Source organism: Lycorma delicatula, chromosome 1 (genome assembly GCF_047948215.1).
Source record: "Lycorma delicatula isolate Av1 chromosome 1, ASM4794821v1, whole genome shotgun sequence".
NCBI classification, from domain to species: Eukaryota; Metazoa; Arthropoda; class Insecta; order Hemiptera; family Fulgoridae; genus Lycorma; species Lycorma delicatula.
In genome coordinates this window covers 334,002,793-334,146,971 of record NC_134455.1, presented here as the reverse complement: position 1 = coordinate 334,146,971, position 144,179 = coordinate 334,002,793, and the positions used below count along the sequence as shown (strand labels likewise).

At 30.0% G+C, this 144,179-nt stretch overlaps 1 protein-coding gene and 1 pseudogene across 3 annotated transcripts; one reads left to right on the top strand and one right to left on the bottom strand.

Moving 5' to 3' along the window:
• Nucleotides 1–9,788: 9,788 nt before the first annotated feature.
• On the bottom strand, nt 9,789–18,107 carry LOC142317890 (uncharacterized; annotated as a pseudogene).
• A 26,715-nt stretch (nt 18,108–44,822) lies between these two features.
• LOC142334282 (dopamine receptor 1-like) lies at nt 44,823–138,577 on the top strand. 3 transcript variants are annotated; one of them, XM_075382197.1, is made up of 5 exons: nt 44,823–44,882; nt 108,387–108,489; nt 120,903–121,212; nt 123,700–124,183; nt 134,191–138,577. In XM_075382197.1, the coding sequence occupies exons 1-5, from the start codon at nt 44,847–44,849 to the stop codon at nt 134,506–134,508; spliced, it is 1,251 nt and encodes a 416-aa protein (XP_075238312.1). In that variant the 5' UTR covers nt 44,823–44,846; the 3' UTR covers nt 134,509–138,577. The 3 variants fall into 3 exon arrangements, with proteins under 3 accessions (XP_075238312.1, XP_075238311.1, XP_075238313.1); XM_075382196.1 differs by lacking the exon at nt 44,823–44,882 and adding an exon at nt 63,126–63,203; XM_075382198.1 differs by lacking the exon at nt 44,823–44,882 and adding an exon at nt 99,974–100,002.
• Nucleotides 138,578–144,179: the final 5,602 nt, after the last annotated feature.

The window sequence follows — 144,179 nt, the reverse complement described above, 5'->3', positions numbered from 1 at the left end:
ATAAATTTTGGCAGTGGAGAATTTTTATTATTTTCAATGGCAAACATATTTTTGTTAACCGATTACTTTTTTGTTAGCCGACCTCCGTGGCGGAGTAATAGCGTCTCTGCCTTCCATCTGGAGGTTCTAGGTTCGAGTCCTGTTCAGGCAAGGCAATTTTTTAAACGCTATAAAAATTAATTACGATCCATCGATAGACAGCTGTTATAAGGTATCAGCCAGAATGAGCAGAATCTATAGGAATTAGCTGCCGTTCAGTTATCTCCTTCAAGAGAAAATTATCCTTTTTCTACTGGTTTAAAAATTTAATATTTTTATTTTATTTTTTCTAGTAAGATTCTTCACTTTGAGTGGTTAATTTTTTTTAAATAATTGAATAGTTACAACCAGTGGAAGAAAAATTATAAACCGAACATAAATTAATTAATTTAATCAGATTAATATGTATTATAATTCACGGAAAGGTTTGTACTCGTTAAGTCTAATAAATATAACATTTTATAACAGTGACAACAGTGACGATCAAAATAAACTAAGTTATGATAATAATTTTCCAATCTCTTAATTTTTTGATATTCAATTCTATTTTTCTCAGAGGTTCTGAGCTATCGATCACCGTGCCAGTGAAATATAATAGTTATAAAATATATAGTTAATAATAAAAATCAAACAACTCATGACAATAAAGAAGTATCTTCATTTGCTGTGACTTAAAATATGGTTGTGAAAAATTGTTAGTAATTAAGAAACAATTCTGAAGAGTCACTTATGTATTCTTATACAAAAGACGCTTTTTATTATTATTGCGTATTGTGTATGATTTTATGCACTCAGCTAGTCCTTGATATAGGGCGATACAGTAACAAAATACTAATTTATTTGCTATTATTGATATCTTCTTAAATTGCTAATTTTGAATTGACTAATATAATAACGCAAAGTTAAGAAAAATAAAATAAAAAGAAATAATAATTTTATGTTTAATATAAAACTTTAAATGTATATACAATAACTTTCAAGGGAATCTAAGTACGGCAGCACAGTAACTGAAATCAAGAAATAACATACTCAGCAAACCGAGCGGCACTTCTTAGTCACCTCTACCGTTGTAAAAAAAACTTCTGGTAATTTCTCTTTTTTTATACTGCAGTTTAATATGGTTATCCTGTTTGAATTATAATAGGGTAAAATTTACTCTAGCAATATTAGTATATTGAAAAGTGTTCTGAGAATCATAACAGTATTTTATCCTATGAAACGACTTTCTATCATGTTCGATACAGAGCTTCGCATATTAAAAGGTGAACATTTTGTTCATACTTTTGGAGAGGTTACAAGAAAACCATTTCACTCAGTAATCCACCAAGTTGTACTTCTGTACACGGTTAAGTTTTTTCCTAAAAGCCACCCTCGACGATTCACGCTTGATAAGGAAGTGTCTGAATTTGATGTTGAACTGAGTAGAGAAGGTGATAGGAGTCGACTCTAGCCAAGACAGTTTTCAAGTTACGAAGTCAAGTGGAGGTCATGAGTAAAACTAAGAAAACTTATCATAGGTATGAAAAAAGCGTGGATATTTATATATTTATTTAATTTATTTACGTATACCAGGTTACAGAATAAAAATGTACCGCTAAGTGCGTAATCTTGAACAGACTCAGACCGACCACTCCCGATAACCCACCGGGTTGGTCTAGTGGTGAACGCGTCTTCCCAAATCAGCTGATTTGGAAGCCGAGAGTTCCAGCGTTCAAGTCCTAGTAAAGCCAGTTATTTTTACACGGATTTGAATACTAGATCGTGGATGCCGGTGTTCTTTGGTGGTTGGGTTTCAATTAACCACACATCTCAGGAATAGTCGAACTGAGAATGTACAAGACTACACTTCATTTACCCTCATTCATCCTCTGAAGAATAATCTAAACGGTAGTTACCGGAGGCTAAACAGGAAAAATAAAGAAAAAGCCCGACCACTCCCGAGACGTGTGGTTAATTGAAACCCAACCACCAAAGAACACCGGTCTAGCATTCAAATTCATATAGAAGCCACTGCCTTATATATTTTAAGCGTTTTAAAATAAGAATAAAAATGCATAAAACTGATGGTTAGGGCTGTTCAAGTAGTTTATATTAAAAACATCAAAACCACTGAAATCTTCAACTCCTTAAAAATTTCATTTTAACTAAATCAAGTTTATGACTTAACAGAAAAAGATAGTGGTTGCTGTAAAATGAGGTTTTACAGGTTGGTAAAACTTTTATATCTTTTTATATTACTGCATTATTCATTTTTTCTACTTACAAGTATTTTTTTTTTTAATTTATTTACTTAAGTAAAGAAATTTTGTTTTTCTTTTATATATATATATATATATATATATATTCTAATTTTCTTCAGTTTTTACTGAGATGATCCTTGTTTTGCAGTAGAAATAGCCATCAAATTTTACATTTTAAACAAAATCATTTCGAAGAGTTTGACCTGATATTTTTATATTTTTAGTTTATTTCAATAATCGATTAGCACAATTATTCGTTTGCGTTTAAATGTATAATGTGTAAATTTTTGTCAGTTAAATGAATACTATATCTCCGATAAATTATGCGTAAAAAACAAAACATTTTATATATATAAAGAAATCGGAGTATGAAACAAAAATCTGTCTGCATTTTCATAGCTGTAATAAATTTGTTTAGTCCACCCCATCTTTTACTTGGAAGCATAAAACCTTAGAGAGGGTATTGAAATCGAATCAAGAGGCTTGAAATCTATCTTGGAAAAAGATAATTATCATTCTCCCTTAATAGTCAATTTTTAGTTTTTTTTAGTACATGTATATATAATCTAAATAAAGATTCCACTATTTTTTTATTTTATTTTAATTATCTTTCTTAATGGCATCATTTTTAAATTTTATTTTGATAAGAATTAAAATAAATTTCCTTGCTAGTGTAAAGTACATAATTATAATTTCTAATCAGAGAATTTAAACTAAGAAAAGACCCCCTTTCGTAGAAGATATAATTTATTATTTCACCTTAAAAGGATTTTTGTGGAACATATAATAAATCACAATCATTATCTTAAATAATCCGTTCGACGCGTTCAAGCGCTTTCGGAATTAAATTCCATCTTCAGGAACTCTCATATTCGTCCTAATTATAACGTTAATTAAATTTTCACATGTAAAATTATAAGAAAATCATGATATTTGCTTAAAACCTAAAGTTAGTGGTATATATTTTAAAACTATGTCAACGTAAACGTCCTGTCCATTTTTGGTCTTAACTGTTTTCACACACGGTCGTCAACGGTTTGATAACAGTTGAGACCACCAAATTAACAGGACGTTTACGTTGACATAATTTTAAAACATACACGATCAACTGTTATCATTTAACCAAATATCACGATTTTCTTATAATTTTACATGTGAAGTTTTAATTAACATTATAAATAGGCTGAATATGAGAGTTCTTAAAGATGGAATTTAATTCCGAAAGCGCTTGAACGCGTCGAATTCAATTGTTGGTAAGCGGTTTTTTTGTATATTAACTATAATTATATATCTATACCAATGGTCCATGCTTAACAGAATTATTAGATAATTCGGTTTAGGTCAATGAATTTAAACCGATGTAAATGAAAAATAATTTTTTTTTTTTTTTGTATATACGATTAAAAGAAAAATGCGGAGGAATTTGCTGTTATCAAAATTTATATTGTTTTTTGTGTGTGTTTTTTTACGTTATTATACAAGAATGTAGAATAAATTGTCTCAATAAACTCAGTTTGGAATACTTGTACACGAATTCATTGTAGCATTACAACAGCTATTTATCCTTAGCCCTTGCCATTTACTAACTGAAACAAAAGGGAGTGGTGAAACGAGCCCGGCAAATTACTTGAACAACATAGAAGTGGACGGTAATTTTATATAAATTAAGGTAGTGAAGTCTATTAAAATATCTGAGCTAACATATACGTCTTAAATTTAACAAAATTAGATACCAAAAATACTGAAAATTATTGTACCAAAATTATTGGTACAATAATTAGATTCAAAATTATTGTAATTGATGATATAAACCAAAATTCATTGTAATCAGATACCAAAATTATTGTAATTGATGATATAAACTAAGTGCTTTATTTTACACTTCAATTGACTAGACTAAAGATGAGTTTATTAAATTTGTTGTTACTATAATTAAATTACGTCAATGAAAAAATTAACTTAGTTTTTCTTAACTGTTAAAATGTGTATATCTTTATTAAAATAATATCTGTTAATTGAAACTCGATTGTCAAGATATACGGTTGCCCTAAGAACTCGAAACCAAATTAATATTTAAAATTTTATTTGTCTGAATTCCGCTTTATCACCGAACAATTGCTAGGGAGTGTAACGCTAACCGCTACACTACTGGATTCGAATAATTTTTAACAATATTTACTGGTATTCACTAAAATCAGAAGAAAATATTTCTATTTTTAATACTTTAAAAAACTGTTGAAGTAAGATTTTATTGGGATAGATACATTCAGAGTTCTGTTTTAATCTTTAGTCCAGCAGCTACAACACTTAAACTTGCTTCAAACATACCAATACTCAATCAGTAGTATTTTTGCAATGATCGTTTCTTTCAAAGACATAGAAGCAGTAATAAAACAATAGTTATGAGCGGTTGAGAAAAAAATCTTGGCTGATCGTATATTATTATTGTTAGTGCATCAGTCTACAGAACCTTATTAACATTGATGAGCAAAAATTATTAAATAAAGATTTATGTTTTTCTTTAATCGTAAAAAACAAAATAAATCTCTATTGAAGTTACATTAATTTTTTTTAAAATATTATTATCGGTTTCCATATGCAACAGAAAAAACCTTAAATAGCTAAATTTTACGTATACGGTCTGATGTATAAAATTACATTTTTAAATACAGACTACAAGATACGACTGATATAAGCTAACACTACTTCATCCTCTTCTTATTATTATTTTGTTGTTTTTTTTATTATTAATGTTATTAAAGATGAATCTATTGAACAGTTTTAGGCTTCAATTTGTTCTACGTACTTAAAATAATAGGTGGATGTTAAGCCACCTATATTTTGATAACTTTTTTTTATGATAACGTTACATAACCTAATATTTCAGTAGAGTCAAGCTAATTACGTCTGATATTTTTGAATACGTCTGATTTTCAGACGTATTAAAAAAAGAGATAAGCTGATGTTTTGAAGTTAAACCCAACTAAACAATTTACGGTTTGATCAAATTGCTACAAAGAACAGTTCAATAATAATAATATATGTTGCTTATGGGTGTTTGGTGGGTGTTGCAAGATACGAACTCTAGTACATAATTTTTAGAGCTAAAATATTGACACAATGTAAAATATTATCATGAGAAAAATTTGTTACGTCTATCAATTAGCCTGACATTTAGAATTTATTCCATCGCAAAAATGAGGATGAGCTAATTACATTGAAACTCTACTAATATTTTTCCCTAATCATTATTAGACATTTAAATGGCAAATCTTGTATTACATAAAACATTTTTGATTCATGAAAGCGATAATTAATTTTAACAATAGAGAGTAACAAAATACATATTAGTAGGTTTACCCGGAAAAAATTGGAATTTTCATAAATTACATTTCTGTAATATGTCATCCGTAGTTTAGGCAGCCGAATTGAGTTTTGAAAGGATGTCATTCATAGTAAAGGTCTCGTAAGTAAAGTTCCGCGTAAAGCTTTGTCGACTTAAATTACTAAGTTATCGCTAACATTGATTGATCTGCCTGCCTATAACCTGAGATCTTAACAAATTATGATGCGCGCCATTACTCTAGGGGTGTACCTGCAGTAAAAAAAAATACTAAATTTATTTCAAAAAATTCTATAAAATTATGATAACGTTACAACAAATTTTGTCAAAATTACTTGTAAATGTATCACATCTTATAACTCATCGTGTTACAGCTTTAAACGATTAGATCTGTATTTCTTTGTCGACCGATTAAAAAATATTTTTATTCGTGTAGATTTATTTAATAATTATTCTTAAAAACATTTTGTAATTTACCAGTATTTTCGTAAAAAATTCACGAGAAATATTTATTGTTGTAAGATAATTAACATAAATCCCTTGAATAACTAACTGGTCTTAGCTTATTTTCATACTAAATTTCATTATTATATTATATTTCTTAACCTCAGAATTGGCCTACTAAATTTATTGAAGGTTCCAAAAAAAACCTGCTTTGTTAATTGACAATCAATGTTATTTTGATTAAAATTTTATTTTTTATTTTTTTTATCTTTTTTTTTTTTCACCTTACCTTTTTTATATAGCAAAGCACAACAGAGGTTGTTTACTCAAACTGGCATCCCCGTCCGCCGATCATAAGTCTAGTCCGACAGGTCAGGCCGCCGGTTAGATCTTTTCATTGCCTGCCTCTAACCCCTAGGGCGGAGTATCCAAGTCCGACTATGTCGTTCCTGGACTCCACCCCAGAAGCCGGGACTCGGTCTTGATACCAATGCCTCTAGTGAGGCGCAGTGTGCAGGTTACTTACACCTTTAAAACTAATTAAAATTTAATTAGTTTTATTTAACATCACTGAAGTAAAATAAAAATTTTCCCGAGAAAGTTGCATTATATTTACTAACGTAGTAAACCAATTAGATGTCTTTAAATTGATTTTTATAGAATTTTTTAATAAGATGCATTACCTTTAATTATTGTAACAGTACATCATGTGTTATTTTCTTTTTTTGTAATATAAGATATTTTATACAAATGATGCCGGATTATTCTCATTCCTACAAACACTGACTGTAGAAAAACATTTCAGTTTTAAAATTTAGAACTCGGCTATTTAAAACAGTACGCCCACATTCTAATTCATTGTAAGACAGACCACTTTCTTTTTTTTATTCTATGCTGTATACTGTACGTCAAAACGCCGTAAAGATGATCGATCTTCTACTAAGAAAATATTCACTTCTTTCGGGAATATAAAGAGGTTACACACAAGATAACATATCTAAAATCGGTATAACGTTAGCTTAAGAAAGAGTAATCCTGGTAATATTATAACAAGAAAGAGTTTGACGTCCTTTTATAAAAACTTTTGACATCTTTCTTATAAAATTCATTCCTCTGTTCAATCTCCGAGTTATAATATATCTGAAAATATCATATTACCCTAGAAAAAGGGATGTAAACAAAGTAAATATTTTAACGTCTGAACGGAATATTAAAGGCTGATTATAGCTACACACAAAGAGATAGAAACGACAAATAATCACGCAAATTTATCTATCTATTTCTTGATAGGTTACTATTATAATACTTCCAATAATCTACAGATTCTATTTAACTCAGTGTACTTTAAAAGGGCTTAGAGAAATTTTACGTATGTAATATTTTTTAATAGTAAATATTTTTTTTAAAAACACATTTTGTTATTTTTTTTTTAATATATTTTCTAAAAAGCTCTGAAACAGGCACATTATTACTATTTTTCACTAAGATAGAATCATTGTTGGTTAAAATCGAGTACGATTTCTAAATAGAAAATTCCTTCCCCCAGAGAAACTTATTTTAATCGCTTTATTTTGTTGAATAAATTTTATTATAATAAAATACACAGCGTAACTTAATACTGAAAAATATTAAGCGGATGAAATACTTGAATTATCGTTTTTCCACCGGCTCATAAGAACCGTGGAATAAAATCTTTAAAAAGATTAATTGCCTTCATTCTATTACGTATAAATAATGAAATAAAATTATAATTTCTTATTCGCAAAGTTTTCACAATTTGACATTAAAATTTAATTACCCTTATTTATTTAAAAAGTTAATTACCTCTCATCAGTTTAACTGGAGCGCAGCTGCATTACGTTGTATGTCTTATTTTTATTTTTTCCTCGACATTCTCCATCAATCAGTGTAAATAGAATTATTGATTTCTTTATCTCGACCGGAAAAAAATTAAATCGAATCTTAATAACATATTTGTTTTTCTTAAGACGTCTTGTTTTTTTTTTATTATACTTTTCTTAATTGAATAAAAAATCCAAGGTATACTATCCTAAGACTCTTAAATATGTATAAAGTAATTAATTTTACTGTAAAACTAACATAGGTAATACTGTAAATTGTAATTACTACATTTACTGCAATACATTAATCTCTCAAAGTAATTAAAAGAAACAGAAAGTAAAGTCTCTTTCCATTACAACAATAATTTTATAAGTTTAAGAATTTCTGAATACACTAATATTAATTCAAATGTAAAATGGAATACTCGTATATGACAGATATGGTAACAAAATCATAGCAAGCCATCGGAATAGAGATAAAGCTTAATCTAGCAAGACAAAGAGTTAAACAAAACAGAAAATGTTTACGCTTACAAAATATCTGATAATTGAGTTGATAGCTTAAGATAAAGAATTAATAAAAATTAATAAAAAACTAATTAAATTAACTTCTAGTCAATTACTGGGAAGAAAAGAAATTTCAAAGGAAGTAAAATAAAAGTTCTATACAAAATAAAAATACCTGATTTTCATTATAAAATTTAAAAGAAAAGTACGGATGAGTTATGAGGGATATTAACGTCGTATGAATCCAGAAAATCTGGAATACTTCTTTCTACATCAAACAGATAAATTTATAAATATAAATTTATATACATAAACAATATAAATATTGTTTGCTTTTAATATTTCTTTCATAATAGAAATGAATTTCTTAAATAAAAAGCAATTTTAACTAGAAAACGAAAAACTACACGTTACTATGTGTTAAGTATGATGACTTAATTCTTTTTACTTCGTAGTATTAGTAATATAGTATTTTAAAAATAGTTATTCAAGTTACTGAAGTCAAGTTTAAATACTCCTGTTTTATTTATTAGCCTATTACTGTAAGAGAAATAGGTAATTTTTCATCCACATCGGCTAAGATCGCGATAGATTCAGCTGAACATAATTGTTATTTTACTTAAATTAGTGATGACGAAATATTGATATGAAAAATTATTCGATAATAAATTTAAATTTTGCAAAAATAACTATAAATTCTTTACTTCTTCAACGGATTGCCTCGACAAAAATATATTGAGAGTGGAAAAAAGTTCTCGCAGAGAATGTTATACTTAAATGCCATATATTACGTTAAAATCCAACCGCTAAAGAAATCTGTAACTTTTTTTAAACGGTAATCGAATGCAGTAATTATTGTATACTGAAGTAGACATTGAAACTTTGTAAGAGTAACTAAAACTTTAATATTAAGAGTTTTACAAATAAAATTATGTAAACTCCTTGTCGAACGTCCAATTTATGAAAGTAATTTCTCAGTATTTCTTTATTACCGTTAGCGATATGAACTGATGGTCATATTTTTTCTCAAAAATTTAATTTACAGCGGTAAAAAACTTCCCTCTTAAATTTAAAGAGGGAAGTTGAAACTTCCATCATTAGTTTGCAGCCTGAAAAATGGATGAGATAATTTATATTTGATTTTCCACACGTCACCTTCTATTCCAGATTTTTTTACGACTGCCCAAGAAGTGTAATGTATTTAGGGTGTATGTAATTATGTATGTTCTACCGTAGAAGCTCAATGCCTGAACCGATTTAGATATATGACCCCGCTTTAAAATTTTTTATACTACCGGGATTGTGATAGGCTATATATAATTATATACGTGTACTAGCTGTACCCTGCCACGCTTCGCTTTGGCACAGCGAAGTTTATGCGGCGTTTATCAATTTATCGTTTCTTCGATGGAGAACAATATCTCTAGATTGGAACTGATCTCCGACTATGACAATTGCTACTTCGTCTATAGTTGGAGCATTATATCTCCGGGCATGTTCTCCAGCGGGCGTTTTGTCTGCGTGAATGACAATCTTGTGGGTATCTGATGGCATCATATCAATTGCCGTTTTGAACAAACGCACCAAATTGTTCCTTTCGTGAAGGACCTTCTGTAGCTGCGAAATAATGGATCTTCTTAACGAGGTATGTATTCCTCAACGTGCATCGACTTCATCTCTATCATCACCAATGAAGTACATTTGAAGGAATTTATGGTCACTATCTGGGAACGGGAGCAGGGAGCCAGCATTGTGATATATTTGCCCTTTGATTTTAAAAGTTGGCATGAATTGAGTCGTTACGATTTCCGCCCCAAATGACGTCATTTGGAAGCAAGAGTTATATTTCCTGATGTTCGATAGGAAATGCTTCGATTCAGCGGTAGATCCAGCAAGTAGAGTTTTCAATGGCTCTGGTGGTGCATCAAGTTGAGGCAATTTGATTTTTCCGCCAGGCAACACATCCCTTTCGTTTCATTATTAAACTTTAGAGCCTGGCAGTAGGTACAGACATGACTCATCTGGCCAATGACAACATGCCGACTTGAACTATAATCAACAGCTGGATTGTACCGGAACGCAAGAAAATTGTATTGCAGATTCAGATCACCTGACCTTTGGGTTTGTGTTTCAGCTATCCTCACCCTGTCGCGTTCATTCCGTTGAGAACGAACCAAATCTGTTGCTGCAGAACGCGACTGACGTGCTCGCAATCGTGCATCCTCAAGCCTGGCTGCTCTTCTTTCTGCTGGTTCCACGTTACGTAACTGGGTTGTGCTTAGTCTGTTCCTCTCTCGGGTACGGATGCCCGCTCTTCCTCAGTCATATTCGAAAGCCATCTTCTTGATCCTTCTATGTGGCGAGTGCGACGGCCCAAATTCGATTTTCTGCGAAGCATTATTTCGGTTTTCACTGGAATAGAAGGAAGGGATAAGATTATAACCTCTTATGGCTCTCACAGCTGTAGGTTGAAAACCTACAGAAAAAGTTTAATAACAAAAAATTTTCATTTGGAAAAGGCCAAAAAAATTTATTTAAACTTTTTTCACCTATTTCTCATGGTTCTCATAGCTGCAGCTCGACAACAATGAGACACAGGACAGACAGTATTGAAAAGTGGCTAAAAATTAATATTAACTAAATACATGAAATTAAATAAATAAGTAAAATATTAGTTAAATAATAATTATAAAAAATTAATATTTTTTCTGACCATCTCTCATATAAAACATAACCTCTACTTACGATTTGGTGAAAGGCGCAGCTCAATCACGACACGATCACACAGAAGTACCTCGATTAAAGTGAATATTTAATTCAGATTGTATAATAATCTGAATTAGATGCAAGTGGATACGTTTATTTTATTTTTTTTTGTTAATAAACAATGTAATTTGGAACAGGTATTGTTTCACATGTGACTGCAGTTGTCGTTAGCTAGTATGGCGAGTGTTCTCCTCGCTTCCGGTAGATGGCGCGGTCACTGGTTCACAGCTGTCCGTTAAAAAAACTGTTTTCTCGCGGTCGCGGGTATGTGAATGATGCGAAAAATAAATAAAAACAATCTTTGATGCGGGTTATATGTCGTGCTAAAATTTGAGCTCAATCGGTGCAGAACATTTAGAGTTTTTGAAGCGTACACAAACGAACTTAACAATTTTATATATAAAGATATGTATTTATATGTTTTAAATTTATTTGAATGTGTGTGTGTGTGTGCGCGCATGTGTGTGTGTTTATACACACTACACAAACACACAGAATATATATATATATATATATATATATATATATATATACATATATTCAAATAAATTTAAAAGATATAAAAACAAAGTTTAGTATACACAAATTTGTTACCCATATTAAAGAGCAATTTTTTTTTTGGCAGTCGTGTTTTTATCTTTAATATTTATCTTTTGTTTCCGATTTGCGGAAGAAGCCAAAAGTAGTTTTAGAGATTTCGTAAAATCCTTCATTGGTTTAAACAAGTACCGTTACAAAATTTTCTATTTCTCAATTTACATTAATAAGTACTAAACAAGCAATCTGAATAATTTACTTACTAATACCTATGAAATTATTAGTAAGGTAAGAAAGCCACTGACAATTACTAAAGTGAATTATATAAAGGCTTTCTTGATCGTTTAAAATAAATTTAAAGGTAAAGATAATAATTTTATTAATAATTAAATTAATAAAAAAAACTTTTTTTTAATTAACTCAATTCTAGAGAATCAAATCCAAATCTGTTTCTTCCTTGTCACGATAAAGATTTTTCAGTTTAGGCATCGAATTAGCTACTTAAATAAACTCGGATCCCTCACTAATGTTAAAAATTTAATACATATATGTGGGTGTGGTCTTTCAGATAACTATAAAAAAACTTGTTTGCTTCATACAGCATCTTATGAAATCGGATTTGGTAAAGAAACGAATCGAATATTTAGCATTTTACTAATTATTAAACGTGATTGCATTTCCAGTATTAAGGATTGTCATATATCTCAATACAGAATTTTATTAAAAATTAAATTAAAAATTTAATAAAAAATTATTCTAAGGCCGAAATATACTGTCTTTTAGTTTGGTCTTATTTTATTTAAAATTTAAAAAACCCTTAAATTTAAGAAGCAAATCTCACTGTAATTACCTTTGCAGCTTAAAATACTTCTGTCCATGAGCTACTGCACACAATAGAAAGTCAAGTGGGGATGTAAGAATTTTACAGCAGAAAATCATAATCAAACATTAACTAGAGTTTGATTAATTTCCTCTAAATCCATCCCTTTTTTAACGAAGGGTTGAATTCGAACTCCTTATTAACCAGTTAATTACGTCTGTTTATGTTATATAAGGAACTTGTTTGGTTCTAATGTATGACAGAAAAACAGTTCTAATTACTTTTCATAAGAAAAAGAATTAATCCACCAAAATTTTCAAAATGAAAATTATATAATTTCAATGACGCTTCAGTAATATATATAACAAAATAATATATATATATATTGCTACTAATATAACAAAAATCTTATTATTGTATGGTATGGTAGTATTACTATATTAAATTAGTTTTTTCTGAGAATAAATGATAAAATTTTCTGTAAAATTCTATCCTTAGAATGCAGTTTGTATTCCGAACGGTGTAGACCGTAAATTACATTGCCTAATGTACTAACTATAAGTTTTAGGGCAGATCCGTCCGACGTCCATTTACTCTAATCTGATTTTGTCGCCTGTACATCGTTAGCCAGTATTATTAATTATTTTAAGAAAGTATTGCATCAGCTATTTTTTTAATGACATATAACCCTAAAATTTAGTTCTATTTCAATAACATATTAAACTTAATTAAAACGAGTTACTTATCCGAAGAGTGAACATACTATACAAAAAATTTAATATAAGATAAAGTCTATCACTGAATACACTATTTTTTAACCAAAAAAAAAATCTAATACAATTGGTTTTACAATGGTTTTTCCCTTTCCAGACAATGAAGAAGACTATAAAATGTTAAACCGCATTCGTCCATTCGACTAAATCTATCTATCAACATGACTAAATTCAAAGTCAGTGCCCGACCAAAAACAAAGTAAGATACTATTTGTGGTTGAGAATCGTGTTCAGAGTTTGCCGCTGGATAGTAGTGGTTTACTGAAAAATCGTATCGTTAACTTCTCAAACGTTTTTATAATAAATTTCATGTAAATTTTCATGAAAAAGTTTTTTTATGTAAATCTGGAATTTTCAGAGATTGTAAAGCAAAGTGTCATTTTGATGGAATTACTTTTTTTTAAGTAAGGTCTAAGTTACAATAAACGTACAAAAATAAAAGAGTAAAATAAAAGGTTTTAAATTGCTAATATTTTTATGAAAGATATTTTTCAATTTTATTTTCTTCAAAAATTAGATCTAATACATAAGAAACCCACAGAAAAATTTGTATTTTTCGTACAAAACAAGAAATATAAATAGATTTACAAAAATCTAATTTACGGCAAATAAATTTTATATCACAATATTATTTAATAATATAGTGTAATTTTTAATGCAATCCTGTACAATAAGAAGATCTTGATCCTCTTTTTCCATTTCGTCCTTCAGCTTCTGAATAGCGTAACTTTTCTTTTATTTTTAAACAATTTTCCGAAATCTTATTCGTCTCCATATTAGCGTTGAGGATTATTTCTTCGTCCAGTGCGTCAGTCACCGAAGTATAATTGACTCCAGAAGTTATTCCTAATTCTTTTGACATTAGGTACTTAACAATATTGCCTTTATCGAAATCGCCCTTTGTTTAACAAACTGAAGAGTCTGTTACGAACGGATTTTTTCTAACCTAACTAACTGCACCGTTGTGTAACACTTTCTTGAACTATTTTCACAACAGTGTCATTCTACACAATTTAAAGAAAGAATGAATTTTTTAATCGCTTCTGTTTTATAAGAAAATAGGCGAGATTTATGATCTCTACCTCTGTTGTCTTTAGACATATTACCTGTTTCTGAAAATCGTTTTATTATTCCATTAACTCTCCCATTTGTAACTTGTAGAATGTTAAAAATACTTTTTTACATATTGAAATGTGTTTCCCATTAAACCTAGGGAACCCCAGTTTTGGATTATCTAGGAATTAGGTTTTTTAAAGAAACTAGATCAAATTCTACATATAACTTTTTTGAAACGACTTTCTACAATCAAAATTGATCCAGTTATAGCCGTTAGAATACTATTCTCTTCTTAAATCTTTGAAATTATCACATTCTCTCACTCGATTCTCTCAAGTAAGGCGTAGAATCAAGAACTATTTCAAATGAAAGATGTAACGCTTTCAATTCTTGGTAAAATCGTCTTCTCCCTCTAAAAATTATCGAGAAATAAAAGAATAAGAAATAATGATCCGATCTCCATAAAAATTATTTTCCGACTTTTCGTTTTTAATAAGTTTATTAAAGAATGACTATGACTCTTTTTAGAATTTTTGATGATAAATAACCAGGGTATGTAACCTTTTTTCTCTACTTCAAAATTCAATTTTTAACTGAAAATTATCTTTTTTCAATATTTTTGTTAATTTTTTATATATTTACAATTAAATACCTAAAATACATGAAAATTGTTTTTAATGTTAAATTTCTATTCTTGAAAATTAGGTTGGATTCACTCGAATAAAGTAAACACAAAAAAGTATAAATTTATAAATGTATATATATATATGAAATTCAGCAATACGTTGTCAGCGTAGTAAACTTAATACAGATTAATTCTTCTGAAAATATTTTTTATGTTTTGGAGGTTGATTCTAAGTAATCTTTTACGAATAGTACGTTAAAAAATGACTTATTACTTTTACAATTTCAAAAATTTAATTAATAATTTTTGAAATGAATAATTAAAAAAAAAAGCGTTAATTTAAAAATGTATTTTAGACGAAATATTAATGTTTAACTGTAATTTTTTTCTTAATAAAATAGATATTTTCACTCAAAACGCAATTCTAGTAATATATTTTTTATTTTTATCTTTTAATTATTTATTATTACACTTTAATAGTTAGCTTCTGCCCTGTGTGGAAAATAAATCTTGATTTAACAAGAAAAAACTCTGTTATATGAATATCAAAGTTGAAAAAAGGTTCTTTGATATTCTTCATTTTTTGTAGTGGAAAGCCAAAGAAAATCACATTTATTTTAAAAAAAAAAAGAAGAAGTAAATCACATTTATAACGAAAAATACTTCGGACTTATTTATTATATAAATAATTCATATGTAGCTTACTTACGAAATAATCCTTGTGCCAGAAAGATTTTTAACTCAAAGAAAAATAGAATCCAGAAAAAGTAAATTTCTTCATCACGATTTTCCTGATTGTATAATGAATAAACAATTTCTAGTATTTTATCTAATACCTGTACCTATTAGTAAAAGTCATACGTTTTGTTTTCAATAAATAAAATTCGTAATTTGAATTAGAGCTAATCTCTGTGGTAAAAACATTATTTTTAATAGTGTTTTTTCTACATTCTAATTAGTTTCAAACAGAAATGTACTTTGATTACAGAGTTTGCATATTTTTTATCTTAATTATTATTATAGTTCTCATCAGTTAAACTGAATAAAATACTTTTTATTTTATGTTATAACAATAATCAAAACGTATAACATTAATAAACTTTGTCATTACCGTATTATTCCACTTATGCTACCTGAACCGATAAATCTAAGAAACTCGTATAGCTTGTTATAAATATGTACATCTTCTTAATAAATTAGGACCCGTCCCTGATCTGCAGCGTTATTCTTACAAAGTAATGTTATTAAAAAAACATCTGCTAGAAACCTACTATTTACAAGTCTCAAGCCCCAACCCCCTGGTTTCTTTCTTTCCTTTCCTATCACTGGTAAAATGCGTACTCAAAATTTATTTTCAATCAATCTGTGTTCTACTGATCGGATCGGACAAATTTTTTTATTCTGCTCGGAATGGCCCGCAGATATGTCATCAAGCATCGGCAGACCTTCAAAGGTCCTGCCTTCAAAGACCTGGGGTGTTAGCGTCTCTGCCTTTACCGGTGAGTCTGGGTTCAAGTCCCGGTCAGGCTTGGCATATTTTCACACGCTAAAAAAAATAATTTTATTAACATCTTTCGGCAGCTATTGCAGGTAGCCAACCAGAATAAAAGACAAAATAGAGTTTTGTTGAATCATTGTTAGACTTTCTCTTCTTCAAGTCAATTGCAGACATTCAATATATCATTCATTGTTGGGAGAGAACATATTGCAGACAATTAATCGTGTAAAAAAATAAAATAATAATAATTTTATAAAATATTTAATCGCTAAAAATAATTATAAAAAATTAATTGGCACATGTCAGCTTATACGTCATAATTGGTTAAATAGATTTATAACATTAAAAGAGACAAAAAATGATAATTTTTATATCAAATTAAATTATGTTATATTATTACATTTTAGTAAACATTTTTTTTGAACTGTTTCATTTACAATCAGTTTCGCAAAATAACAAAACTGTATATAAGATGTATATATAGTAAATGGTATAAATCAACGTGACGTGAAAGAGAGGTATCCGGTTATACCTTCCAAAGCAATTCAATAAAACTTTGAACAAAGAATGATACAACAAACGACCATGAATGTTCAAAGCGCGATCCCCGCGCCTTCCTCTAACAACGAAGGTTTCACACAAAATCTCTTCCTATATCTAATTTCAATTAAACTATGCACTCAGATCATTACTTGATTGAATCTTTAAACACCAAAAATACTGTTCTCATACCGACAAAACAGGTGTTGATTGCAACAACGACAATTTTGTCTTATAATTCAATTTACTCATACTTCTCTTGATTTACTTAAAAATCACAAATAAATAAGCCTCAAATTTAATAAGCCTCTAATAAAAACATACCCTATCTCTTTCTGCTTTGGTCCGCTTTCAGGACCGATGTCAGTGCCTACGCCTCAGCTCCATCATAGAGTTCTCCACACATCCACTCTCATCCTAACAGAAAATATCTCAGCTAACCGGGGTTTGATGCCAAAACGATATCTTGGTGATATAATCACCCAGGTGAGCCCCTAACCCATATAGTATAAAAATACCATGCGTGTAACGGCCATCAAACGATTCAATCCACCTGACCTGCCATAAATGGAAACCTTGGTCACTATTTCTTTTATGCACCCAGAGGTAAGTGGGCCTGTCTTCTTAGCATCATAACGTAATTAACGCTCAGTTGCAAGGATATCAATGTAACACCAGAAATAGCAAGACCGCCTCTCGAGAGACAATCCTACAGTTCGACGTATAACAGTTATACCCCATTCGATGAGAACAGACAGGTGCAGACCACCTGTATAAGCCCATCTGTATAAGGATGCACTCTTACACCCTTATGCAAAACATGCATGGTTCTGAAATTAAGCCTCCAATCGGGGTGAACTGCTCTCCGAACACCGAAGAAAGCAGAACAGGCCTTTTTGATAATATATTGAAAGCGCTCATCTATCGAAAATTCTCATCACGGTTAGATAACACCTAGATACTTCTACAGTAGGACATACCTAATTCGATGAACTGTCATTGGTACACGAGGTCGTCGTGTAACAGCTAGTCTGCCCTTGAGCAACATCATCGTTGTTTTCTCTGCGTTAAATACCATCTTATGTTGCAAACTCTACAATTGGAGTATCTTGCAAACCTGGGTTGCACTGAATTAGATCTCATTTCACGAATCTTCTTTGACCCGCAAATACCCCTCATCCTCAAACCAGATGACGCGGCATCTACTGGATTACCTCAACGGCATCGAATTCAACGACCCAGAACAGAGGTCCTAAAACGCTACCTTGCGGCAAACGTTTAGATAGCGTTTTTTCTACTTCTGAGACGTCGTCTTGAAGAACAACGTCTTGCTGAAATAACCATATAACACATTCAGCTCATTCTGCGCACAATCACTCTTCTGCAGCAGCTACTACAGGACAGAAGACTACCACGATTTATTTAAAGCCCCTTATGTATTCAAAAACATACATAAGACATACTCAGACTCGAGAGAAGAAACAATGTTCATAACCTTAAGAATACCTTCTTCCGCGCCACTGCCTGGGCGAAAAACATACTGATCATCCATCAAAAACTTTCTGGAATTCATTCTATAAGTAATACGATGATACAATAGCTTTGCAAAGATCTTTCCAGTATCTGGCTGGAGCGTTAAAGGTCAATAAGAGGAGCTCACAGTGATGCCCTTGTTACCATTTTTAAAGAACATTTTTAGAACACCTTTTTTCCAGCAAACAGGGTAAATAGCAGCCTATTAAAAATTCTAGTAAAAGTGCCAATACAAATTCCAAGAGAACGGACAAGGTGCTCCACCGTGATTCCATTAAAAATCCGGGGCTCTATTCCTACCAGAACTGCAAATTACCTGAAGTACCTCTACCTCTGTAATTTCCACAGATAAAACATCAGAGCGTAAAGCAGCAACTTCCTCTCGGACTCGCAGTTGATACGAGGTTTCGTTAGTCACAACATCATCCGGCAATAAACCATTCAATAGAATATTCAAAATTTCAGCTTTATAAGAAACACCTGCTGGGTCGAGAGAGCCGATTAAAGAATATTTTTCTTACGCATATGCGCTAGGGCTCTATACACAGCAACCAAGGATCGTTATTTCCTTTCTGTCTAACAAAAGGACGCCGTCAGATTTGTTTATAGCGGTCTCAAATAAATCAAACAGCTTGAATACTTAAGTCATTCCGTAAAGAATTATTGGCGGGAGTCTAATGACCTTTGTCTGCTACTCTCTTGCAGTGGAAGGTGCTCAAACTGTTACGATAGAGGCAATTTATTCATACTGACAGGTTTTATTCCGGTTTTCTTAAAACTGGGATAGTCTGCAATGGAAATGAATTCATCTGCAAGTCCGTAATATCCTACCAACTTCCAGAGGTGTTACATGTCATCGACGTCGTCACTAACGTTGTCTACAATGTTGTCTCTTATAAGTTCGCGCCACGAAGATTTTCTAGGATCTCTTTTCTTTCTTTTTCTGTTTAGTCTCCGTAACCAAGGTATTTCTTCAGAGGATGAATGAGGATGATATACTATAAGTGAAAATGAAGTGTAGTCTTGTACAGTCTCAGGTCAACCATTCCTAAGATGTGTGGTTAATTGAAATCCAACCACCAAAGAATACCGGTATCCACGATCTGGATTGGAACATATTAAAGTTACTCTTTTTCTGTTTGTTTGAACACTGTACTCGAATTTATTAACGTATGGTTGTCTTTACTTGAATAACTTGACAATTGATCCATAACGCCACCAAAGAGAGAAATCATAGATTAGCTAGGTTAACCTAACTAGTCTACTAAAGATTATTTTGTTTTATTTAAAAATAGAGTATTAACTGTTATCATTGATAACGATAAAATAAAAAAATCAATTATAATATAGTACCTTCTGGTTCCCTAATTACAGAACCTTATTAACTACATCATATAATTCAGTAAAATAAAATAAATCACAAAAAACAACAACCTAATACAAATGTATCAGCTACCCACCGGGTTGGTCTAGTGGTGAACGCGTCTTTGCAAACCAGCTGATTTCGAAGTCTAGAGTTACAACGTTGGAATCCTAGTAAAGGTTTTATACAGATTACTTTTATACGGATTTGAATACTAGATGGTGGATACCGGTGTTCTTTGGTGGTTGGGTTTCAATTAACCACACATCTCAGAAACGGTCGACCTGAGACTGTACAAGACTACACTTCACTTACACTCATACATATCATTCTCATTCATCCTCTAAAGTAATGCCTGACGATGATTCCCGCAGGCTAAACAGGATATATATATATATATATATATTTCATTGACCAAACATTACTTTCAAAATAAATAATAATAAATTATATAAAACAATTATAAAAAATCGAATTGTAATACTCGTGCTTATAAAAAAAAAAAACAATAGCAGGAGTTTACAAAGAAGAATACTGAGAGCAACATTGGAAAAACTTCTACACAAGAATGATAAACAGATATTAAAAACGTTTTACAGGAATATTTTTAAGGATATAAATATAACAACAGAAATCTAATTATAGTGTTCGAATTACGAGTAATAAATATACATTTTCAAGTGTAGAAAACATGCTATTACAAATAAATAAAAATCTGGTAATTATTTACAAAGATGTCGCGCATTCAAAATTCAATAATCTTTGCGTATATTATAATGATCATCGGATTAATCATCAACAAACAAGATAAGTGTCGCTAGTATTTAAATACCTATATCTTTACATATTCTGTTGCAAGGGAAATGACTCGGATATTGCATCAATACGACGCCTATACCCAACATACCTCCCTAGTAAGTTACACAGTTCCCTCACGAAAAGTTTCGTAATTCTATACTATAAAAGTGTAATATAAATTATTTTTGGACTAAATAATTGGCTATTACGTATGTAAAATTAACCTACAGTCGTTAAATTTAGTAATTAAGGTTAATTAGATGAGATTAGCGAGCTAAGTGAACGTTATATTTTGTTTGTTGACATCGCACTAATTCAGAAACTGTCGATTTAATCGCGTTACATTTCATTAAAATCTATCAACTGAAATCAGTCGACACAAATTTCAGTGAAGTATATTTAAGAATAATAATAAGCATTAGATACGGATTACATGAAAAAGAAAAAATGTAAACAAAATACTATTGAAACAAATTCAAAACTTTACCCTCGCCGCTAAGGAAATATATAAGAGTTTTTAATTATTAAATTTAAAATCTTTATAAGTCAAAAACTATAAAAAGCGACACTTCTTTTAGTGCATTTACAATCAGTTCGGTAAAGACAACTATATATATACTAAATTATTGACTTTTGAATGCGCGTCATCTTTCTAAATAATTACCATACAATTAAATATTTACTCTCTCTCGATAACGCTCACAATAAAAACAGTAACTAAAGAATAATTAATGCACAAGTAGAATTTGGCAATTGAATTAGGAAAGTAAAACATTTAAGTTGTTTATTTATATTTAATTCATATATATTCAAATTATCGTCCAAAACTAATAGTTCACACAGATTGTACACACTGCCGCAGGTTTTATTAGCAACGAAATAATTTATTTTATAGTAACTTGAGGTAGTAGACATATTTCTCCATAATTTTAATATTTTAACTTAATTTAATTTTCACATAAATGGTCTGACGATGCAGATAACTCTGCAAAAAATAAAACGCGGGAGACTAAAACACAGCAGTGTAATAAACTTTTATAAATTTCGCAAGTATCTGATGTTATAAATGTAATAAAATTAAGATATCCAATTATTATCGATATGTTCTATTCCAAAGAATACTCGGATTAAAACATAAATTCTATTTTATTTTACAGTTAATGGTAACTATAAATTACAATGAATTATGTTAAAAAAATTTTCGCGGGTCTGATTAGAATTTAAACCTAGAACCATATTTGAAAAGCTTGTTTTTTGGTCAGATTTTTTACCCTTTTAAAAGCTTTATAAATAATAAAAATGAATAAAAAACATTGAAGTAAAATGGATAAAAAAATAAAATTCTTATACTGCAGCATTAAAATGATTGAAATCTGGAATTTGGCAGTTATTGACTTAATTGAAGGGATCTAAAGAAACACTGACGTATAAAATTTATTTAAAAATTTTGTTTCGCTGGCGTTTACCATTAAATAATAGTAAATTAAAAGATTAAACACTTCAAACTACTTTAAACTGACTAATTTAAAGATAAAATACCATTGATCGTCAGGAAAATGTTAGACGGGAGGGAAAAATTTTTTAAGTATTTTAATTTTTTCTAAAAATTATTTTTTAAAGTATCGCGATCGAGATCGGCTATTAAAATCCAAGTAATATTAATGTATCGGTTTTAAGAGATATACAGAGTGTCCCATGTAAAACGCAACCCATCAATCACTCATCCATGAAATTTCAAAAGTCAAGCTTACTCCCCTACTCGTTACTGAAATGGACTCGTCCAACATCTGAACATCGCGGCGACGCAGTAGAACACTACCGATACTAACAATAATGCAATCATAACGTTCAGTGTATTACTAGAGACAAGATGGTGTTTTCGCTAGATGAACGTGTTTTCATTGTTGAGTCGTACTTCAGTACGAAATCAGTGGTTGCAGTGCAAGATTTGTTTCGCCATAAGTACCCAGATAAACCAGCTCCTAACAAAACATCAGTATTAAGGTTAGTTGCAAAATTTAGAGAGACTGGTTCTGTTAATAACAAGGAACACAAAAGATCTGCGTCAATGTTGAATACAGATACAGTCGCTGAAATCAAAGACCGATTACTCGCCTCGCCATATAAGTCGATCAGACGTTTGTCTGCTGTAATTAATTTGTCCAAATCAACTGTTCATCGGGCGACCAAACAATTACAATTACGACCTTATCGCATTCAAACGGTTCATCAACTTCTTGAGCCCGACAAAGAAAAACGGCTACAATATTGTCAACGGTTCCGCCGATTTCTGCGCGAGGGAATTTATGTTATGGATTCGTTATTTTTCACAGATTAAGCACGGTTTCATTTGGATGGCTACGTAAACAGCCAAAACAGTAGAATTTGGAGTGCTGAAAATCCCCTCGTTTATCACGAAAAACAATTGCACCCGCAGAAGTTGGGCGTGTGGTTCCCGATATCGCGGAAGAAAATAATCGGTCCTATTTTTTTCGAGTACACCATTAATGCAGATCGATATCAGAATATTTTATTTCAGTTCATCGCACCCTTGGAAGAGGAAGACAGACACTGCTGGCTATAACATGACGGTGCGACATCGCACTACGCAGGTTCAACTTCTGATTTCGTTGAGGAATTCTTTGGTTATCGTGTTATCGGTCGAGGCTTGTGGCCACCAAGATCTCCAGATTTGACTGCGGCGGATTTTTTTCTATGGGATTACCTCAAAGAAAAAGCCTACAGCAACAAACCACGAACACTTGAACAATTGGAAGTCAATATTGAACAAGCTGTATTAAATATCCAGCCACAAACTTTGAAAAAAGTTGCAAGAAACGCTGTAAAAAGAATTGAAGCTTGTATTTAAGAAGATGGCGGCCACTTCCAACATTTACTCTAAATGTAATGGATGGTAATAATTAAAATTACACTTACATTTACACATGCCTTTTTATTATTTCAATACTTACCAATATAAGGTTGGGTTGCGTTTTATATGGAACACCCTGTACTACGTATTTTGGTACACATTACAGTTCTTATGATAACATTAATTATTTTTGACACGATTAAATCAAAATTAACGAAACTATATGTATATTTTATTAAGGGAAGAATAAATATAATTAAAAATTAAACTTCAATAATTATAGAAACACCTTACCAGTCTAATTATTTTTGCTGTTAACGTACTTTTCTGTGTTCTCACTACCCCGTTAACCACCACAAATTTAGAAAAAATATTAAATATGGATTAATCTATACGTTTCTAGAAAATTATCATAATATTTTACCTAAATTATCCATAAGTTAATGTCATTTATTTTCTGATTAACGTATAAGTTTTCTTTTTTAAAAATGCAAATTAATCTCTCTTAGTTGTTTGAAAGGCTTCTAATTTGAAATTCACAGCGTGATTTTTGCCTATAATGGGTATACATTTTTTTAGTAGTCACGAGATTTTTTATTTCACCGATGGTCTTAACGAGTTTTAGAGCTTACGTTCCATCATCAGAATACTTCGTTCATTTGAATAAATTCAAGACAAAAATAAATATAAAAAATTACTTTTCATACACCAATGCGACATTTGAATATTCAACGCGCATTAGTTCCGTTGGAGGAAGATACGCATGCTTCAAGTATCGCGTTAGTAATGCGCTATGTGAAGTTAGTTTTATTTTATGGCGAATATTAGGTTATTTTAATATTCAACAATTTTAAATTTGATTGAAATTTTCTGATGATGATAATGATGGAACATAAGCTTTGGTACTTGTAAAATCCAACGACACGACAAGGGAATTCACTTAATTGATAAAAAAGTAAAAAAAATTAAAATGATCTAATTTATTTTCGTATAACCTAATATAATACCGCAGAGATAATATGATGAGTTTTATAAAATAATCGCTTTAAAAATAATAATCACAGTTTTATTTATCGCATACTTGTGTAAACAAAGTATAATGAACTGAAAAATAGGAAAACAAACATTTTATAAAGATGATTTTCTTTATTTGGAGCAGCTTTATTTTCTAAAATAATTATTTATTTATTTAATCTTTTTCTTGGCTTTTAAAAGAGGAATAAATTTATAAAATAAGAAAATTAGGAATTTCAACAGATCCAGTTTATGTTATTTAGACTAATTTTATTATTATAAACTAATGAGTGATTGACTAACTATACTGCATCATAATTAGAACGTACATGTGCTGTTATTGATCGGTTCGATTATTAAGTAGTAAATTTATCTGATTTAATAAGTTGTTATTTAAAATTAGGCTTAATTTTCACCATAGAAAAATAATTCTTAGAGGTAATCTTTAGTTAATGTCGATCAGATGAAAAAGCCATTAAAGATGTAACATAAGGAAGAGATGCATTTTAAATCTACTTGTATTGTTTCGTATTACAGTATTTTTTTAGGTATAAAAAAGTTCAACATTAAAAAAAGTAAAATTTAACCTACAGAGATAATTCATTTAACTATAATTAAAGATAAATCAATTCGAATAAAATTTTTACAACAGTTCATATTTTCGCTAGGATTATCATAATTGATTTGAGTGTTATTTCTCCACTTCCTAGCATTGTCGCTCTAATACTCGTAATTGACGCTTTAAGAGTACCTCCATTTTCAAAACTACTTTTAGCACTCAGAGCCTAAAAGTAGTTTTAAGAATAGAGGTACTCCGAAACGCGTCAATCACGAATGTTTTATGTGAAAGTGCTAGGAAGGGCAGAAAATAACACTCAAATCAATCGATTCTATTATTTTACAATTCAAACGAGTTTAAACGTAATTTTAGGACAATGATCGATACAATATACTCGTACATATAAAACTATTTTTTTTTTTTTTTTTTGGTGGAAATTTTTTTATGGATGACTAATCACATAAAAAAAATTTAAAGCGTATTGCTTCTTTTTCATATTTTCTCTTCATTAGACATTACCTAAAATCAATAGTATTATTATTATTATTTTTAACTGGAATAACGGTATGACCACTCAATCAAGTAAATGGAATAATTTGATTTATTTTAGGAAAATTTACAAATTTCAAACCAATAGAGTTGAATACGTAACAAAATTATCTGGAAAATTTTTTTGGTTTACGGCTGCATTTTGAAATATCGTGTTTCAAATAATTGAAATATTTTTCTCGCTATTAGCTGTTTATATGAGAATATTTATTACAACCTATCGATATGAATAAAACAGTTGAAAGTTATAATGTGTTCATTTCTACTGACCGATCCGAAAGTCACATGAGATAAAAAATAAAATTAAAATAAAAGTAAAATTTAAAAAAGACTGAATAAATCAATAAAAAAGAATAGTTAATAAAACATTAATTCAGTTTATCAGAATAAATTTAATTATAACAATTTTTTTTATTTTTATGCAAACATCCAATAACGGTTAAAAGTATTTACTTTCAACCAAGTACCTCTAGAAGGTGATCACTTTTCTTCAATTATGTTTATGGATGGACACCTTTCATAATGCAACTGCTGTAATTTTTTTCACTTTTATTTTTAATGTTGGTATTCAGTTCTTCAATGGAATGAGGAGAATTATCTTTTTTTTATTCTTCGCAATATTTTTTAAATGCTCCCAAAAACTGATACGGGAGAACGTAGACCTGTGGTCGAAATCTTTTTAAAATTTCACAATTTTCAAAAAATCTTTTCAAATAGGGTTTACGATATATTCCGGATGTCGTATATGTTGTGACATCACCTTATTGTATTTAAAAATATCTTCAGGTACTGAAAGAATAATAAACTTAGTTACAAAGCTAACAAAAGAGGACGTTTATTCAGAGCATTATTAAAAGAAAATTATTTAATAAATTCTTACGCAAAATAGCTACCAAAATAATATTTTTTTTACATAAAGGCAATTTATGAAATAATTATGAATTTAAACTGTTCTAAATTGGATTATTTGCTAATAAAGCCACTTAGATGGAACAGCGCTTCATAACCAAAGTAAACATTTCATAATATAAAATATTAAATATTTAATGAAAGATTGAAAATATTTCAGTAATTAAAGCGCTTAGCTTTATCTGGTTCTTTAAGTACTTTAAGTATTGGTTCTATCAGGTCATAACTTTAAGCTTCATATCGCTCTTGAAACTATATTTTTTTTGAATTCTAACCGAGAACATTAAGAAACGATTTTCCAAGAAACCGCCTCGATCTTTTTTAATGTGTCAACATTTCAATCGCGTTAGCTCAGAAAAGTAACAAAAGCGAAAATTATCAATTCTCTCCATTTTTAGAAAAGCGATCGAGCAACTACCGTTTGTTCGATTTGTTTGGTAAAAAAGTAATGAAAGTATTAAGAACACAATCTGAAATAAATCTTGCTTGTGTGAGAATTCGTTCAGGTACGTAGTTCGAAAATTATACGTTCTTACTTTAATGAAAAAATCTTTTTATATCACATCACAATAAGCATTCAATAAACAAGTATGGGAGACTGTTTAATTAAAACATATGTTTAGAAAAAAATTCAGTGTAACCAACGGCATAAATGTAATTTTTCGACATATATCTGATGTCGAGAGGTACATTTTCAAATTGAGTTGGATGCTTTTTAGGCCATATGTTATAAATAATAACGCATATTTGAAATAACAAATTTAAATGCACGTCGGACATCCTTTACTCTGACAGAAGTAGTCGCCATTGAACCTCAAATACTGAAAATAATTTTAATTATACCTATAATACACTAATCCCATTTAGTCCACTCCTGTTTTTAGTGAAATTTAACTTACAGCCCCTGATTTTCAAGAGCGTTAATTTTACTCTAGCTTTTAAGTGCTACTTTTTCACAAATTGAATTACACCATCGTTGAATTGCTAAAAAGATTTGCAACAAAAATAACCTTTTAATCAAAGTTTTTTTCTAATTTTCTTATAAACCCAATTAAAAAAATTTCCATGAGAGATTTTGGACGTTTAAATTAGCAGGTTGTGATGCTAATGCCGAAGGACTAACATCCTCCTTAACTTTTAGTCGAGAGCAATACCCTAATTTTTCTCAGTTTGGCCTGGTTTAACAGCAAAAAAAAAGCAATTTTGAGTTGGTAATAGCTTTGAAAGCTTCTAACCCTCTTCGAAAATCAAAGCTAAGTGAGCAAATGTAATGTATTGTAATATTGCACTGATTTGTATTGCTAACAAAATTTTAACCTTATTATCAAACATCGAAGCCACTTAAGTATTTAATTTATTAAAATTAATAGTAAGTTAAATTAATTAAATTAATGAATAATAAACTATTTAAATATCGTTACTTAATTCATTATTTAGGGTTCTTTTATTTTTAATAGTTCGGTAAATGTGTTATTGGTAAATGCTTATAAGTTGTGGTTCTAAAGTTTTGTATAAAAGTAGTTTCTTTGTTGGTACACCACGATGAATGAATTTAGTTAATATAAATGGTATATCCCAAAATAAGCGCAAGATCTAATTTCAGAAAATCCATTTTATTTATTTATTAGTTAAAAAAGTTACAACATTATTTGAAAAGAGAATCATTGACATTAAATATGGGATAGAATTCCTGACGAATGTCCTCCTCGACCGACGGATGGATAATCTGGAATTCTTTTGACAAAATTCTGATCACGTTTTAGAAAATTTTCTGTGAATTTCCGTCGATAACTCATTGAATTTCGGAGTTGAATTCAGGGATCGTTGTTATTTTTGCAGCTTAAACTTTGGACTTAATGAATCCTCAGAGGAAATAATCCCAAAATTTGGGTCGCACGATTTTGGTGGGAAATTCACTTCGCTGTTGCGCGAGATGAGTAGCCTTTTTAATTTCTGCAGTAAATTGTTTTAAACGCCGAATGACAAGTAACGCTATCCTACTGGAACATGTCATATAGTTCCGTACTGTTCAAATGAGGTCACAAAATGTCCAATATCATCTCAAGATAACACAGTAGCCTTTTTAATTTCTGCAGTATGTTTTTTTTAAACGCCGAATGACAAGTAACGCCATCCTACTGGAACATGTCATACAGTTCCGTACTGTTCAAATGAGGTCACAAAAAGTCCAATATCATCTCAAGATAACACTCATCATTTAGCGCTTCATTTTCAAAAAAAAATAATATGGTCATTCCAACAGAACAAAATCCGCACTAAACTGTCATTCTTGGGTATACATAGTCATTCCTTAATTGACCCAGATATTTTCTATGTCCCAAACGCAACAATTCCGCTGTTTTATCTACTCCCTAACATGGAAATGCTCCTTTAAATTGTTTGATTTGGGGAGTTTCTCCTCTTGAAAACTGCACGTACGTTGAAAAAAATTTCAGCAAAGCATTCTTCGTAATTTTCATAAATTTTAATGATCGTTACTCGCTTCGTAAATCACAGCATTTTTACTACATTTGCACAATTTAAAAACCTACATTAATTTTGGAACACAACTGTATTTACGATTATGTAGTCATTCTTTAACGTGTGATTGTTTTATTGGTGTCAAAAGCACAGACCATAGCAGTAGTGCAGATCGTACTGATTACAACATAATCATACAATAATATCGATATCTTATTGTATATCTTATGATTATCATTCTGTAAATTATCTACGAGTATATTTCAACAACAAATTTTTACAAAGTTTATTAATACGATTTATATTTGTACATATTAAGTAACTTGGCTAATGAAGCAAAAGTGATTTATATGATTGTTCATATGTGAGTAAAGGGTAAATGTGTGCCCGTGCGTGTACACACATACATACGTTCATGTAAACACAATTGTATATTTGTGTGTGTGTGTGTGAGTGTGTGTGTGTGTGTGTGTGTGTGTGTGTGTGTGTGTAGATTTTTTGTTGTAACCAGTCCACACCTGTATCACTACTGTCCGAGGGAATTTTTTTTCTGATTAGTTGCCTGACATTTACCGGCGCTCTTATCGTTGTCTGGGTTATGGTCGATAAACACGTATTTACTGTCAGATCCACTTCTCTCATTTAAACCAGCCATTGTTTCGTTTACCATTACATTGATTTCATCCCTATCGATTTTTTATGAATAAGCTTATTGTAACAAATAAAAAAGATAGTAAAAAAAATTATTTAACCATTTTAACAGAAAAACATATACGAGTATTAAACTAAGGAGGTTAGCCTAAACTAACTATTATAAAAGCAAAAACCAAATAAAACAAATCAGAACAACTACGTCAGTACAACGTCAACTGAGAAAGTAGGAAATTATATGTAAGCTGAAGTCACTTCTGGCAACCATTTCAGATCTAGAGGAAGAAATTTCCCTCGGATCGTGGTGATCCAGGTGTACTAGTTACACACACACACACACACACACACACACACACACACACATATATATATATATATATATATATATATATATATATATATATATAATGTAAAATTGTAAAATAACATGTCGTGATTCATTCATAATCATCACCCAGTAAAAACTACTGAAAATAAATTGATGAAAATTTTTATTCATGTTCTTTTTACGGTGAAAGTCCACGCTAAGAAAGTATTTTGTTTTGAAATTCAGAGTTTAAAAGCCTAACGAGGAGTAACAATGAAATTTACTAATTTTTTTTTTTTTTTTTAATTTCTCGGTAACAAATGTAGATGACTTGATTTTGGTATGTGTAATCTTCAAATGAATATCTAAAAACCAACTATTATATTATTTGAAATTCCAAGGGGTTAAAATGATTTTTTGAATCTTGTTTGAAACCCGGTTATTTTTTTAATTTTCTCGGTAAAAATTGAAGATATCAAATTGATTTTTGGTGTAAAAAATACCAATTGTGATATTTTTTTGAAACTAGACTTTGAAAGGATGAAGAAAAATTTAACATTTTGAACAATAATTGCAAATTTTTCCAATTTCCAACAATACTAAACGATATATTCGGTAGGTACGATCTAGCAAATACTCTTCAAATAAATATCTAAAAAGCATTTACGGGTCTTTTTTGAATTTCGATTTTTTAAGGGGCGTGGGAGTGTGAAGCACGGCTCTATCAAAACAGCCACTGCCACTGTTATTGTGTGTGCTGGGACTGGCCAATAAAAAAAAGAATTAAAAAAGTGTCCGCAACGGGAAACGCAAGTAACCATATACTGGGCGAAGTCGTGACAGGGATGCTAGTATTTACATAACCCACACTTCTAACAGTAGATTAATATGGTAGTATGTATCGAGCTGCAACCGGTAGGAATCGGGCCGGGTACACAATAAGATTGTAGTAACAATCAGCGTTTACTACTTTGAAGACTATGGGGACGATTATTCGTTTTTTTATGTATTACTTTTTTTACGCATTCCAATCCTTTGGTCTCAAAGAATTTTATTGTACACGTTGATTTTCAGAAGTATACAAACTAACTTTTTTCTTCATTCACACAACTCAGTAAACTCAGCCACGTCCGGTTTTAAAAGAATTCGTTGTTTAAGATACATCATTATTGTTGTTTACTGAAAAATTTTACAGTAGTTGTTTTTGGAAAAATTTACAATACCACAGTCGATTTTAATGATCGCTTATTCCTAATTGTTGAATCTCAGTTCTTTAAAAGAAATATTTCTATTAGAATGCTTTGTGTGCAATAAATTTCTCACAGTTTGAGAGGAGTTTAAAGTAAATTATATGAGGGCTTAACACTAAGATGATACGATTTAATATTTTTTTATTAAATAATCATATTTTAAACATAGAAACTGATGTAATCTCATCAAATCTTAAAATAATAATAATTACTTTTTCTGAATATTACTGGTACTATTAGTAAATAATAGTACGTGGTGTACTACTACTTGATATTTTAAGACTTTCTGGTGTACTTCAAAACGAACACATGGATTTTGTATAGATATTTTAGACCTATTCTCCGTTATCTACTATAAGGCGTAGTTCATAATAACTGGATTCTACATAAAAAATAAGAACGGTCTTTGTCATATTATTAAGACCTATTTTGTCGTAGCAATAACGAGTAAATTATTTTCGACTAATTATTTAGAAATAAGCTTGCAAGAAGAGTATGTAGTAATTAGGAGATATAGTATTTTAAATTTCTATGAAAGATTTTGAATAGTAAAGAAAGAACAGTAGAAGAAGTATATAGAAGTTATTAAGAAATGAAATTAAAAAAATTACCATTACAATTATTTGCTGATTGTTTTGTACGTGTAATATTGTTAAACTTAAGCCAAATTTTATTCATTGTTTTTTAAGTCAACATGTTCTATTGTTTCAGTTGAATTATTGTCAATATTATGTCATACGTATCTTACAAACGACTTCGCGGCGCATTAATATCTAAAAAAAATTATAAATATTTGTCAATTAAAGTAAAAAAATCCTTGAATAGGCTTACATTTCATTAACAAGTCTTTGTTTCCTGAATCTCTTAATTTTGTATTGAGTCTAACGATTTTAAATATGTTACATAAACATAATTTTAGGCCATAATTTATTTTCCTCGGCTCTTTCTACAGCCTATTATTCTTTTGCTCATTCGTCGTGAAAACTAAATGAAAAATTTATTTTATTTATTTATAAGTAAATGAAAATACCGACTTTCACAAACATTTACTTAAAATCAAAATCGCATAATGCTTTATTTGAAAATAACACATCAAGAGAAATAAACATATCGGAAACCGTTCTTCTTCTTTTGGAAAAAATTCCTACACCAGAAACAGTTTGATTTAATTAACTCCGATCCGAGCAAATTAAATTTTAGTTATCCTCTTCAATACGCAACATATTTTATTTAATCGAATATCATTTATGATTGTGATCCTCTGTACCGAACTGTATTTCATACTTGTGGAACGGGCAATGCTTAGCTATCGCTAAATTTGAGTCTACAGTCATTCCTGTAGATAGCAAACATCTCATGTCAAGCTAACAAATGTATGGAACTATTTACATGGGAACACTATCGGGATAAATAATAATAAATTATAAAATTTTCAGCGAAATCGGTTAAGTAATTTTTGAGTTATTAGGGTACACACAAAACAAAGATTGTCTTTTATTTAAATACATAATGAATTCTTGATAATGATTAAATAATTATTATACGATGACTGATTCAACCCGATGGATTATCGTAGCTCGAAGGCCAAAATGATAAGAACAGAAACTTACCTTATTCGTAAACCCCCAACACCAGAAATATCCCTTAATAAACAAAAATAGCTAAAAACTTTAAATATCTACCCGAAAAGGATTTAAAGGGACTCTATAAAGAAAAAAAAAAACAATAACTTTGAGTAATAATATTTTACCATTTTAAAGAATGTTATAGCAGGAAGTATACACATACTTCATCGACCTGAATAAATTTTTTTTCCTCAAAAAATTGCTGTTAATTAGGACAAAAGTGCAGACGATAAGGAATATTGATTCCCTCCTTAATTTTTCTTATTTTATCTTAAGAGTATTGTCTTCTTAATTTTTATATTTATTTTTTTTTAGTCAGGCAAATTGTGTAAAAACGTTTCATCGGTTTAAAGACGTGCTCTAAAAAATAATTCTACTACGAATTTACATCAGACTTATTCAAATTTTCTTGCTGGAAATGTTGGTAGATTTCGGGATTTTAATACTTTTCTAGTAAAACTCATAAACACACTTGTCTGTAGTACACAGATATAAAGTTTTACAGGATTCTGTTTTCAGAAAATCTTTTATCAATTGTCCTTATTATGTAATTTATTTATATTTATGAAGTAGATAATAATTATTATAAAAATAAAAATGAAATAACGCGTGGAAGTTATTTTTGTAGAAATTTCTGTGATTTGAATGCAGAAAGGCAATGAAATATGTAAACAATTGTTAATATTTGCAGAAAAACATATATGAAAGGATACTTTACCAAAGCGCTACTTGCTTTACCAAGGATACTTTAAGGATACTTTACCAAATTGTTTAATTTTTGTCAAACGTACAAATTTCGTAAAAAAACCGTCACTGACCAACTATTACTAGAATAATATTATTCTGTTGTTCTTTATGACCAAAGTTTAAGAGTGTAATTACTTTTATCTGAATACCTATTTTATCGGTAATTTAATTTTTGGGTTCAGTTAATAATCCTGTTAGAAGTGCATGGTGTGGGACCTGATATGGAAAAATATTATCATAAATTTGAAAGTTTTAATAGCTATATCATTAAAAACAATTGTATTTAATTTCCATTTTAATGCACCCTCATTTATTTGAAATATATTATCTAAAAGAATTTTGAGTCTGAATAAATATATTCATTTTTACAAATATAAAATTTTTGTTTATTTAAAAAAACTCTACCATAAACATAAAAAAAATATTTTTTTACAAAAATGTAATATTTATTAATGTTAAAATAAATTATTTATTTTGTTGGAATAAAAAAAATAAAATGGCTTATTAATATTTCAGAAGCTAAATTTATTTCACACCATAATGTGAAGAAAATAAAATTAACGTTAGAAGTAGATATGAAGAAGAAACGTATGTTCAAAGAAAGAAAAATATCACTTTTTTATTACTTAAACTTAAAACAGGAGAAAGTAGGAATATTAAATAAATCATAAATCCTATGGTAAAACTTTTATTAAATTTTTAATTTTTTTTCAACGCTTTTTTTAATGTAATAAGTTTTGGTAATATTAGCCTAGATATATCAGTTTTTAATATTTAGCCAAAATAATTAATCTGCTCTTTGACTGCCCAATCTTTGGAACCATACGACAAAACCTAGATCTGAGTTCAAATGTTAAATTTCTATTAAACCAGAACGAAGGTGAAAAACGTCTGTTGCGGTTCCTCTCCTAACAGTGGAATGAAGAATACGATTTAGTAATTTTTGTGTGATTTATGTGTTTTATTTTGTATTTATTGTTCTTATTTGTCTATGTTTATTCTTTATTTTTCCTGTTTCTTTATTGTTTATTTTTGTTGTTATAAAATACTACGTGATAGTGTTACTTTAGTCGCTAATGACTATAATTGTTGATGCGACTGTAAATAAAAGCATTAAAAAAAAAATAAAAGAACCTTAAAAAGGTTTTATGGAAGCCTTTTTTAAAACGTATGTAGTTCAATCGCGTTTATTACCTCTTTTTACTGAACTGTACAATGTATTTTCTTTAGTGCAAAATAAGTCTTCTACTTTTATTGAAATATTTTTGAAATAAAATATCAATAAATAAATCTTTTTCTCTCTAGATAATATAGTATTTTGAAATAAACAGCAACAATTAAAATCTTCTCTTTATTAAAATGAAGGTACTTTTTAACTGTAGGCTGGAAAGAAAAAAAATAAAAAGATCGTGTGTAGTTATAAGCACGTAAGAAGTTACACTTCTTTGGCGTGAATAAAAATATAACTTATTACGCACTCAAACAAATTTGAACTGAAGTATTTTGAAATAAACAGCAACAATTAAAATCTTCTCTTTATTAAAATGAAGGTACTTTTTAACTGTAGGCTAGAAAGAAAAAAAAGAAAAAGATCGTGTGTATTTATAAGCACGTAAGAAGTTATACTTCTTTGGCGTGAATAAAAATATAACTTTTTACGCACTCAAACAAATTTGAACTGAATCAAACGATCAACAAGACAACATTAAATACCACGAATAAAATTTTGAATAAATAACACTTAAATTTAATTAAATATTAATTTTATACAGTTTTTTTATATAGTTTAAAAAGTATTGAAGTATTCGTTGTCACATAAAACAAAGTTCATCAATGTATTTCGATGAATTTCCGTAACTTGCTGAAAATACACTCTAATAATCAGTTTCTTCTAACGCGCCAAAAGAAGTATAACTTAAATAATAATGAATAACAGACTATTGAGTAATTATTAATACCTAGACTAATATTAATCTGATATTTGATATTACCATTAATTTACACATTCATAAATTTCGGAAGGATAACAACCTTAAATACACAACAGAGAAAAAACCTTTAAAAACAGAAATTTTCATAACAGTTACAGTAAAGTTGTGACAAAATTTTTACACCCAACACACACACACATAAGATTTATTTTTAATAAGTACAGTAAAAAGATTGCATTACCCCAAAGTGATAGAGCTTAACTGAAAAAATTCCTAACTAAAATTTTCAAATTTTTAAAGAAACATGCCTACATATGTAGCTAAAATATAAAACTTCCGCAGTTATCTTTTTTACAAGTAGGCTTGTAGGCTGTATCGCACCACGTTGTATGTTTTCATACACAACTCGTACAAATAATAAAAACATCATTAAAAAGAGAAAATTGTGTATCCTACAATCCGCAAAAATCACTTTAAAATATACGGTTGAAGTTTATTTTATTTCCAATAATATAATATTTGCTAATATTACATTTATCTCATCTAATGATAGTTTTAAAAAAGTACTTTGTAATAATAAAAGATAATCTAAAATATTATATGTGAATTTATGAAAAATTATTTGTTGGGTTTAAACAAAAATCTTTTATGTATACAACTTTTTAACGTTTTAATAAATTTAAAAAATTTAGAAATAAAAAAACTGAAAAATTATTACACTTGGAATTTATTTTCTTTTTTTTAATCCATAAACTTATGTACTGTACTTCAGCTAGCTTATGGTAAATATCCATAGATTATAAATTGTTTTTAAAATATTTTTTGTATTAAATTATTAAAAAATCTTATAAAAATCATACTTTTATATATAAAAAAGATTAAGGATGTTGTTTCCTGTTGTTAAAAGACTTAAAATTTCTTTTTTAGATTATATAGAATATTTTTAGGATTAATGAAGTCTACTTTGAATATGAATCTTGAAAGCATAAGATCGTTGAAATAATTGTTGGCCTTTAAAAAAATATGTAAAAATAATTTTTAAAATACCACTCTTAAATTAAACGCACTAAAAGGTAAAAAATAATTTTAGGACGGTATCTCACAATGGATTTGACAACAAGCTTTGATAGTGATACAGAACATTATGTGAAAGTCATAGATTCAAATAAAAAATTGATGTTTTTGCCAATTTTTTAACATGCGTGATGACTGGTCTAAAGAATAGGGTGCAAAGATTTGTACTTCAACATGTGTACCCCATTCTTTAGACCAATCATCACACATATGAAAAAATTGGCAAAAACATCAAATTTTTAATTTGAAGCTATGACTTTCACATAATCTTACTATCACCATCAAATCTTGTTATCAAAACCAGTCTGAGATACCGTCCTAATATTATTTTTTACCTTTTAGTGCTTTTAATTTATGAGTGGTGTTTTAAAAATTATTTTTACATATTTTTTATTTTGTACTTTTTAGTGCATTTAATATAAGAGTCGTTTTAAAAATGTTTTTCTATATTTTTTTATTTTCTACATTTTAGTCCTCAAGTTTATACATTACAGCTGCGATAGGGCAAAGGTTTGAGCGATCTTTCGAAGTTTTCATGCCTCCAATTTCCAATACCGCAGACAAGAGTGTAGGCAGCTTTAAAAGTTCATATATCTTAAAATATGACTGTGTTTTTTTTTTTGTCTTAAGTCATTTGACTAGTTTGATGCAGCTCTGCAAGATTCCCTATCTAGTACCAGTCGTTTCATTTCGGTATTCATCCTACATCCCTAAATATTTGTTTTACATATTTCAAACGTTGCCTGTCTGCACAATTCTCCCTTCTGCCTGTCCTTTCAATACCAAAGCAACTATTCCAGAATGCCTTAATATGTGGCCTATAAGACTAAGACTGTTTCTTCATTTAACTAATTTTTCCAAACGCTTCTTTCTTCATCAATGCCGCAACACCTCTTCATTCGTCACTTTATACAACAGTCTGATATTTAACATTCTCCTATAGCACATTTCAAAAACTTCTAATCTTTTCTTGTCAGGTAGTCCGATCGTCCAAGTTTCACTTCCAAATAAAGCTACGCTCCAAACATAAGCTTTCAAAAATGTTTTCTTGACATTTCAATTAATTTTTGATGTAAGTAAATTATATTTCTGACTGAAAGTTCGTTTCGCCTGTGCTATACGGTACATTATACCGCTCCTGCTTCGTCCATCTTTAGTAATTCTATTTCCCAAATAACATAATTCTTCTACCTCCATAATCTTTTCTCTTCCTATTTTTATATTCAGTGGTCCACCTTGTTCTCCACCAGTGTTCAGTCATCCATGCCATTCATTGTTTTTTCTACATTTTTTTACTCATAGCCAGAATTACTGTATCATCAACAAATCGTAATTTTTTTTTCTTTTCACCTTGAACTGTTACTCCGGATCTAAATTGTTCTTTAAATCATTAACTGTTAGTTCTATGTAAAGATTATTAAGAGAACATCCTTGTCCGACTCCCTTTTTTATTACGGCTTCTTTCTTATGTTCTTCGATTATTGCTGTTGCAGTTTGGTTCCTGTAAATGTTATCAATTGTTCTTCTATCTCTTGGACCCTAATTTTTTTTAAATGCTGAACATGTTATTCCAGTCTACGTTATCAAATGACTTTTCTAAGTCTATAAATGCCAAGTATGTTGGTTTGTTTTTCTTTAATCTTCCTTCTACTATGTATCTGAGCGCTAAAATTGCTTCCCTTGTCCCTATACTTTACCTGAAACCAAATTGGTCTTCTCCCAACACTTCTTCCACTCTCCTCTCAATTCCTCTATACATAATTCTAGTTAAGATTTTTGACGCGTGAGTAAAGCTAACTGTTTTGTATTCTTCACGTTTATCTGTTCCTGCTTTCTTTGGTATCATGGCAATAACACTCTTTTTGAAGTCTGACGAAACTTCCCGCTTTTCGTAGGTATTACACACTAGTTTTCATAATCTATCTATCTATCGCTTACTCACCTGCACTGTGCAGTATTTCTGCAGGTATACCGTCTATTCCAGAAGTCTTTCTGCCATTCAAATCTTTTAATGGTTTATTAAATTCAGATCTAAGTATTGTATTTCCCTTTTCATCCTCTTCGACTTCCTCTTCTTCCTCTATAACACCAGTTTCTATTTCATTTTCTCCGTATAACTCTTCAATATATTCCACCCACATATAGACATTTTCTTTAGTACTATAAATTGGTGCACGATCTTTATGTAACACATTATTAGATTTTAATTTGTGTTCCACAAAATTCTCTCTAACTTTCCTGTGTGCTCCGTCTATTATACCTGTGAAAAATTCTTGAAAAAATACTTTTGTTCAGTTTAATCAATTGAAACAACAATATCACAAGCACGGATAATTCTTTCACTAAGATAATATGCACGTAAACGAGGTAGCATAAGTTCAAGGGATACTGTAGGTTTTTATAGTACAAGGTTGCATAAGTTCAAGGGAAATCTTTCTCACTTAGCAGCTTAGGGGCATCTTAGCGATTTGAAAATGTTGCTAAAATATGTTGTCATCAGGAGCAAATCTATATACAAGATTTCAGAGGGAATGGATAAGCGTAAGCGCTTTAAAATTCGACTGAAAGATTCCGTACCATGAATCTCACATACACATAGTCCATCTCACATGCTTAGTCAAAGAGCAAGTTAATATAAGAGTAGTAAAAATAAATAGGGCGTGTGTTATACATTTTCTACGCATTGACCGACGACCGACTGTTGCAATTTTTTTCTATCCAACATTAATATGGTCAGGTTGCAAGAATCATAAAAATGTAAGATACTACTTAGTCATTCATCTTAAATCAATGATTGTAGGAAATTTAGCCTTTGCGACGAAGTTGATCTTAATTCATATTTTAAAAAGGTTTTTTAAAAACCATCCTTCAAAGGTGGGCTACCTTTGTAGAGTGATTATCTTTTCCTCTCTCTTTTACTGTTTAGCCTCCGAAACCACCATAAGATATTACTTCAGAGTATTAATGAGGATGATGTGTATGAATGTAAATGAAGTGTAGTCTTGTATGGTGTCAGGTCCTGAGATGTGTGGTTAATTGAAACCCAACCACCAAAGAACACCGATATCCACGATCTAGTAATCAAATCCGTATAAAAGTAACTAACTGCCTTTACTAGGATTTGAACCTTAGAACTCTCGACTTCGAAATCAGCTGATTTGCGATGAAGAGTTCATCACTAGACCAACCCGATGGGTTAGTGACTGTGCAAGACTATACTTCATTTACAATCATATATACTATCCTCATTAATTCTCGGAAGTAATACCTTACGGTGATTCCGGAGGCTAAACAGAAAAAAGAAAGAAAGAGTGTGATCATCTAGGAACTGGAAATTCAAACGGCCAACATAACCTATGTGTGGATGTTGGACATTAGAAATTCGATGGCTTTATTCCACTAATATTATTAATATTTATATATATATATATATATATATATATATATATATATATATATATATATATTGCCTAGAAATAGTAGAGATGTACAAAGGAAAAATGAAATTATTCTATGGTCTGGAAGAAAATACAAAATTATTAAGACAGTCTCGAATTAATGTAAAAAGAATATCAAAATTTTAAGGAAACAAAATTCCAAGATGATTAATTCAGAGAATTTCTTGCAAACGAAAGATAATAATAACTGGGAATTATTTTTGCCCGTCAAGTAAGCTTTGCCATTTGATGGTATAATTCACGTATCTTTTAAATAATTGATATAAAGGTATAAACCATTTATTTTTATTTATTGTTGTATTATTTTTCACGGTAGAATAATTACAAACGATACAAAACAAAGAGAAAGATTCCAGTTCACAAAGGTGTAAACCTATTAAAGGAAAATAAATTCAAGAACATGATATGAATAAAATTATATAAGAAAGTACTTTTCTATAGGCTATCAAGCCTGATTACTATTTCAGTTTAGATTTAATTAATGCTGAATAATTAAAAATAATTAATTATATTATTACCTTCATTTTATTATGAGAGGTATAATTACGTTTAATAATATAATCAAATGACAATAAGAATAGACGTTCCCAAAAATTGTTTCTTGAACTAAACAGACGTTATTATAAACGCTCAACTTCATGTACATCGTCTTAATCCTTAATAAAATGAAACCGACTCTAATTTTTGCTCTCGTTATATTAAAAAGAACAGAAACTGTTTTCAAAGGATTACTCCAATCTCACAGATCAGTAATAAATTTCATTGAAGTTGTAACGTAAAAGAAACGAATCGTTCTTTAAGCAATTTTGTCCGCAAAATTGTATCTTCTCCTTCTAATACCGTTTAAACTTTGATGTGAACGTTTCTTATCATTTGATTTTACTTTGTTTCTTTTAACCTTTTCAATTTTTCTAAAACCATTAGTTTTTATTAAAAGTATTTTTATTAAAAGCATTAGATTTCAAATCTTTGCATCAAATAAATTAGAATCTTTGTGATTGTTTTTTTTTTTTTAATTTTCATGGAAAATTCTATTCAGAAAAATAGATTTTATAGTGAATACTAGCCATAAATTTATGTAAGACCAACTAATCAGTTTCCTTTCTACAACAAATTAATATGAAGTATTGAGAAAGGCTTTAAGAATTAAATTTGTTACTGATCGGTTTATAGATATCAGCGTTATCATTAATCTTTTAATAACAGCGATTTAAAATCACTTTTAAATAAAAATATAGAGTTTATTTTTTCTGTCCCAATCTCTTACCTGCTCTGGCGTATCAAAATATTTGAGGTGCAAGAAACACCCTAACTTGTGTTCACTATAGAGGTAACCCCTCTGGTGAAACATGGGAAAAGATGAATGCATTAAGAAACTGCTTACTTCTCACTCCTCCTCTCTCTTTTCTTACCATACTTGGTATACATTTTGTTATTACACAGATTATATTAAGCTTTCGTACATGGAAAATGAAACGATTAAGGTCTCCTACAATCGTTAGGTTATATATATAAAAACTACTTAAAACTTTTGTGAAAAAGTATTTCTCACTTCAACTCGCAGCTTTCTGTACAAAAGGAAAAGAACTTTCCAAAGTCGTAGGCAATAAAGTGTTTTTTTTTTTTTTTTTTACTTTTGTTGCAATGTTAACGCGTAGAAAACTTGATTATAAAATAAAATTATAATTTTTTAACAAGACAACACTAAAATGGTTTAAAGATAAAATAATTTTAATTGAAAGTAAATTAAAAGTAATTACTTTATAGATTAATGCAACAAAAATTTCTGGTATACGAGTATAAAACCGATAACACAGAATCATTTTGGTAAAAGTAATTATTTTCTGGTCTGAATAATTTTCAACATCAAAGACTACATTAAATTGATGAATTTTTAATTAAATTAGAAAGTTAAATAAAAATATTGAAAATTAGATTTTCTATCGTACATTGTTTACAATAAACTTAAAAAATATGATAAATAAATAAATATGATAAACTTAAATAAATATGATTATTATCTGTCATTCCTTCAATTTTATAACCAAAAACTTTAAAAATATCCTACATAAATTTATTCGATAATATCCATTTAATCGATTTTTTATGAATTATTTATTTGCGATAATAGTTTCTTAAATTATAAATGTAATTATTTTCAATATCCAGAGTTTATCCCGCCACCATTTTTGGTAAATACATCTAACAACTTTTTATTTATAACATTTTTCTGCCTTAAAGAGACCTTTAAAATGATTTATCACACGAAGGGTGTTACCATTTAAAACATATTTGAGTTACAACCCCTGGGCCATCCCCAAACAAAGGATTGAGATTATATTTCTCGTCAAAATGTAAATTAGTTGGCCGATACCTTATCCTGTAAGTTATTGTATTCTATCAGAAACGGTTTTAAAGTTGTTGAGGGGTTTCCATATATTTGACTTGATCTTTATTTATAACTGACAAACGCGCTATCCTTGTTCAATTGAAGCAATTCTATAGAAATAATATTTAGCTTTATTAAAGTTGAATAATTTTATGCAGTATGTAAGAAAATGAAAAGATGAATAAATAAATAGATTAGTAGACAGACATGTTATTTAAAACATTAAGTCGGTTAAAATGTACTTTTTTTTTTGATTTCAGTATCTTAAGTTTTCTCACATCTTCTTCAGTATCTAGGTATTTTATATCTCACTTATTGATCCCTTAAGCTTTAAGGCATTAAACCTAAGACTTTATGTACAGTATATACGTGCAATACACTTCATCGTATGAAAAAAATATTGGAATATTTAAAGACTTCAGCTGTGAACCGAACGAACAGAAAGTTTGATTTTCAATGATGTGCCTTTATACGCAAAACGTTTCCGTAGCAACTCAGAAGTTATTATTTAGCATCGATTAGTGACCTTCATATCCGAATTTAATCTAATTAAGATACGTACAGATATCGAAATGCGGCCGTCAGGTTGAGAAATACTCTGTAAAATTATAATAAAAAGCCAAAATAATGGATTGCAGTTTTAAATATGTAAATTTTATGATATTCAGTAACAGTTAAAAGTTTGTTAAAAACAAAGTAATCTTTGTTTTTAATAGGTTTTCTTATCTCTTAACACCGTTTACCCGATATTCATTTTGAGAATGTCGATAGACATTTTTAACAGTTAATAGCGGTATTAGAATTATAATTATTAAATGCAAAAATGACGTTAACTTTAATGAAATTAATCTTCCTTAAGAATAAAATGTATCTATTTTAACTTGTAAATATTACTACATATAATAAAAATACTATTTCATATTTAAGCTAAAACTAGATACAGTATTTATTCTACATAACAATTCACATACAACTAATAGTATTACTTTTAAATATTGTAAATAATAGATTACGTTAGAAAATCTAAACACCTTATTTGAACCACTCGAAAAATAAATATCTTACACACCAAAAGTTATTACAGATTACGGTAGTCAATTACAAACGTTAGTTTAGTCCTTAGTAGATAAAACATACTTGAAGAACTAAATTGTTTGTTTAAAGAAAATGTTGCCGAATATGCCCATCTGAATTACTAATGGGGTTCATCGGTGCTACAATAGAGAAGAATTTATATTTAAAATGCTATGAATTTGTGCGGTACATTACGTTTAACACACATTTGCAGTTATATGATATGTGAACGGAAAATATACGGCGTTCGCATGCACAATTTAAAAAATGTTACTTATTTTTAAGATTCATTTTTTCAACGTGCTGTGTTGTAGTCTGTATAACACGAGACTACAACTAAGTGTGTTGTAGTCAACTCGTTTATCAAACTGAATAAATTAAAACCACTTCAAATATGTTTTATCTACTAAGGACTAAATTAACGTTTGTAATTGACTACCGTGTTTAATCCAATTGTAGGAAAACAATTTTTAAATAAATGAATTATACAGAAATCTATATTTATTAATATCAAACAATAGTGTTCCGTATTATGAAACAGAAATTGCTCAAACGGATTATGCATCGCCTTAAAACTATTGGTTCATTTTATGCTTATCTCTTGTTTCCCTTGAAGTTAATCTTAATTAAATATCAACTTCTTGAATTAACTTGTATTAAATGAGCTTTAATTTGGGATAAAAATTAGTAATTTTCAACTAGTTTTTTAAAATTTCACTCCAAGTATTTTATCTTATAGCATAGATTAAATAAAGATTGCAGTAATGAATTATAGCAATATTCTAGCTAAAATATTATAAATAATTAGGATAACGTAATTACTACGACTAGAAATACTAAACTGTGGTCAATATGTAATCTACGGTAACTTGTAATGTAATTTGTTAAATAATGTAACAGTAAGTCATAATTTCAATGCGAAAATTATTTGTATCGTTACATGTTGACAACATATTTTTAATTTAAAAAATAGGCGATTCACGTATTTAATAAATATTTTTATTTTGTTAGATCCTGCAATTACTCCATAACGCATAGCACGGCATCTGGAATATTAACAAATTATATTGGTAGCACTGGATTCCCTCTCTATCAGTTGTTTTAATTAACTAGCATTTATTTATCAACAACAGTTACGGGTATCCTGTCTGTGGTTTTTATGTAACTTATTTAAGAAATAAAAAAAAATGTTTTGTGACATACCGGACTCGGATTCAATAACTTCATTTCAACATGCAATTCTGCATACACATAGATGGTCGCAGCAAGGTAGGCCTAAAGATTTCAAGAAAAGTGGGCCCATTAATTAAAATATGAAATACCCTTCAGATATAAAAGAGATATAGTCAGTAGAAATTATTTGTAAATTATAATTTTTACTTGAATGTTCTTTTCCCACAAAAGATCGGTGATATTAGACATAATTCAAAGGAGGAACTGAAAATCCACTTTCAAAAATTTTGAAAGACATGTTCAAGATTAATTCTGGAGTAGTTTAACGAGAAATCTAGTTATAGGCTTTACTTTTTTAATTAAAAAAAATTTAGTAAGAATTACTTACATAACTATTCTTAATTTGCATAAGTACAATTTTTACAGAAATCTTTGTTTCTCGACAAATCGCTTAGTTTTTTTTTTTTTTTGGCAAATGAAACGTTTTACCGGGTTAGTGGTTAATTTGATTCACTAGTCATTTGAATGTCATTAGGAACTAATTGCTGAAAAATAGTACTAAACGAAGCACTTTAAGTTCTTTTTCTCCAAATAGTAATAATAGTGGGGAAGAAATGATAGAATTTTATGGATCACCAAAAAAACTTTGAATTTCATGAATCACCAAAAACTTGATTAATTTTGATGAGCTAAGCTAAGAAAATAAATTTATTTTTAATAATTATTAGACTATAAAACCAAACTAACCACAAACTATTCTCAAACTAACCACATATGATCCTATAGTTTTCATTTCACTGGATTTCAGACTTCTCTGCTAATAAAATATTCTATAAAGAGAGGTCAGTTTCCTTTCAAGTTAAAATAAGTTAATAGATATAATTATTAAGTATTATTATAATAAGTGAATTAATAATAAGTATTACAAATAATAATAAATTTTATTTGATTTTCCGTGTAAGAAGTGATGCTGAACCGTTAACAGTGAAGTAACTGCCTTGAGGAAACGGTGATTGTTTATCTATAACGGAAATTTATTAAAGATAACAACGATCTATGATTTTTTCACAAAACAGTTCTATTAATATCATTTTTTTTAATGAAAAATAGCTCAATATAGAATACTGGTTAATTATGAATAATTTTAATATTTGGAGTGTAGATCGAATCTCAGGCAGAGAGCTTCATTTCTTTTCTTCTTAAGGTCTTTATACTGACTAACATATTCGATTTCCGTAGTCTCAGTAAACCGCAAAATATAAGAAGTCCAGTAGATTTTCAGTGCAAGATTCAATATTTCAGATGGCTTCCCGATAGTAAACTCTCTTCCAGTTTATATTTAATGACATTTGTCTATTTAACCCTAACCATATTAACTACGAAGGTGATATTACAAATGAAAATAGCTTCCACCGTTACGGTATGCCATTTACTACCCGCGCATTGAGTGTTAAAATGCCGTTCTATCCGTCTAAATGTTGATAGCTCACAAAATCAGGCGATCTCCCTAAAGAGTTTCAATTTTCAGTGATAAAATTTTACCTGAAATATACACAACCTGAGTATTCTACACTGCTTCAGTTTATTATTTAATAGTATCTATAGTGACTTAGTTTTGATGATTTATTACTTGTTTTTCTTTAACTCGCAATGTTTTTTTTCCTTGTTTGCCCTCATATTTTGCATCCTTAATTTAACATACCTCCTGACATTTCCGACTGATGAAATTTTGCACAGTTACTAAAGTCGGATGACAATACAATTATCCACCATTACTTTTGCAAACATCTTCCCGTATGGGGTGTAAATTAAGGACAGAAATTAAGGATGCGGGTGTAATAATTTAACATACTTCCTGATATTGCCTATTGATGAAATTTTGCACAGTATAAAGCAAGTTTTTAAAAATTTTGAAAAATTTCTGTAATATTATTCTAACAAATTTTATTAAATCCGTTCTCTTCTCTAGTAATGTACTTTCTAACAAGAAGTTTCTAGTAGAAGAAGGTAAACGGGTGTAATTTGTTTCTCATGTTATTAAATTCAATTACAATGTTCATTTATTTAATTAAAACACGATAAACTGATATAAACGGACAGCAATGGTCTTAAGCTGTTTTTTTATTATTATGTATATTGTAAAGTTATATTTCATTGTAAAATACAAATACAAAATACATAAATACATAAATACATAAATACAAAAATACAAAATACTGCTTCCAATTGACTGAGAACGAGTAAGACATTTAAAGAATTATGGTATATTGCGAAGACTAAATCTTCAAACAGAACAGTACACAACATTTATTCAAGAGACCCAGTAAAGACCCAGTATGGTATATTGCGAAGACTAAATCTTCAAACAGAACAGTACACAACATTTATTCAAGAGACCCAGTAAAGATCTACCAATCACATTAGACCGTAAAGTAAACTTATGTGTTTTAAAGGATTGCTAATAGATCGGATGACATAAATAGTTTGTTGATTAGGTATAGCAATCTGTTACTAAAATAAGATTCTTGTACGTAAAGAATGAATAAAGCCGCAGTTTATGGACTATTTCTGAGGTTTTATATATTTATAAAAACGATCAGTGTGACGTCCAAAACATCGCTAATAAAGAAGTTTTAAGTCTCAAAAAAAAAACACAATTATATATTGCAACTCACTGATGTAGCCAAACTTGTAAGACAAAGTTGTTGCTTGGAAATGAATTTTTTAGATACTGCAGTCGATAAACCTGGCAGATATAAAAAAGACAATGAAGCTACATTTTCTAATTTTCGTTAGAAGAAGACCTACTTAGATGAGTACTTACATCTTTCTGGGACGAGCAAAGTGGTTTTAGAACAGCTCATTAGTGACTATACCTTTTCTTAGTCGTGATGAGTATCGAAAAGCGATATTAATTTAGAGTTTGCCTGTGATCGAGTCAATCGCAACATCTTTTATGTTACTTTTGTTACAACACCCTCTGTCATTCAACTTACCTAGCACGAGTGTATTGAAGAATCCGCATAAAAGCATGCAAATAGTAGTAAGTCCAAGAAACAGTCGCTTGGGAAAATTAAATGAGAATTAGGACAGATTTATACTAGTGGTTCAATAAATTTTAATTAAGAAATTAGCAATTTTTTTATCAAATTGTTTGTATTAATTTAAAATGTACATTTATTTTACTTAAGTGCAGTATTAATTAACTCTTTTTTTAAAATTTTGTTAATGTTTGAAATACTTCTCAGTTAAAGAGATAATTTGAACCGTTTTGATGTGAAAACACAAGTATTTATTCTTACAAATATAATTTAATAAGTGGAAAATATAACCTTGGCAAAATGAAGTTAAAATAAGTAATGTAAAGTTAAAAATGAAGTAAAATAATTAACAAACTAGAATTTTTTCAATGTCAGAAAATCTAATAGAAATCAAGCGTGGAAAAATAAGTAAATGAAATTACATTGTCTTTATGGTTAATCTGAATTTAGAGAACAAGTGTTAAGTATTTTATACGTCTCTCTGTAGGTGGACATTGTAACTGGAGAAAAATTGTTTAATCCGTTAATGTGAAACAATTCTATTTTTTTTTTTTTTTTTTTTAACTAACGAGTTTACGGTGTTCAGTTCAATTTCAATATCGAGTGGAAGCAATGTAAATATTTATAGATCGATCTAAAGTGGTTCATACACACTATCTCTCGATATGTAATTATCTTTGTTGTGTTATCTCTCAAATGTAAAACATCTGAGTTATAAGAGCCACCACTTGACTTGCTTTTTCTAAGCATAATGAATTTCGTTATTTAATCAGTACTCGTACTGGATAGAGTGAAGGCAATTCTTGTACGGTTGAACATCATCCCCTTTTAGGAGAGGAGCTTGGCATAGTGATATAGAATAATTTCTTTAGCTCATTGAAAAAAGAAACCACTTCATTTCCCACTTTCCCGAATAATTCCGGTGTGATTGTTGTTAGAAATGATTTAAAAATCTTCAATAGTGAATTGTCTCATATCAGAGGGCTTATTGTAACAGTTCTAGAAACTAGTAGCAATTGGATCAAGGCGCATTACATTACATTTAAAATGTTTATACACAAATTTTTTGTTTATTTGGACGTTTAATTGCTTAATTTCAGACCTACTATACGATCTATTGTATTCAGTTTCATTAAACGAAAAGCTGTAAGAATTTGTCGTACTATTTTGAATGAATTATATTTGTATGTTATATTTTGAATGAATAATGGATCCAAATAAAACTTTAATTCGGAAGTGTAATTAAGTGAGTTTTAATAAAATAAATAAAAGCCAAACGAAATTGAATTAACGTTCAAGTATTCAGTAAAAAACAGTTAGCGTTCTGTAGTTTTTGTATTTTTCTTATTACTTGATATAGCACTCAGGCAGTATATTTCAACTGTTCATATTAAAAATGTAATAATCTGCAGATGACTATGTTCACGTTTCAAAATAAATTATACTTCAAAGAAGCTGGAGGGACAAATTAGCAGCTAATTATCTACTGCGATGTCTACCTGCTTATATTTGAATAGTTAGGTAAATTGAGATAACCTGAGCTTTACATGACAGCCTTGTGTATCTTCCTCTTTGTTTAAGTCACAAGTGTACATAGTCGTCTTTATTGACAAGACCCTTGTTTGCCGTTTCTACTTGTCCTGTCAATCTAATCGCGAGCAATATCTTAAAGTATTACTTCGCTAGATAAACTAATCTTTGTTAGTTGATTATTGATTTTGTTTTGAAGCGGTTTAATTTAGTTAATGTTATTTTATAAAGACTGTACTTGTTTTGCTTGCTTTTATATGTATTAAAATGCGGTTGTATGTAACATCTTCTCAACTTGTTTATCATTAAATAAGTAAGTTTTTTGTGCCTCATCGGTATGGATTTAGAATCATTTGTAATCGTTGTTCGATTGTCTATCTATTTGTAGAAATATCGAAAACGAGAAAAACTTCTGCTTACTCGATTCCACTTCATATAGAATAAACAATATACTTTCAGTATTTTGTGATGGTTTATTAATTTCTGAATTACGCTGAATTTACAGCGTAATTGAGAAATTACATTTATGTTTAGAAGGAAACAATAAAGGATAAACAACTTTGTAACCGTCTTCAAAACCTTTTATAACAAAAATATTTTCCCCTATGTTTATTTAAACTTATACAGATTAAAAAAAAAAATACGTGTTAATTTCAATTGTGGTTTGACAGTATAAGTCACAATTAAATAACACAGACAAAGTATCAACTTATTACTTTATTTTAATTTGTTATTAATGAAATCAATCATATTTATTATCAATTGTTATTGAGACATTGCCCCACACAAATACAGCTCCTTCCAAATACATACATAAAAAATAATAAAGTATTTACTCCTTTAACAAATACTAACAAACCCACCGGGTTGGTCTAGTGGTGAACACATCTTCCCAAATCAGCTGATTTGGAAATCGAGAGTTCCAGCGTTTAACTCCTAGTAAAGGTAGTTATTTTTATACGGATTTGAATACCAGATCCTGGATAGCGGTGTTCTTTGGCGGCTGGGTTTCAATTAAATATGCATCTCAGAAACGGTCAACCTGAGATAAGACTACACTTCACTTATATTCATACATATCATCCTCATTCATCCTTTGAAGTAATACCTGAACGGTAATTCCCGAAGGCTAAACAGGAAAAAGAAAACAGAACTAACAGATTGCTTAACAAAATACTTCAAGTAAAACAAGTAATAAGACTGTAGTGCAATGATAACTAAATAATACAATTTCAACATAATAATGACAAATACGAATACCGTATAAAAACAAGTACCTCTTTTCTAAAGCACGCTCCACATCTGAAACTTAAAAATTAATAAATTTAATGTTGGCTGAAACGTTCTGTAAAACTTCTTTCCTTGTTCATTCTCTCCTATATTACTCCGACGCCATTTTTCAGTTTGCACGTTGTTCATAATTCAGCATAGTACTCTTACCAATTCAGCGATAACTCCCTACCCTCTTAACTTAAGCCAGTTTCAAGTTAGGTACGAATTCAATGGCGGCTTCAAAGACCAAAAATATTACTTTCATAGGCCTTTGTCTGTTTTCTAAATCGATATACGTTAAAAAAGAGTAAAATATAATCTAAGTAGCCCATTTTTTCTGGTAAATATTTTTTGATATTTTGCCAAGATAGTTTGATCTTCATCAATAAAATCAACCTGTTGGGTCTTAGGGTTGTAAATATTTTCACAGTAGTAATTATCAAGGAGACTATTATAATTATGCGAATCATCATCATCATCCGATTAACCTTTTTAATATAAGAATAACAAACTTATATCGAACCATTCCTCTGAAATTAAATATTTAATTGTACATCCTTGTCATGCATTTTAACCATAAAGATGCGAGGCCTTAAAAATTTTTAAAGCACATCTACAAGTAGGGTTTTATCGTTTTCCACTTGGTTAATTACTTCGGACATCTCCACTAATGTGTATTCTGATCCAAATTTTGGTGTGTCATATGCAGTAACCTAAAAGCTTCATTAAACGTTCGTATTGAAGAAACAAGCTTATATTTGTTAGTTTTATGTTTATATACATCTGACATCAAATGAGATTCCGATCCCGAGGTTTGAAATTTTAAGTACCTACCCGTCGATCAAAATAATCTGCGGTTCTTAACCCTACCTAATTATTCTCTAATATTTTTCCAGAAATGATTTCGTTTGTCAGTTTCGAATTCTACGTATAATCTGAATTAATGCATATTTACAATCTACCGAAGTTCTAAAAGGATATAAAGTGATACAATCTAGCACTGTGTTGTAAACTTGACTCAATTCCCCTTTATAATTAAATCACCAACCATAAATAATAAATGGAATAGAATTGAAAAAAAATCTTCCTTTTTTAAAAGGCAATCATTCAATCCAATTAAATATTCTTAATTTTTTCCTATTTATTATAGACTAAATCGATATAGTGCTAACATTTAAACATTAAAGACATCTGATTACCCTACAATTTTACCGGAAAATTCATCTCTAATCATAATTAACACTCCTCCACCTGCCCTGCTGCTATAACGTTTAGTCTTTAAAAAAACCTGGTAATTTGTTAAATAATTACTTTTTATCTCACACGCTCAATTCACTAATGAAAATTACAGAGAACGTAGAAAAACTTTCTTTTTGTTTCCTATCTGCATTACTCGTACAAAAGTCCACTATTCCCTGATAATTCAAACAAAAAATAAAATATATATATTAATCCAGTCTTCTTTACATTGGCTACTAATACTTTTACAGCGCTACAAAACCCTTCTACTCCTTCACGCTCCACTCTTCCTACAAACTTTCTGCCCCTGGTCTCCATTACAGAATGTTGTTTTTTTCTTCGTTTGAAATGTTTTATATTACGATTCCTCCGAGTTACCCAAGCCTAATTCTCTTTCTCTTTTTTCCACCCTGTGTTTTCACAAAAAAAAAAAAAATAATAATAAATATGAAAAATTCTATCATCGGAAGGAGAAACGATGTCGTGGCTGAAACCTGGCCAAATTTATACACCAGCTGGGTATTTGATGAGTCTCAGGAACATGCACAAGAATATTTCCTTGCAGTGTAGCGATACGATTTGCTTCAACTGCTCTTCAACTTCAGGACAAAATTCTTGTTCTGGACAATCGTATCTCTTCCCCAGTAGTTCCTATATACAATGTTTCCATTTTGGAACTAGTTTGTACCGTATCTTTCCATCTTTCTTCTCTTTGGTTTGACTTTAATTAAATATTTTTTCAGGTTCTTTATAATTAATTGTCTTATAAAAATATCAGTTTAAATATAGTAATTTTTATTATCACTTTTGTTCGGATATTTAGTTTTAAATGCCTAAATTATAGAGTTACTTTTAAAACTGTTTTCATTTAAATTAAAACATAATGATCTCTAGAGTCAAAAATAACTCACGCTTTTCGCACGACTAAAGAAAAGTCGTGCGAAAAGATCATTTATAAAATAAAAAGTAAAAATCTTAAAAATAACTTCTTTAACTTATTTCGCTTTATTATTCACCTTGTCAGTACTTACATCATAAATTTATTTGACACAAAATTTTATTAAATTGTTAGTTTTTAATAAATTAAAAATAAAATTTTGATGCCTAGCAGTTGTCAACATGTTGATGTTTGAATTCTGTTTTGTCCAAACTACTGTCTACGAATAAACAGAAAACATGATCGCCTAAAACCACTACCAAAATTACTCGATGTTTATATCAATTTAAACTACTAATGTTAAAAAACCACTTTCAAAATAAATTCATTTGACGGAAGTTGAGTCAAAAACCGCATTAAAAATTTTGTAAAACTGTTTAAAAACAAAAACCATGTTGAATATGAATATTACATCTGGAACGAAAGCTTAATAAAGTAAATAAAGTGCAATGGAAGAGGGTTGTAAAGTATGCTCAAGACGATCAATAGATAAATTTTTTCGCGAAAATCCTAAGTTAAATACGAAGAGCCGCTCTGTGACTGTAGTGGCCCAAAAATAAATTAAAATTTTCATCGACTTATCTCGAATTTCCATATCAGTTTTACCCCTCTTTATTATCCATAACGGGTCACCAAATCTCCTGTCGTACGTCGTACTCTAATAGAAGTTACTTAATTACCCTTTCATCTAAGTAAAAATTAGACCTCCTACCGAAGTTTTTATTTACACTCCCACTATTTTTCGGTAGACCATTCATTTCTAAACAAAGCACTCACCTTGAACATGCAACCTTTTCGTGTATGTTACACCTGCGTTTGTCATTTGACAACTACAATCAAAATCTCAAAGTAATAAAACATTCTGAAGTTGTTAATGGCTACAAACCTTTATAGGTAAACCATTTATAGCAATCCATGTTTTTGGTTTACAGACAAGCCATTTTACAGGTAAAATAAATACAGTAAGGAAAAATATGAGTTGCGTGAAAATTTTTCCGTATTTAAAACTCCTTATTAAAGGTGAAAAAAGCGGTTAAGAAATTTATCCTTATTTCATTTTGTAAGTGAAGAGATTTTTGTAATATTTTGAAGGGTACCGCTTTTCCATAAAAACGACATTTATACTTACTGAATTTTTATTCGTATATGTTTTTTATTTATAGCATTTTTTTATTACTATATGTTAAACCATATGTTAAATCATTATATGACATACCGACATGTGAAGTTTTAAATTATACATTGTTTTTACTTCCGTCAAAAATTATTTATCTTAAATTTTCGAATAGATAAAGCTTTTAAAACAGAAACTTCTTCGTTTTGTAACAGGTTAATAAATTTACTAATTTACTTTTATATTCGTTAGTAACAATTAAAATTGATTAATATAACCGAATACAACGAATTATTAGAATATTTAAAAAATCAAATATTTTTTTTTTTTCATTTTACGTGTTTATAAAATTTATTACATCTATTTAATGTTATCTTATATATGTACAAAATGAATGTTTGTTTGTTCGTCTGTTTGTTTCGTATGCGTTCTTATGCTATTACCCCGTTTGCCACTTTGAAACTTAGATGAGTTGTGCGCACGCCCGCGAAAGTTTCTGAATTAATTTGGACCCGTTAGGTGGCGCCGGTGTCGAGATATTTACGAAACAACAAACAAATATACGAACAGACTTTCTTCTACATATAAAAAAGGCAATGTTCGTATGTATGTCCGCTACAGACTAAAAAACTACTTGACAGATTTACCCGCGGGAAAAAGGGAGAAAGGGAAAAAATAAAAAAGGGAAATAGGGAAAAATGGAAAAAGGGGAAAATAAAAAAGGTAAATACAGGAAAAGGGAAAAGATAAAAGAGGGAATACGGGAAATTGAAAACTGGAAAAAGGGAAAAGGGATTGGAGTAAATGTGAGAAAGGGGAAAAGGGAAAAGGGTGAAAAGAGGAAAAGGAATAAATGAAAGATTGAATTATGTGATTTCCGTAATGTTCAGTTTTTTTAATGTTTTATCAAACTTTCATTTGTGTTGATATATATATATATATATATATATATATATATATATATAAGCAATGGCGAAGCATTACCGGGTCAGCTAGTATATAATATAAATAATCTAGTAAATTAATAAAATTATATATATATATATATATATATATATTTATTTATTCATTTCTTTATTTATTTATTTATATACACGTAAAAATAAAAAAGTATCTTACGTACGAAATTAAGAAAAACAATTTATTTGTTTTTTTTTTTTTAATAATAATCTTTTCCAACAGTTATTTAAACAAATGCTAAGCCGAAAACTTTAGGTATTTTATAGAAAATATATCCAGATTACTAAAAATTATATCAAGACGTGGTGGTGAATTGAGCATTATTTCAAACGATGTTAAGATCAAGAGCACGTACGTGAACAGCCTACTTTTAAAATTTAAAAAAAAAGAAAAAAGGCAAGCAGTTGTCTGTTAAAAACTATTAATTTTAGTGAAATGTTTTTATATTTTATTCAAAATTAAGAATAGAAAGCTCTTAGATTTCTGTACTTTCTTTTTTATGATGGCTTTGAATGAAGAGAGTAAGAGACGTAAGTAAAATAGCTAAAAATGGTATAATAAAAATTAACTAATTTTTTTAAATATTTAAACAAAAAACGTAAACTTTATGAAATATTATGAAGAAGAACAAAACTTTTGCTTTAAAATAATACCACAAAAGAATTTTTAACTGGTTAAAAAAATGTTTAAAGTGTCTGGTTAAAAAACAGACCTCAATAAGAGGAGCATTGCCCTTCGATTTCATAGATCCAGCGGTCTATATGACGTTGTACCGAGTCAGGTTAGCGTATTATACTCCTTTACTATTTATATAACTTATTTTAATATACGATATCTTCATAAGTGTGTGAAGTTTCACATCAAATTCTTACTCTTTTATTTCGATCGTCATCAGCCATAAAAAAATTTGGATTCACATTTTCGTTGAAACATAATTTTTTGGAAAAGAAATCTTTTCCACTTTAACAAATAATAATAATAATCTTTCATAATAATGTACTTTTTACTACTTTCATGTTGATCAAGTTTGTTTTATAAGAATTAAAAAGGTCAAAACTAAATTAAATCATTTTCATTTCTTATCTCGTTACAACGGAAAATCGAGAATGAATTAGTAGTTATTTTAACAGAAGGAGGAGAAGGAGGAGGGAAACATACTCGTATATGCAAAAAAATTCTACCCAGTCAATTATTGATGTAAAATAACAAAAATAAGTCAGATGAAAAAAAGTATTATTCCTTTTAAGTGATTTTTTCAAAGATTTAAATTTGTTAAAGAGATTGTTAAAAAAAATGTCCACCCCTTTTTCTCATCAGAAATGAAGTAAAACAACTTTTTTTACACCTTTTTTTCAATGAAAATAGATGTTTTTTAAACAAGCTTGCAATTTTTTTACTATATTTTTAATATTTTTTTCTTTATTAAAATTAATTAAAATAATTACATGAAATCCAGAAATAATAAAAGCACACCATGTAATAGGAGCTTGATTCTTTTACACAAGTAAATATGAAGCAGCAATTAAGCAATACTGCGAACATTTTTGGAAATGATTTTTATGTTATTTTCAAAGCTGAACATAAAATATTCTAAATCAAACAAAATACACAGTGAAAAATGCAAGCCAGATTATACGAACCAAACAACAGTGACTGTTTTTTCTTTTCTTTATTTTTATTTTACAATCATTACATTTTGTCATACTGGTAACACAAAATAATGTTCGTCTATCGAAATAATTCAGCAAAGCCTTCGCTGTAAAAACATAGGGTATATACAGTTATTATAAAATTTCATTGTTCAACAAATGTAAAAATCGCTTCCATAAAACAGACTTAATTATATAACGGGTTGTTTATTACTGAATTACGCAAACTGTTTTAGGTTAAAGCTGCAGTGTGTAGGTCGTCACACAATCTGTGGCAAATTAAGTCGAAGAAAGTTCTGATAAAAAATTTCCTATTTTCAAATTTGGTATTAATATTTTAGGGGTGCTCATAAATATTTGAGTTCAGACTATATCGTATTTTTAATATATTTTCAAATTTTATCACTATCAGTTATTGTTTAACTCTAACGACAATTTTATTTCGTTTTACGGTTAATAGTCAATAACCAAAAAATTTCAATTAGAATAAGATTAATTAAAAGAGAGGAACATTCCAGGAGATAATTAATAACTAGATATATTTGTACTTGCGCCCAATGATTTATTTAAAAATTAAGCATTGAATTTTGTGATACAAATGATTAGGATTTAACATGAATAAGTACAGTTGAATAAACTCTAAGTTCAGACCATATAAAGGGACTTTATTAAGATGTAACACCTGAATCATAGAATAAATATTCCTTTATGGTAAATTTGTTCTAAATCTATGTTTGTGAGCCCAAGACCAGTTTTTCCATCGAAGTATACACTGTAGTAAATAATAAATTTTCACAGAATTATATTATTTATAGATTAAGAATGCGTATTCATAAAAACAAAATTGTGTGTGTGTGTGTTGTGTGTGTTTTATAGTAGCCTAATCTTAAATAATTTAAAAAGATTTAAATGTAACTAGAAAAACATATTTTACAGAAGTTATTGTCATAATTAAAATCGATTAACGATGTTTGTATTTCACTGTAATAAAATATATATATAAATAATCATTTGCTTGTATAAAATTCAAGTTTGTAATTTCTCAGCTTATTTTTTCTTGACGTATTTGTTTTTATACAAAGCCGAAGCAAATGAGCTCATTATTATCTTAATTTATGACAATTATTTCTTTCTAAACGTCCAAACATCGCCAAAGAACAGTCATATAGATAGTAACGAGGCTTGCAGGGTGAAATTAATTTTTTCTTGATAAAAGAGAACACTGTCTTGACTGAAAATATTTTCAGAGAGATTCTTCTCTTTTTACAGAAAAGTAGTTTTTCTTTGAAAATTACAACTCAGAATGCACTTTACTAAGAAATCTTAATAGAAACCCAAGTATAAAAAATTTTTCATAACTTTGGTAGGAAATTTTATATTGTTTTTTATAAACCTGTGATTCAATTTACCAAAACATTTCAACGTAATAAGTAAAATAAAATTGTTAGTAGAAATTATTTAAATTTTGAGGTTGTGGTTAATCTCTTCTAAGTAGAATTTTCACTTTTCATTCCGTTATAATAAATGAAGATTAGGAAAAATGTTTAGGATGAAATAAAGCAAACAAGATTTTAGATTGGTTTCACAGAAACGTAAAATTTTATTCACCTCAGATAATCTTTAATTTTTACTGAGGGATCATTCGCTTGATTATTCGAATTAAGAGTTCTTTCGTTTAATGCAAAATTTGCTGTAAAAATAATTTTAAAACAAAATAAAATGGCTTTAAAAAATTTTTGTTGAAGTAAAATTATTTTCATAAAAATCATTTTGAATCTACCCTTTCAGTCTTTCGACTTTTATAAACTCGTTTTTATCTGCCCAAAACGACCACTAAATAACCTATTAATACAAAAAAAAATGGTTAAAAAAATGAGAAAAGATAAAAACATAAATTAAATAAAATAGGAATGATTATAATTCGTCGCATAATTTGCGTGTATAAAATGGAATTATTTAGCTCATTGTATAGGTTAAAAAAAAATCAGAGTTTTTTTTTTTTTTGTTTCATGATGCTAAATCATGTTTACTATAATAAAAATCTGATGTGGACATCACATGACTTCCTTGTACGCCTATAAATTACATATACACATTTCTTTACTATTAGAGGTTAATCAATATATTTAAATTAACAATAAAAAAGTAAAAAAAAAAAGGAAATAAAGTCGGATTCAAACTGCTGTGCCTTCCCCTTTACGATCCAAATATTTCATTAATTAACATTTTATTTTCATATTACTCTGGTACCAATGAAAATAAGTACCACTTATGATATACCGTTAAAAAGCTCTCAATGAGGGCTTATTACTGTAGTTAATAAAAGTCGAAAAGTTTTGGATTTTGGGCTTTTTTGGACATTTTTGGTCCAGTCGATTGCAATCAAAAGGGGAGGTGCACAACTAGATGATACAACAGTCCTAAATCCAATACTTCAACATCCTACGCCTAATCGTTTTTGAGTTATGCGAGATACATACGTACATACATACATTCCTACGCACAGACGTCACGCCGAAATTAGTCAAAATGGATTCAGGGCTAGTCAAACCGGATATTTCCGTTGAAAACTGAAAACCGAAATTTTTCACGATTATAATACGTACTTTTCGTACAAGGAAGTAACAAGAGCAACTACTACTACTGCAACAACAACTACACCAAATACAACAACAACAACAACAAAAAAAAAACAAGAATTATTTACAAATGTAAGAATAACCCATCTGACTTTTCTACCCTCTAAAATTAAATATTTGGCTAGTTATTTTTTTCAATTGTTTAATAATCTTTAATAGAAAAATATTTGTGATAAAAAACTAACAATTAATAAATTTATGAAATAAAAAATAAATCCATTTAACAACTAAAATTTGTACATGTGTATATTAGAATGTACGTGGCGTTAAAATAAAGCGAAGTGTAAGGTCTGAGTCAAACTAAAGAATAAGATCAAAAGATTTCCAGAATCTTTTGAATTTTGTTAGAAGAGATAACAGTTATTCAGTAGCTTGCGTGGTTAAAGATAATAGGACCTAAAAACACTTTAAAAAGATAAGGTGAAGGCTATTAATTTAACCTATTTGTTACATCTTTTTTCTTGTACGCGCATCCACCGACTATTAATTTCGGTTTCTACTTCCTTGTACGAAGGAAGTATTGTGATCGCGAAAAATTTCGATTTTCATATTATAAGGGAAATTTCCATTTTGACCATCCCTGAATCCTTTTTGACTAGTTTCGGAGTGACGTCTGTACGTACATATGTATGTATGTATGAACGTACATACGTATGTATCTCGCATAACTCAAAAACGATTAGGCGTAAGATGTTGAAGTATTGGATTTAGGACTGTAGTAACATCTAGTTGTGCACCTCCCCTTTTGATTACAATCGACTGAACCAAAAGTGTCCAAAAAACCAAAAATTCAAAAAAATTGGATTTTGGACTTTTTATTAAAAGTGATACTTATTTTCAATAGTTCCAGAGTTATACCCAAATAAAATTTTAATTAATGAAATATTGGGATCAAGGGGAAGGCACATCGATTTGAATCAGACATCATCTTCTTTTTTTTTATTAACGTTTTTTTTTAATTTAAACATATTCATTTATTAATTACTATTAACCTCTGATTGTAAAAAAAAATTACGATAAATAATAATTCAGTAATAACCATTAAAAAAAATGAAAAAATATCAGAAGTTATTAATGAAATAAATTTTTTTTTGTACTTTTCATTTTAACAAATATGTGTATGTAATTTAATAGGCGTACAAGGAAGTTATGTGGTGCCCACATCAGATTTTTTTTATCCGAAAAATTTTATAGATATCTAATAGAAATTTGTGGATTCGAGTCAGCAGGCAGTGCCCTCCTCCTTGCTCCTATTGACGGTATTTTGTTACGTATTATCATCTCTAGATCATCAGTCAGAATAAGCTATTGATTGGTACCTGATAACAGTACGGTACCCAAAAGAGAGGTTTGCGGAGCAGTAATACTTTGACGTATATAGATTTTAGGTTTACAGATCTTTAACTGACTACCTCCAGCCTGAAAAGCAAAAACTAATCATCCGAGTCTAAGCAACTCCAATACACCACGCATTTCTTGAGAACTCTAATCTCTTAACCCTAATAAACAAACTGATTGAATGTTCTCTTACAGGCTCTGAATAAACTGACAAAATATATTTAGGCTGTGAGGGTTCTTCACAGGATAGTCCTAGACATTAATAAATGATAAAATTTTACAGAATGACTTGCGTTTAAGATCTTCCAGCAACGATCTAATCTAACGGTTTATAGCTTAGTTGAATGCATCCATTTACACACAAGTCTGAAGATCGTCAGGACTTTCCTTAAGAAACCTAAGCCAATAACTGGATGGTTCTTTAATAGCTCAAAAGAAATAAATTTTATTTTGACATGGAAATCTTGCTCGGCTGGATATTAGATAAATTTCTGTTACATAATGCGTTGCTTCTATCCTAAGTAAAGACACGCCGATCACTATAAGATTGATGTCTAGAGTTGGCTTTTGCCAAACGCTGGGTTTATAGCACTAATCGGGGAGATTAGGAGTGAATCAATCTATTTCCAGCCAGAGAATTTATTCAGGTTTTGTTAAACTGAATGACAGCTAAAAATGTAAGATTAATGTAGGAAATCAAGCTTTCTAATAACCGACGCACATTATACTCTGAACTCGAGTATTAGAATAGTGTCAGTAAATTCTTTATCGTCATTGCCAGTAGGATATTTGATGTCTGCTAAATCGAATCGGTACTAGATTAAGAATTTTATCTAATTAACTGAAGATTATAAGAATTCTGTATTATTGTTTTAATTCTAAGTTAAACAGAAATTCATGAATTTTAAACATTTACCGATTAGCATAGTTATACATTCAAAAAGTTCAGATTTCAATAGGAATCGCTATTTAAAAACTTAAATAAATATTTTTTCTTTTCGAAAATTTCAATACTTTTCAACAAATGTTTTTTAATAATCTTTAATTATACTGTTAATACGGTTTAATCTTACAAATCTGCGAGTATCGTAAGAAAATGAAATATTTGTGAACGGCTCCTTCAGAAACTGTGAAATAAGGTTAATTTATATTTTGACACTTTTATTTAACTGACCATATCGAATGAACTTATATATTATCATAAAAATAATCAATGTTAAAAAATAAACAAATAATAGTAATAATAACAACATTCTTATTTTTCAAACAGTCTATTATTTAATTAATTACTCGCTTAAGAACACTTAAGATTGTTGACTCAGCAAATAAGGACAAAATTAATAACTTAGGCAATGAATACAATCCGTTAAACTAATGAATCGATAATGACTTGCTAGTCAGCGGGGAATTATCAGCTGAAAACGCGTTTTAAACATTAATTTATATTATAAACTCATTAGTATTCACGAACTTGCACTAACTCAAGAACAAAACATTAGATAATTATAAATTTTACCTATTGTTGTTTTACTACAAAATGCTAAATTATGCTTTTAAATAACTGTTAAGATAATTCTGAAATACTTAAACTGAATATTTTATCATTATTCTTTAAAATTTTGTTCAGTTATAAATAATTATGATTTTTAGTAAAATGCCTACAAGGTTTATAATTCCAGACCGCTAGATTAAATAATTTATTAAGTTCGTCAGTTAGTTTTCAAAAATTGCAACCACCGGCTACCACCAGAATGAACTGCGTAATAAATAATATATGTCTTTCTACCAACAATTGTCTTATAACGACAAAAACGTTAGGTCTACTCGGTATCGTTGCCTGTTTAAGATAATACTTACTTATTATATGATGACGTAGCATGAATAATAGCATACAGTATATATCGTCTGTCGTAAAAAGAGTAATAGTAGAGTGCAGTCAACTGATATTATTTTTACTTTTTCGTTCATCAATGTAAAAACTTATCAAAGCCTTGATAATTTTTTCAAAGGAAAAACGATGATTATAAGAGTATTTAATAATAATATAACATGAACAAATTTACAGGAAAACAAGTTAATAATTTTAATAATCGGATATAAATTAACCGTGGTATGATAAAGATGATGTTTGAGGAATATGCTCAATAAGAACTCTTGAAAATTCTTTCGGACGATTTTTAAGAGAAACGCCATTAGGGATGCGTGGCAAGCATTATTCGAAACGTCTGGCATTTATTGATTTATGTCATTGATAAACAAGGTATACGTAATTTAACTAAAGCCGAACAGAATTTTGACAACACATGTCAACGTTATGCTTTAAGCGATCGGGAAATGCAGATTTATTTGGAAACGACTAAGATAAAACTACTTCGGATTCAAATCTGTACGTAGGTGACTATAATCCCCTCCCACTGGATGTAACGATTTGATTATTTACTTTCCTTAATCTTTTACGTGAAATTCTCCTTTTCATGAAGGAACGCTACGGATTTTATAAAAGATATTTCCTTTCAGTTTTAAGTAATTGAAATAATTCTTCGACTATTCATGTTCTTGTTTAACAGTTAAAATGGGTTAAGATTATCACATGGCCATATTTCTGTATTCATAAGTTGGAATTTTCACTACCACAGATACCGGAAACGATCTGACAACGATGATTCGACCTAAGGAACGCGGTTCTTTTCTAGCGACGGTGAGTTTAAATTAACATTCCTTTTTTAAATAGCCTAAACCTTCTTTGTTTAATTAAATAATATAATTATTTTTTTATAACCGAATTTATTATTATAATTATAATTTAAACTAATTTAAAAGCGATATGTAATATTTCACTGAATATATTAACGTTTATAAAATCTTTTTATTATTTATAATACTCTATAAGAATAATAATGAACGTCTTCTAACTGTGCTTATGACATCATTCCTAAACTATCAACCGGTTCTACATAAAACTCGAATGTTGACTTGGTCTCAGTCCTGATTCAAACTTCGGCTTTGTAACATAAAATGTATTGGTGGGCCGTTACTTCTTTCTAAGTCAGAATTGTTTTTTACTACTCTCGCTTGAATACCATTTAAATAAAAACAAGAAATTTAAATTTTGAACAACTTAAGCTGAAACATTTTAATTTTTCGACATATTTTCAAGTCGTCGGCGTGCTCACGGTAGAAGAAAACTATTACAACGCCGTTATTTTTGTACGCCAGCGTGGTTCTTCACTAGTGTTTTAGCTACAGTTTTATTATGCATGTTCTAACTTCCTAGTAAACTATAAATGCATTCTTAATTTTACGAAATTTATTATTAAATTTGTTCAACTACTTATTTATATATATTTCGGGGTTTTTTTAAGTACTCGCCTATTGAGTCATTATATCTATATATTATTTAATTCGATTTTCAAGTGATTAATTCAGTAGTAGGTCATTCGTCTGAACTGCTAGCTTTAGATAGCGGCATATACTAAGACGTCCTTTTCAATAAACTTACAGCTGCAGTAATTTGAAGTTTTCTTAACGATAACAAAAAAAATCCTATCCAAAAAAGATATGTCGGAGGAGTTTATTCGTTGCTAAAAGTTTTGAAATATTTTATTAATAACCCATCAGCGTCAGTGGATTATAAATGTCCACTTCAAATCTGTGGAGGAGAAGAGTAGCAGCAGTTGTACATTGTACTTCTACTCGGGCGGTAATGAGTTCATTAAACACAGAAAACGTCCGAATTACACACTACCATATTCCAAACGAATAGTCTTCATTATCCCTCCATCAGCTGAACAGGTCATAAAAATGATAAATAACCTTCTTTATACATTATATCACAATAGAATACGATACGTACACTACATACGAGTTCACTACCGTTCAAATACACTGCACTATTTTCATTCATACTTTATATTATATACACTGCCCAAAATAATCGATTCTAAATCCTGTACGCAACAACCGATTATAGATGTTTGGAAACTGAATTAATTAATATATGACCAAACGCACCAACAAGCTCCTCATAGACTCTCAAGATTCGAACCGATAATTTTGAGGTGAATTACCCCATTTTTAGATTTTAAACTCGCCGATGTTGACTGTATCGATTTATACGAGCTCCTGTGTTAAGATCGACCAAACTTACTGAACGATTAAAGATCTAATAAATTTGATTGCGACCAATCAGAAGTATAAGTAACTTGCTCATATATCTGTTTATTTAGTTCTCCCGGGCGCATGTTTTGAATAATTCAATCAAATTTTTAGTTGTTAGGTCGGATACAGAACACAAAAACTCCTTGTATTCCGACATATATCTCCGAAAACCTATTTTTGCGAATATAAGCACCCGAAACTTTGCTTACAGCGATTTACAAACGACTGGTGAATTTCTATAAAAATTCCTAAACTTTCTACAGTTATAGAATTTCAGTACTAAAAAGTTAGCAGAAACCTCTCGAAAAACATTTCCCCAGTCGCTGACCGCCTATCGACTCATTTTTAATTCATTATCACAGAGAGCTTACATTGTATTTATCTGAGTCCAAACATATAAAAATATTTAAATTTTAAAAGCGAATAAATTTATTCCTTTCAGCCAAGTTCCTTTACTAAAGCCGATTATTTTTATCTACATTCTACATAATGGCAGCGGTTGTACTTTTTGAAGAATGAAAAAATTATCTCGAGTTCGTTTTAGCTCACAGCCGTGTTACGTAGAATAAATAAAAGCCCTTTCGTAGAATAATAATAATTTCTTCATCCTCATTTTACCACCTGCAATAGTTATATATAGTTAACGAGTATATCGAGCGTAAAAGACTGAGCGAAATTAAATACTGACAGTGTTAGTAAAGTATTCTATAAATTGATGTGAAATATTTTAAAAGTTATTGGTAAAGTAAATATTTCAGTAAGAAAACTGGAATTAAAAAATTATTAAATCCGTAATTAATTAATTATTTGATTTTACAGTAAAATCAAACTTGTCCAGATAATGGCTGGCGGGCTAATAGAAAGAAGATCCAAACAATAAATAAACGGTTTTATCCAAGTCTAATATTTAGAATATTTATAGTGGGCGACGAATAACCTTGCAATACAATAAAAATGAGAGAGACTGTTAGCAAGATAGATGGTGTACTCAGGCATGACTATTGTTATTTCGTTCAGGAAACCTAAGAATTTATTGTAATTTTATTTCTTATTATATTCTGAAAAAAAATTATACGTTGCAGAGAGATAAATGTATTAAACTAATACGTTTAACTTTATCGCTTTCAATTTTCTCCGGGTGGTTGAGACTTTTCTACAACGTTCAAGGATATCCGTGTTCGGTTACGTTTTTCTTGCCATTGATAAGCTTTTAGAAAGTTACGTTCTGTTTCCATACTGTTTACACCACAATATTTTTTAGATAATAAGTTTTTGACTCTTCTAAGAAAATACTTTTTTTTAAGAGGGATATTTTCAGATAGTATCTGCAAATGAAATTTAGAAAAAATTCCCAATTGTATTTACGTTGTTTTGATCATGTTAATCCAATGAAAACGTTTTAACCAAATTTGAATGTTAAAAGACAGATATTTTATTACTTTCCTTAATATCAAATACTTTTTTACATTCTTTTAGCCTTTCTGTTCAGAGAAGACAAAAGTTCCGTTTTGCTATCATATTCACTTATCTCGAGGTGGATGATCGTGGGAAACAGGATAGGACATCAGTGTGATAGAGATCGTTAAGTACGAGTATATTTAAGAATAAATTTAAAGTTACGACGAGTGTAATGATGAGAATGGATCGAATAATTTACTCGCCGACGTATAGAATACAATTTTTTCAATTACACAAGCAGTAGAGTTAAGGTAATTTGCATATACGTAATCAATTTGTATGTAAAATATGGAAATAAAGTTTTTTAAATTTTGTTATAAAAATAGAGGAGCCTGATGTCTATCATAATTACTAAAAATCAATCTGTTTTTCGGCTTATTGATTCTATATTCTCGAGTAACTATAAATAAATCACAAAATCCATGCATTTTTAAATATAATCTTAAAACATACAAATTCAAAGAATTAGCACAGTTGTGCTAATTCTTTGAATTTAATCGCTTAATTTAACAACAAATTATTTAATAGAATTTTCAATGAATATTAATATATAAATTCTCTTATTTTATGCGAATTTTTAAATCTAATTATCTTAAAAAAGATACTTTTTAAAATAAAACTGTTAAAATTCTGAGATAAGATCAAGTCAGATATAACCGATGATATTAAAATTGAGGTTAAGAATCCTTAACAATTAAAAGGATACGATCCAAACTTTAATGATTTTTCAAGTTAAACCGATGAGATATAAATATTTGGTTATCCGGCTCGGTGTAAATCCGTCTTAATGAAGTATGTTTTTTCATCTTTCACACAAGTAATAAACAATATAAGATGTTTGTAATTTGAATCCAAAGTGTTACCTGATAATATCTGACCGAGGAGTATCCAGTCACTCACTCACAAAGTATCCCCTTAATGAAGTCGAATAAAATTACAATATTAAATGTCCCTTGATAAGATCTGAAGACCTGCAAGAAGAATTGACCTTGTTATCTCTAACTGTTAGAGACGATTTCATGGATATAGTCCAGTCACTAGGGATTTTTTTGTTAAAAAGTTAGTAGAGTTTAGGGCAGTACATAGGATTGTAGATTAGGGTAAAAATAATTTGTTTACATATGACTGGAAAGAATTTCGCTAACTGGACAAAATGGCGGCCGTTCAAATGTAGTGAAAATCGATTTTTCAATTTTGTAGGCCAAAGTAAACTTTCTAGGCGAAAATGTTCTAAATAAAAGTTGTAGGCATTTGCAGTTCGTATAATTCAAGCCCTTAAACGTTGAATTTCATTACCGAAAAACCGTTAAAAATTGCCGTTTTTTTCAGATCCAATATTTATTGCGAAAATAGCTTTTTTACGATTTTTATTATTTTAAAAGATAGCCTTGGAATTCCAAAGTCAATCAGTGGTTACACAAAAAATTTGGCTTATTCATTGCTGAGATATTAAAATAAAATAATCAGAAAATAAATAATAAAAATTCTTACGCAGCTGTGCGCAATAAGACCGACTTTTCATTATTTTATTCTGTTTCCTTTTGAAAAAGTAACAAATCATTTTAATTTAAAATTTTACAAAAAAAAGATAGGTTACGCCAGAAAGCTCTACAATAGAAAAGAAAAACAAGTTTCAATTCACTTGCCACTGTGACACTCCGTAAGAGCGCATGAAAAGTGTACCACTAATCAACATAACCTCAACTTTTTTTTTACCTTAAATTTACCGTAACTCAAGAACGACTCAACCAATCTTCATTAAATTTTCACATGCTCAATTTCAGATATACTACTATAGCGTATTTAAATTTCAATGAAATTTTTCTAGTAGTTTTGGAGATTTTCGAGCCTCAAATATTTATAGATAGGCCTATATATAAAGGAAACCCGATTTTTATTAAATAGTATTTTCGTACTTCTTATACATTGAAACGTAAAGTAAGTTCATTTTCAACCCTCACTTTCTCATCATGTGACCGAACGTAACAGAGTACCTTTCTTTTTTGGAAAAGTCGGTAAAAAAGAGATCTCACAATGCGATCGAATCCGTCGTAAGAAAACTCAAGAAAAACCTATTTATTAATACAACATAACCTTAATTTGAACTTTTTATTTATTTATTTTACCAAAACCAATTTTGCTTAATCTTTACTAATCTACCTATCTGAACTTTTAATTTGAGCTCACTTCGATAATATTTGTAATAGAATAAAAGAGTTAGAATTTGAAAGAAAATTTGTTTCATAATGCATAGTTAGGAAAACAAATTAAGCTGAAATATGAGCTAGAGTTATTACTCACTTCTGAAAAATATGTTTGAAAAGTGAATCCAGCAAAACTAGACAGTTTGATATGAAACAAGAAATCAGTAAAATAAAAAAATTACGATATCCTTTGGTGATCACAGATTAAACAAAAACAATATACAATTGTATAAAATGTAAATACCTATTTTATTTTTTAATTAGGGTATTCATTTTATTCAAAACAAAAAATAAATGGAAAAATACATATAGTCCAACCATTACTTTACATAATCGATCCTTTTTTCTTTCTTTCTTTTCCTGTTTAGCCTCCAAACATAATCGATCCTAATCTAACGTAACCTAACTTTTAATCTTTCTTCTTTTCCATAAAAAAGGATGCTGCGTGGATTTGTTTGTTTGATGTGTGCTGACATTTTTACTTTAGCTGCTATTGGCGAAGAGCGAACACGTGGTGCGCCGGGCAGCAGCGCGCAGCACACGAACGATTATTTGGTTCGAACGATTTATACTTCTTGTACGAACTACTAACCTAACATTACTGTACATTTTTATTTAGGGGATAAAACTGGAAAACATTGCGGTTACAGCAGTTTTAAAAACTCACAATTCAAGAAACAGCTAAAAATGTTCATGATTTTGAAGTTTTCGTTTTAAAAGTATTTGTTGTTGTCAGTACGCTAAATTCATACACATTATTTAGTTACAGTTGGAAAAAATATTTATCAAAATCATGAGTAATGAAACACAAATCACCTAACATTTTCGCAGTGGGCCCCTCCTTTTTCTAGTCTTAAACTAAATTTGAAGGTGGATTCTAACCGGTTTTACTTTAATAGTTTTTATTTTACAATACGCGTTTTTTATTATTTATTTACTTTACACACTTGTTGTTTATTAACAAGTGTTAATATTACATTATTTGGAAATTTAATTTATCCTTTTATAATTTTTATTTTATTTTAATCTCCGAGACCACCGTTAGGTATTACTTCAGAGGATGGATGGATGACAGTTTTTGTAGTGTGTGAAAATGCCATGCCTGATTCGAACCTGGGACCTCCGGATGTGGCGCGCCACAGAGGCCGGCTACCACTCGCGCCGCAGAGGCCGGCTATCTTTTTATCATTAATCTATTACAATTACAATGTTATTCAATTTTTGTTTCATTAAATTTATATTTTATTTTTGATATTTCAAAAATTTCATTAATTTATTTTACATATTTCAAAAATATCTGTATTAGGTATTATTTATTTTAACCATTTTAAAAGGCAAATTTATGGGCACCTGAATATAAAAGGCTGCAATGAATTATCAACCGACCGAAAAGGTTTATGGCTTATACTTAAAAAACAGAACACAAAATTTTCCTTTATCGCGTTTATACAATCTATGGAAAATAGTTTTTCATAGCTTATGCAAATATCCCGGTTTAACATGAGGAAGCACGTATTTACAATAAAAGGACCTTGGACAATGTGTAAAGATCATTTCCAAACGCATAAATTAATTTTCATAAATTGCATAAGTTAACTACCATATGTGAAACCAGATACAGATAACCAACACCAAACGCATAGAATGCAGGTAATTTGAGTGAGATCTTTAGAATAGAATATGAAAAAAATATATACATATAAAACTGAATAGGCTTCCGTTTAAGATAAGAAAATGTAACTGAATCGATTGCGTGCTGAAGTTACTAAAATAGTTACTTTATACAGTAAAGTCCTTCAGAATATTAATATAATTTTTTTATCTTAACTAAAAAATGAATTTAAAGAAAAAAGTTAAGTACTGTACCATCGAATAATCCATAATCCTTATGAATTTAAAGCTTTAACTGAGAGTTTTTGGTGGTGAAGATTTAAAGTAAACGTGCCGGACAAAATGATCCAACATTTATTTTGTCAATAATTGTTGAGATTAATATGAAGTTAATATATTTAATATCTTCATATTTAAAATAATGTAAATACTCAGAACACCTTCAATTGTAAGAAGTTGAAATGTTTATTTTTATTTATTTTTAAATTTTTGTGTCTGTTAGCATCATATGTTATTAATACAAGCTGATTTATTAACGTAATTTACCTATACCTCAGTCAGAATACGTTACTACATGTATGTTTTGTCCAAATCGTTTTGTCTTAATTGAGTGATGAAAGTTAATGCTGAGTAATCAACCAATTCAGTTTCCAGCCTATTCGTCCTCCGGGTTTTGAGACACGATTCGGGTTCTCCATCATTCAGTTCGGATGAATCCAGATTATTCGCCTTCCGGTTATTGAGATTTGGGTTCTCCATTAAAAATTGGGGGAACGTCTATCGGGAAATTTTCATTTAAACATCGAGGGACTCTCCAGAGGGGATCGAAGTTTAGAAATTGCATATTTAACGCCGAAAATATATATAAGAAGAGTACATGTCCGTATACGTTTGTAAAGAGGGTCGAGTTCTGTCGATTTACGCTTTTTGAGACAGAGAGAAGGAGAGAACTGAGTGAAAGAGAGGGGGTGAAAGGGTGAGAGAGTAGTAAAGAGAAAGATAAAAATACTCCCCTCTGAAATGGTACATTACTACATCGCCCATTCACTTGCTTCATTTGTAATTTTTTTTTCTGATTAGAATTCAATATATGATTATCTGTTTTTATGTAACATTATCTACTTTTTGTTTAGTATCGTTTAAAGTTTTGCTAAGAGCAGTAATCGTTATTGTATTATTATGTGCGTGTTTTACATTTTCAGTTTTCAAGTTGTGCTACTATTTTTCAAAAATGTCACCGTTTTCATCTCGTAATACTAGTTTATAAACTATTTTCATACTTAAAACTTGGTAAAGGTAAATCTATACGTCTTTTTAAATTAATCATCGAATTTGTTCTTCAGTTCTCAAATTTCATAAGAAAACCTTATAAAACTTTATGATATGACCTTTCTTTAGTGAAAATTTAATAGTACACGAATTCCATTATTATTTTCATTCATTAAAAGCTACATAAAATACTAATTTACAAATTATTTCACTTTTTTTAAACATTAAAAGGAAAAAATTATATAACTTTTTTATTTAAAAAAAATTATAAATAGAATTTTACTTTTTAAACGTAGACAAAAATTTGTATTAATTTAAACAAATATCAATCTGAATTTAAGCTTGAACACAAAAAAAAAATTGTATTATACAACCTACACTTAAGTAACAACAAACATCGATAGAGTTGTAACGTGTAATTCTGCAGCATATAATCTAAATCCTTGCTAATAATATTATGTCGCATCGCTTCGTCCGCTGGCTAAATTTAAACACAACTACTTACTCAAAGGTGAAACATGGAAATTTCACGTCAGTTTTAGCGGTCAGAATAGAAAACAGATAATTCTCTTCTGTATCAATCTAACATAGCGTAACATCAAAGCTAATATTTCCACCAGCGAGAGGAGAATGTATGACTGATAGTGTATATTGATAAAACTTGCGGTAGACAAACATAAAATAAAAAATAAATTTTTTGTTTTGCTAACGATTGTGCATTAGTAATGAGTTCAGTTTCTTTTCTTTATAGCTGATATCTCTTTATATATCATATCTCTAATACGTTTTAAAAAAAAAATTGCGTGCGCGCATATGTGGTGTGTGTGTGAGAGAGAGAGAGAGAATAAAAATCGTTAAATTATTTTAAAAATTACACATTTAAATTAATTATTTAATGCTGACTGTGTTGTTCTGAAAATTTGATATTTTCTATCAATAATCTTAAAACTAATTTAGCAATATAAATTAAGAAAAAACAAATGCATGGTTCATGCTTTTTTATATATATATATATATATACTTCTTACATTAAAATCTTTCAAAAATAAATTTTTAGCTGAACCCATTTAAGTTCTACCAGTGGATAGAAGACTTACCTTGTCTCAACTGATTTTTTTTTCTATATTCACGTACACAATTCTTTCCATTAATAAAATTCTAATTCATCAATTATTTTCCGCTCTTAATTAAGATGAAAAATTAATAATTTCTTATAGTTTTTGACCTGAAATATTGAATAAAATAAGTCCCAGAAACGTATCTACGGTAGTTTTTAGAAATCTGGGGTGAAAACCAATAAATTAGGGTAAAAAACCCTGTTTTTATTTTTGACGTAAAATAACTTTGTTCAGTAGATAATAAAATATATAAAACATTTAAATAAAACTTTTAGAGAATTCAGTTTTGAAGAAAACGGTTAAGATAAGTTGAATAAAACAAAGAAAAATTAAAATTTTATTTAGAAACAGAACATTATTATGTATAAAAAACCAAATACTTTTTTTTTATGTGAAAAAATTTTAAAAAACTGGAAATTACACAACAATTGTAAAATAGTACAAAGTTCCATTCTCTGGAATACCTAGTGCAACATATAAGCTTCAGTGCCAAAGGTAATAATTCATGAAAGTCTTAAAATATAGGCTAATTTAAAATAATTAATCTAAAATTTGTCTCATCGAGTCTAGTTTATATTAATAATCATTACATACAATTCGGTATGTGGTTCGATTCATCAACAGTAACACAAAACCTTGATCATTTTGAACACTATTTCAATTTTATTCGTTTTATATTAATTTTGTTCATTCTAATTTAGTAAACAAAACACTAGTGTTCTGAATACTGACAACCCATTTCTTCACCTCTTTAACGAAGATATTTTCAACAGTTATACGCTTTATACTATTGTCTAATATTTTATAAATTTCAGGTCGTAAGTAGACAATTGATTTTCGAAACCATTGTTTAAATACAGCCGGGATTTGTGTATTTTCTGCATCCATACTTCTTATATTGTACACATTATTTATTTTTTGATCTTTACAACTACTGAAAAATACTGTTAATACTTTGTATATGTATAGATTCTTTGTGTATAAAATATTCAGTTTTTTTGAAAACCTCAAGAGGTGGATTGAAACTGTTTTTGAAATCCATAATTCTAGTTATTCTTTTTTGTGCTATTCCACACTTGTTAAATGAGATTTATAATTGCCTGTCTAACATTCGATTCTAAATCGAATTTCAACATTCTAGACATTCAAGTCTAGATTTAATAAGAGAATTATATATATATATACAAACCAACCATTTTTGATTGCAATAATTTCGCAACTTGTGAAATTTATGAGTATAATAATTCGTTCCTTAATTTTAGCACGTGAGGGTTCCAGTTTAATTCAGAATTTATATCAGTCCTAAATATTTAGTGGAATTAGTTTTCGTTATGTATTTGCATACACAAATATTGTTACACGAGCAAGAATGTTTATGATACTTTACAGAGAAGGTCGCTTCCTCCATATCCACGAAATTAACAAAATTAGATTTACTTGTGCTAAGAACTAATTAATTATTGTAAAACCGATCTCTGATAATAATGAGATCTTCTATCGAAATTTTTATATCTTCTCACGTATCGCAGTTATATTCTATTGCAGTATCATCTGCAAAGAAGAGACATTTCCCTCTGAAATTATCATTACAAATGTCATTAATGAATATTAAAAACAAAACAACGGAGAGGACAGTACCCTGCGGAGTGCCACACGATACTACAATCCAATCACTTAAATTGTCACCCATTCTGACACATTGTAGACGATTTGACAGGTAAGATCCAAACCAGGTTAACGCGATACCCTTAATTCCTATTCTCTCTATTTTAGCTAGCAGGATTTTGTGATTAACTGTACCAAATGCTTTTTGTATATCTAAAGGCAAAACTGAGAATTTTTTACCAATATTTATGCTGTTGTATGCGTCTTTAAATAGTTTACTTAGTACCATTTTAGTGCTTTTATTCTTTTTTTTGTCTTCAGTCATTTGACTGGTTTGATGCAGCTCTCCAAGATTCCCTATCTAGTGCTAGTCGTTTCATTTCGGTATACGGTTTTTTCTTCTTTATGAATAGAAATTGACTCTTGCTAAAAAAATTGTTTTTACAGAGAAAATTAATTTATTTTTCTTTCACGACTCTTTCTATTATTTTGGATAGGACAGGGACCAAGGATATCGGTCGGTAGTTTTCCACCCCTCTTCAATCAGCTTTTTTGAAAACTGGGATGACCTTTCCAGCACTTGCGAGAAGATACCAGTTTCAAAACTTTTATTAATGATAAATTCCAATATATATACAATATTTTTAACGCATTCTGTAGAATTCGATGGATATATTATCATGACCCCTTGATTTTTTATTTGTCAAGGATTTAATAACCCTTTCAATCTCCTCGTTACTGGTCGGAGATACTATAAAAAAAGATCACACAGACCGATTTTATCCTACCGCCAACTATGTAGTTATGACTTATATTGACGTAAGTTTTATATATTAATTTACCTGGTATTCCTGCAAAATATTCACTAAATACATTAGCTATTTCTGCTTTATCCATAATTTCCTCTCTGTCCTACTTAAAGACACATAAAATTTGTTGTTTTTTTTGTCTTCATTCCTATAATACTAATTATAAATAGATAATATACATAAATAAATAATTAAAGGCTTTCCATGTGCCTTTAATATTACCTCCGTTGGCGTCCAGAATTTCCTTATAATAAACATAGATTCGATGACATACTGCGGTATCAAGATTTACAGTTAATTTATTATATAGTATTTAAGTAACTTAATATCAAATGGCCTACTTCGTAATTTATTCAATATTTTAATCTTAATTTTAGAAATGCTAATTGTTTCCTTTGTTAACCATGGTTTTAGTTATCTAATTGTTTGTATGTTCAGCATTTCTGTTTTTTTTTTTTTTATTTTAAATCTATTAATTATTGTACTTACAGTAGCAATAAATCTTTCAAAGATCTTATCAACATCTTGAATATTATACAAAGAACTCCAGTCAAATATGTTTAGTTATTCATTAACTTTATTGAAATCAATATATTCTAAGTTCTAGCTATATATACGTTTTACTATCTAACTGTTTACGTAATTAATTATCTCAAACTTAAATGCATACAAACTATGATGGTAACATTCGCTCTGTATAATAATTTTTAATTTGCATTTACAAATGCTTGATCTATATATGACCTTGACTCATTATCTACCCTTGTATACTTATCAGTAATACTGCAAAAACAGCACTTGTCAGCGATATTAAATAATCATATGATTCATTCGTCATTCCAAACAAATCTATATTTATGTCTCCTACAATGAAACATTTTCCTTAAATTTCAAATTTTTATGGATATAATTCATTAATTCAAAAGTAAATTCATTTTTAGTATAATATTGCAATCTATATACTTCCAACAAGCGAAAAACAAGAATAAATATTTTAAATTGAACTAGTACTACATAACCAGTACAAAAACCTCTTATCTCTTCAACATTGTCAACGGTTATATTTCTTTTGAGATATACAGTAAACCCTCCAGATCTTTGTCATTACAATCTCTAAAATTATTATATCCGTCTAATGCATACAAATCAGAGTGAATGTCATTACTCTATAGCCATGTCTCACTTAAAACTATTACCTCCGGTTTAATAGGTAACGTTTGTACGTTAATAATTGTAATTGTACTTACAAATATGTTAACATTTTTCTTTAAGCTCCTAATATTCTGATGAAAAAAAAAGAACCACAACTACAATCAAAAAAATTACACCTACCAAACGTCACATATTCTTCAAATAATTGCATCGTTTTATCCGTTTATATCTTTGCTATTTATCAAACGATTTCCGATTTTATTCTGCAGGTTCTACCAACATCGCTTTTCCCAGTGAAAATCTTTCTTATGTCTTGTCCATACGTATTTGTAATTTTTATCTCCGCGTACTGTTTTGCTTTCATAACTAATTTTTTTAGATACGGCAACAAAATATAAACATCATTGGCCAGTAGATTCTTATTGAGATTACAAATTTTGATTTTACGTCTTTTCCTATCCATTACCTTTTTAAACCATTACCTTCTTTGCCCATAGCTTTTAGTATTTTTATTAGTCTATGTTTAGTATGGAGAAGCCGGAGATCACCTTTTTTGAATCAACGAGGAAAGCATAATTTTTATTTGAAGTACCTAATTCAAATGAAGTTCTATGATGCCAATCTTTCTTATTGAAATATTTCTGTGTTGCCCGTTTATCCTATACGCATAGAAAACAACAATAATTTGTAAAATCCCCTTGAAGCCGTAGCAATATAGCTATCACTTTTAACCTCCACAAATATCCCACTGATTCTGTTCACATTTAACATCATTTAGTACGGAAGCCAAGTCATCATACTTTTCTTTTATTGTCACTGAATTAACTAAAGGAATAGATGGCTTTTCGTTTCAATTATAAAGCAAGGCCGTTTTCAGGCTGTTTAGATGAATGTATGAAAATACGCCACTAGGAATATATGTTCCATATTAATTCATTAAACGATCAATATCATAACAAACGCTTAAGATCCTTCCATTAAATAAAAACTTAAAAATATTATATTCCATTTTCGGTAAAATGAAACACTTATGTATTTATCTACAGATTCTACTGTTGAAGTCCGGAACCAAGAAGTTCAGCTTTTTGTTTTGACAAATCAGATCACGTACCAAATCATTTAATTTGTTTTGAGTTATTAAATGAGGCTCACTAGTGGTTAGTAAAAACGAAGGGTTACTTCTAGTGGTCTCGAGAAGCTGTGAATCAAATCTTGATGAAGAAGAAGATCATCGGGAAAAATAAATTTGTCCAAGTCTAAAGGCTCCATCAGCACCGATTATTCCTGAATATGAGGATTGGGTCGTTGTACTGAAGGCAAATTTGTACACTCAATTTTACCCTTTTGCTTTTTTGAAACCCCTCTGTTTTAGTAATGCAGAAGTACCAATCAGTTAAACGGTTAGAAAGTTTCCTCCACACCATAGGAACAACAAACAGCATAGAATCTTTCTTGCCATTCATCCACTGCGCTAGATTTACGTGAGAACACACACAGTAAACATGAGAAGCCTAACCCAACCACCTTTATCTTGATTTCCAATTTGGCATTTAAAATATAAAAAGTAGGTTCTTTGACTTCCTGAAATATAGATCTAGTCTGTGACTTTAAAGTACATCTTACGCGTATGTAACAAAACTTAACTGCAGGATTTTTGCAACATCGACGACTTAAATTAGAACTTGCCATTTTGTATAAACTATAACAAAATCACTAAAAGACAACTGACTGCACGCAAGACAGAATCAAACTAAATTTTAAAGAAACAAAACAGGGTGTTAAAGGCTTTTAGAATGTGGTGGGAATACCCAGTAAAACAAAGCGCAAACAACTCCAAGTATTTCAAAACAGGTTAACAAATACTCGGAAATGGGACGTGGTAGAACATTTCTGTAAATATATATTTTAATAACTAGTAAAATGAAACATAAAAGAGCGTTTTGATTAATGATACAAAAATCACGTTAACCAGTGTAATTAATATTGGTGTAAACTTATTTCTAATTATAGTATCGACAGCACTGTAATTTCGAATAGGCGAGTATTTGTACGCTATTATTTTTTGGTTAGAATGAATGAGTTATCCAAATTCGATAACGGATTGAAATTTATTAAACGGTATCTTCCTTTTAGTGGGAGTAATATAATTATGACAGAGTAAGCACAAGGGGAAGTTATACAACCCGCAACACAGGGACAGCCCGCACCACAGGGGCATTCCACAATATATCCCCCCAAGTAGTAGTTCATCGTTCCCCTTTAGAAAACCCATCCGAACTCCTTTCCCTCCATAAAATGGAAATATCGAGGCGATTATTGGGACGCTTATTTACTTGAAGGTTGAAGGCTAACTGTAACATGAATCAGGTACACTCTCGATCTACCAGATCACGGTTATTAGGAAATTTATTTATATCTCCAGAACGGTATAAATGATTGTTAATGAGTATCAACTATGAATTAATACTACGTGTAAACTAGCCAGGCTTCGCGCAGGTCACACGCACTAGTCGTTTGCATCAAGCCTCCTGTTAGAATACTGCTGTTGAATATAAATAAAATAAATCTTCATTTTTCAACGGTGATTTTCTTACATAAATTGGATTTATGCATTAAATGTTTATTCAAATAAAAATTTGTTTGTTTTACTAAATTAGATTCTACTTTCAAAACTCAATCGTCGATCCGCCCTATTAAATCATTAATATTGTAATAGTTGATTTAAATAAGTGATCGCGCAAATTCAAATGGTGATGTTCTGAATTTCAAATTCTAAGATTATTTATGGAAAAATACTAGTAATTTCGTAATTACTAGTGTGAACCCTGACACAACTTACTTTTCTATCTATCCTCAATTTCCTAATTTACGAGCCGACACACAGATCTATATTTACATATCCTAGATAGACATTACTAAAATTTTCGCATGATTTATTCTACAGCCCCTGTTAGTCGTTTTCGCATAATTATTTAACAGTTTAACCTGAAAAATCAAGCACAACTACAATTATAATTTGTACAGCGCAAGTATTTTTTAAATGTTTGATCGATGTATTCAGTGAATAGTTAAGAATGATTTAATTTCGATACATTGCATAATTTTTAATCTTCTTCACAAACCACAGGCGTGTAATATCGCATTATTTTTATTAGCTTTGTCATGTAATTTTTATTCTCTAATCTATAACATTATTCACGGTTTAAATCCAGGATTTTTATTGTTATTGCTCTTGTTAAGAGTAACAAGGAAAAGATCATTGTACGCATTACATCTTCAAATGGAGTATTTTTAATTCAACAGAAAACTCAATTATTTGAAGCTAATTTAATTTATTATTTTTAATAAAAATTAAAAAGTATTTGATACTTCTTAACTGTAATATTCTTATATTTTATATCTCACAGCAGCTTATCACACCGGATTTAAATTTTACTGGATTCTATCTAAAAGTAAAAAATAAAAATAAATAACTATTGTATAATTTCAAAAACATGTGTATTTCCAATACCGGGAAGGATAATTAACTTATCTTAATTTTATTTATTTGTTTTTTTTTAATCGAATAGGAATTACTTGCACGTTGCGGAAAGATTTATAAATTAGATGAAATAGTAAAAAATTAGGTTAAAGTTATTTCTACATTTATCACCTCACCGTGAAAGAACAAAAAATAGTTCTTTCTGGTGATCAACAGTTTGCTAACGGAAACGCCTAATCCTGTCACTAGTTCACTAAACTTTCAAGGCAAGTTAGCCTAGAATGGTGGGGGCTATTTTTCAGCGATAAAAGTTAATTTGCGAAATGGAGTTTGTTTTTTATAACATACCTTCAGAAATTAGGTGTTCTTAAAAGAATTTAACTAATAATAATTAAAATTTGTAGATCAACTTAGTCGAAGTTCTGTATTTTGACGGGGATTAGTTCTTGAATATAAACATTTAAAATAAAAACCTCAAATTATATCTCTTGCTCTGACTCTTCTTTTTTTTTGTAGAGGTGGGAGAAACCATTATACAGACGTCATATGGCAGTGTTGGGGTCGCTAACTAGTTCCGCAAAATGTTGTTAAATGCATATGTGTACCTGCGCACTACCGACTAGGCCTACATTCCTGGCTACCCGCCCTTCCTGGAATTGCTCAAAAAAGGATTACTTCAGGAAGGAGGGTTGATGCGCCCACTCGCACATTCATACATCACAATGCAATATATCACCGTCCAGACAATACACAGCAACAACATTACGCCAATAAAATGCACCCAACGACAGACAATACAAATCACGATCAAACAAAATCAAATTAAAATAAAACATACATACAACAAATCTAACAAAGAAAAACTCAGGCTAGTTCACATCAAACACCGCATGAGCAAAGAACAAATTGCAGACAGTACATCAAAAAACTTATCAAATCAGCCCCTTTCAGAGGTCATCATATACACAAAGTCCCACGATCATCAACTAGATAACATAATACACAAGCATACTACAGTAACATCGTAGTGTATCAACAAAGAAACACAACAATCAAATCAATCATATATACAACAGAAACAGTATATACAGAAGACTTCTCAGTCACAAAACAAAACACAGCAAGAACTTAATAAAATGTAGCTACTATGAAAAGAAAACATCTACATACAAAATATATTAATCTCGCTTTATCACTAGAGTTATTATAATAACATTTTGAGTTATAACATATTTTTAAGAAAGATATATTTGCGTTTTTCTTTTTTTCTCAATTTATTTAATTGATAATAGTCATTTACTTTTCTATTTTTTGTAAGTATATTTGTAAACGGATAATGTGTTAGAAATAATATTACGGAAATATTTCATTATTTTTATTCATAATTTTGATAATGATTTATTATTTTAATAAATAAATTTGTTTTATATTTAAAAATTGTAAGAAATAAAATAGGCTAAAGTAGTTCGAAGTGTTATGGCATTGTTTAATCAAATTTCATCATCACAATATCAAATTTATTCCTATATGTCCTTCACTGTAGCCAAATAATATGTTGAGTAATTGAATTATTTTTGAGTGTATTACTCGTAAATATTACGTAAGTGTACATATTTGAGTTTAACAACATAATATAATTTTTAAAACGATAAAAAATTAAGTAACTATTAAAATTGCATGAAAATTTAAATAAAAATTTATTGTACAGATAATTTTGTACTGTAAAGTGATACTATTTTGCAACGAATCGTATAAATGAAATGTAGTACTTAATTTTTTAACAGAATTCGATTTGACAAAAAAATGAAGGTATAGTCTGAAACCAAAGAATTTTTTCCTCGCCAGTCTGTCTTAAGTTTTTCTTCCTGAATAGAAATAGAAACTTTCTCAATATCGGGAGAACAAAAGAGAGATTCGTCAACATTCAATACCTATCGATAAGGAATAAAAGAAACAAAGGAATACGGGAATATTAAAGCGTACAATATTTTCATTATGAAAGACACAAAAGCAGTCTTTTCCATTACCTTTCTACAGGAACTAGAACTATTCTTAGTTAATCCTTAGATTTTTACAAGTAATATACTTTACGTATATTAGACATATTTTACGCATCCTCTCATTCACATTTATGCGATGTACAAGCAAGTTCATCAGATTAAGAAAAAAAGTGAGATTTTTCGTTTACTTGATTCCTGAACAAATATTAACCTTCACTCGTACATATTAATTCAGAAATACCAACAAGCCTTGAAATTAGGTATAGGAAAATAGGTGTAGGGCAAAATTATCTTATCTTAAGGTAACTTAAATGTACTATTACTTAATGTATAATCTTATTTAAAATCCAAATTACCTTTTATGAACTGTAAAAATAATCAATGGTATGGATCACCATACCGTTTTTCGTGATACGTCTGTCACAAATATATATTGTATTCATTTAAGTTGATTTTGTCTACTACAAAATTAGGCAATGTTCTCTACTCTAAAATATTAAACATTAATATTTATTTCTTACAGAATACTTCTATTCAACACTTACAAGTTCAGTAATTTTAAATACAACATAATCAGCAACAAGAATTTTTTTTTAAATAAATAAAGTACTTAACTTACACTAAACAATAAAATTTCATTCAAAGATTAAATATTTTAAATGCCTTATAATAGGTTTTTAAGTAAAATAAAAATAGCTCGGTATATTTAGTGAAGATAAATGATTGAAAGTATATACTCGTATGTTTTTAATACTAGCTATACGCCCAAGCTTCGCACTACTTCATGATCATTTTTATTTCCTCACCAGGTAGCTTTGTTTGACATTATATCAACGACCGATTATGATATTATATCAGCGAATCTGAATAGACACGTAGCACGGGTAATGAAGCAGACTTAAAGAAGGTAAAATAAGGAAAACAGGGTAAATGCAGGACAAAATGTTTTTCACTCTAATCATATTTCGTGAAACTATCTTGTAGATATGGTAGGCAACAGTTTCTCATTTTGCAGGACTGTCACGCTGCATCCTAATAGATAACTGCAAAGAAAAAAAAACGCTTAAAATCTGTTACAGCCAACTAAAAGATAGCCCTAATTGGTGTCATCATTATAAAAGCTACTTAATTGAGAAAATTACATGAAACAAAGCGAATAATTTGAAGTAATAAGTGGACTCATTGTATTTTCCTTTGTCCTTTGAATTTGCCTTACGAAAATCGAATCAAAATCACAGATGGATTTAAATTCGACATATTAAATTACATTTGAAAGAATATTCGCAAGTGAAAAATCTTACACATAATTTTTGGGGTTCATAATACCTTGTTAAGATAAATAGTAAAGACGAAAAGGGATTCTGACCTATTTTTCTCGCAACACACACACACTTTTTCAAGAGTGAAAAACAATCCGAATATTTAAACAATCTACCTTCAGCGACAACGAGTTTAGACATCTTTCCAGTTCATGAAAAGTTGCAATACTGTTTCGAATTCCTATTGTAAACAATTTTTTAAATATAGCTATAGTTGAAAGAACTTTCATCTCTCCCGCCCCTTGATGATGAGTTTTAAAATCCCTTTTTACCGGATGTCTATATTGCAAACAAAAAGCTTCCTTCCAAGTTTCAAGCCTCCAGCCAAAATAATTTAGCCTAATAGATAAAGCGATAAATTATTGTGTCAGCCCTCTGAGAATACTTTAAAAAATAGTGATGATTTAAATATCTCACTTGTACGTGTCACGTATTTCACTACTGTTCTCTTCTTCTTTTTTTAATTTTTTTTGCTGGGTGAGTCGGAGGAACCCCATTTACAGGCAAAGTGTCGGGCTGACTAACAGGTTCTGCAAAATTTTATTAACGGCGCGTATGTGTACCTGCACACACATACGCACCGACTAAATCTCCTATCTCACCAACTTCCCTCCCGGGGCCGGACCCGGGAGGGGAGTTTTAAATTTTTTGAATATGATTGAAATATAATATTAATTATAACTGTTTTATTGTAATTTTAAATATTTCTGTAAGTGAAATGAACTGAATTGTAGAACTGTAAATTGAAACTGAATTGCCGTAAAACTGGACTAAGACTGGACACTAATGAAGTGAAGAGCTTGCTTATATAAATGTTGGTAGAGCCGCTGATTCGTCAGGAGCCGAGTGGATCCGAAAGAAGTCGTGTGAATTGTAAAGAGCCGAGTGATATCGTCAGGAGCCGAGTGCATCTGAAAGGAGCCGAATGAAATGTAAAGAACCGAGTGAATCCGAACGAAGCCGAAAATTGTTTAATTTAAAAGTTCTATATTAAATAAAAATTAAAGTTCCAACATTTAAACATGAGCAACAAAAAAGTAAACATTTATAAGAGTATTTAAAAATGAAATAAGTCATTTAAATAACCCGGAGTCTTAACAACCACATCTCATCGTTTTTCAGAGTAAAATCACCAGGCCCGATAAAGTTGTATCCAGCGACTCTACCCTAGGAGCCGGGTCTCGATGGTTTAGCGCCTGCCTATGGAGGCGATCCGAAAGTCGTCTCCCTCGGGACTCGGTCTTTCCAGTGCCAGCCTCTAATACATGCGACCCAAAAAGCCGTCCCGCTGGGAGTCGGTCTTAACTGCTCCGAGGTGCCAGAGTCCAGGTGCTTCATTATCGGCGTCCATCCACACAAGTACAGACAGACAACGACTCCACACGCTACACCACACCTCTAGACGACGACACCTTGTTGCTACTGTTCTTTTAGGGTAAGCTTCAATAACTTACAGATTATTGCCTGAAAATAATTTGAGACACAGAAGACAACTTCTTAGCACATTTATTACTCAGCTTGGTTTAAACCAATTTTTAAAGAATTCGAGTTAGGAAGTTACTAAAATTCCAGATCGTTATCGTGATTTTATATTTGTTAATAATAAAAAGAAATAAGATTATAAAAATTACTGGATATTAGTAATAAGCAAACCGACAATTACACTGTAGGAAAAACAGATTATAATAAATGCCTATTTTTATTTTAAACCATTGCTTAGACCTTAAAATTACGTATTAAACTCATTTACTTTTATTGTTTTACTCAAAATTTAAATTCTCCTAAACATTCGTGTTTAAAGATCTTAGTAGTACTTTAAGCAAAAGTAAAATTTAAATTTCATAGGCATCAAATTCCATATTATAGTATTAGTCCACCAAAGACGTTCCACAAAGGGATCCGAGAGGGACAGTTGAAATAAAATACATAAGGCACGAAAAATGATTAAATTTGATTATGTACAAGCTGCTGAACCGGTTTCTAGAGAAAAGTACCTACCTACTTCACTCTTTCTGTTTATTCTAAAACAGACTATCACAGCAATTTTGAGAGGGTTTTTTAATTTTCTTTTGTAAATTTCCTTTATCTATCTAAAGTGAAACCTATTTCCACTATTTAGTATTTCGATTAAAATCAATTTTTTTTAAATGTACTTTTGAAACCGATAATAATATAAAATAAAAGATATTTCATATCTCAAAATCAAATCAAGGTAGAACAAGAACGACGCCTCTAATTTTAATTCCACCTCTGTAAATATACCAGGTAACGTTTGGTTACTGCTATTGTTTTGTGATCGATTAGTTATGAAATGAATTAAACGCTTACACTAGTTCACAAATTAAAAAAATCTGCAGCGGTTTAAATGTTAACTGGTGAAAAAATTGCTCTAAATATAATAGGCGTAAACAAACTGCTAGGGTCATATTTAACTATAAAAAAATTTCAAACGTGTGAACTCAATAGAATAGAAATATCGGGTAAAGATAGAAACCGTGTTTACGTGACAGATTCAAAAAATCAAATTTATTTATAAGAATTAATTAACAAAATCGTCGAATTGCTGAAAAATACATCATAAATAAGATCATATATATTGAAAGAACGTGTTGACCAGCTATATGAATTTCGATTTTCGAAAGATTTTGGTCGATACCGCAAATATTTTTGCATAAAAACAGAAAGAGAAAAGTTAATTGCTGCAGACCCTTAAATCGGTGTCAGAGCAGAATGAATTCTACATAAATATTGTGATCGGTAACAGCTGGGTGTACAACTACCTGAAGAAATTTCAAAATGCGGCCTTCTACTTAAAAGATTCTTTTACAAGGATTTAATTCGAAAAGGGGCATACTTTCCTCTTCTATCTGCTTTAATTATCTGAAACGCTTCGGCTCGATTTATTGAAACAATGAAGCAAACGTTTATTTTGTCGAGTTTAGAAATCAAAAGCGTTGATGTTATAGCAACAGCAGATGTTAACAATGGGCAGCAGTATTTTTTCTTAAAAAACTGACTCCACCTATATCCGCAACATACTCGTAGCTCTGAGTCGGCAACCAGCGATTTCGACCTATTTCCTAACCTCAAAATAATTTAAGGAAACTCGCTTTACTGCTAATTATGAAATAAAAAAAGAAATAAAAAAATGAAAAATTCAATCATAGATCGACAGCCTATATACGAGATTAGATAGTGAAAACTTGCCACACTTTGGCAAAACTCTATACAATTATCGTGATTATGCTAAAAAAAAAGGATTATAATAGATATATCATTTTTTAATTACTACATTTTTTTTGTATTGTCATTTACTGTTCTTCCACGTACTTGTATTTTTAGTTATGATTAAAATTCACCGAATAATAAACTTATTTCTACGCCGATGGATGAACAATTACGACTATTTATTAAATGAAATGAAAGGTAGAATACAATTGATGTATACAAATGACTCAGATGTAATAATACCCGTATCTGAATTAATAACTTGATGGGAAGGAGTTGTTTTGCAATAACGCAAGTTTCTATGCATTTATAATTTCCTTTGATTAAAGCTAAATTTGAAATGGAAACAACTTCAGCGGTCAGAAAATTCGACTTCGACGTAATGATTTATTTTACTTAAAAGTTCTGCATACGGTTTTTTTGTTTTTTTTTTTTGTTTTTTTTTTGTTAACAAATTTAAGACCTATACAGAATGTTTAAAGCTAGACCATAACCCAGCAGAAAAAATGAAAAGATAGAAAAAAGATATGCAATTTTTGTTTTATTTAGCAAGAGTGATAACTTTGTGACAACTAGTTGGCTCAGACTATTTCCTTCTGTGGAATGAGATACTTAGAACCTTTTATCTGATAGTATTTCGGGAACGGCTGAAATATTTTTAACAAAACTTTACAAGACTGTTCCTCGAATTTTAAGACAAAATTGCCTGTAGCATAAACGATTTTTTTGGCAAGTAGTAAAGGCCTACTCCTACACCGATTAAATATTTTCCTTATCAATATCACAATTATTTCTTCATAGAGAAAACATTTTTGAATATTGACGCCCTTCCGGTCATATAATGGAGATTAATGCATTTCTCCTAAAGAAAAAGGTTCATTAATTTGTTGCTTTACATTTTCTTAAGTTTTTCTTCGGTGAAAGAAGTGGTATTTAAAATGACTTTCCTTAAAGTGTTGATGTATACTAAACGGCCGGTCCGTATGACGAATATATTTCATTAGTATGGCTTAACACAACTGCAGATAGGCAAATGAACATCACTAATCAGCTCATTGAAGAAATCAACAGGGATAGGCAAATGAACATCACTAATCAGCTCATTGAAGAAATCAACAGGAATAAAATCCCTCCTCACTTTCGCTAGTCTGGCACATGACGGTTGATAATTATAAGAGTGCCAATGCCATATTCGAAACCGATTTGCGTCTCACGTCAAATCTTTGTTACTAATAAACTAATTAAATAATAAACAGCGTTACATCCTAACTCCTAATTAAAGATTATTTTTCATTTCATAAAACGAAAATGCTTTACTGGGAATTAAGAAATTATATGCAAAAGATAATCATTAATCAAACTATTATTAATTTCAATAAAAGAACCATAACAAATTTGCCGATGGCACTTATCATTGCCGTTTGTTATTTGCAATAAGTATATTTTAATAAATTCAATCGATCCCCTTTCTAATTATTTGATTAATGATTTAACTCTTTCCTCACGCGCGCGCACACACACACACACACACACACACATATATATATATATATATATATATATATATATATATATTTTCATGCTCTTTTAATATAAAATTAAGGAAAATTCTGAAATATTGGCGAAAATATTGACTGCAGACCAATAACACCGGATTTTTTGCCCCAACTTAACAAGCATCAGGTAAATATTTACACACGTGTGAATAAACGAATAAAAAGATGATGGAGTAAAAATTATATTATTGTGTTTAGTTTATCAAACGATGTGTAGTTTATTTTTTAGAGCTGAGATTAGTTAATTATAATAAAACAAGACAGATCTAAGGTACGGCAGTTAATTTTAAACAAATTTAAATACTATATCGTGGATACCGGTGTTCTTTGGTAGTTGGGTTACAATTAACCACACATCTCAGGAATGGTCGACCTGAGACTTTACAAGACTGTACTTCATTTACATTAATACACATCATCTTCATTCATCCTCTGAAGTAATACCTTACGGCGGTTTCCGAGTCTAAACAGAAATAGTGACAGAGAGATCTGAGGTAGAGGCTGCTGTACTCAACGAGTTTTCTTTATAAAGAATAGAAAACAGCTAATGTTAAATATGACGTCGTGAAGGTTTTTAAAAATATTTGCTCTCATATTGTCATATATGAAATATATGTCATTGACTAACTGAATAATAAGTTGTTAGTGGATGATTGTATATAATCGGAAAAAATTAGAAACATCTAGTAAATTTTAAATAAATTTCAATCGTGTAAGCTTTAAAGAATCGTAAATTAAAATTTTATTAAATAAATAGTTTAGGAATTTTCTTTTAGATTAAATTTTTTTAACTGCTCGGCAGAGATCAATCCTGGATTTTGGAATTGTTCAAAACTTCTTGTTTTTTCACTTTATGCGATACTATCAAATTAAAAAAGGTTTTTTTAACATATGGAAAGTTTATGGTCTAAAACGGGATAGGTCAATTTCTGAAACCGCTTTTTTGTCGCGGCAGCATAACGTATAATTAAATGTGATGTTTTGAATGTGATTATCAGTTTTGCAGTGAAAGAGTTCAGTCCGTTTATAAACGATTGAAAAAGGAATAACTGAAAGTATAAAGGAGATCGGTCCAACAAAAAACTGAAATGAATGTCATCAGTCAAGTGTAATAGTACACAGTGGTAAATACAGGATTTGGTTCATTCGTTGATCATTCTCTACACAAAGTATTCTTACAGGTCAGTGTCTATGTTTTTTGATACCTTCTTCATATATCTCTTTCGACACCGCAACTTTTGGTATAAGTTTCCGTACCATCATCGTCCGATACGGTTTCCCTTATACAGATTTGATATTTGTCTCATCGTCTGTAATCACAGCCACTTTGCTCGCCGGCCCGATTGCTTAACGTAAATTTTATTCATGGTATCCACAAACTGTAATATCACAACATCTTTTTGTAAAGTTTTTATACCAACCGTGTATTAAAGTCGATTTTTCCGTAATAATTGAACTAGTCGTTTTTTTCGTCCGTAGAATTTGACATAACGTAAGCATCCTTACTTCTTATTGTCGGTAATATTTCACCGTTCATGCAGTATTTAAATTTTAACGTATCTAGTTTGTTTGAAGGATTTATAAGGGGATAAAATCCACTTCCTTGTTGTCTATTTTGTGAAAAACTTATTTGTTTCTTATTAGATTTAGAAAAATCTATTTTTTTTTTTAATAATAAATAAAAATTAAATGCGCCATTGTGATAAATATAAAGACATAATCAATTGAAAAATAATGTAAAATTTCATTGGTACTTTGTTATAATTTTTTTTTCTTTTTTAATTCTTTATATATTTTTAATGTGAAACATAACTCTTTCAGGTCCACAAAGATAAGTTCAGCAGAGTAAGCTGACTTACAAATTTTTGCCTAGTTTTAGGAATAGACAAAAAGAGATTATTTTAAAAGACTGTCACAAGTGAATAAAAATAATTATTTATGTTTTCAAAGAATTTTATTTTAAAGAATTGAATTTTTGGTATTTCAATTGAATTGCGTTAAAAATTGAATAATTTAACTTTTATTAAAACTGCTGTGATACAGAAGATGGATTCACACGGGTGACTCCTCCATTCGCAAAATATTTTGATCATTTTATTACAAAAATTTAGCAGAATTTATTATCAGACGTATTTTTGTGTCATAAATAAAATACATATATTATGATTCATATATATTATATTAGAAGTAACTTTCATTAGAATCACATGTAAATATTAATATTTTTTATGTTTTAAATTTAAAAATATTCTCGTAGAAATCTATAAAAATATAATTATCCCCTTTATTCCTTATACCCTTCACATTTATTATCCTGTTTTTAATATTATATATTACAATTTATGGATTTGTAAACTCTATTCTTCAAACGGGGGTGAGATCCCTTTTCATAATCAGTGATAACCAGTAATGAATGATAACTAGTTCGATCGGAATAAACTTTCGACTCACCTGATCGATCAATAGTCTCCTCCCTAAAAGGAACTTCCACCACTGATACCGAAATCCTAAATTGTTTCATCGAAGCAAGCACAGTGCTTAAATAAACATTTTATCACAGTATATCTACCTCAATCTATCTCTTTATGAGTATAATATTACGGGGAATTTTAAGAAATTTAATTTTTAGTAATTTTAGATTTTAAGTAGTATAGTAAGTAATGTATCCCTTTATGTTTCAATCTCGATTCAGAATTTCATTTTCAGTGTCTCAGTTATTTTTTATAATAATAAATAGTAATAATTATTTTTATTTTATTTCTAATATTAATTTTTATTTTGAATTTTAATTTTCGAAAAGGCAAACTTTTTAAATTATCCGATTTATGTTTTGGATTCAAATAAATTTACTTCGGAAAACGTAAATTAAACACAGAAAAAAACCATAATAATTTGTGTATCTGAAAATACATAAGACTACGTGGGTATTTTCAGCGCATAAAAAATGTTTATGAATACAGAAAAAATTAAGAAACAATAATTATTGTTTTTAAATTTATATAGATTTGATTGGAAATATATTGAAAGTTTTTTCCTTCATAACAGTGAATGATGGTTTATGACTTAATCACGACAAACGATCGTAATTCTCCCGAACCGAAATCGATAAAATTTAACCGATGACGTTTCACATTCATACTAGCGAATTACAATCTCTACTTATTCCGATAAAAAAAACTTAAGTTTCACCTTCAACACAGAAAGAACACTTCTAAACAATCCAATACTGATTAGTTCGGGAAAATCATATTACAACGATTTCCAACCGATAGCAATCTGCTTAAAAAATCATGAGTATCAAAACTTTTGGCCGACTGGAAAGCAGTATGTTATATAATCAAGGAAAGGAACTGAGTAATCGGAAGGGACAAAATTTTAAAAATCTCAATTCCTTAGTTCGTAATTTGTAATCAATCAGAGCATGCAAAGGAATCAACCGAACGGAACACTATACATTTCAACCGATCAAAATTTCTCTTTTTTTAACCGCTCATAGCCCGGAAAGAAACTGATCGATCGGAATGCACTAAATTTTGACCGATCACAGAAAGTAAATCGTTTGAGATATCGGGAATATGAATACTTTTTACACCATATCCCAGTTAATCACATATCCTTCTACTTTAACAGAAAGAAGGCTTTAAATATGAAACTAATCTGAAACTGCAAGTTTTGATCAACCGCAATACTGAATTACCTTGCTTGTTACCGCATTAAGTTACCGATTTATTAAATAAAACGTTTACTACGTCATAATTTATCAATTCAAAATCCATTATAATTTCTTATATTTAGTATGATTTTAATTTAATATATGAAAAGATGTAACTGTACTAATTCGGTACTTTATGATAGCTATACAAGAAGAGGATAATAATTTATTGTAGGTGATAGGTAAATATATAGCATTTTGTCCTTTACTTATGGTTTTCTTGTAAAAGTACTTCAATTTAATTACATCGGAGTATTGTTTGACATTTTTACAGCATGATTTTTTCAGCAGGAGATTATTTTTAAATCTTTTTTTTTGTAAGTCGGAGGAGGGAAACCTTTTTATAGGCACTATATGGTCTTACATCACGTGATATATAAGTGTGGAACTCACCCTAGCGAAGAGTCCCACTAAAACCCCTCCGTCGCTTCAACATGGGATGCCGGTTCCCCATACGGTATTATCACAGCATCCCATGTGTCTTCTCTCCATCCGCACCTCCATTGCTGGACCCACGCCTCAAACTTGTCGGGATCCTGCATTTTGTTTTGCTTTTTTTCAGTAAAAAAAATTGCAGCCGCAAACCTGCCTTAAAGGATACTCAGAGGTAGTTATTCGCCTCTGGACTTCTTTCGGTTACGGGAGGTTTTGATTAACATCGTGGACACCTTATCCCACGATCGTTCAATCTGCAGTATAGTTCAAATGATTTTCTCTGGGGTAAGCACGCCGTATTCTCTCCTGCATGCTCCTCTAAACCGCAGGAACCGATCGCTCACGAACACAGGGTATTCCGTGGTGTCCTTCTTGCCACAATAATCGCAATCCGTGGAAGATTTCAGCAACCGCGATCATAAGTATGCCTTAAAACGTCTGTGACCAGTAAGGAACTGGGTCAACTTGTACCCAGTACCCCGTGTTTTCGGCACAACCGTCTCTGGAGGTCCATATGACCTACGATATAATATAATGCGGAAGCTGTAATAAATAAACTTCACCGGACAATTCCGGTCAAAAAGCGGGAGATTTTTGGAAGTTAAAATTTGGATACAAATTTAATAATGTATCATTTCATGATATCACCTGCTGATAACTTCCATTGTCAGTTAGCGGATTGTAGAATTTTTTTACGGTAAAATAAATAATTTCACAGTAAAATTACTCTTAAAAACGAGAAATTGTACTTTTAAAATAAATATTAAATTCTGAACTTCCCTAAACTACATCAAATATCATCTTCTAGCGTGAGTATGCTCAATTCGCTCACAATCCCTCAAGCAATAGAGGTATTACACGGATTAGTTATAACACACATTTCTGGTCGACCACCTTTTCTTAACCGGTTTACCAAAAATTAATTTTTCTCTATAAATTAAAGACCACTCGAAAATTGTTTCAATCTTCCAACAGAAAACCCCTTTCTATTGATGTTGGAAGCAACCAACTGAAAAGCCACTCAGCCCGAACATCACTACGCACTTGCCCTTCACCGGTGGCAAATTTTGTTATTACAGATTTTGAAAACCTATGAACGGATACTGGTCAATATTTTAATTAATTTATTGTCTGTACAGGTTTATTTTTACAAGTTTGATTACCCAAGAAGGTTAAAAAACGTTGGGTTCCTTACAGTAAAATAATTTAATTTTTATTAACTTTTTCAGTAAATTGAACCGAATTTAAATCGGTACTTTTTCGGTAACTTCTTTTATAGTACTTTTTCAAAAATAGAACTTTTTTATACCGACTCCGAAGAATATAAAAGTAGTTCGACTACAAATTTTATGTATTAAACTCAAAATCTACTCACTCATCACAGATTGTCACGAATCCTTAATTTTATGAAATTTAAATATTGTCGGCTAATTTCACTCCTAAGTACCAGCTAAGGTAACATTTAAAATCGCTTGTTTCTCCTCTTTTGTTCTTCCGTTTGGTTTTACTCTAAAATACTCCGCTCTTGGAGAGTGGAATCTGCTTAGTGCTCTCACTCTTTAAAAGGTAAAACGATTGATCTACCTAGGGTCCAGAATCTTAGAACTGAAGGTTTTATGCGTTTAAAATAAAGATTTAATTTTGAACTTCATTTGCTGTCTCAATGTACTTACCAACTCCAAGAAGTAGGTACCCATCTAGCTCAAAATTTATAGGAAAATCGAGGTGAAAGTACCATCGACTAATTTTCATATTCAGTTAGCAGTCATATTTTCAACTTCAATTTTAAATATTTGAGAAGTTGGAATTGTATCGTTCAATTACGATTTAAAATAGGAAATTTTTGGGTAGTTAACATTCTTCTACTGATTTAATTAACATTTCAAGTATATGAATAAATATTATATATATATATATATATAGTGTGTGTATGTATATGTTATTTTTATTTATTATTTATTTTACTTATTTATATTCTAAAGAGAATATATTAAAAATAGAAACAAGATGTTTGAAAACGAAAATCAAAAGTTTAAAACAGAATATAAAAACAAAATAATAAATTTATTTTACAATAACAGAACTACATTATAATAATTTTCTGTTCTTTTATTTTTTTTAAAATTATTTTCTTATGTAATAAAAAATTTGCAGTGATGTTCGGGCTATCTTGTGAGTACAAAGTTTGGTTTACTTTGCGTTTTCTTTTTTTATTTCTACTTAAATCCATTTAAGTTTATGCTTACAGATAATTTACTTATCCAATTACTTATTCAGTAGAAGGAGTAACAGTTTTTATATCAAGTAAGGCAAAATTAACACACTGACACACTTAATCGCAGTTTTGAAATACGTTACTAGATCACACTTATACTATAGTATACTAAGTTTTGTAATAAAACGAAAGATACTACTACCCCAATACCTCTAGTTAGCGATCACCTAACACTCGTTTAATGAAATTTTGCAAGCACTACTGTGCCCGTTAACGAGAGTTTCTCAGTAGTTGAGAAACTCTCAATTAAGATATTGTTATTTATGTCTTCCCCACTTAAGAAGCATAAAAATTAAAATAATAGTTATTTTACTGCAAAATATTACTGTCTGTGGTATCGTATTTACAGACATAATCATTCGAGTTCAATTATTTATGTTAGATTACCAAGTAAATTAATGTTTTAAGAAGTATGATGCAAATAATCATTGACTTAATACGTTACAAAAGATAAGGGTTTTATCGATCTGATATCTGTAGATTTCTACACGTAGCTGTTCTGAAGCGGTCACGTACAAACAGCGTAAGCTTATCGTTGTATTAATACTCTTATACTACACGATTACGTGTAATATTACATGCAATTAATCAGTGAAATATTTATTTCATGCGTAATTGGAGTTTGCCAACCGGACTGGTCTAATGGTAAACCTGTCGCAAAATCAGTTGTTTAACAGCAGACTTTTAAATCGAAGGTCCTGTGGTTCAATTCCTAGTAAGAATTAGTTACTTGTATCCGCTGAATACTAGACAGCGGATACCGGTGTACTTAAATAGTAGTTTTTTTTTGTTTTTTTTTTGCGAAGAAATACTATTTACGTACCCCCCCACTAGTGAGTGGGGGAATGTCGGACTCTCACGGGTTCGACTAAATTTTAAGAGCCTATGTGTGCCCGCGCCCCACCAACTAAAACTCCTACTTCACCGTTCCTCCCCACCCGAGACCGGATTTGCAATTAAGTATAGCACAGCCCAGGAGTCGCACAGCTTCATCATCGCCGCCCAACCGCGCAAGCACGGACAGACGACGGCTTCACTGAGGGCTATCCCTCACCTTCCCTACAGTACACCTTCTATATACCAACATAGAAATCACCACGTGTGAGTACAGTTTCCTAATTAATGCCCGCGGTTCAGCAGTTGTTCTTAATAGTCTATTTAGAGTTTGTACCACTTGTTCAGCTTTAGTACAGACCTCCTGTAGATGAAAAGTAAAGTACCTTCTGTGGTCAAGCCACATTCCCAAATATTTTGTATTTCTAACGAACTGGACCGGGCCTTCCTCAATGAAAATCGGAATATCCTTATAATTCGTCTCCCCGTCATAGAGATCGCCACCGTGCGAGAGCCGGATTCCTCTAGTTCTCATCCATCTATTTACCATATTTAGTGTCTTATTTGCTACTCTAGCTACGTCTTCCTTCTTCTTTGCAGTGACCACTAGCGCAAGGTTATTAGCAAAAATATGCTTGCACTCCTTCTGGGTATTGTAAGTGCAAAATCCCATCGAACGTAATATTCCATAAAATGGATGCCAAAACTGAGCTCTGTGGCACTCCCCTTGACACTTTAAATTCAATCTCACTACTTCCTATTCGGTATACCAAAAATCTTTCTTTTAAGTATGTCTGTATCAATCGTCTGCGATATGGCGGTATATTGACCTTCTTCAAATATTGCTTCCCAGCTCAGAGAATTAAAAGCGTTGTATTCATCCACTAATATGACTACAGGAATTCGACGCTTGCGTCACATGTCCTTTACCGCTTTATCAACCAATTTCATCACCTCCTTCACAGCATCAGTCGCTGATTTCCCTGATCGAAATCCAAATTGCCACTGGCTAATATCACCCCTTTCTTCAATATAGGCCCGCAACCTCGCCTCTAACATCCTTTTTAATAATTTACAAAAATTATTTGTAACACAAATTGGTCTATAAGGAATTCCTGACCTACCTGGTTTGATTATTAAAACCAGTCTTGATCTTTTCCATGAAGTCGGTATAAATCGCCTTTCAGCACATTGTTCATTACTTCCAACATTGTAAAATGCCCTTCTTCCACCTATCCGGACGATTTCTACTGGAATGCCGTCCGGACCCGGACTCTTATACAGTTTCATTTTCCTGCCTGCAGTCTTTAATTTGTGCATAGCAAAAATTAAAGTATTAAAATTAGTGGTATTTCATTAACCACTATTTTCTCTCTAATAGAACTATTCTAATTCTCTAATCAATCAGCAACACGTCTTAGGAATGATCGACATAACTATATACAAGACTACACCTCATTCTACAATCTACATGTCACATATATCATCCTCATCTCTTGGACCGTGATAGGGAGGGGGGTTGTATTGTTCACTAGTTGACAAATTTTAACGTACACATTAGCAATAAAATATAATTTAACTTTATTTAAAACAAACTTATTTTCTTCCCACGATGAACCTCCGGGTCCATCGTTAGGTATTGCTTCAGAGGATGAAATAAATGATTTGCAGCGTGTGTTAAAAATTCCATGCCTGACTGGGATTCGAAGCCGGGACTTCCAGATGTAAGGCCGAGATGCTACCACTCGCGCCATGGAGACCGGCCACTATGATTTTAAATTAATGTTTCATTTCAATAAGCTTAGTGTTGTTAAAAATGTATGTTTTAAACGATTAGTAATCAAAAATTATCATTTACTGCATAAAGGTTAATATTACATAGAACAAAATGAAAATGAACTGAACAAACTGAAAACAAAATCGCTATTTCAAAATGTTGATTACATTTTTTTTAAAGATTTTGAGATACCGGCTAGATTTTTTTTTCAGTTTTAAAATTCAATTTATTTCATGTGCATCCGTTATCGAAAATTTGCAAATTTTAACCTAATTGGTTAAAAATAATAATTTTTCTTTTTTTAAAAAATATTTGTTTCTATCTGGTCTCTATTCTGAGGTTTTCTGAGTTACAAAGCTCGCCCAGTAATAACTTACAGAGGAAATTAATACCTTATGATTCAAGTAAATTGAAATATTTAACTTTAACTTAAATCTCTATATCTGGTAAAAATACATAAAGAAAAACTATTTTAATTTGGATGTAACCGGTATAGGCTACTCAAAGTTACTCGGTAAGTTGCATAAGTTTTCTTTTATTTTTGACAAAGCAGAATTTAATTTACGATCTAAAAGAACAGCGTAGGAAAGGAAAACACAAAAACCGAAGATTTAGTCAACTACTATTGTACTTAAATAAACAGGTATTACGAGTATTATTACTAATTGCTTTACGGGTATTTAATAATATTCTTGAAGCAGAATTATCCGATCTGAAAAGGACAACACTGCACTACACGAGTAAAACATTTCCAGTAAATATAATACTGAACGGTCATTAACTCAAACTAATCTCCTTTCGTTCTTAAGCTTTATGAATCACTCTCCTTAGTACTTTGTTCCGCATCATTTATTCTCGTTTACGATTCATGAGACAAGAAATTTGATCTTAGCTGCAACATCGGCGGTGCAAATTATGTCACTTCAAAACAAAAGCCTTAATCACTGTGACCTTAAACTGAAAATCATGTCGCCTCTCAACAAATCGATGAACTGGCGCTGAAAGAAATGCCAACATACAGTAATTACATCCCTTAGTCGATAAAACTATATAGAATTATCGGTGGAACGGATAAATGAATAAATGGAGGAGGTTGAAATGTGAGCCCTGAAAGTCGACTTCAGTCGATCTTCAGTAGCAATCTATCTTAATTTTTTTTCTCCAGATGTTGTAGAAAAAAACCGTGGGAATGTATCTGAGGGAGATTGAAAAATGACTTGCTGATTTTTGTATTTTGATCTTCCTGAGTGCAAAAATAATAAAATATGAGTAAAAAAATATTTGTTTGTATGTATGCGTTTTGGGATAATTTTTCTTCACTCCTCGGAAACGGTTTTACCTAAAATCATAAAATTTGATTTAGTAGCTTGTGTATTACGGGGATTAATTCTATTAAATGTTCGAAAAAATTGGGGAGGCGATTTCTAAATTTTCATGTTGTGTTTTATCTTGAAGGAAATTGAACTTGTAGGAAATTGGACTGAAAATATTGCTCGTCTGTATTTCTTAAGCTTAAAAAAAATGGTATTATCCAAACAGAATTAGTTGAACATCTTTTTTTTATTTTTTTTAATAAATACTTAACAATACTGTGTTAATTTTTATTTCTTCTTCTTTGTTTAATGTACTAACAAAACTATAATTCTATTCCAGTTAAATAATTGTATATAAGTTATATAATTGTATATAAGCTTTACAGATCGCTTCATAATACATGTAAAAAACGTGAAAATGTTACTCTTTCCCCAATCTTTTTTTCCATTAACCTATAGAATGTTATTTTATTGCTTAAATGTTTTTCATAAAACATAAGGAAAACTACATTAAAACAGTATATTGCTTAGTTTTAAATTTATGCCCGTGTGCAACAAGAAAAATTGTAAAACATTTACAGTTTTGCTTTATTAATTGCCTCATAAGCTGTTGTTTTTCCTTGTCTTGACAAAATATGGAAATTTTAGAATTAACAGTGGTCGAATTTAGAGCTAGTGTGAACTGTATTTTTTGATGAGATGGTAGAGGATGAAATGAAGCAACGCTATGTTCTTCTTGAAACGTTATATTTAATTTGTTGTCACCTTTGACATATTAATTGAATTACAATAGTTACATTAAACTTAAGAATGTATGACACCTTAGTCATAATTGAACTTGAAAATTATCAAGAAACTGTGAGTCCCCTTGGGCTGAAATGAAAACACGACCGCACTGTGCGGGATCCTGACGTAGAATAAAACTAACACTAGTTGTCCATCCGGACGAAATGAATAATGCGACCGCACTAGGCGGGATTCTAACGTAGAATACTAGTACGGGCTTCACTTTCCGGTTAGCGCTAGCATCCGCTAGATCGCAGCACCGGGCGGCTCGATGTAGAACGGAACAAACAGTTTTCTGGAAATTATGTTTTAAACACTTGACAGTTAATATTTCTGTTGTGATTTTAAACATTTTGTGTTTATATATTATAATGCTTTAAATGTTAAGGGTAGACGAATTATAAACTAAATTAAGACCACCGACCGACGTATGGAATCCCATCCGATCAAATGTTTGTCGCGAATGGATCGGCACTGAGAATGAATGGTATACATGGTCATCCGATTCCTTGACGCCAATAATCGATTCGTTAGCTAATAAGTATTGCAACAGTAGTTCTCATCTTATATTCTACTGAATTCTTACACTTTTACTTACTTATATAATTCAATTGATGAAAAAGAGTCCACATTATCCATTCCATCTTAATCCGTTCGGCTACACCAGCTAGATAATAGTAAATAGATAGTACAAATACAGTATTGAAGAGAGTTTATTGAGGATGGATAGTACTCGCAGTATTGGTAGCCAATGTACCCACACTTGTCTACGCCAGCCACCAAATATGTGATGGCTCAGTGATGGCCCTGTGATGTGATCAGTACTTACCGCCTGAACAGCAAACTTGAACGGAGGCCAACGAATACGTTGGCCCTCTTCCGTTCGGTTTAATCCTTTGTCCACTTACAACCTTCCAAACGGAACGAATCCGTCGGTCGGTCTTGGTTATCTATTACGATTTCCATATTAAACATTCACGAGTTACATGAGACTTTGCAAGATTATGTTATATGTTATATTATTTTGTTTTACGTTTCTCAATTTATTAAATAGATCATTTTCTTTTTTCCCCTGCAGAGATTAATAAAAATACAATATTCGATGTCGCAATGTGTCATAAGTAGTGGTTAACAAATGCTGATGACCAGCAGGATCGCATCGGTACTGGAAATTTTGCGTTGTATTATTAGCAGAATGAGTTGCTTTGTATAATCAATTTCGTTCATTAAATTGGTGTGTTAAAAATTAAAATGATAAGACTCACCTTTTACAGGTATACGGATTTTACATAACTACGGGAATCTGTGAGCAGGATGCGGGCGTGATTTCGAACGGAGTTATGTGATGGGTGAATTTGTTCTAAATATGTCTTGAGGAGTTTAGCAATTACAAGAAGGTAATTTTTTTTCTGATTTGATTTTTTAATCGTTAAAATTATAATAATGGAAATAGGAAAATATTCAAGTGAGACACGAAAATAAGACAATTATTTATACGAACCAACTGTATACGAGACTGATTTTTGTCTAATATTAGAAATAAAGAATTAATACAGTATATTTTATTTAACTTAGCCTTTTTAAAAAACCTGATGTGGACACCACATGACTTCCTTGTACGCCTATTAAATAACATATATTTTTCATTACATTTTTTTTTGTTATTGAATTATTATTTATTGTAAAACTTTTTTACAATCACAAGTTAATAATTATTAATAAATCAAAAAAGTTAATAATTATTTAAATTAAAAAAAAGTTAAAAAAAAAGGAAATGAAGTCTGATTCGAACCGATGTGCCTTCCCCTAAGATCCAAATATTTCATTAATCAAAATTTCTTTTGGCAATAACTCTGGAACCAATGAAAATAAGTACCACTTATGATATATCGTTGAAAATCCCTCGATGAGGGCTTATAACTGCAGTTAAGAAAAAAGTCCGAAATCCAAATGTTTTTGGATATTGGGATTTTTTGGATACTTTTGGTCCAGTCGATTGCAATCAATAGGGGAGATGTCCAACTAGATGTTACATCAGTCCTAAATCCAAAATTTCAACATCCTACGGCTAATCGTTTTTGAGTTACGCGAAATACATACGTACGTATAGACGTCACGCCAAACTAGTCAAAATGGATATTTCCATTGAAATTTGAAAACCTAAATTTTTCGCGATCACAATAGTTCCTTTACTTCGTACAAGGAAGTAAAAATAGCATCAGACATACGAGTTTCATTGTGTACAATAAATTTTTCAGTTCGATTCTTCACATTACATTATCCAACACACGTTCCAAGTTGTTATTTATGGTTTTGATTAGATGAATGATATTTTCCATTAACTCATTAATTAATCTTGGTTTCTTTTCGTAAAACTTTACGTTTTAGTAACTCCACAAAAAACTCTCGTACGTGTGAAGATCTCGATGAACAATTAATTTTTCCGTTCTGAGAAATCAGTCGATCGGGAATAATTTCCGTAGTATATCTATACACATTCTCACGAAGTAAACCAGCACTACGTACTGGATCCGTAGGCCATCATTATATTTCTTTAAGCGTTGACAAACAATAGGTGTTTTAAGTATATCAGTATATTTCTAAGCTGTAACTGCAACTATGTCATTGTTTATTTCAAGGAAATAAGGAATATGATTTTTTCTAAAATATTTACTATATAAATCTATAATATTTCGTAATAGCGTGATTGTTCAGATAAAAAATAAGATTGTTTGTGTCTACAGATTTCTGTCTACAGTTTTCTGTATTAATGAACTCTGTTAACTTAGTAACAGCTTGGCTTGACATAATTACATTTTGCAAAACGCGTGAGTTTTGATTAATTTTTTACAAAATTCACGGCAATTCGATAGATATTCGGCTGAATTTTCTAAAGAAGTTTAATTTTTTAAGATGAAAAGAAATACGGTTTCAAGTATACATCGTTCTTTGTTTTATTGAAACAAAGATCATTGAGCTCAATGATTGCGAATTTCGTTTTACTGACCGTCGAGAGTTCTGTAGAACCGTTAGTCATATCTCTTCTGCACTTTCTGCAGTCCGAACAGTTGCGATGGTGCAAACGTTTGTTTTGTATTGCAGCGATTTTATTTATTTGTAGTCTAGCGTTATCGCAACGCTATAGTTTCATAAATAGATATTTTTTATATTAATATGGACTGTAATTTCGCTTTTTTATTTATGATTACTTCGTAATCTTACTCTGATCGAGATCTATCCACAGTAATTTTATCCTTATCGATTTATTAAATTACATTACATTTCATAAAATCTCATTCATATCACACAGTTTAGTGGCGCAAATGATCTAAAATACAAATAATTTTTTTTATTTGTAACAAATAAGTTTTTGTTTACTAAATTTAAACTAAGTTGCATTGCTGTATCATGAAATAATTTGAGCTAAATCAAACTAAACTCAAACTTATCGTTGGATAAGGTAAACCTTAAACTACAAGGATTACTCACCCCATAATGCGTAATATGGATTTCAAATACACATTTAATCTATTTATTTCAAATACACGTTTAGAAAACATGGATTTTTGAACAACAGCTTCAGAAAAGGGTAATTAAGAGTTTTTTACTGTTTCTTTAATAAAAATATAAACCAGTAAAATATTTCTTATTTTCTAACGAATACCAGATAAATGATTTAGAAAAGAACAAGGTTTATTTTTTTTACACTTTGTATAAAGCTTAAATGTTTTCTTTTGTTAACGAAAATATAGTAATTCGTACGAAGGTTTTGATTTGATTTTATTATTTATTAATAACTCAGTTATTTAAAATTTCCGATTATTAATCGCAACATTAATAAAAACCTCTCGTATAAAACTAGATCTCAAGTATTTTAATACGCCTCGATCGAACAAAAGACTCATGATCATAATTTCGTTGTTTTAACATTACTTCTCTGTAGAAATAATTGGATTAAATTGTAAAGTGTGTCGTTCATCGTTCGGATACTTCAAAAGCGTTTTGGAAAGTTCAGAAGCGTTTCAAATCGTACACTGCGTTATACATTCATGAGCTTACTGCACTTGTTTCTTGAAAGTTTCTCACAATATATGTAATTACATTAATTAATCCGAGCTTCGTTCAAAACTTCATGTTAACGGTCTGTAAATGAAACAAAAATAACAGTTTTGCGTCTTAACACCTTACAACTAACTTTAAAAACACTTGGTCCTCGATTTTATGCGAAAAAGTTTAGTTATACATTTATATCATAAAGGTTCGCAATACTCGTGGTATTCAGCGTTGATAATTTAAGATGGCATAGTTATTTTAAAAATTAAAAACCACAATTAGCATTACATAGCACTAGGTACTTCACGTTTTTACGCAAATGCAATCATCCTTCTCAGTCATTCATGAATAAATATAATCGGCCGTATAGGACTATATTATACATAACCACAAATATACATATGGATAAACATATTAAATCAGATTTTTTGCTAATTGTCAGAATTAATATGAATTTATCCCTCAAAAAAACTCTTTTCATAGTGCAGTATTTGCAACGTGTGTATGTACGCGCGCGCGTTATACATATGATACAAAAATAATTTAGAAATAAAAATGTTAGTTACGGAATTTTAATTTAACGATGCTACTAAAATATGTTCGAACCTACTTCCTACCAATTTCAATTTAGATGGGTCGGAGATGAAAACGATTTGTATGTTTCACCACGAATGTATTTTGTCTGCGTAGTGCCGACCACAAAGAGTCGTTACGACACGGTTTTGTCGCATTCATGTTTTAATCATGAAATGGCTCCATCTATTAATCAAAAAAACAATGAACAGACTGTGGCTCTGTTTCATTCAGATACATTTTGCTTAATGTAAGAGGTAATTTATGAAAAAGAGAACAGAAAGTATGTTAACTGATACTGTCCAATTATAAGCACACAAACTGTTAAACGGAAAAGTACGTAATTTCTGACTTCATTAGACTTCTTGTATACCACTTAAAATTTTATTCATGAAAATGTTCGCGGTGAGCATGTGTTTAAGTTGTGTGGGTGTCCGCACTTTCTACCCCGTACGTGCCATTGTTTTATACGAGTCGGTATATCCTCTTCAGGTAGTTACAGATTTACACCCGCTTTAGGCTCATCATGAACATTTTAATGATATTTATCAACTGATCTAATCCGATACCGTGAAACTCAGACACGAACACATTAATAATCTTACTAATTAATTCAGACCGGTAACAACAGCTAACACTTGTTTACAGCCATCCTACATACATACATACTTTTTTGAAGTACATCGTTTTATCGATTATTCAGATTATTCGGTTGCGCCAGAGAGAATTATAACCCCAAATCACTCCATAAAAATGCGTATGCGCGCGCACCCTTACATACAATATACAAGAATGAAAGACGTCGTGATGATAGAAAAAATGGAATTTTTAATAGAAGATTTTAAGAGAATATATATATTTAAACCATAATTTAAGCATACCATAGTTAAACCATAATTTAACATATATAACGATAATTTTTTTTCTTAGTTATAAGTTGCTTACAAATTATTTAGCTGCTGCAACAATTTTAACTATTGATTTTTAAGCAGGAAAGTTAAATGGACTGCGTATGTTGATAAAGAATATTAAACAAGAATTAAAATTTTTCAAACTGTAAATTTTTATAATTATATATTTGTAATTCCTATATAAAGGAGTTCATAAAATATTCATGATGCTGATAAAAAGCTTTGCTCTTTCTGATGTAATAAGTGAAGTTCTGCATTACTGATGAAAACTTGAAAGAATAGACCGTAAAAAGAATTTCTTCATTGCGACATTGTTTCCAATAGTGGTTGGGGCTGAACAGTTTGAGCGTCAATCGGTTAAGAAGACAAGAGCGATGGAATGGTTTGCAAAAGACAGTACAACGAATTCGGTAGGAAAGTAAATGATTGAATTCTTCGTGAAAATAACCTGATAATTAGCTCAAACTCCGATTAGTCAGAATGAATACAGGATTTAAGTAAATTTCACTTACTGTACGTAGACATGTGAAAAATTGTAAACTATAATTGCCTACGAAATTTATTAAGGATATGAAGATAATAAGTGAAATATAATTGAATATGGGCCATAAAAATGTTATTCTAGATAAAAAATTTATAATAATAATTTATCAAAACCACTTAACAATTTTTTTTTTACCACCGTTGTATACTTTTATATTTTACATAACGACTTACATGCGATGAATGAGTTTTAGTTTTTTTTTATTTTGAGAATAAAATAAAAGTTTTTGAGTTCCTGAAGATGGATTTGGTATCCGAAAGTACTTGAAACATATAAAAAAATTTGTCGGTAACTAGTTTTTATAAATTATTATATTATTCTATAATCATACCAACGGGTCATGTTTGATAAAATTATTACAAAATTTATGGCTATAACAAAAAAAAAATCGTTTAAGGAAAATTGTTGAAATGATAAATTAGAAAGGATTTCTGGACGAGTAAAACTTGCCAGGTTGGCAGCCTCAATCCATCTGAATGAAGACTTACCGCCGTACAGGAAAACATCGTACCGTGACCAAGAATGCTCACCGATTACCATTGTACATCATTAAAGGTTTGCGCCACCGATAGTATATGAACGTATGAGCCGCAGTAGACATTTGTAAATAGACTTATGTATCTTTCAAAAAAATTAGTAATTTTTTTGTTTTTTTTTAATAATAAATCTACAAAAAAAAATAAAACTTTAAAAGTAGCTTTTATTTATCATCCTTTATTTAATTATCTACTGGTATGAAAATAGGGCTTTCAGCAGTTTTTTTTTGTAAACGTTAATTCTACGTCTTCCAAACAGAAACGGGCTGAAATAAAAATGTTTAATTTTATAGGTTTATTAATCATATATACTTTTTCTACAATTGCATTAAAAGTTTTGCAAATTTTACAGTTTTTGAAGTACAATGAGTAGTTTTTCGCAAACAATCGTTTTCTCGGTTTAGATTTTAAATATTCTAAAATTTTTTAAATGTTTTTAAAAAAAAAACAAAATGGGTTTTTGGCTTATGAACCAAAACCAGTTTAAATTTAATACCAAAACCAATTTACAGCCGGCCTCCGTGGCGCGAGTGGTTGCGTCTCGGCATTTCATCCGGAAGTCCCGGGTTCGAATCCCGATCAGACATGGCATTTTTCATACGCTACAAAATGTCCATTTCCATATCCCATGCACAAGCTTTAAGCTTATGTGGCGATATCATTAAGAGAAAAATATATATATGTAAATATTTTATGATTTGTAAAAAAGATACAAAAATACTCTTTAGTTCACCATTGACATTTACAAATTGTACGTAATATTCACGCAATCGATCAAGCATGTAGAACACAGATTGTAATGTAACATGTTTAAAAGACGGGCTTCAGTAGGTTATATAGGAATATAGATACTATGCACAATTCAATTGTCCTCAGTTACTATGTTCAACAGTCTACGATTTTCATTTAAACAAAAATTATAGTTTTGACAGGAAAATACTTTTCTTTTATTATCACTTCTTTCTTCTATATCACTTCTTGTCTTTTCTTATTACCTGTTTAGCCTCTGGAAATTACCGTTCAGGTATTACTTCAGAGGATGATATGTATGAGTGTAAGTGAAATGTAGTCTTGTACAGCCTCAGTTCAACCATTCCTGAGATGTGTGGTTCCAACCACCAAGGAAGACCAATATCCACGATCTAGTATTCAAATCCGTATAAAGTAACTGTCTTTCCTATGATTTGAACGCTAGAACTCTCTTCTTCCAAATCAACTGATTTGAGAAGACGCGCCACTAGACCAACCCGGTGAGTTATCACTTCTCGCCTGGTGGAAACATTCTCAACGTGGAACGTCTGAAGGCTTTCATAGCTCCTATTATTTCTTGAGCGATTCACCCGAAAACAAAACTATAAATTCAATATTTTAAGTTGCAATGTTTTCTTTTTGTCATCCAAAGGTACGATTAAAAAATTTAGAACCGTCACGAAGAGAAAACCCGGGTTTCAAATGCTTTAACGAATAAAGTTGTGAATTCATTAAGCCGACTGAGTTTTTTATTTCAAAAAAATTATCTGTGGTATGTAAACCAAATACTCAATCAATTCACCGATAGAATTATTAATAATTCTTCCATAAACTTCACTTCATAAAAAAGATGGATTTATTAGCAAATTAACCTCTTAAAATAATGAATTGATTCTATCTTGATTCATGAAAACCCATTTGATTTGCTTTCAGTTGTTTCATTTGTCTTCTTATCTTCATTTATCAAAATGATTTAAGTCTTCTAGAGGTTTTAGAATTTTTCCCTCGAGATTTTTAAAATACTTTTTCACAAATTAGATCTATATCGTTTAAGATAATTGTCTTAGCCGATTGGTAATTGTGATAATTGATAGCTATAAAATTTTATATTATTTAGCAACAATATTTCATTGCAAAACTCAATATTTTTGTTAACGTCGGTTTCAGGCAGTTTTAGGAATGTATTTAATTGATATCTCAATATTAACAGAATTGTTTCTTCTTTTATAATACGTGCCTTGTATTTTCAAAAACAATGAAAATTTTACTTATTTTATTATAGATGATAGTTTTACGTATTCGATAGCCAACTCGATTCTAAATGTTCCATGTACACAAGATAACTAACTATATGATAAGATTACAGTGGTAATTGAGAATCTTTCTTATTACAACAAAGTTGTTCGTAAATATAGTGTTTTTGCATTTTATTAGATAAAACTGTAGTCCAAATTCAAAAACCAAGAAGCTTAGCTTAAATAATAGGAAGAGGATTATATTAATCGATGTGAAATATCGGTAAAACTCCTGTATCGTTTCTCACCGATCTCGGAATACTTATTTATTTTTGTTAATATGGTTCGTGAAAGTTGTTAGAAATTAGAATTTCCAATCAATCATCATAATCCTCTTTCTAAATCAAATAATAATAATAGGTCGATCGGTGAGTTAAGTCCTGTCTACAAGGATTATATATAGTTTCTTATATAACTTGTGGGGATTATTTTCCATTACGAGTAGCGAAGTATATCGGTAATGTTTCACTCTCATTCAAAAGAGCATTTCTGATTTCCAAGCGTTGATAGACTACGCCTTACAATCTCATGCAGAGGTTACTAAATTATATTTGAACATTTTCTAATATAGTGTGAAAGAAAAGGCTCCAAAACTTTTGCCAGTCGATACAAGTGACTATTATTCAAAGTGTCCTATGTAAACCGTTAAATTTCTTAAAACAAAAACCCGGAGAGAGAGTTTAAATAGAAGGTATTAAAAAATGTTATTGTATAGAAAATAGTGGTTTTCTGGATTTATTTTACCAACAGTCAACAGAAATATAGATTATCATAATTAAATTAATATAATAGATAGTGCAATAGATCTATCACAATTGGATAATGATTGCGGGATCGTAAATATAGATTATTAAATTTTCCAGGGATTTAAACAACAGTACATTGGTGACAAAAATAAATGAAGTAAATATTAATGTAAAATATAGGGTAAGAAAAAGTGATTTCAGAAAGTTATTTACAGTCGAATGAATGAAAATTACTATTTAACATTTATTTAAATTTCCACACCCAAAAATTTCCACACCCAAGCCTAGGTGACCTCTTTTATCCGATTATTTACAGCTTTATTCAAGAGATTTTGGGTCATTTGAAATTAGAAACTTTTTTTTTCTTTTACAGGAGTCTAATCCGGAATACAACTGGACGTCGACAACAACGACACATCTACCGGAAATTGCCGAGGACCTGGATACACTTACTACATTATCATTAGTCCCGATAGGTAAGTAAAATGATAAGAAAGACACAAATTAAATAAATGATAGAGAAAAAAATTTGTTATAATTAGTAACTCGCGTACGAATCACGTTGCAATAAAGTACGGTTTATCGAATGACTGTTGACACATTCAATAAAGAATTATAAGAGATTAGAGATGACGGCCCTATTTCATCTTCTTTTTTAACCTCTAATATTAAAAAAATATTGTTGTTTTCATTTTTATTTATGGAAACTTTTATAAAGGAACATTAATTAATTTATCTATTTAGCTGTTGATCAGATGAATTGTTTACCTTCATCTTTTACATTTATGTTTTGTAGTTTTCTATGATCTACAAAGGAAATGTAACAAAATTTTGTTATATTTTACCTCTTAGAAAGGACAGAGGATTCGGCTACTAAATCGAAGGCTGTATAGAAATTTATACAGTCTCCTAGATAATCTTCTACATAATCATTTTTTTTTTTTTTTAATTGCTAGAAATAATATAATAAACATCCTGAATAACGGGTGACCCATTGGTGTTGCAGTCAGCGTGTCTTACTGTAACAGAAAGCTTCTTTTCTCATTATTCATGGATTTTTTTTAAATTACTGTACATCTTTCTAAAGTGGTCCTGACCTACCCGGTAGCTAATATCAATTTAAATATAAATTACTCGAGCCGATATAAAAGATTTTTTCGACCCAGTAAGAATCGAAAATCACTGACTATCTAACAGGCAAATGAGAAGACTCATAAAATAATTTGAAGATCTATCCGTATTAAAATATAAAATTAATTTTCTTTTAATTCTCCTATACATTGATCTATTAATTAAAATCTCCGTGAAATACATGTACTTCGTTTAGTCTTTTTAATGTAAAAGGCTAGATAACACTCTAAAATCGATGAAATCGGAAGCTTACCACACCATTTATTATAGTCTTAGAGAAAATAGCTTTAATATAGTTAAGAGTTTGGAAATCCTTTACAGTTCACTGTAATGTGCAATAGAACCTTTATCACTACACATTGTCTGAAAAATAAAGATAAGTTTCAAACTGATAATCGTAACGATAGTGTTTACTATCCAATTTTAATCCTCCGTTTTACGATTTAGCACAAGAGAAATTTATCAAAAGCCACTATGAAGAATAGATCGGATTGCAGGATAAAACAGATAGACCTCCAAGGTCGTGCGACCTTTGCCTATGTGTTTATTCGTCAATGGGAATTGTAAGAATTAAGGTATTTACAAAACTGAGAAATTTATAAAATTCAAAATCACTCGTTGAAGTAGAATTTTAAGTGCTAAACAAAGACAAAGAATTGTGCTAACCAAATTTAAAAAGTAAACTGTTAGGGTAAAGTATACTGTTTTATGAATTATGTTTACAGTGTACATTTCGAATAAATTTTATAAGATAATTAGTATAATTATTAGTCATTATTTCGTTTTTAGAAATATATTAAATACACAGGTGTTTAATTTACTGACATTAATTTTTTGCTTGTTTTTCTCAATATAGCGACTTTTGAGACGTTGTTGAAAAGATTTCAAATGTTAAATTATTATATAATGCCATTATACAAGGCAATCCGATGAAATTTATTTAAGCAGGATTTTCGGGTTGAGATCGGGAATGTCTATTTTGCGAACGGATTCCGTTACCTAATCTATAACCCAACAACGAACAATAAAAAGTAATGATATATTTTACCATAAGCATTTATTATTTTCAATATTCGATGTTGAAGTATGAGTGTAGCTTCATAAGTAATTACAGCGATTCAAAGAATATAGAAAAACAATTAGAGGCGGCTTCGTATCAATCTGTTTACCAATGGTTGGCCGAAATGGATGTTTACTAGCAGGTAAACATTATTTAGAATCGATTAAGCTCAATAACAGAAAAACGTATAATTATGTTGTAACATAATGAAACCGAATAAAAATGCGCAAAATCGTAAGAAATAATTTCGTTTAAATTAATTCCTTAGACACTTTTCTGAATCGGCACCATCTTTTACAAGATTAATTTCTAGATATCATATAAATTTGTTCTATAATAATATTATATACGTATACTTCATAAAAACCAACACCGATATTGCATCAGTGAATTCATATTTATGTACTTTAATTGCTTTTCCGTTTGCGATAATTACGTCTTTTTATGTACGACGTCTATAGGTCCATTCAGGTACAACATAAGTATGATCATGTATTTTGGCACCGATTTGTTTTTTTAGGTTTTGGCGCCTAAAAGTGTAAGGAATTAACTAAACGAAATAATTTCTTACTTTTTAGCGCATTTTGATATCGGTTTCGTTTTTTATTTTTAATAATTATTTTATAATTTTCGTCTGATTAATAAAAATAAGTTATTCGGCGGAGTTAACGTGCTCCTTTTTGGTGATATAATGCAGCTGCCTCCAGTCAAAAGCTATCGGTGTTTAGTTCAACTTCCTTAATTTGAAGAAGAAATATTTTTGTGGCATTAGTTTTCATTTTCTGAGCTAACAATAAACATGAGACAAAGAAATGAAACGGAGTGTTAAATAATAAATCGATATTTAATAAATGTCGATTTATTAAATAACTTGCGTTTTAGCGAAGTTACAACTGGCCAATTGGAAATGTTTTGAGAAAGAGGAAGGATACTTTAACAGACGAATTTGCAGATGGAAATGCTGTAAGAATATTCCCAACTATTAAATTAGTTGAAGAATGTAATCGTATTATAACTAGTATATCAAAAGCAAATAGAGTTTACATTATTAAACGCTATTGATGATTCAAGAGAAGCTGCAACATATGAGAAAACTCCCCCCGGGAATGTTATTCCGGTAGACGTCAATTACTGTAATGCCCTGTTGCATAATGTACAATTGGCAGAGAATTCAAGAGTTATGTTAAGGCGTAATATATCGATTTATGATGGTTTAGTTAACGGCGCTATGGAACTGTAAAGAGATTCAAATGGCCTGCCCTACTAAGGGACAACTGGAAAGAGGTGAGTTATCAAAAGCTGTGTTAGTAAAACTCGATGACGAAACAATACGTACAAAAATGAAAGATGAAGGTGGTTATGTATTTATTACACTAATAAATACAACGTTTAAATCTACTAAAGGATATGGATATGTACGTCTGCTACCTTAATTTTAAGTTGGACTGTAACAGTACATAAATTGTAAGACCAGTCGAGTCAGAAGCTAGGATGGTTTAGCTTTGAACGATTTAGATCCCGAAAAGTACTGAATAGCCCACACGATAAAAAAGCACATGCTGAGATGGAAAGATTGAAAAACCTTGCACAGGATTTAATAATGTGCTACACTTCGCTCAAGGCGTCGTACTAACGACATATCAACAGTGTTACGATATTATGAAGAAATATAGTTATCCGACCTGGCGAGAGACCGCAAACACCATGTAATGTGTTGCACGTATATAGAATTATAAGATTTCCACTGTCCCTACCGATGCTGTCCCTACAGCATCGGTACATTATATATAATGTATTTTGGATCTGAAAGGTTTAAGACGAGATATCTCGATTTTTGAGGATTTTATTAACTGTACTACATATCTTGTACACAAATTCACATTATCTGCTCTACAGAAGACCATATAACATCATCTAACGTGACTCAAACATACAGAATATCAGTATTCCCGCTGTCCCTACGTACCCATCGAACGGTGAAAAACATTTTTGTCAATTTTCAGACCAATTTTTTGTGTCTAAAAATGTTCAACATCATGGTATCACCGCAAAAAGTTTCTGCCTCGATTGCATCGGATTAATAGCAAAATATTTCTAAAAAAAAAATACATAAAAAAAATACACGGGTTGAATACATAACTTCCTTTTTTGAAGTCGGTTAATAAAGCTTTGGTTTTATTAACCAAAGTTTATTAACTTTGGTTAATAAACTTAACTTTATTAAACTAAACTTTATTACTAAACTTTATTAACTTTATATCTGTGAGCCCAAAAAAATAGAGCATCACCGTCGTGGCTTCGCCCGTGCTATTTGGTTACTTTCTTTTCCCCCCGCGGTCAGGGGATATTTAGCCGGTCATAACTCGCTTTTCTCGCCCTTCCCGTCTAACCAGACGGCTCTGCCCCTTGGATCCGTTGTGTTAATAAATATCATGCTTGTAATAATAATAATGATAAACAAAAATTAAAACTTGTCCAACTTATAAAAACGAATTTGAGTATAAAAATTTATTAACAATGTAAAAAGTGTATATTAATTTCTTCAGAGCAACAGTTTGGTCAGTAAAGGAGCTGAAACTTTGTGTAGCTAAGAATGTAGGTTTGAAAGTCCGCTTATTTTAAAAATATTAGTTATTACTGGTTACCCGTACTTCGTACGGGTAAAAATGTATTTTGCCCGGTTCTTATCGTTATGCGACAAACATTGGTAAATGACCGTACTTCGTTTCTCACAATAAAATTTTCAGTTACTTTTATGTTTTTTAATCAAGTAACCGGAGGCAGGTGCAGCCAGTCGCGTCGTACATACAGTAACAGTGGCTATATTGGTTGAGCCGCCGCGCGCCTCGCCGTTCACCATCGCACCTCAAAAAATCAGATGTGGACACTACATAACTTTCTTGTACGCCTATTAAATTACATATACACATTTTTTGTTGCACCTCATTTTAAAGTGAGATACGATCCTCGAATTATTTAATAAAGTGGACAGTTTCACAATTCCTAAAATATAAGTTTTTATTAACGTCAAATATTTATACAGGTATTAATTCAACAATCTTACCTGAAATATTAAGGTAGAGTAAAAGTTCCTTTATTGCTTTTTAAATAAATGTAAGTCTTATACCTATCTAATACCACGTTTTTAAATTATTATGATGTAACCAACAACAAAATGAAAACAAAAACGAATAATCAAATGTTTCACCAAATTTGATGTGGACACCACATGACTTACTTGTACGCCTATTAAATTACATATACACATTTTTTTTTTAATGAAAAGTACATACAATTTTATTTTATTAATAACTTCTGATATTTTATGATTTTTTTTTATTGTTATTATTGATTTATTATTTATTGTAAAATCTTTTTTACAATCATAAATTAATAATCATTAATAAATCAATATATTTATATTAAAAAAATTTTTTTAAAAAGGAGATGAAGTCGAATTTGAACCGATGTGCCTTCCTCTTGTAAGAACCAAATACGAGTATTTCATGTATTTAATTTGGCTACAACTCTGGAACCAATGAAAATAAGTACCACTTGTAATACATCGTTGAAAAGCTCTCAATGAGGGCTTATTATTGTAGTTAAGAAAAAGTAAAAAATCCAAATGCTTTTAAATTTTGGGCTTTTTGAACACTATTTGTTCAGTCGATTGCAATCAAAAGGGGAGGTGCACAACTAGATGTTACAGCAGTCCTAAATCCAAAATGTCAACATACTATCGCTAATCGTTTTTGTGTTATGCGAGATACATACATACGTATGTACGTATAGAAGTCACGCCGAAACTAGTCAAAATGGATTCAGGGATGGTCAAAGTGGATATTTCCGTTGAAATCTGAAAACCAAAATTGTTGGCGATTACAATACTTCTTTTACTTCGTACAAGGAAGTAAAAATCGAAATTCAAAAAAACCCGAAAATGGTTTTTAGATATTTATCTGAAGAGTATTTGTAAGCCCCAATCTAGCGAATATCTCGTTTGTATAGTCGGAAATGGGGAAAATTTACAATCATTGTTAAATTTTGTTTTACCTTTCTTTCTTCACTCCTTCCAAGGTCGAATTTTGAAAAATTTAGGAATTCTTTTTGGATATTTACACTCATCAAAAATCAAGTTGATATCTTCATTTTTTACCGAGAAAAGTAGCCGGGTTTAAAAATAAAATAACATTAATAGTATGGGTAGGTGAAGCTCAGCAATTAAACGCATGATATTATTCTCTTTCCAATCAAAATTCGTCAAATATATGCTGCATATAGTAATCGGCAGCTAGCGCTTCATTCTGAGTGCAACCGCTTGCAGATTTTTGTTTATTTCAACCGTTTCGGTGGTAGCTGTAGCCGACGCTAATGGCTACTTCACCTCTAACTTATATGTTTGGGTTGATCTCGCTTAAAAATATTATATCTTCTTAAGTTGAAATTTTCATCTCGGCGTAAATGTTTCTTGCAGACATATACAAATGATCCACATCATGTACCAAGCGTTGGAGCTGAAGAATGTTTGAAAAACATCCGTTGATGTTCCATTGAAGAATTGCCTCGTTTATATTAGGTAGTTATTCTCGGGGTTTGCGCTTTAGCCATCTCTTTTATCACTTCTTCTCAATTCTCCGTACAGCTTCGCGTTCTATAAGTATCATTGCCCGTGTAGCTCCCAGCCTCCGAATCGGAGACCAAGGAACAACGACGGTCATGGCTTGGCGTTCGGTTTATGCGCCAATTCAGAGGCGGAAACTGAAGAAACACCCACGACAAGAGTGGCACCAGACACCGCCTCAGCAAGGAGAAACGGGTCCCCTTGTGCAAATTTAGGTGATCTCTTTGTCAGTTTATTATCGATTATTCTTTCTGTAATTATAGCTAACGATGGAGAGAGGTTACTGAGGAGCTGATTTGCATCAACGCTTGCGGTGGAAACAGTAGCCGCTGCCTGAGCATATGTTGTTGCTCAAGGTTTACGACTGTTCACAATTTTTTTAGCTTCAAAATAGATGATCTTCTGTAATTTTTTGATTCCCTAATCAGCTACTTTATCTTTGTAGACAGGGCAGCTTCTTGATCGGCATGAACTGCTGTACTTTCGGATTAGTCAACTGCTGTCCTTTGCAGTTGACGCAGGTAGGAGGATCCTTGCATGGTTCCCATTCACGAGTCTCTTCACCACATAAGTATATTTGTGGCCTCTCACACGCACATCCAGACGATGTATATCCGCATCCACTTTCTCCGGCAGGGTTGGTCTAATAAAAATGAAAGCATGAGAGGCAGAAGGTAAAACTTCGCCATCCTTCTTATGTTCAGCCTTCAGCACTCTATTAGTCCTTGCGGTGACAACTCCTTCACAATTTCCTGTTCAGAACAATTGAGTAGATCTCGATAAACCACAACACCCTTTAAGGTATTGAGAGAGCAATAAAGAACTATTCGTACAGCAAACTCACCCATTTTCTTTAATCCAAGAATCTTTTGCGGCTGAATGTCGTTGATCGTCCCGACTAAAAGACCGTTCAAAGTTTTTCGTATTTCCTTTACTAGACCTTCAGCGCAATTAGTTAAGTCACGAGCGATAAGAAAAGGGCATAGCTAGCAAAATTACCATCTTCTCTTGTAATTACCAGGTACTTAGTTTTGCATGAACTATTCTCGAAGACAGCACTCTGCAGACTCTTCACCTCATGTCATATTTTTCCTGACTAATAATTCTTCTTCCGTTTCGTGTACGGCAAAGCGGCTGGTTCTAAACAAAAGTGTTTACGTAAAACCTCTGCCATGATAGATTGTTCAACTTGCATGAAATTTTAATCCCTTCTGTTGTAAGGCTAGCTGCTGGAGTACACGCCAATCCAGAGCTGCCAACCCTGGACGTCTGGTCCAGTACTCCGATGGAACCAGCATATATATTGGCAAAGAGTGGATGCACAGTCTCTGCACTGACTCCAGTACCCCTCACCGAAGGCTTTCAGGACCCCCATGTACCAACATACATGGGCACATTACTATATGCTTGCCAACGTGGAGTGCATATAGACAATGGAAGAGTCTCTGTTACACCTGCAATCACATCGACCCTGACCACTACATCGCCAGCTCTAAAGGTGGTATAATTCCATTTTCAAATGTTCATTATCTGCAGGTGACTGAAAAATCCAGTCTTTATAAGACTATAGATGGAAATCAGGTCAAAAGAAAGTTAAACTTTCTGAAGAAAACACTCAGAGCTTGTTAGCCAACTATATGTATTGTTCTTATGTACAGCTGTCACCGCTCTGGTCGTGGAGTTTAAATGCTATGTTACGAATTCTGCGTAATCTACCTCAGGTCCAAAAAATAGATGGCTATTTTTTTGGCTGCTGGAGTTATCTGACCTACTGTATATTCTTTCTTTTCTTTGGTGGAATTTCAATATGTTTGAAGGGTATGGAGTCAATCCAAAATTATTAATTTTCCCATGCCCTTTTTCCAAAATAATTGTTTTCCCAATATTATTATTTTTCCAATTCTAATTGCCCTACTATTGTTAAGTTTTCGGAAATCATTTTTTCAATAATCATTGATTTCCATAGTAATAACTTTATTTTCTTGCTATACTTCTGTAAACTGAATCGCAAAATTTGAGTTGATTAAAAGCTTCACTAAGTGAATGAAAATGGTGATGAGGGTAGTTTTTCATGATGAAATGCAGATACAATTTTCCTCTTTTTTTGAAAATGTTAATATGAAAAATTTTGTCACGATTGGAATAAAATTGTAGATCTGTATAAAATACACACTAACACACAAACATTCTTCTTCATATATATATATATATATATATATATATATATATATATATATATAGATTGTTTATGATTGAATGGTAACCTACAAACAATAATTTTGTTTTTAACTTTTTGGCTTTTATAATTTTATGGGTCTTTTATATTTTTACATTTACAATTTGAATAATTTTATTGTTCCTTCTTTTGAAAACTACAGAATTGTTTTTTGCTGAATTGAATAATTGTACTGGTGCTAGACCCTGGTGTGCAAAAAAAGATGGTACCTCGATTTATTCATTCTAATCCTTATAGTTTAGTTCATTTTTCTATTTCTCTAGGAGAGAGTTATTGTCAGTAGTTATTTTTAAAACCTTCATGGCAGAAAGGAAACTTCTCTACCTTTCATCAGGAGTCAGAATTCCAGTCAGAGTTGATATGTTAGAAAAGTTATAAAATTTCCTACAATACGCCTAAGCAAGATTATGTGGTGTAATATTCATCCATAAAAAAAATGAAAATTATAAAAATCTTTTCAATTTTTAATACAACTAAAGGGCTAGTATCAGTATATTTAAATAATTATACTAGTATTACAAGATACAGCAAGTGCAATGTATAAAGCTTACATAAATAATTTTTTATAGATATATTATTATTAAATAAGATAATTCTCATTCTTCAATTACAATGATTATTTTCTAAAAATGTTACTTCATGGACAATGAAATTTTGATAGAATATTAGATATACGAGTACAATCTACTAGATAAATTTGCTGGTGTTTTGTTTAAAGCTTTGATAAACGACCTGAGAATGTTTCACAAAGTCATTAAAACAGAATTTTAAAATGTGTAATGGAATTATTCTACAGTAGCGCTTTTAATAGGTAGTCTATAGAAATCGAGTAAAATTAATTTTCGCTCTCATTAAAAGAGATGCATTCTTCCATATCAAATCTCCTCATAAATAAGTTTTTTTTGTGAGCTGAATTCTATAAACATCCCTTTTTTACATTTATACAAAATGTAACAAATTTACCACAAAAAAGTAGGGGGAAAATTTAAAAAAGAACTGCTATGAAAAGTGTTTTATACTAAACAATGTTCTATTTATATCTATTTGACGTGAACTTATAATGGAATAAGTTGTGGAATCCGTTAATTTTTTCCTGAAGTGAAATAAAGGATAATGTGTAACATTTACAGAATAAATATCACTATGTAAGGGAGATGAAAGATTTATAAGAGAACAGAAACCGGATATGTTGTACAAAAAAAATTGTTGGTTATACAACCATTATTTTGGGTGAATGTTAACTAACATTCATACAAAATTTTTGACATTTTCAAGAGAGAACAATGCATTTTTGTTTTTAAAACAAACAAAATGTATAAGATAATACCGAATACATACTAACAAATCACTCTACAGCAGACAATCCAAGAGCATATAAATTAAACTGTACTGTTAACACTTAGTGCATCATATGGACTGGATGCACGTTCATCCAAAAATTCAAGGAACACATACAAGCACCATATGCAACACCAAATCAATGTTTACAAATTACCTCATAGAAATAATTCCCATGTACAAAGATATTAACTGTAAGATGTAAATTTTACACCTACCACATAAAAGTCAAGATCTCAATCAATTGAAAATGTGAAATTTATAACCACAAAATTTAACAAAAACAAAATATTAAAGAGTTAATTACTGTTTTCTGTGTTGATTATTTATAGTTATACCGTCCAGTGTAAATAATGGTGAAAAGAAGTTATGTAAACTTCATAAACTGAAGATAAAATTATTACTACTCAGACAATTCAGAAATATTAACAGTTACTACATTCTGAATTTTAATTTATCATGCATGATTTATACTGGATTATACAATAGGTTTTGAGCTTATTATAATACAAAACCCTTACTATTTTTCTATCAGTTATAAATTAACAAAGTTGCACCAAATTTTCTAAAGTTACAATTTACATAACACACCTGAATAATACAAAAAATTAAATAATTTACACAACAAACAAAAAAAAAATTCTGAGCTAACTTTTAATTAAAATCAAAATACCGATATCATAAAATAGGTAATAACTTATGAAGTACATATCATCACTTACTAGGGAAAATCTGCTAAGTGTTAAAAATAAAACAAAAATTACTAATACTATTAGTAGGATAAGCAAAAATTACTAAATAATGTTACTAACTTTAATATCATAGAATATAAATGTTTTAAAGTGTGACTTTATGGAACTGTAAAAGTTAATACATTTTCAGATATAGTTTTGATTGTTATGAATTCTTAAAATAAATAAACCCATAAATTATTTTTTTCTTCTCTATATCTCATATTATGAATACCATGTTAGAGGTATTACTACTATTTATTAAGGTACTATGATTGATATCAAACATAATCAACTATTTAAATTTATTAAAATAAAACAGAAACATACAATAAACATTAAAAACGTGTTTTAAAAATTGTTAAATAAAAATTATTTAAAAAAAAAGAATATCAGAACGTTATTTTTGTTAAAGATATTATCATCCTACTTTAATTAAATATTATTAAAATTAATGAGATTGTCTTACCCTGTACAACTTTTCTTCTTCTTATGTGTTTTATTAAACTCCTAACTAAGAATGTCATTTTGTTGGTGGAGTCCTTGTTCTCAATTCACTGATAGCGGGTAGACTCCAGTATAACTTTTTAATGTTTTGTGATATCTTAAGATTAGATCTTCTTTCTAGAAGAATATTCCACTTGCCTTCGAAATTAGCCTTTGAAATTAACCTCACCATTTGGAGTTTAGTTTATTTTGCAGTTGTCATGAATAGTTGTTTTGATTTTCTTCCTGGTCTGTATTATTTTGTCAACCATATTTCTTGAAAAACATTCGATTGATTACATTTATAATGTACGGGGTGTTTGTTTCATGTCATATGCATTCCAGCAATGTAATCAGGTGGTGCATTACTGGCAGCTTGAAAGAAACATTCTTAAATACTACGGATACGGTCTGCAACCATTATAGTGTGTCCTTTCCTTAATACAAGTAACAATTGTTCAATTGTAACAGAATGACTTATAGAAAGATTATTAAAATATTTGCCAAGGTTTTGTTTCTGTTTTGATAGGTGCATCCTTATTATTGTTCATGATACAGTCCACCATACATGAGGTGAATTTACTCCATACACCATTTATCTTCAAGCCACACATACAAATTACATCACTGTCTTTAAGACTATACATTGAAAAGTTGTGGACACTTGCAGTTTTTGTCTACATCACATCGATTATCCTGTAGTAATCACCCTGTCAAGTTTTTGCAGATCCATTATTAGAGTTAATACTTCTCAGAACTGTTCTTGGCAATTTCTTTGATCTCATTTTTCTCAAGCAGCATCTTTCTTCTGGCCATGGTCGTTATATTCTTCTTCACCAATAGACCTGGTTTTAAATTCATAACAAGTATCACATTAATCTTTTCATGATACCACTTTTCTTACCATTTTTCTTTTTTAAAAACTTCTCAACAATTTTTCATCAGGTGTCATTATTTAATTATTTAAAACAAATAGTTTTAAATTCTTTAAAACAGTTCAAAATTGAGCCACTCTTTATTTTCAGATGAAGTATTTTTATGGTTTATTTGAAGAATATTAGTCAGTGAACCCCCTTTATCATCATAATCTTTATTTTCTACATTATTCTTTGAGACATCTTAAACCATCATTTAAGTAAATTTTCTCCCAAACCTAATGTTAAATATTACATAATTCTTAATATTAATATTTAAATAATATTTTGTATAAATTAATTTCAATTATCACAATTAAATTTTAAGAAATTAAATAAAAATTTTCCTTAAATTTCTTTGTTTGTTTACAGGTATATTCCTTTGCCTGCTGATTTTCCTATCGATAGCAGGAAACATTCTTGTATGCCTAGCTATTTATACGGATCGAGGTTTACGACGTATAGGAAGTTTATTTCTCGCTTCCTTAGCGATCGCTGATCTTTTTGTGGCAGCACTTGTAATGACGTTTGCTGTAGTCAATGATTTGGCAGGATACTGGGTGTTTGGACCTCAGTTCTGTGATACATGGATTGCTTTTGATGTCATGTGCTCAACAGCATCAATACTCAATTTGTGTGCTATCTCCCTCGATCGATACATACATATTAAAGATCCATTAAGGTAATAAAATTGTGTTATTATATTCTTAGTTTTGCTTGAATGAATTCTGAAAATTGAGATAAAAATTAACAAAAGAATGTACATTGAAATTAATCTGTATTAAATTACATCAATTATACATATTGAAATATTAAAGAATGATTTTTTATATTAAAGAAGAAGAAAGTCGAATGATTTCTGATGGAGTCTTTAAATGGTAATAGCCATATGCCAGCTTCACAAATACCAAAAAGGAAATAAAGAAGATTTTCAATTATTTTTACTACTTATTGACTTCATGCTTAAGTATGATTTATTTTCTTTACAATGACATGTACCCATTTTTACTGACAAACTTAAGACGAAGAATAAGAATATCGTGTTATAAATTTTAATATTTTTAAATGTTACAAAACCAGAAATCAAACTATATTTTATTATTTTATCTTATAGCAAGCAACATTTCTTATCACAATTTTTCTAATGAGTTTCCAATGATACAATTTTTTTTAATTATTTTAAAATACCTTTTCATATTACTTTTATGTTTTATTAGGTTACCTCCCCTTGATTTCATACACATTATATAATTTCATTATATGATTATAGTTGTCAAAGGTTGACAAACCTTGACAGCTATAATCTTTTTCCAAGACTGTAAGTCCTAGTTTCGAGTCCCAAGAGATGATATTATAGTCTATTAGGAATTATACCCAAACATAATAAACATTTAACAATGATGAAAAGCTTAGTGTTTTAAGATGCTTAAAAAAACAATATGGTGTGATTTTGCTGCAAACAAAATCAATTTAATAATCCAAGAAAGTTTTTCATAAAAAAAGGTCCAGAAATTTAGTTCTCTTGGCAGCGAAAATATTAACATTATTATTAATAGAAATTCTACCCTCAAAACTAGCAATGTTATGTCTACCTGATTAGATAGTTTGTACTTAACGCTAAACTGTTGCAAACATCCAGTAATAAGTTTTTGAACTGCTAACGTAGAATTTTCAAATAATTTTAAATAATCATCTTTGGCTATAGATACAGTTGTGTAATCTACAAAGAGGGTAACAATGAATGGTTCAAGATTTGAGGCAAATCATTAATTAACAATAAGAGAATCAAGGGACTGAGGACATTTTCTGTAACATTTAAGATCTATATCTTGAAGTGAGGATCTAATTTTAAAAGTACCCCTATCAAAAGAAAAAATTTCAACTGTTGGGTTACACTTGGTAAAAGTATGATTTCAACCAATTGTAAGCAGCTTCTCCGATAACATGACTATGTATTACATGACTGTATGACTGTATTACTGTATGTATCTTCATCTACAGGAGTATAAAGAAATACATTATTTTAGTAGTGGAGCCAAAAGCAGAAGCAGAATTTATATGGGTACCAGAATTTCTCTTTCACAACAGTTACCTAGTTGAAGTCAGTCTAAAATCTTTTTTTTAATTTTTAACCATTCAATGAGCTTATTTATTTATTTTGTTCCAAGAAAATTTTGTTGAACCGTTAGGTTATCAAAACTGTTTTATTGTTTTCGCTTAGTTGTTGCTGTCATAAAGCTGGTCTTAAATAGGATACACCAGAATTCACCAACCAGTCAAGCGCATTGATGTAAAATATAATTCCTGTTCATTCGTAATTTTGTAATTGAGGTTGGTTTTTAGTTTTATTAACAAACCCTTCAAAAATAAATGTTAGATTTTGCTTTGCTGCTCTTTATAATAAACTTTTTTGATGTAGTAACATTTTGTGCAATTTTTTTCACAAGTTCAAAATTGTATTCAGTTGTTTCAGGTTTATGTTAGATAACTTAGATATTAAACTGTTAGATCTTAAACTTTTTATCATGATTGACTGTTCGCTAAACTTGCTTTTAACCTTATTTGCACTAAAAACATATATATTTTTCTTAAAGAAATATTTTTGATATACATTAAATTTAAAATTACATCATCATGTAATTTAAAATTGTACGTTTAAATTTAAAAGCTTTTATTAATTTATGTAAACCGTACGTTTAATGAAAACTGTATTATCTAAAAAAAATTGTAAATAATGAGAAAAGTTTTATGTTTTTCATTAAGTCAAATTTAACTCTTACTGTTTTAATAGAGAAATAAATTCTAATTATTTGTTTTATTCCATTTAACCATATAACCATTATACATAATCATTCAATATTCATTCTATATAACCATTTCAGAGAATGGTTTTATACCATTAAAACCAACACAATATGAAAATATAGAAAAATTTACAAAAAAAAATTATAATAATAAAGGCAAATACTCATAGTATGAAAGAAGATGTAATATCAGTTTGACTGTAGTATATGTACTTATGTTATTGACGTAGTTGCTTAGGCCTAATTGTAGATTACTTACTACTGAAATTAAAAATAGTAACTATGTAATAATAATGTAGTTAGTCTTTGTTATTGTAATTAATAAATATAACATGAGACTAATGTAGAACATTTGTGATCAACAGGTACAGCCGATGGGTCACACGAAGAGTAGCGTTAGTTTCAATAGCCTGTATCTGGCTGTTAGCAGCCCTTATTAGCTTTGTGCCCATTTCTCTTGGGCTGCACCGGCCTCCTCAGCCACTCGTCTTCCACCAGGGTGATACTGCATATCCAACCTGTGCTCTGGATCTCACTCCCACCTATGCTGTTGTTTCTTCATGTATCAGCTTTTACGTTCCATGTGTCGTCATGGTTGGCATTTATTGCCGACTTTATTGCTACGCACAAAAGCATGTACAAAATATTCGTGCCGTTACACGGCCTCTTACATCTCCTTCCATACCAGCAACGATGCACGCATCCTCTCCATACCATGTATCCGATCACAAAGCAGCCATAACAGTCGGCGTGATAATGGGCACATTCCTGCTGTGTTGGGTACCTTTCTTCTGCGTAAATATAATTGCTGCCTTCTGCAAGACATGCATTCCTGGCATGGCTTTCAAGGTAAAGATATTAGAAATTCAATATGCATAATATACTTTTATTTAACTTGCTCTGTGCATTGTGTAACATGGTGGATGGTCAGAATTTTGTCAGTAATATTTAACCTACTTCCAGATGAGATAAGAGGCTAAAATTTTCCACACATGCTTGTTATTGAAAACAATGTGTTGTAATAAAAAATTCTACAAAAAAATTTAATTTCATAGAAAATTTGTTGTTTGCAAATAACAGAAGTTCAAACAACTGCACATGCATATGAAAAACTTTGACACAGAGTGCCAGTTAGTAATGCTTTCTGCTGTGCAATAATATGTGAATAGTCTGCAATGTGAAGATGAATTATAATTGGACAGCTATCAACTAGTGTCAGTGAATCACTACTCTCAGATTAATGCACATATGTTTGAGTTCGTTATTCATTTTGCTACATCACTATAGTTCAGAAAAAAGACATCTACAATTGTATAAAATTGTGTAGAGTTATGTAATCATTTGTACAATATGTTTAAAAGTGATAAATTAACACAATTCCCTGAGATTGTGTCCGAGAAGTTTCATAATAATATACTGTCTAATTGTAACAATAATAATTTTTTTTTTAGTCTGTGACTAAAAAGTATAAAATTAAAAAAAATGTTTTTTTTATTTTTTAAATATGGTTTTATTAAAAAATGAACTAAAAAAATAAAAATAATTTCACTTTCATATTAAATCAAGAATAAATGTTTACAGTAAACTCTTTGAATAAATTGAAATAACATTGTATATTGAAAGTGATGATCTATAAATCTGTTTTCTGTTCATGGTAGTGAATGTACTTTCATGTGAAAATTTATTTATTACATCTCAACTACATTTAATTATTTTTTGTATTACATTATATTTTATAATCATTTCATTGATAATTTGCTATGTAATGCAAAGAAGGGCGAACCATGCTTTTATTATTTGTGATATAAAATTAAAGGAAATTTTTTAATAAATTCATTCAGTATGCATTAACATAATTAAATGTAGCTGAAATATGTAATAAATAAATGTTCACATGAAAGTACATTCACTACCATGAATAAAAAACAGATTCATAGATCATCATTTTCAATATACAATGTTATTTCAATTTAATCAGAGTTTATTACAAAAATTTATTCTTAATTTAATATTAAAGTTAAATTATTTTTCTTTTTTAGACCACTTTTAAATAAAACTTATTTTTTTTCTATTTTTATTTTTTTTAACTTTAAATTAAGCCTATCAATCGATAACTTTTTTATATCATATCTTGAGTTAAAAAAAATGCAGTTCAATTCATTACTTTTAATTTTTACATAGTACATTAAAATTATCTATGACATTGAAACTTCTTCATCACATAATATTTTATATTATTTTTATTTGATTGAGGAATATCACTTACTTTTCTTCTGATGTGTGAATTTATATTCTAAATTTAATACTTATATATATATATATATATATATATATATTATTTTTTTAAAAACAATTCTTTTAATAACCATACTCTTCTGTACCAATACAATTAATTTATATTTAATAGATTTACCCTAAGTACAGAATAACTGAAATAGGATGACTTACCTTAGTTCATTACACAAACAGAAGCGCTTTTGCGAATTTGATTCGCATCACCGGCTTCATAAATTTATATATATATTACAAAAAACATCATAAACACGCAATCCAATGTAAGATACCACTTATTCACTTATACTTTTAAGTTAAAAATATTTTTAAACCAATTAAATTTTATTAAAAATCTTTAAATTAAATTTAAGTTATATTTTTAAATCTTATATTAAAAAAATTTTTAAGTTTTATTTAAATTAAACATTTTTTAAAATTGTAATCAAAACAAGAGATAAAAAACATAAAATATAAAAAATGTTTAAAATTATAAAGATTAATCAAGTGAAATTAATTAAGTTAAAATTACAATGTAAAAATATAATTAAAACAAAGATAAAAATTAAAAATTGTAAAATAGAAACAAAAACTTAAGTAAAGCAAAATTATGTGCCAGCCACTTCACTGAATTTACTCTGCTAACCATATTGAAAGATCAATTACTTATCACTATTATCAAAACAGATAGTGGTACTATCTACTGCAGCCTTTATAATACTGTCATCCTCGTATACTGTCTGAAGGTTGATCATATTAAATTTATTCTTATGTTTATATATACAATACATTTCTAAAATGTCAAAACCCTATTATTCCTATCCATATCATATTTTTTATTTCTAATATTTTTAAGTTTGTCTGAATATCTGACATTATGTATTTATTTTTAATTAAATGATCTGATACATTTGAAAAACCCAGTTTACCGTTTTTATAACTTCTAAAATGTTTCATAAATCTAGTTTTAAAAGATCTAGTAGTCTTACCAATATAAATATGATCACAATCATTACATACGATTTTATAAATACCAATCAAACTGTATACATACAGTATAGTTCTGTATACAGAAGCATTATTATGTATATTACTTATTAAATGTTTCCTTATGTGGTTATTTGCCTGGTATGCAGGTTTAAACTTATTGTTATCATAAACCTTTGTAATGTGTTTGACTATTTTATCAATATATACATATTTTAAAAATACATTGTCAATTTTTTGTGTGTTATTTATTGATATAAATTGTATTGTGTTATTTATTGATATTTTGTGTGCTGATATTGTGTGTTATTTATTTATTGAGTTATTTTTAATTTTTACCATTTGTTTATTATAAATATTATAAACCAACAAGCTATCACAACCATTATTTATAGCAATCTGTTTTATAATACTTAATTCTTTGTTTAATTCATTTTTATTTACATTATTTTTCTTATACTTAATATAAAATTAAGTATATGCTCTATTTACCATATTTGTGTAAGTACTAATCTTATGTGACCACAGGTGAATTGAAGCTCTATGTATAGTGTAGTTTTGTTAGATGTTAGTTTCCTATATACTGAAGTTATACATTGATTATTTTTACTAAACTCAATACCAACATCTAAATAATTTATTTTTCTATTGTTATCAATTTCAAACTTAAATTTCAAATTAGTACAATATAAGTTTAACTTATTCAAGATTATTAAATGTTCTTCAATTATCACCGGATTATAGAATACAAAAATATCATCAACGTATCTAGTCCATATTAAAATATCATGTGTATGTGTTATCCCGTAAATTATTTTATCTTCAAACTCCTGTAAATAAATTTCAGACAATATGGATGACACCGGAAAACCCATCAGTAGCGTACTTTCTTGAGTGTAATATTTGTTATCAAAACTAAAATAATTTTGTTTGCATATGTTCTTTATAATAATAATGATGTTTTCAATAAATAACGGATTTTCATGATTTTGTACTAATTTTTTCTTTAATATATTAATAGTTACTTCTATGGCTAGGATACATATTACAAATATCATAACTAACCATCCTAGTTTTATCAATTACATTTTAGACCTTTAGTTTATTTACCAACTCAAAACCGCTTTTATATTATATTTATACTCTAACTTTATTTTACTTCTGAGAATTTTATCTATTATTTTAAATATAATGTGAGACGGAGCAGTTTTAAATTAATTAAAGGATGCATAGGTATACTCTGATTGTGTAACTTTGATAAACCAATTAATATAGGTGCACTTGGTTCATAAAATCAATTGTACAAAATACCAAGCCCGTTTTTTTCAATATATTCTTCAGGGTTTCCTTTTGGTTAACAGGTCCTTTGTGTATTTGGTTATCTCTCTGGTTTTAACATTCTATAAAATGGTAAAATCAAAATCTCAATGGGCCAGACTTTAGGAGAAGCAACTTTTTCATAATCTTTAATTGATACAGCAATATGAAAAGAGCTGCATCCTTTTCTTTTAATGCTGAGTATAGTACAAATAATTTCATTAATCAGTGTAGCTTCTTTTACTAATCTGATTATATCAAAAGCCTAGTAGTATCTTCAAACTGGATCCCAACACCAGGTGTTTACTAGCTTTTGACCAGTTGTAAATTAGCATCACAGTTTCTGCAATAGGTTTTCTCTTGTCATAGCTTAGTTTGTCATTTCAGTTTTCTTCATGCTGCTTGTGGGATTTAAACATTCTCCAATGAAATTGAGCTTAATGATGTCTGGTATCCTTAAATTGTAAATATGTTAATTAATACTAATATATTCAAAGAAATAAAAAGTACACTTCATTTGTGGCAGCTGAGAGGAAGTGCAGCAGTAAATGAGACTCAAGGAGAAAATTGTTAGTTACCTATTTGTTGCTAGTTATCTCTGTTTTAACATTTTTGCTCTAGTGTGTATTATTTATTCATTGCACAAAAAGGGGCAGAAGAAATTGAACAAATAAAAACCTTCACTTTCTGAGTACCAACTAAACCACTGTTATTGTCAACAGAAATGGAAATAGTTTTCTCATCACATGTTAATAGTGTAATGCTGGAATCACATTATTAACCAGCTTTCCTTTTTTAATATCATTGTCATTTCCTGCCTCAATCTTCAGAATTCAAATATATGACTTTAAGTTATTGGTAGGAATTGGAGTCTACTGGATCTGACTACATAAAAATCTAATTTTTCTTTCAGTTGTCCATTTTTAGCTTTTAGTTCCTGTATTATTGTGATGAATATCTGCTTGGTTATTCTAATGGTTAAACTTGTCACCACGAAATTAGCTGATTTTCAAAGACAAGAGGTCCAAGGTTTGAGTCCTTGTAAAGGCAGTTGCTTTTATATGAATCTGAATGCTGGACTATGATACCAGTGTTCTTTGGTGGTTGGGTTTCAATTAACTACACATCTCAGGAGTAGTCAACCTGATTCTGTTCCAGGTTACATGTTTACGGGTGCATTTACACTTACATTGCACTATGTCTGCAAATACATCACATCTGGCAAGCTGGTACCGGTAATTGCATTTGCCTACATACACACACATCCAGACCCAGCAGTAGCTGGAAAACTGGTTGGAGAAAACAACAATTATTCTAGATGAGTAGCTGATGAGACTAAACAACTTAAGGAATAAACATCAGATATATTTCATTTTAATGGTGATATAACCCTTTTCAATTTCAGTTGAGTTAATTTCGCTTTGCAAGAAAATTTTGTAATGGATAATAATTTACAAATAGAAGAAATGCTTGTAAAATCGAGTTCTTTTTCTGATGAAAGTATTGATTTGGTGAATTTAACAAATATGGAATTTGATAAGGATGAACAATTTATTGCAGCTAATGATAAGAACAACATTATTAAGAATATTGTAGTGGATTCTGAAATAAATAAAAATAAAACATACACTAATGATAAAGATATTTTATGAAATACCATTGGTAATAAAATTATTGATATAAAATGAAGAAGAATAAATTACAAACTCTTTATTAATAATAATAAAAAAATAATCTACAACCTAAAAAATAAATTAACTTTTAATAGCATTATTTTAAAATCTGACAAAATGAATCTGACACTCCTTGTGTATTCTGATAAATATAAAAATTTAATGAAATAATATATTATAGATAATGAGTTAAAAGAGATAAATGACTCTACTAACATTTTTTTGTGAATTACTAAAAGTTTAATAATGGAATTTCGTAATATTTTTAATTATGAAAATAATATCATACTAGATTGAATTGACAATTATAATAATACAAATAATGTATTGATTGAATTGACTATCATACTAGATTGAATGAATTGTTAAAGGATCAGTTGATTTTAAGAATGACATTAATAGAATACATTTATGGTGTATTTTCAATAGAATACCCCTCAATCTAGGAAAAAGTATTGTCATTACTATTCTAGAAAAACATGAAATAAAATATTTCTATGAAGTTGGTCAGTTTCAAATATGTAGAGAAGAAACAGTTATTGTCATGGGTTTTTTTTTATTATAAACTGTTGTTTAATGAATTTTTCAAATATTTATTTAATTATTTATTTAGCGTATGGACACAACACCAATTACAGTCAAATATTACAAACAAATATTTAACAAATTAATATAAGCTACTAATTCTGGAGTTACCAACAGGAAATCTTCAGGAGTCCCTTCATAAGCTGTCCTAAGGCAAACTTCTGTGATGTGTTTAACAATTTGATTTTCACCACACTCACAAAGGGGCATCGGTGTTTTACCCCATTTATGCAGGAAATAGGCGCACCTACCATGCTGAGTTCATATTCTGTTTAGCGTTGACCATGTCTTACGTGGCAAGTCAAAACCCAACAGCTTTTAAGTAATGCATGACATTTGATTATTCTGCTTTATAATGCATTCTTGACGCCAGGCATCAATTAAGTTAAATCCATCCTCTGTGGCAGCAATTGCTGTTTTGATAGGTGGCTTTCTAGATCAAAGGCCACCATGATTGGCATCCTCAATGTCCTCATCTATTAGTAGGTTTCAATTGTCCATAATTTTCTTGTACTTTCTTATAAGAGCATTCATACGGTGCAGGTTTGGGGGTGTATGTGGCTCAATACTGGGAGCCATTCCACAGGAATAGACCTGATAACCCAGGCAATCATTCTCATAGTGTTATTAAGTTGAGCATCTCTCAATTCTATGTACATAAGGGCTGTAAAGCCATACTGGCGCACAATATTCAGCAGCCAAGAAGACAAGGTTCAGAGCCGATATGCGCAAAGTGGAAACCGATGCCCCCCTCATCGTTCCACAGAGCTGTATAATGTTGTTTCTCACTTTCAATTTCTCTGTAGTTTTCATTGGGTGCTCCTTAAATGAAAGCGCTCTATCAAGTGTCACGCCTAGGTAGTGTCTTATTGTGAAAGAGCCATATATTCTCAAATAGAATTTTAAGCTCCCTATTAGCAAACTTGTTACATAGATGGAAACACAGCACCTCTATTTTACTAGCATTTGGTTGGAGGTGCCATCTTCAGAAGTACCTTCCCAGTTTCTGCAGGTCAGCCATCAGGACCTCTTCCGACTCTTCAAATGATCTACATTTTGTTGTTAACACCAAGTCATCAGCATAGCCAGATCTTGTCTCTGGTATGTCTGCAACATAGAGGCTGAAAAGGAGAGGCGCAAGTACCGACCCTTATGGCAAGCCATTCTTGAGTTTCCTTGGTGAGCTTATATTGGATCCCATGATAACTTGGAACATTCTGTCGTTCAACATGTTATTAAGGAGGTGAGCTGTTAGTTTGCATGGGATTACATGGAGGACCTTACAAATCATTCCTTCTCTCCAGACAGTGTCGTAAGCACCTGATAAACTTTTTCAAATAGCATCCAAAGCAAGGAGAAACCTTGGACTGCTTTTATGAGTATGTAGTTTTTTCAAGATGTTCAATCAATCCTTCATCTGTACAAGATATTGGTTTGGCCATTGCTTGAGTACTGCTTCCTAATATGGAACTGTAATAGAGACTACTAAACTCGTAATTTAATTGAAGCTTTTAAATACTTTTTTTAGTTTTTAACGTACAGAGGTTTTAATGAAGCATCTTCTGATTATAAAACCCAGAGTAGTTTCTAAGTTCTTAACATCCTGTGTAACCTTTGGTGGTTAAGATTTTCAAAGAAGTCTTCTTTAAGATTATTGGAAGGATTGTTGATTTATGAGTGCCTTATATTGGACACAGAAAGTATCATCTTTTTCTTAGGATGAAGCAACCAGCTTCTTTAGTTTCTTTGACAAGGTGCTTTAAGAAAATTAATTTTTGTCTTCCTGGTTCTGTGAATGTTGCTAGTGATGGTATTTCATTAATAAGTAAAGTTATCGATTTTAAGTAAATCAGCAACTTATGTTATAATTATTGTGACTAGTTTCATTATTTTGACCAAGGTCTTAGCTTTGGGCTTTTTTCATATTATTACTCATATAATTGGTTTTTTCCTACATTGCATGATTAATGATTGATTTTCTGAATGTTTTATACAAATTTATTTATATTAATATTATTTGTTGTACAGTATATCAAGATTTAAACTATTCTGTTGCACTTTCTCTCTGGGTCATTCTAACTTCCCAGAATTTAATTTTCAGTGTATGACTATAAGGGGATATGTGGAAGCCATCAACCTTTTTTTTAAGGGCATTGCCTTTTTTTGCTTCTTTTAATGAATGTTCTTAAAAATTTTTATTGACATAAAAGTGTTTCTTTTAATCTGATTTCTTTTTTTAAATAAATAAAAATTTGTGTTCTCCAAACTCTAAAAAAAGAATCCTATTAAATACATAGTCAAATAAGAGATTTTTACTTCATTAAATACAATAATTTGTGATCAATACCAGATTTGTATTTGTATTTTATGATAATGTTCATACCAACCAATACATTGATCCACCCTTTGCTCGGCAAATTGTCATGCCACTGATGGCTCCCCATCCCCTAAAAGCAATTATATCTTTCAAGCAGTCTCTTACCTGATGTGTTCATTAATGATAATTCAGCTAAAGTTATATTCATTTGGTGTTAAGAAGAATAAAATAATTTGATTTTAACTTTAATTAAAAAAATGTAAAGCCTGTATATTTCTTCTCTTATAGTAACAAAAGCATTGATGACTCATTCATTATTAGTTCAATTACAATTTTTAAGAATTTTATCACTATTAAAGATATTTTCATGACAGGAATGTAGATTTTAAGATATCTATGGTTTTTTTTCTATTAGCAAAACCAAGCTTCAGTGTAGTAATGGGAACATAGGACTTTTTTGCCATCCTTATTTGACTTGCAGATGTAACTTATTCTTTGTGAATTCTGTTTTAATGTTGACCTGTATTTATATAAAAAACATAAAAACAGTTTAATGTTGACCTGTATTCATATAAAAAACATAAAAACAATTTTTATGGTACTGACAAGGGCAATCTATATTAAATGTGTAATTTAGTTATGCAATAATATTTACAATATAAATTTTTAAAAAGGTTTTAATTTATCTTGCAGTCCATCAATTTTTCTTACATAACATACTGTGTAATCAATTTTTTTTTTTTTTTGCTGTAATAATAGTATCAAATTTTACAACTTATTTCTTTATTTATGCTCACAAAATTTTAAAGGAGTAAATAACTTTGGTTTAATCTTTTATTAACCTAGATTATTAAGGTTTTTAATGCAAATAAGAAATATATTTACCACAATATTTCATTTGCAAACAATCATGAAAGATATCATGGTAAAATTAATTCTGTAATTCCTTTCAGAAGTATTAACATAATGTTTAAAATATGTTGTTGTCCATGTTGCACTATGAAGTTGGTTTTTCTAAACTCTGGTTAGCTGTTCCTACCCACTGCCTTGGTCTAGTGGTGAACGCGTCTTCCCAAATCATCTGATTTGGAAGTCGAGAGTTCCAGCGTTCAAGTCCTAGTAAAGCCAGTTATTTTTACACGGATTTGAATACTAGATTGTGGATACTGGTGTTCTTTGGTGGTTGGGTTTCAATTAACTACACATTTCAGGAATGGTCGAACTGAAATTGTACAAGACTGCACTTCATTTACACTCATACATATCATCCTCATTCATCCTCTGAAGAATTATCTAAATGGTAGTTACCGGAGGCTAAACAGGAAAAAAGAGAAAAAAGAGGTTGGCTGTTCCTGAGCACTACTGTTAATTTAAACCTGCTAACCAAGTTAATAAACCAAATAAATGATAATAATATACAGTATCTTTAGTCAAACTTGAGATAATGCTATGAACAAAATGTTTCATTGCCTTCAACATTTTTTTGAAGTTCTAATAAATTCCAAATGCTTGTTGTTTCTCATTGTATCAAAGAGAATTTGATAATAACAACTTAATGAACCAAAAACTAATTTAAGGTAAAATAAACAAATGAGAATTTACAGTAAAGAAAACTTTCTCTTCCTTCTTAATAAATATTTAATTATTAAAAATACAAAATCCAAACAATGATAAAAAATATTAATTCATAAATTAACTTTTTTCAGGTTTTAACGTGGTTGGGATATTCAAATTCAGCATTCAATCCCATTATCTACTCGATATTCAATACTGAGTTTAGAGATGCATTCCGCCGAATTTTGACTGCACATTACCCTCCTTGTTGTTGTGGAGGCTATAGTTCTGTTACAATGGCTCTGAGAGAAGGTCGTAAACCTCCTGATTGTGCTGGTCTAAAAGTAGCTACTAGACAACAAAATGGTCGCTCCAGCATAAGCCCACGTTCTTCCATTGGTTCACTTCGTCAAACACGAGTAAACTCTACAGATAAAGTTGTACTTGATGAAGAAACTAGCGCAATCTGACCGATTCCAGAACCTGGCATTCCACAATTTCCAAAGGAAGAACTTGTTTAAAAGTATCTTAGGATAAATACTTGTTTAAAAGTATTTTCAGCATAATTTGCCATCTTAAAAGAACTGCATCTTGCAAAATTTTACCAAAAAGTAAAATAATAAAAGACTTTTCACTAAATTGTTAACATATGTATCACTAGATTTTATTTAAACTGTGTATGTGGTTAATGTTCCAAACATAGATAAAATTTATTTTCCAATATCAGTATACAATAAAAACTAAAAACTTATAAAATAATCTTTATATCATAAAAAATAATTTTTTATAAAAATACATATGATTTTTTTTATGAAAAAACATCTTACATAATGATAAACAATATTAGTTGCAAATAAATAATATCTATAATTAAACTTGAGATAATAATCATAATTAGTATTTAGCAAATTCCAAATTCTCATTAGTCATTGCATTTAAACATAATTCGACGTATGTAACAGCATATAAATGAAAATGAAAAAATAACTAAGCTTTAAGCAAATAATTTTTAATTAGCTACTTTTTTACTAATAAAAATTAAGTAGCAGCTATATCCTAAACTAGTAGTCATTTTATATATTTCAGTAATTATTAGTTTAATAAATTTGACAGCTTATTATGTGTTTTGTAAACTTACAAAACAGAACCAAGAAGGCAGACTGAAATTATATTTTATGGTAATTATCATGGTAGTGAAAATTTGTATAAGTTGGTGTCTCTACTAAGAATAATATATACTTTTATCGCAGTAAACAACAAAGTATGTTTTACCATAGATTATTTTATTCTAGTATTACAATCTTGGACTTGCTTCACAATATTTTGATGAGGAAAATGTGATCAATGAAATGATCAGTAATAAAATACCAAATCCTCACCAGGATCAAACTCAAACCCTATTGATCTACATCCAGTATCTATTGCACTAATTGACCAGCCAGTTTTCTCAATATTTATTTCAAAAACTTTTATATTAATAATACACAATGATGGACTAAAGTTTAGCCTATACATACTCAATTTGAATCCAATCAGACATTTTTTCATAAACTACAAACTTCACCTCTCACAAAAAAATCACAGTAGCTGTAATTGGGCATAGACCTATTACAGGTTGCATGAATATATAAATACATGTTTTGGTTTGATCATATTGAAGATATTTGACTGACAAAATATAAAACAATGAAAATGTAAGAACTGAAAAATATTAAACCATCATATAGGTCAGGTTTTAGCAAAAGTCAGTTCCCTAAACAATTAATAAAAACAATCAATTCAGAAAATAATTATATTATTATTCTTACAGTTTTCCCAGGCTACCAGTCATATTGACCTCAAGCTAAGTTATTCATAAAGATTTGCACTTTACCAATAAACACAGTTATTACGAATAAGATTTCTGTTAGATTGTAAACATACTTTTCCATAAAATAGAGTACTTAAAGATATTTTTTGTACGTTTTATACAAACTACAAATAACTCATTGAATTCCATTTTTACATGATAATTATCATCTAACATGCATGAAGTAAGTTTGAGCAATAATATTTGAATTTTAAATCCTTCAACATTCAATAACTATTTTATTCAATTTTAGTTCAAAATTATATTTTATTCATTGTTAGTTTTGTTCAAAAGATCTCTTCCATAACAATTAATGAATATTTTTATATTTAAGACTTAGCTACCAACTTACTAGTAATATTCCTTTCCATTTGTCCATCCTTAATGCAATGAATTATTCCCATTGTTTCAGGCATCATATTTAACACTTTCACATCACTACCAAATTGATAGCGATGTGTCTGAAAATAAATATTCCCTATATTTGTTATGAATTTTGTTGGTTATTATTTAAATTAAAATGACTATTGAGGTACACAAGCTCATTCAGAAGTAAATTTATATTTCTCAAAAAAAGGTAACAAATGCAAATTTGACTATACTCAATTCAAACAACCAATAGACAAATACAGTTAAAAAAATAAATGTACCAATAATAAAAAAATATATATCTGATGACAACATTACAAAATTCTTTTCTTTTGTATATTATCATTTATACATCAAGAAACTAACTACTTGAATCCTTATAAATTCAATGGTAATGTTTTTTTTTTTTTCATTTTACAATTCACTCACTCTGTAAATCAATGAAATATCAAGAAATGAAAGTGTTTCTTTAAGAAATATATCCAAAATCTTAGTCGTTAAATGTACCATAAAGAACTAATTCAATAAAGACAATGAAAACACCAGAGTGTATCATAATATGCACTTTCTTAAAATGAACCTCCGTAAAATTAATTTTCTATTGGGTAATTTTTCACATAGCTGTTAATAGATTACATTACTGATTCAGCATACACAGAGTATGTAGAGATCTTACTGATTAAGCATACACAGAGTATGTAGAGATCTGACCTTATACTGTAATATGTCAGACCCAAAAAATTAGGTCATTTGTTTCCTCAGTACTTTAGTTATACACATTGACATAACAAAATTAAAAATCTATTTTAGTTTTATTTGAAATTACATCATGAAACACGTACCAAATCTTTCATTATCGGTACCCAAAACCCACTTATAATGTAAGATTATAAGCTGAAAGATCTATTTCTACATTCACCTTACTAAAACCAACTGCTAAAGGATTTATAAATCCAAATTCACTTTCAGAATTACAAGATCAAACTTAGTTTATAAAATCTCAGATGATACATTAGAAACTGGTAAATTTAAAAATACAAAGTACATTCTTCCAAAAAAATAATTAATCTTGCAACCAGGCAGATCGCACCAGCCTGAATAAATTTGTCTGTCATCTACACTTTTTAAATTTTCAGAAACAATTTATTGAATTTTGTCTATTAAATTATATTAATAGATGTTGCGTAACCTGATTTGAAATTTTTTTGTGGCAAGTATGCAGTTCTTAATATTCTCTATAGATTATAATAAAGGTCTGAATAACATAGAGTTTTGTTGTATCTCATTTTGTAGAAAGCAAAATATTCGTGTTCTAAGTTAGTGATGGTGTTAAAAAGTGATAAACAATTATGACAGATGAATGAATGGTGATCTTTAATAATTTTTTCAGTATTGTATTTAATTACTTTAAGGACACTTAAATAATTTGATGAATTTTATTCCCCAAAAAAACCTCAGTGATCAATTTAAAAATGCAATAAATGCATTCCATACAAAAATATTAAGTCCAAAGAAATTAAGAAGATTGTTAATAATGTTATTTATTTTTTTAGACTATCATAAGTGATGTTAGCTGGTAAGTGTTTGTGATATTCTTAATCTAGTCATTTGCAATTCTACTTGACCAAATTGCATATCTATAAATAAAATATTTTTATTTTAACACTGTGATGTCAAAGATTCAGAGTTTAAGTACCTACATTAATCATTTAAATTATTTACAAACGGTAAGTATTAATATTTAGTACAAAAACATAGAACAATTTCTATTTTAACAATAAAGAAATTTATATCAAAAAAAAGTGCAGAAGTGAATTAACAATGAGAAAAATATTATATCAAAGCCTGCATTTCAGTATAATATTTTGTGAGAGACTGCTTAATTCAGAACTAAAAAAAAACATATATAATATATTAAATTTTATACTTTTTCTACAAAAAGAAAGAAATGGAAAAGTAATTCTAATTAATATTATTTTTAAACTATGATTGTTAAAATTTTATTTTTGAATGAAGTGTTTAATCTAATAAAACACTTCTTTTTTCCAGATTATTTTGCGAATAAAAGCAACTGATATAAGAAATTGCAATAAAAAAATAATAATAATAATACTTTTAACAGTTTCACAAATTTTATTTATTTAATTTTAATAACGGTTATTACTTACAGTTAATTTTTTGTGTCATATTACTATTATATAAAAAAAGTATGAAAAAATTACATGTATCATTGTATTTATGTATAGCCAGTAACAAACTTATTTTCTAATGTGTACTGAATTTCTTCATAAACACTTATCTAGTAGAAATGAAATTGTAGAATAAAGGCATTTATTTGTTTAATAAATAATAATCCATCACAGATTTTTTGTGATGAAAACTTGAAATTTTTATTATTTATCCTTCACTAAAAATTGCAAATTAAAGATGCTATCAATTTTGAGTTTAATTCTCTCATTAAAGTACAGAAACTCCAGGGCATACAGTATTACAAATAATTTTGCATAAAAATATTAGGGTGAAATAGAAACCTGATGTAGCAAATGCTAAAAAGAAAAGGTGAATACAAAAAACAATTGGTACTTCTTAAATAATGTAGCCAAAAGAAGAGGAATGGATACATCAGCCAATAATGAAATACTGTAATGCACAATTAGGACAGGTAAAGATGTTATATTATTTTCAAGATAACTAAATAACTACTTTCAAAAAACATCACTGAATGCTGTAAAAATAATCTTAAGTAATGTTATATTTTTGTGTTTTATAATTTTCTTTAGGAAGTGTAAGTTTTCTAACAAATTAAAAGTATAAAAAATAAACTGATTATCAAGAGAGATATAATTTCTGAAATTAGTAATTACAATTAGGCAGTATTTTTTTTTCAATCATTTTTAAAAATATTATGCTTGACATATTATTGTTATCTAAATAACCAAAATCTTGGTTTTAAAAAAAAATTACTAGATTGACGTTAGTCACTTTTGTGGAAAGGTTAAGAAAATGGATAAGATTTCAAAAATGTTTGTTTATTATTAAAATAATTAATTATAAATATAATCTATACATTACATGAAAGAATTTAAGGATACAGCTACCAATACAACAAAGTAGTTTTGTCATGCAGAAAACATCAATTGAGGTTAGATGTAGAAGCTAATAGGGAAATTAAGACAAAATGTCAGAATTTCTAACATTAGGTAACATTAGTTTAGTATTAGCTATTAGGTCCCATTTTATATATCATTTATATCAAAAGATTGGGAAGGTGATAAATGCAAAGTAGTACTTGAAAGTAGTGGGTTGAATATTTCCATATTTTAGAAAAAATGAAAATATTCAAGCTAACATTAAAAGGGCAGGACATAATTAAAGAACAAATAAACATGCAATCCGATGTAATGTTTAAAAATCTAAAATTGTTAAAATAAAGAATCAGAAATATTAGTTACAAGAAACTGTATAACCATTAGAGTGGGACAAAGCAGAAGTGGCCATGACAGTAGGGATGAGAAGTTGGAGAAGCTTAACATCGCTATTTATTCAAAGCTGCCAACTCAAGAAGACTCAGAAAAAATCAGGAAGACTCAGGTTTTCCTGAGTTAAAGTAGTAAAGTAGTTATGAGAATGGAGGTACTCTGAAACGCATACTCTACAAATGTTATGATGACAATGCTAGGAAGGGCAGAAAATAACAATCAGACCAATTCAAATAAATCATATAAAGTGAAAGTTTGCATTCACCAACAACTTACTGTCCAATTGATTAACTCAGTCCATGGATATATAAGTAGAAATGGAGTGATATTAAATAGCAAAAGACAAATTTTACCAAACTTTACAATAAGTATGAAATAAATTTTAGATGATTTACAGAATAAATAAATGAGCAAGAACATTTAAATCTGTGAACCAAAAGCAATGCACTGAATTAAAATATTATCAGTAAATTCATTGGGGTTATCACTAACAAATATTTATCAGTGTATAATGATATTGACTTTATCTGATGTATGTGTTTTCTACCTTGAACAGGAATTATTACTACTATAAGATATATATTGTTGAGAAACATTATAGTTATAGTTATATTTATATTATATCCCGCTCACCACAGGGTGAGCGGGATTGGTAGTCCACAGGGATTGGTAGTACCAAGCTGTCCAAGCTGGTTACTGCTGTGCTTCTCATTTTCACTGCTTGAAGCGGGGCGGGAGCCATGAGTGTGATCTGTTTTGCCGACGCTCGGCAAAACAACTTTGCCGAATTCTTGCGCCACTCACCGTGAGTCAGTCACTTCGGCTCTTGCAAGGGTTTGCTTATGACTAAGGGTATCGGAGCCCTTACTGCAACGTGCGAGCCCTGGGATGTCTGTTTCGTGGATTAGGCAGTACCTGACTCCCCGGAACAGGTTAAATTTGTGAGAGGCAGCTGACTAAGGGAATCCAGGCAGGGTCTATGATCCGGGGCATGCCTAATCGTTTTTCCGCCTGCACCTTATGACATATTGACAGACGATACTATAGGTTATGGGTAATTCTACATCCACATCTTCCGTGGCATTGGGTCCAAGTAAAAGTCTCATCCAGGAGAACCTTTATCTTCGGATGCGAACAAAAGGAAGAGCGTCAAGTTCAATGAGAAGAAATCCGTACAAAATTCTGACCTAAGAACTTTGAAAATACAAAAGGTAGCACTTCAAAGTTAGAAAAATTGTACTCAACAGATCACCGAAGCTTACATCTTATGCTCAGGTTGCTGCGGCCCCTACAGCTTCTTTTAAACCAAAAGACGTAATTTCTGAACTGGCAACCAACATTGACAAACATGGTCGAACATATCATGGATTATAAATTGAAGGATTCGAGCAAATAGAGAAAGTAATCGAAAGCCAATGAAGAAAGAAACTGATATCCCAACACAAAAGATTGTTACACAACCGAGGAATGAACCATCGATAAGTCAGAATGTTAAGGAAACTGAAACCAAAGTGAAGAAGATTGAAGCTAAAGTGCAGATTGAAAAATTTTTACTCACGGACATGCGAAACCAGAAATAAAGATTTTAGAAAAGGAAGATTTAGAAAAACCAACAATGGAGCCTCGGAAAGCACGGAGGCTTTTAGGTAAGAGAGTTCGGTCACCCAAAATTTCTAGCTGTGAGTGCACCCAGTCTCAACTGTGATGTACTTCAGACCACGCCATCGTAAAAGGTGGCATTTGATACCGGTAGCAGGAGATACTCCGCGATTTACGGCGGAGGATCTGAAGGCTCCATCTCCGAGGCCTCAGATAGCTTGGAATTCGACATCAAGGCCTTCAGAAAGATGGAAAAATGGAAGAAGAAAGGGTGGCCTACGGGAAAACCTAGGTGATAGAATTAATGATTGAGTTGAACTCTTGAAGAATTTTAATCAAAGAAGAATATTTAATTTTTTGACAATGAATTTATTTTCATAATATTAATGATAACATTTCGTTAGAAACGGAATGTTTTTGAAGTTTTTAGTGTGTTAGTATTTATATTTTTCTTAGCGGCAATGGCTCTTTACACCATTTTCATGATGTGTAAAGAGGATTGGGGATTTTAATATTCCTTGACAAGTCTATTTCTGGGTGATCTGTAATGACAAGATTAGTCAACTGACTACGTCACTTGTATTTTTAACAGGGAGGGGAAAGTAATTTTTCTTTTTTTTATGTGGAAAGGAGCTAATGACCAGATCAGTTGATGCCCCTAAAACTTCCAAAAAAAAATAATACCCTAGACAAACCCAGACCCACGTCCGTCCAATAACATTTACTCACGTGACTGGGGCGGGCAACGACAAGGTACTTCGGTGCTTTTACTTACGTCGGCCAACGGGGCAATGGTTTTACTTAGGAGCTCCCTGTTGAGTACGGGATTGGCGGTCCCGAGCTGTTTGCGGTTATACTTCTCGATTTCGTTTTTTACAGTGTTGGCGGAAGGCATGACCTTTATCTGTTTTGCCGACTCTGGGCGGAGTGCGAACGGGAGTACCCATCCCTTTTCCCGGTTGTGGAGCCGGATTGAGGGTGTGCTGCTGTGAGCTCGCTCTGCCGAAGTCTTGGGCCTCCCAGTGTGAGTCAGTCACTTCGGCCTCAGTCACTTCAGCCACTTTGGAGCCCTTACTGCAACATCCAAGTCCTAGGATATCGGTATCGTGGGTCAGGTAGTACCTAACTCCCGATCGGATGAAATCTGTGGGAGGCGGCTGACTGGGGGAGCCCAGGCAGATCAATAATCCGGGTCACGCCCAACCGTCTCTCGGCCCGCACCTTTTGACATATTGACTGGTGTAAATATAGGTTCATGAATAATTCAATATCCATAACTTCTGTGGCAGAGGGTCCACATAAACCCCATCCTCTTGAAGAGTCTCTGTTTTCGCAGACGAAGAGTCTGCGTTACAACATTAGTTCTGCATCGTTATTGACTTAAATAACGACTTAAATAAAGGAGTCGTTAGCGACTCCTGAGCAACTTCCACTAGCCGCTGTTTTTGTTCGAAATTCAACAATTTTGAAAAAAATTTTGCTGCCACACGTTTTATACCCAAAACATCCGAAAAATTTTCATGGCATGAGCCAGTTGATATCCCAACATCATCAGCGACTTCTCCGATTGTGATTCGGCGATCATTTATAATCATTTCTTTCACTTTTTCCATGTTTTCATCGGTTGTTGATGTGCTGGGGCATCCGGGACGCTCTTCATCTTTAACTTCATCTTCACCTTCTTGGAAACGCTTACACCACTCGTAAAACCCTTGCTTTACTCATAGCAGACTTAAAAAAAAGCAATATTTTAGATTTGTAAAATATTGCTACACTCTATTCCATTCTTATAGAAAAATTTTAATACAAATTCTCTGATCCATTATTTATACAAATAAAAAATCGCCAATAGTATCATAACACGTATTATCCTTTTGACAGCTGACAACAGACTAAACATCCAATATGATTAAAATCTTTACTTTTTAAAATCAAATAAAAATATGAGAAGGCGATCTTTTTGTTTTTTTCTGATCCCAGAAAAGAAATTTTCCCACAACCATTCAATTTTTGTTTGAAGTTGTCTGCAACTTTTATAAATGAGGCACTAATTGTAAATTTTGTCTAGAGCCTGGTAGGGGCTTAATCAAAATATTTAGAGTTCTTAATAGAACCATCAATTTTGAAATGCTGATTTTTCCTATAACCTGTCATCCTGTGCCTTCATAGATAAAGCAATACCTCTGAATGAGTAAAAGGCATGGGTATAAGAACAGACGTGAGAAATAAATACAATCAGATGTATAAAAATACAATCTAATTTTTATAAAACGAGTAAAAATTAAACATAAATTATTTTTACCAACGCTTGTTCTTTAGCCATATTTTCTTTACACGAAACCATATTTCAAAGGAATAGGAATGGTAAACTCTTCATTTTTTCACAGTTCTCCATACCTAGGAGAATTCCTTTAATATAAGTTTTGAATGTACAACCAAACTAATTAAAAGTGGTGTCTTAATATATGATCAACCTACTCCATTCTTCCTTTCATAAAATCTGTGCCACTAGAAATCCCTCAAATATTCTTTTGTAACATTTCATTTCAAAAATTTTGATTTTCCTATCACAAAAAATGATTTTACTTATTTGTACAAAGTAAAGGAAGAATCGTGATAGTGAAAAATTTTGTTTTTCAGATTTCAACGAAACTATCCATTTCAGACTTCATCTCCCTTTTTTTAACTTTGTTTTTTAATTTAAATATATTGATTTATTAATAATTATTAACCTCTATAAAAAAAAAATTACAATAAATAATAATTCAACAATAACAATAAAAAAAAATTATGAAAAATATCAAAAGTTATTAATGAAATAAAATTTTATGTACTTTTCATTTTA

Coding starts and splice junctions, on each gene's coding strand:
- LOC142334282 (XM_075382196.1), top strand. CDS start 63,165: ATGATTCGACCTAAGGAACGCGGTTCTTTTCTAGCGACG. Junction 63,204..108,386: donor GCGGTTCTTTTCTAGCGACG/GTGAGTTTAAAT, acceptor TTTCTTTTACAG/GAGTCTAATCCGGAATACAA. Junction 124,184..134,190: donor TTCCTGGCATGGCTTTCAAG/GTAAAGATATTA, acceptor AACTTTTTTCAG/GTTTTAACGTGGTTGGGATA.